This window comes from Chelon labrosus (assembly GCF_963514085.1).
Source record: "Chelon labrosus genome assembly, chromosome: 14".
NCBI classification, from domain to species: Eukaryota; Metazoa; Chordata; class Actinopteri; order Mugiliformes; family Mugilidae; genus Chelon; species Chelon labrosus.
The window spans coordinates 14057347-14201525 of NC_140347.1; the positions used below are offsets into that span (position 1 = coordinate 14057347).

The window sequence follows — 144179 nt, forward strand, 5'->3', positions numbered from 1 at the left end:
TCCCCATCCCTTTCACTTCGGGTGGTGTCTTCCTCTGTCCTCGGTGCTGAGGTGGAAGGTGGCGAGCTGATTATGAAGATCAGAATGGATAAGAGAGGAGAAACTATTTCTATCGGACCCCCTTCTGCCTTCACTCTTGAGGGTGAGCCACAATCCGTCCTCTCTGTGTTCACCTCCATCCATTCTTCCGTCCATTCGGCCGGCCACCCTCCTTCCCCTGCCCCCTTTCCTCCTCCACCTCCCAGCGGTGACTCAGGCCCCCAGCAGCTTCTTGACAAGGTAGCCCGGCATGCTGTAGAGGAAGAGGCCCAGCATGATGAGCAGCAGCAGGGCCAGCACGATCTTGATGATCAGCCACTTGTAGCGGTTGCACACCAGGTAGCGGATGGCTTTCAGCGGGCTCAGGAACCACAGGAAGGTGGTGTCTGGGCGACTAAATGGGGGTTAATGGAGGGCAAGCAGGGGGATGAGCGAGAGTGGGTGGGGACAGGAAAGGGATGAAACATGGGAGGAGTAAAAGACAAAAAAGAGAAAGCTGGCGTTAGTTGTTATCAAAGCCATGTTGCATTGGTGAATTATTATTTGTCACAACAGCAAACGTCACAGGGTGAAAGCTTTTCAATGTGCAGAATGGATATGGTGATAAGAATGGATGGATGGATGATTGACCAACGACTCCACACTTGGACCTTATACCAGACACCTACGGCACCTCTAAGAGAAATTAAGCCATCATGTCTTTTTAATCTTCTCTCTAATTAAAGGAGTTTTGTATTTACAGTTATAAACATTGGCCTTATAGTACAGGTATTATTAAAGTTTCACTCACAACTATTAAAGGGGAACTACTGTTTTTTACAACCTGGACCTTATTTCCAGCATAAAATACGATCGTTTACTCACCCATATAACTTTGGTGTCATTTGTAATCAATCGGGAGATAATTAGATATGCGTATATCCATATAGTGGGAGTGAATGGGGCACCGAAACGCAGCCTCTAAATAACGCATTAAATACCGCGAAACTCGTTCATTTCACCAATATTTTGTCATTGTACGCTAGTGCTATTCCCCGTTAAGTCTGGAGTTACCTGTTATCATCATCCGGGGTCTGTAGGTCAATCTACAGACCCCGGATGATGTCTTCTGACCTGGATGATGTCGTCTCTGAGCGCTGCTCGCACCTGCGATGGTCAGCTTGTTTACCTGTAATTTGCTACTGCTATGGTTCGTCCACAACCTCAGGATCGGAAAAATATTCAGCCACGTTTTTAATAGCACTAGGCCAGAAATAAGGTCCAGGTTGTAAAAACAGTAGTTCCCCTTTAATGGCAAATTACGCCTTTTATTTATTTTGCAGCACGTTAATGACGCAATGTGGACAACTGACTTACAGCTGAATTAAAAACAGTCACTTTTGCATCATCATAATTGCATCATTTATGTAGTTTTTTTAATTATTTGATATCAAGATATCCGTTATCTGCTGCAGGAACCTCTCGACAAAATCTTTTCAAAGATAAGGAAACTCTCAAGCAATAGAGCTGCTGCATGTTTCATGTTCCTAGTGACATCTTATTTGCTTTCATACAAACAATGAAACAACAACAATGCCACTGAAACAGGCGCAAAAAACATTTATGGAAGCCAAGCTTTGCCCAAAAGCCCATTGCCCAAAATGCCTCTTAGCCTCTTATCAACTGTAATTACACATTATTGTCAGTGTATTTTTAATCCTCACATGACCATTCTTGTAATTATAAAACTTTCTTGAGACACAACACTCCTCACCCATTTACACCCAGTTCACCAACACCTTATCTGGATCATCCCATGCCAAGCAGTTGGTCACATGTGATGTATAATGACAGCAGAGGATACAGGGACACAGAAGACTTCTAAGACAGTAGATGAGAAAGCATAGTAACTGAGTTCGGGAGGACAGAAGAGGAGGAGCTACAGTTCAGACAGGAGAATCCAGGAAGGAAAAAAAGAGAAGCAGAGACAGTGAAGAGGGGGTCGGAGGCTACCGGCGCGTCAGGCCCCCAGCATCTTCTTGACCAGGTAGCCGGGGATTGAGTAGAGGAAGAGGCCCAGCAAGAGAAGCAGCAGTATCAGCCCCAGGACCTTGAGGATCAGCCAGCGGTAGTTGTGCCAGATGAAGTAACGAATGGACTTCAGAGGGCCCAGAAACCACATAAGACTGGTGTCCGGGCGACTTTGGTGGAAGAAGGGAGAGAAAGGAGGAGGGAAGGAATGCAGATGAGGCAAACGGGCGGGACAAAAAGGGGTAAGGAGAAGAAGAGGCACACACACATGAAAAAAAAGGGAAGGGACCAGGGGGGAGGAAGGGAGAGACAGGGAGACAGTTGAAGAGATGGTAGGAGGAGAACGAGTGTCTGAGAACAGTGGTCTTTTGACAGTGCAGAAAGCAGCGGCGGAGGTAAACCAGATCTTTATAAAAATTATCTAGGATCTTGTGTAGTACATTGTTTAGTATATATACTGCTTTTTGCATTGTAAGAATGGTTTTCCTGAATGTTTAAGGTACTCTTGCTTGTATCTATGTCTATTTCTGTGTCTAACAGTGAAACCCGAGTGTCTGCGTCCTCAATAAATACAACATGTAAATATCTTACTTTGGTTTCTCCAGCGGATCAGGCTCGTTCCGTCCCAGTCCCACAGGACTCTTCTCTGCTTCTTCCGCCGTCACCAGGTGGAGCTCGGCCTCAACTTTACCCTGCAATGATAAGAAAGAGCAGAGAACGGGATTTTTCCCACGCGGCGCCAGACTAAAGTCACGACTAATTTTTTACCGACACAACCGTCTCACCGTGAGCTCCATCTCGTCGTTCTCATCCCGGGCTACGAACGGCCACCATCCTTTCACGCGCTTCTGTTTGAAGATGGAAATGGTGGGCAGCTCGTGCTCGTTTCGGATCATGTCGAGGGAGCACTGCTTGGCCGTCTTGGCGCCGCGCGGGAACCGGTTCAGGTCCAGCTCGATTGCGCCTGGGAGAGGACAGAAATTGCTGGTTAGGTAAAACCCCCAAAAAAATGGAATACTGAGCTGAGAACTAGGGCAAAAGATGGCCCAAAAATGTATTATTTAACGAGGCAGAAGATGCAGAGTAGAGGTAGAGTGATGGGTACACTCATATTCAATCAAGTGTTGATGGTCTAAGCAGGTATAATGTGCTAAAGGAACATATATTACAGTTCATCCTGCAAGGGGAAGTAAATGTGTCTTCCAGATTTCTAATCCATCCAATAGTTATTGAGATATTAGAACACTAGAAGACATAAACATCTAAATCAGGTTTAGTCAATTTCTTGCAAAGTAGTCATTTGAGATATTTCAGTGTGGATCAAAAGTAGCTGACCAACTCATCGAATGGAGGAGCAACACTGGAATCCATCACAAGCTTCACAATCATCGCCATCTTGAGCTGTTCCTCAGGCAGAAAACCTTGACGTATAAAAGCTGAAGTATACCGCAAAAGCTTTTCCCTCACCCAGGAAGTCGTCAGCAGAGAAGTGGTCCGCGTCCCAGACCTGCAGCGTGAGGCGAGGGGGGATCTTGTATTCAGTCTCGTCCCAGGAGAACATGGACTCCTTCTTGGAGATGACAATCTTCTCCTCAGCCATGAGGTAATCAAAGGGGAAGACGAAGCGCCAGTTGAAGTTGCCCTCGCCGGTCAGCGAGTGGTAGTGCACGTCCGTGTCCTGTTTGTCCTCCTGCTGCCCTTTCAGCCACCTTTAGAAATCGGTCATAGAGATCAGAGTCAGACTGATCCGTGAGATCACAGTGTGGCGTGATGAGTAGATAGATTTTGTTGTTGGATTTTGTATGCCATGCATCTCTAGAATATACGAGAATATATGAACTTGACATTCTTTGTCAGTTACTGTACAACAATTTGGGTGATTTCAACAAGAACGTGTCAAATGTACCAGTCTACCAACAAGAGAGATGATGCTAGTAGGTTGGATACTAGATGTTGGAGTTTCACACCATTTACAAAGCCATGCAAACACAGCGCTTGCAGAAGTGCCATTATAGAAGTTTATCCAAAACATTTCTTTTTTTAAAAAAACAAATCCTTTGTGTTTGGAAGCGGATCACAGAGACTCAAAGCTTGTTTCATTAACAGTTGAGTGAGGCTGGCTTCATGAGTCAGGAGGAGGAGGAAGAGGAGGCTGAAAGCTGCATTCTCAGTTCTCAAAATAAAAATTGAAGCTGACGAAAATTATTGTCAGCGTATAATAACTCTGAAAAAATATGTTGCTTTGATTTGGTAACTGAGATGCATAAGTAAGGCTGGGATAAAGTCAGCAGCAAGAGGCCGTTGGGAAGTTTTAGGATGGGCTCGTGTAACCCAACAACTGAATCATCACTACTGTATCACAACATCAACATCGGCTCCATCTGAAACAACCCCAGTCATCCCTCCCTGTCACTGTGGTGTGGTTGAGTGAAAATCTGGAGCGCAGATGTAAAAGCGATCTTCATTTCTAAAACCCTTCTCATCATCCTGAGCGCAGGTTTGTTTGAGCATGGCACCCTGTGTGTTGCAGAGGCGACACAACCATGGGCGGCATAACATTGGCTGAGGTAAAGTGGTTAAGAAATAAAAGAAATACTAAAAATCAATGTATTATCCAGGCTGCAAAATAACAGTGTTGTTAAGAACTTGAGAGCTCTCCCGAACATGCGTGCAATCGCTGAGCACTTCATTAGGAACACCTGTACGCCTGACTATTCATGTCAGTATTACATCTGCTTATCATATTACAGCTGTAAACCGCATAAAATGTTACTATCTGAGTCTGTAGCTGTTAATCATCTGGGATTTTCATGGACATCGGTCTCTAGATTTAACACCCCATGGAGGAGAAAGGTCAGAGGAGAATGGTCAGGGTTGATAGAGGTGAAAGAAAGACTGTGGCATTGTTAATTACAACTGTGGTGAGAAGAAAAGCCTCTCAGAGAGAACCTTGGGGCGGAAGATCTGCAAAAGCAGAAGACCTTGTCCTAGCATTTCTGTCGAGGCTGTTGACGGTAGGCTCTTAATTTGGTGTCAACAGCGCAGATCCATGAACTCAACCCGCCGGGTGTCAATGAGGAATGTTTTCTTTCCTCTTGACCCCTTAATATCGTGCATTCATAGTCTCTGAGTATTGCTGCTGACCATGTATCCCGTCACCTCATAGCCACAGTGTACCGTCTGCTAATAGCGTCTTTCACCAGGACAATGCACCGTGACACAAAGCAGAAACTCTTCTCAAACTGGTTTCATGAACATGACAATGAGTTCAGCTGACTTCATCGACCTCTAGAGTCACCAGACCTGGTGATATTTGGTAGAATGGTAGATGTGCACCAAGTCAATCTACAGGAAATATCATTATAATCAGTGAGGGGTTTGCGACTTGTTGTAGACACCCTGCTGCAGAGTGAAAGACTTGAGGGTAAAGCTTGAGACAATACTCGTTATCAGTGCGATGTTCCTAATAAAGTGCTCTGTGAGTGCAGTGGATCCAGTGTATTTCCATGCAAGTGTTTTTGTTGACTTCTGATACAGTCTTTACCTTAAAGTATTGTCCAGTAGCAACAGCAGTGCAGGACCAAACCACAATAAGATCATTTTAAGTTAACTTGAGTTTCTTGAAAACATTTCACTTCTTAAGTTCCAAGTTTTTTAACCTTTTCTAGGGTGGTTGAGGTCATTTACTGTAGGACTGATGACAGCAATGAGATTGTTAACTCCTCTGCCTAACCTCCTACTCTATCAGCCACTTATAATCCAGCCTCAAGAGCCTCCCCAGGGAGTTTAACATTCACTCCTCAACCTGGTGAATTTAACAACTAAAGCTGAGGACACACTTCACAACTTTCACAGCCTTTACAGATTTTGACAAGGCTACGAGTACACGCTGACAGTCTGCCTTCATCAGATTTTTGTATGAGGACTGAAAGGCTGGGGGATCACGCACTTAAAGGGGAACTACCATTTTTTACAACCAGGACCTTATTTCTGGCATAAAATAAGATCGTTTACTCACCCATATAACTTTGGTTTTATTTGCGGAGCGCTGCATATATCCATATAGTGAGAGTGACTGGGGCACCGAAACGCAGCCTCTAAATAACGGAATATCTGCTGCGAAACTCGTTCATTTCACCAATATTTTGTTATGATACGCTAGTGCTATTCCCCGTTGAGTCCGGAGTTACCTGTTATCATCTGTAGATTGACCTACTAACCTCTTACCTGGATGATGTCATCTCTGAGCGCCGCACGCAGCCCGCGACGGTTGGCTTGTTCACATGTAATTTATATGAATAGTAATTAATCTACAGACCCTGGATGATTATAACAGGTAACTCTGGACTCAACAGGGAATAGCACTAGCATATCATAACAATATTGGTGAAATGAACAAGTTTCGCGGCAGAAAATGTGTTATTTAGAGGCTGCGTTTCGGTGCCCCAGTCACTCCCACTATATGAATATATGCGGCGCTCCGCTGGAGCTAAATATCACCCGAAGGACTTCAAATAACACCAAAGTTATATGGGTGAGTAAACGATCATATTTTACGCCAGAAATAAGGTCCAGGTTGTAAAAAACAGTAGTTCTCCTTTAACAACTGCGCCTGATGAGGGATGATTTGATTTGTCAAACTAACTAAAGCCAACTGAACACATCAAACTTTCGTGCAAACTCTCACAAGGGTGACAAGCTGTGGTGCTCATAGCAACCACCATTATATATACACACTCGTGCTCCTTCCACAACTCAGTTAAGGTCTGCTCCATTTCTGTGGTCCAGGTTTGCTGTTTGCCATCGTTGTGTTAATATTCCTGCTACTTCCCGCCGTCTTCTACCGCTATTTCCTGTGCCCCACCCTCTCCTTTTCACTGGCTGTCACTGGCTGTTTGCAGTAGGGTCGGTAATCAGTTCACCCTACCCCCCTGCGTCCAGATTCGGCCCAAAAAACATGTCTGATTGACTGCGACTGAGGTCGGGTCGTGTCTGTTTTTTGTGCCAACTACTAATGCAGACTGTCCCCAACTAGAGCAGACTGGTGCAGACTTTGCCCAACTGGGAATCGTGGGTAAAATCTGGCAAATAAAATCTTGCAGTGTGATCCTCAACAATCCCAGAAGAGGTTAAAATCCTACAAGTCTGTTGAGAATTGAAGAGGCCTGTTGGGTGAGATGTTTAGCATATCAACTTACATATCAACTTCAACAACAACTGTGTAATAGGTCAAAATAAACTAGTAATTCTGGTGTAGATGCCATGTGGTTTGGTCCTTACTGTACAGATTTTCAGCGTGCTAATAGGAGTGTTTGAGACAAGCGAGGTAGCGTGCTGGATGAAGAGTTAGAACAGGATGGGCGATAAAGGTTTCAAGTGCTTCAGGAGGAGGAAAAGGAGGGTATCTTTACGAGCCATGCGATGGAATCGTGTGTTTACCCCCTGACATAGATGTCAGACATCTTCTCTCCTGTCATGAAAGCATCGTCCTCTAGAATTACGTCATCAGTGTTCCAAATAACAACACGAAGCTCAAAGCTAGACAGCAGCAGAGCATTGACCAGAGAGGAGAGAAAGGACGACAGACAGACAGACAGACAGACAGGGGACAGGAGAAACGCCACGAAGACACGAGACACGAACACGCACACAGAAAGAATGGAAACAAAACAAAACAAAAATGGTTAACTACAAAAAAAAAAAAAAAAGTCACACACAGCTCACACCCACGGGATGAGGCGTGGTTGCCCCGTCCCGCTGTACCTACCCCCTGACAAATATGTCACTGGACTTTTCCCCAGTGAAGTAATCATCGTCCTCCAGTATTACTTCGTCTGTATTCCAAATAATCACCCTGAGCTCATATCTGGTAAGGGGGGAGGAAGCAACACATACACACATGGTTTGACTTCTATTCGACATTATTAAAGGGCTAACTAGTCAAACACACTCACCACAACTTAACCAGGGGATAAAACTACCTAGTCTGTTGAAGAAAACCTGAGAACTTGAGACACTTTCAACGCAACATCTTTTATACTGAATTTGAATTTAATATAGCGCAACATTCAAAGTAATATTTGTCTCGTTGCTCCGGTCAGGTTGTACCTCTTTGGTTTTCGTGGTGATATGTCAATTGCAGGTCCAGGCGCAGGCATATCCATAGGAAACATGTCCACCCACATCTCAATACGGCCCTTTGAAGGGAAAAATAAATCGCTGCTATAAATACCAAATGACCTGTTTGATGGCTCCAGACGAGACGGCTCCTTCCTACCTGTTCGATTCCGGGTTTGTCAGGGTTCAGCAGCGGTCTGGTCTCAACGTGTTCGGGGACCAGCTTGCAGCCGACTCTCGGGATCTCCTCCCAGTGGTTCAGCACCGCCAGGGCTAAATGCTCCTCTGTCTGCTTCTTCAGACCTGGGAGATGAATAAAAATAAAAATAGAGGCAGAGTAAAACATCTAAGTCTGACGGTCAAATAGTGATGCAGGACTTTTATGTGATCTGAAAGTTGTTGAGAGAAAAACATGCAGCCGTACCATTTTCGTCCTCAAACTCTGTCTGTCCTGTAAAGATTCGATTTGCCACCTTGACTTTGCCTCCCGGCCCATAATGAGGTCCATCAATCTTGCCGTCTTTACACAGCTTAGTGAGGATCTGGCTGGGCTTCATAGGGTCCCGCCACACATTGTATCCATGGCTAACGTCAGCACATTACAAAGACATTATGGAGAGATTCTTGGGTTAAATGAGCCATTGAAAAAACGAACTGAATGCTTAATGTGTCTATTAAGGAGGCATTTGAGGTGCCTATAGAATACACTGAGATTAGAGTGATTACAAAGACATATGCTGACAATATAACTTAAGGAATAACTTAACCGTACACAGGCTAAAACGTATTGGTGCTTACACAGAGTAGTTGGATGAAATTCCACACGTGGCTCTGAATTTGCTGTAGAAGCGATTCTCCAAGTCAATTTTTGTCTCTCCAATCAGGTCGTCAGTGCCGACCAGATCCCAGTCGTACACAGACACCATGAGCATGGACTCCATGGGGAACGTGGCCTCGATGTCAAATGATCTGAACAGGGAGAAGCCGAGAGTTAGCAGAATAATTTGACGCTACCCAGTTTTAGATGTTGCTTTTGATTCTGATCAGAAGACAAATATGATTATTCGTTTATTTTCCATGTTTCACATACACCGATCACCCATAACATTAGGACCACTGACAGGAGAAGTGAATAACATTGACCACCTTATGATAATACAATGTTCTGCTGGGAAACTTTTGGACCTGGCATTCATATGGATGTTACTTAGACATGTACCACCCACCTAGACCAGACCAGACCAGACCAGGCACCCCCACCCCATAGCAATGACACTCCTTGATGGCAGCAGCCATCCCCAGCAGGATGCAGTCTGACACAAAAACATTTTAGGAACAACTAAAAAAAAACAAAGAAAAACAGCCAAGGTGTTGACCTGGCCTCCAAATTCACCAGCTCCCAAACTGATCAAGTATCTGTGGGATGCACTGGAACAAGCCTGATCCACAGAGACCCCTCCCCTCAACCCATATTACCCAAAGGCCCCCACTAATGACATTGTGTTGTCTGAGGACACCCTCAGAAGGACCATGTCGATTCTCTAATGAGTCACAACTGTACTGGAGGCACAAAGGAGACCTACACAATATTAGGCAGGTGGTCATAATGTTATGCCTGATCAGTGTCTGTCAGCAAAACTTTACTCCTGCACTGTCTTTCTCTCAACTCACTTGCCAAATACAGGATTGAGCTGTTTGGAGATGTAGTTCTCTTTGTCCTTGACCTCTGACTTCCCCAGCTTGATGACAACGTATGGATCAGCCTTTCCATTGATATCAGCAGGGTGGAGGTCTGTAGCCTGAGGCGGTGGAAAACAAAAAGAAGAAATTAAGATTAGGGTTAGGGTTTTATTCTACAGCATTAGACTACAGCATTTATTCAAACGTAAAGAAACGTCACCCACCCTGACCACGTAGACACGAACGAGGACATTGATGGGATCGTTGTGAGGAATGCTCTGGAACATGCCCATGTTGGGATCAAATCCTGCCTCTCTTGTGATCTCCTCAGACAGCGGTAGCTTGTACATACAGAGGGAACCCTAAGTGGAAGAAAGAAAAAAAATACACTCATGTGTTTTCTTGTCAGCTGGTGTTGGCTGAACTTTTGTACTGTGTTTTCCCACCTTGAATCTGCCGACAATCCTGTCGTCGTCCAGAGCGTGTTCGTCGTCGTCCCCTGCCTTTCCTCTGTATAAGTTGAAGGTGTGAAGCCAGTCTTCGAAGTTGCCATACTCACTCTCCAGCTCCTTGTTGTACACCTGCCCAAGCCAACAAACACTTAAAAGTGTAAGTGTACTTTTTAGACGTTAACCTTTGGTCCGAATCTGGAAACTCACCATCAGCTCGTCCACTTTTGCTTTAACTGGTCGGTTCTCTGAGGCGTCCGCGGCCTGACCCTTCTTCTTGTCCTTGGAGCTCTTCTTCTCTTTGTTCTTTTCCTTCATCTTGGAGCCTTTCAGAATAAGGTCATCGGGTTTGATATCTGATTGGAAAGGTGAATGGAGGTGGAGGCGGACAAAGGAGGGTTGGAGTCGTGAAGACGGGAGTGGATGGGTCGCACTCAGCGCTACGCGACATATAATGTGAAAGCTGACATAGGGAACTAAGCTTCCCCGAGATCACGTCATCTTGAACGAACTAAACAAAAATCACAGAATGTTTCATTAATTCGACTGGCTGTGGGTACAGCTGCTCAAAAAACAAGCAGCTAATAAACTTTTAACCATATAAGAGACTGAAATGCTGCATTTTAGCCTGATGTCAGGTTATTATTTAAGGCAGAAAATGAAAAAGCAATTAGTATACATGGTATTTTAAAGGTGATTTATCACTAAAAGTTGACTGCAACAGGTTTTAGGCCGTCCGAAGATAAGACAGTCACATCCTTCCAAAAGTTGCTGATGTTATTTATTAATATAATGCATGGAATACCTGTAATGTAGAGTTATATTGCATGGATTGCAGTTTCAATGTAAATTAGTTATTTTTAAATTCTATCTGAGTATGTTAGCGCAGATAAATTCAGCCGATCTGCATAAGCCAGCTTTCATACTGTATGTGCTGCAGAGCTGGGAGGTCGTGCTGATGTAACGGTTGGTAATGAATGTGATAATGTTGGACTCGAGGCACAAATGAAATGGATGAGATGAACTAGATAGAGAGTCAAAGCACACACAGTGCTTCTCATGCTCTTAAAAAACACTACAAAGCAAAATTAAAATAAAATAGTGACAAATACGTGCAGCATTTGCAGAATCACCACCTAATATATTGGTGACATATCGATTTAAAAGCAATTGCAGCAGCGGTGAAGACATGCCGACGGGCCGCCTGATTCCTGTGGCGTTCAGTACCTGCGGTTTCGGCCGCGATCTCGAGGTCTTCCCTCTCCTCTGCCTCTGCCTGAGCGGCCTCCTGCGCTCGGAGGGTCTGACAAAGCGAGCACCAGAAATGTGTCACTCCGATCGGGTGTTACATTTGAGACAACAACAAAAAGAAGAAAAACAGACAAACCTCCTTAAGCGTCTCTATTGAAGCAAAATATTTGGACCACCAGTCCAGCACGCTCTCGTCCGTCTCCTCCTCTTCCTCCACTCCTCCCTTCTTTTTCTTCTTCTTCTTCTTTTTCTCCTTATCACCCTCTTCCTCAGTCTGTTAAACAAAGTGCAAACACTAAGTAGATTCTCAGTCGCTTCCGTTCTTGTTCTTCATGACGCACCAGTTTAACTGCTGCGCATACTGTCATTGCCAAATTTCTACAGGAAGACTACTCACCATGTCAACTTTTACAACAGCGTCAGACATCTACGACAGCGGGGCGTTACATCAAACAGCACAAGGATTAATACACACAATGGATGGTTTAGGCATGAGGGCACATGTAAAGAAGCAGGTAAAACTATTTACATCTATAAAAGCACATAGAAATACATATATTAAAGAAACAAGCAGGAAGTGCTCTACGGTGCACGGATTCAGAGTAAACCTTACGGCATCTAACTTGACGACGGTGTCCATCTTTCGGACCGACGGGTCTCCGTCCATGCTGACGCTGATGTCACCTGCGGGGCGAGAGAAGGTGCGGGAAGAGATGCTGGGTGAGGGGCAGGGACGGGAGCCGCCATTGGTTAGGACCATGTAGCCATTCATTAGCTTAGCTGGAGTGAAGCCGGTGGTTAGAGGCAGCAGCGGGAAGCGGGAAAAGGACAGGAGAGGACAGCCGGGGACGTGCACGGAGAGGAATAAGAAGAGAACAGATGGAGGGAGGATTGCGGCCGGGAAGTGAAGAGAGTAAGCAGAGAAATCAGCAAAGTTAATAAAATAGAGAATGTTTTCTTTAGGAACCACAGAGCTGGATCAGAAGTATGGAAATGAAATTGGACTTTTTTTTACTTTTGTTTTTGTCTGAATTTGCAGAAGAAATAGGAATCCAGCACTCATGAAGGGTTAAAAAGTAATAAAATATAAGGATTTAACATCCTGATGTGTTTCAGCTTGAAAACGTTATCAGGCTTTTTTTTTTTAAAAAGGACTGCACACTTGCACACATATCAAAGTGAATAGCATCTCTAGCTAATGAATATATTCCATTTGATGAGAGTCAGCACCTGCTGTGGCCCAGTGGTTGGAGGTCTTGTCCGGAGTGCTGTAGATGAAACGCCTCAGGCTGCTCACAGCGTGGGACCCCACCAGGATGTAGCGTCCAAAAGCTCTGCAGTCCACCACCCGGATGTTGAGAGGAGGATGGAGAAGCTCGTTTTCTGGAAGGTCCTGAATCAAGATTGAGTTGTTTAAGGATATCAATATATCTAAGATACAACTTTGTAGTGTAAATATAAAACACACTCACCACCTCGAACCATTTGACCAAGGTGCTAAAGTTGGGATTCTTCTTGTAGTTTTGGATGAGGGCCGACTGAACGCCTCTACCTGCGCACTCTATGTCCACGCGAGGCCGGTCCACCTGGGCTAAGTTGATCCTCTTCAGGTCTCTTAATCCCCAAAACAAAACCTGAACCAGGAAAAAACAAAAAACATCGGCAGTAAGGCAGGGGCTCTGTAGAGCTCAAAACACACACAGCCACAGCAGGGGATTAAACTCACCTCTATGCGGTAGCGACTCAGGATAGGTCGAATGCCCAGCGGCACAGGAAGGATAGGCCCTCGCTCCGAGTCCGTTGGCCCTTCCAGGACTGGAAGGTCAGCCCTACCTCCCTGACCGATCTAATGGGACAGGAGAGAGGGGAACTAAGCCAGGAGGAAATCCTTCTGAGAGCGCAAGCGATTAATTTCCTACAAGATTTGCAGTAACTCTATCTTTATTTATTCCCGTGTGCGGAGGTCAAACGGTCATGTTGGAAAAGAGACAGCTATCTTAGAACAGACATTGGAAATTGTGCGCCCAAAGACAAAGCGGGGTGAAAAGAGAGAATGAAAAGTAAACCTTGATTTGAGGAACGGCAAAGTTATGGACAGCAATCAGAGCTCGCCTGATCTCCTCCGAATCGAAGGGTATCTGTAGAAAGTGGGAGGAGAAAGTTGGAAGAAAGAAAAAGAAGGGTGAATGGAAGTGGAGATGGTTGTGGCGGAAGAGGAAACCCCAAAAGCGGATAATGGGATTGATCGTTTTGCACGGAGAGAAGGGTAATTAGGGGCATATGATGATGGTGCAGGGGGCAGAAAGAAAGGCCACAAAATGGCAAAACAGGTTGTGAAAACAGGCCAAAGAGTAAGATGTAAGTAAGACGTGGAGACAAATACAGTACGTATGAAAGACGAAGAGAAAGGAAAATCTTTTGTGCACGTTCCGCATGAACCATGGATCTTTTTTAATGAATGTATTTCTGTTTTGTTTGTGTTTTTTTTTAATGAGGTAGATGACATTTCAGCCAATGCTTTCACGCTTTACTTTGCAGTGATAGAAACATGAATCCAAACTAATAATAGGCCTTTAATTGCATTGAAAAATCTTACTTTCCCCCTACATTTCTTTTTGTTTTCTGTACCATAATGACCGGCCAAAAGTTATTAGTGTACGCGTGCATTCATTAGCTACAGCATTCAAAGGTCACGCATCCGTTACCTGTAGCAGCTCAAAGGCGGCCAGCAGCTCCCCCGCAGTGCAGTTCCCTCTGTAGATCTGGTAGTACTCCAGCTGGGGTGGGAACCTCGGGGGCCCGTAGTGCTCATCGCACATCTTGATGGTGGGCTTCGCAAACGTCCGACCTATGAACTCTGCCTTACCCTGTGCACCACATTGTGTGACAGCAGCCAGTCAGGGGGATAAGGGAAGGGAGTTAGATGTGTGTGTATGTGAGGTAGGGAGGGAGGTAGGTGCAGTTTCCAGAACAGCCACTTGGTGTCAGTATTGGTTAAAGTGGTTGAACAAACAACGTGCAATTTAAACTAAAGAAGAAGCTTGTACAATTAAAAGAAAACACTTTTACCAACAACTACACAACTTGAGTGAATATAGAGTGTAAAAGAACAACAAGAAGTTTCCGTTTTGTGCAATTTGTTTGTTTTTTTGTCAGTACTTTTACAAATTTTATTCTTTTTTCGATTTTCCAGAGCTCATTAGCAGCTAGATGAACCAAATAAAATCCCTACGGTACTAGTGCTTTCACACTCTATTTAGCCAGCAAAACATTAACAAGTTCAGGGTTCATGTGAGGGACAAGAGTGGAGGGAGACAAGTGTGGACAGACAGTAAGAACATGAGGGACGGAGAAGCAAAGCACATTTAGTTTTTGGAAGCTAACGCCTGTCTTTAAAACAAGCTGTTCCTCTATGTTGTATCCTTTCACTCTTTCAGATTAACACCCTACCACAGTGTCCTGGTCGAAGATTTCCACCACAATGATCGGAGGGTCGTCTCTGAGCTCGCTGGCCTCCCCAAACAGCTCCACATCGTCGAAAACCAGCAGCTGGTCCCACGTTGGGCAAAGAGTCTCGCTAAGAACCTGCAGCGCACACACACACATCAACTCTGTCTTACACATAATCAATAACAAAACACAATAAAAAATGGATGCACACACAGACACATTCCCGTTACCTCAGTAACCTGGCTGTGTGTGGAGAAGAAGACCCGGGCGAAGGGGTCTGAAAGGCCACTGCTGTCGGCAGCGAACAGACTGCGAGCCTGATACATGTGCGCTCTCAGCTGGAACACCTGCTTCACTGTTGAACACACACGTAGGCACACATCGCGTCACATTAGCGGACAATCAATCCCCCTTTGCTAGGAATCTCAGAGCGGAGTTGGAGAAGTGAGCCGGAGAGTTAAAGTGATCAATAGCAGTCAAATGTCTACTTCTCAGTGAGTTTGTGTTTTACATATAATTGATTTTAGAGTTAAAACTTAATGGTTAATCAAGAGTAAACTTGGTGGTGGAAATTGAAAGAATAATGCAAAACATTGTAGAGAATGGAAAGTAAAAGAAATTGCAAAACATCAAGAAGAAGCAAGAGCGTTGTTTTGATTGATGAAGTGTTGACCGCCACCAGAGCTGATAAGAGAGTCTAAGAGACATGCTTTTGTTGTGTACAGCGCTTACTGTTGTAGACAAGGCTGACAGGCGGGATAGAGTGAAGGCCAGAGCCAGTTTTGGCAGTTCTGATCTCTTCAAAACCATTGGGGAGACCATTCAGGAAGTCCTTCCGCTGCTTGTTGAGGCCCAGCCACAGATACAACTCCAGCTTAGCCTGCACCGTCCAGCCTGCCGGTCCAAACCCCTTCTTGCCGGGCAGCTGTGGACAGCAACAGCAGTGAACTGAGCAATTATGAAGAGTTTCTTCCAGCCCATCCTGACTGGGGAGCATTACTTGAATCATTTAGCATTAAATATTAAGCAGTTGTCATAGATTTGTCACTTTGCATCTTGAGTATTCACCAGTTCTGATCCTTTAAGGGTGGTGATGAGCAGGGGATGAGGATGAGAGACAGTACCTTGAGGAAGACAGCTTTGACTTTTCCGCAGTCTTTGCCAGTTTCCTCGTCCACTATCGAGTACAGGATGTCTTTGGAAGGAATCCGGGCGTAAGCGATGCGCTTGTTGTTGCTCATCATCCAGATGAAAACATCTGGGATGCTGTGCTGAGGCTGGACAAAAAGCAAAAGACAGACAAGAACTGTAATTATCTCGAACACAATATATTCATTGTACAAGCGGCTCAAGTTTTGAATAAGATCTGCACCTCGTCGGCGAGGAAACGTAGCTTCAGCAGGAAGTTCTGCACCAGCTTGAGTTTGTCTCTGACTGTGTTCTTCTTCACCTGAGTGCGAATCTGTTTGGCCTGTTGGGCCATGCTGTCCTGCAGTAGGAGAGACGACACATGGCGATGACGCTTGTAGTGCACATACAGTACATCATCATAATACATAATACATCATTGGTATTCATCACAAAGAGCGAAACATTTTTTTGGTTCCACTCTGTCTTTAAGACACGCAGATGTTACCAACGCTACAAAGCTAGTAAGTAATTGATATTTCCTGCAGATTTTCTTCCTGATCTCATAAATCATTTTCTCCAAAAAATACGTTTGAGCATATGTTCATATTTCTAAAGCATAGTTTCACTTTCACATAGTGGAATACTTAAGATACAAACAAGCATGTTTTCTCAACCCTAACCCTAACCCTAGGGCATTCTTTAACCCATAAGTGTCAAACATATGGCCCGGGGGCCAAAACCGGCCCGTTAGAGGGTCTAATCTGGCCCGTGGGATGAATTTGTGAAGTGCAAAAATTACATTGAAGACATTAACTGCAATTTTTCCAGTAAAAGTAATTGCTCTTCCAGGGATTCATACAGATTTAGTAGTTAGATTTAGATTTAGTAGTTGCGGACATAACAACTGAGCCCTAGAACAGAAATTGCACTTATATGAAATGTCCAGTTGTTCATTAAATGTAAACATTTTCATAACTAAAACAAAGGGAAACATTTGGAGTTGTCATTGTTTATAGGTAAATATGCTATCGTGTTATTGTTTCGGCTCCCTTGACATCAAACTGGGCTGTATGTGGCCCCTGAACTAAAATGAGTTTGACACCCCTGCTTTAACCCTAACCAGTATGCTGATAACATGCAAGGGGTGGTTGATAAGTTTGTGGTAAGTTTCGGGTAATTAAAACCTGGACACCCTTCATGAAGTCATCGTCTGAAAGGCTTAATTCTATTCAAGTTTTATTCATATAGCTTCAGTAACAATACAAATTGTCTCAAGACACTTTACAAAATCTGGTCTGAAACCCCCAGAGCAAGGATGAAGGAGAGGGTGGCAAGGAAGTACTCCCTTTTAACAGGAAGAAAGTTCCTATGGAGGGACCCATCTGCCTAAGGCCGGCCGGGTAGAGACAGGCCTTATCACCAAAGGAGGTCCAAGAGGACACGGTGGCAACACCAGGGGACGGTGCCCTTCTCACGGCATGGTTAAGAAGTGGGCTGTTGGATGCCACAGTAAGGATCTCAGTGATCGTCATTTTAAAAGTACCAATGAAAACACTGCTGCTGTAGAAGATTTTCAGAAGGTCCAAGAACGGATGCTCTACAATCCCTGGACTAAAAGTCTAAACATAAGCGAAGACTAGATTTTATGAAACCTACCCATTCTACCTTTGGCCACAAACTTATCAACCATGCCTTATACTTAAAAGGAGTTTCAGATATACTGTATATACTGGTAAATACACTTCAAATAATACAGAAACTCACCTTTCTTATTATACCCGCCTCTCTCAACCACGGCTAAATCACTGTTTACTGTACTACTGATTTCCTACAAACCACTTTACATTCTTGTTGCATTTCTTCTTGAAGCAGATTAAAAGTTGACTTGCATACAAATACAAGCACTGACCTAGAGAGAATGTTATGGCAAATGCAATTCAAGAAATTATTATGAAGGAATGAAAATGCTAGAAATTAATTTCCTGGTTTAATCTCAACAATGACTCCAAACTGACGACTCACTGCGCTACAGAGATGAGCAAATACCTAGTAATCAAATTGATGCAATTAATCATAGCTTCATCTTCCTCTCTCAACCTGAGGCCACTTTCACTGAACATAAATCATACCATCTCTCTCATGCAGGACTTCAGCCGTTCTCGGTCAAGTTTGGTTCGGCCTGCGTGGTTCACATCCTTGTTAGCCAGCGTCACAAACCGACTAGAAATAATCAACAGAGGAGGAAACACATTAGTAGCTTGACTGCATTATTCTTTTGTGATCTGAGTGCAACATGGAGATGGTGAAGAACTCTAAAAGAACATAATGAGGAGGAAAAAGACACCGCTGGGAGCTTTCACCATGACACCCGTAATGACCGTGCTGCATGATGAATATTGCAGAGGGTCTGCTAGACGTGTCTCTTTCAGTTCAAAACTAGTGTCATACTCTTTAAAGGGCTTGTTTTACAACTCTCGGTGCAGGGAGAACTCTCAACAGGCTATCAGCACTGACGGTCACAATGCCAATTTTGATGCAAGGCCGTGATTAACGATTATTATTACGTAGCTGACCTGCAGCCGACGCTGAGCTCCTCCAGCACCCCCCTGAGTCTGCGCTCTGGGAATGCCTTCTCTGTTTTAATAACCTCCTGAACATCATTCAAACCTTCCTCCTGTTGGGACATAAAAACACACTACAGCTTAGGACAAAGCACACTGTTGGTACTCACAGCTTATTATCCAGAACACATGTTATTAATGGTAAATGTCCCTTGTCTACACATAATGCTATTAATGAAAGGTGATTAACAAGATAACATGGTAAAATAGGATGTGAAATATTATACATGCTGAACATCGCCGTATTAACATTACTACTGTGAGAAGTCAGGCATGGTGATGTCCAAAGCACTGCAATGCTGAGTACTACTTAACTGTTAATGTACACAGATCAGGCATAACATTATGACCAGAATGTTGTTAGTGGGGGCCTTTGGGTCCTATGGGTTGGGTTGAGGGGAGGGTCCTCTGTGGATCATCCCACAGATACTTGATCAGTTTGGGATCTAGTGAATTTGGAGGCCAGGTCAACACCTTGTGCTGCTCATGTTTTTTGAGTTGTTCCTAAACCATTATTGTGTGTGTGCCTGTGTCAGGCTGCATCCTGCTGGGGATGGATGCTGCCATCAATGAGTGTCATTGCTATGGGGTGGGGGTGCCTGATCTGGTCTAGGTGGGTGCTACATGTCTAAGTAACATCCACACCAATGAATCCCAGGTCCAAAAGTTTCCCAGCAGAACATTGTATCGTCACAAGATGGTCAATGTTCTTCACTTCTCCTGGCAGTGGTTTTAATGTTGTGGCTGATCGGTGTATACATATTGTCAGTGTTAAGTTTGTCCACAAGAGAGACTGACCAGCTTGTCTGCAATCTTATCCATCATGTTAGAATTGTAAAGTCTTCTCCTTTGGTCCTGCCACCAGCTCTTGATGTAGACACACGGCTTCTTTTCAAAATAGGGGAGATGAAAGTAGTTCCTGTGAAGTTCAAACAGAAAGTCTGAAATTCAAAAATCTTCCTGTGACAGTTAAGCATTTTCAGCACTATTTCCAAATATTGTCTACACCTTTTTCTTTTTTTCAATCATACTTTAAGAATTCTGTATCTTTTTGCTCCTGTGACCTTTGACCCCTGACCTGTCGGTGATGACTGGCTTCATGAGAGGAGTGGAGGACACCGAGACGAGCTCCCCGTCCTCGTCCGCCTCATCCTCACTGGAGTTCTGGAGTAGCTCGCTCTCTTCTTCTTCATTCTCCGCATCCTTCTTCTTCTTCTTTGCCGACGAAGGTTTGCTCACCCCGTCTATCTGGTTGCCGTAGTTACCTGTCACATGAGTAGTTGTGAAGTGCTTCTGGTTACAATAGGCAACCAAGAATATTCACATTTCTCTGTTGTGTCATGCACTTGTGCTGCGCTGGTCATTACTGACAAAGTCGGGATAATGTTTTTACCTATTGTGATTTCAAAACTTATCATTTTGTCGCCAATCTTCCTGTCGATCATGGTGGCCTCCAGGAAGGAACCAAAGAGGAAGAACTCTTCTATTTTCCCTGTGGCGCTCTGAATGACCGAAAGGAAAAAAAAAAACATTATAAAAATATAATTGTTTTAACCCTCTTAGATTTTTCATTCAATTAATTTCTGACTTTTTTATTATGTTTTTTTTTTATCCATTCACATGGTTGCTTTTAAATTATAAATGGTAATTATTGCTCTGTACTACTCTCTAGTATTGTTTGCAGTGGTTGACCACAATGCTTTGTAGGTACCCAATACAGCTGGTCTTATAGAAACTCAGTTTAAATGACTCACCAATAATACTATCCAAAATGTGTCACAGATATGTCTACTGAGGCATCTATTCTTCATCAGTCATCTTGTAATTTCTTGGACTTAACTAACAACATTTTTCATGTGTTACGCGCATCAACAGTATAAAGATGGACGGCTGAACGGCTCCTCAAAAGTGAAGCCAAAGCAAGTAGAGCTCCCCCTGGTGGCTGACTGCAGTATAGGTCATAAGCTCCACCCCCTCCATGTTAGCGGATGGGACCAAATTGAAACACTAAAATACACGTCAAGTATTTTTTTCCAAGGATGGTTTCTGTCATTTTATTTAGTTAATATAATGTTGATGCATGTTCAAGTGACAATTTTCCGGATAAGTTTTGTTTTAGTTAGTTATTTGACGCTATAGAAACAGGATGTGACATAATGGTTGCCATGCCAGCCACTCTGTAAAGCGGTCCTGTGGGAGAGAGTCGAGTGGGGGGGGGGGATAAAAAACGGTACAGTGTATAGCCCAGCATTTCCTTGTAACTGGTAGAGGTAGAGCAGAGCGTAGTACTAAATAAGCAAAAACGTGAGTGTGGAGGAAGTGCTGGAGGGTCATCGATATCGCGGCTCCACGTGGCGCCACTCTTGAACCGTACACCGCAGACTGTGCCTCCAAACTCACAAGATGGAGCTCCTCATATCCGCAGGAAAATAGTGTCAGTTTGGTCAATGCAAGGAAGTGGCGAGACGTAGTCCATATTTCTATACAGTCTATGATTGCACCTCAAGCGTCATTTGCCGTATTGACTTCGTTCTCTATTTCCAGAAACCAGGGTGACTGATGCACTTCTCAAGTGAATGATCCAGAAACCGGTGCTGTGTTTTACTTTGTTTTAGAGATTTCGCATCATGACTGAAACCAATTTCAGGTTTACCATAAGAAGAGATCAACTGCCTTATTTACAGTATTTCTTTGTACACTTTTATTTACTCAAATAATGTGAATCTCCTTCACGGCACTGCACCTGACGACTGGAACACATCCATGCTGGCGTGACTGTAAATCCCAGGGGAGACATTTGCAACACTGCCCCAAAGCAGCAAATCGGATGCTACTGATTTCCCTACTGTGCAGTTAAGTCCATACAATGATGGATGGCAGCATGTTTACTATGGTGTTGGGAGGTCAGCAGAGGTTAAACAGCTCTGTGTTCTCCACATGTGTTCTTCTCATCGTTAATAGTTTTGTAGGACAATTTGGTTAACAATAATGATTCTCAAACAGATACGCTAAAACAAAACAGTGTCAGGAGGTCTTCTCACCTCTGAGATGTTGGACACAGACTCCACCTGAACGTCGCTGGAGCAGATGATCTCGGGCGACGTGGTGTCCAGGATCTCCACGGCTATGGAGATCAGCAGGCGAGCTCTGAAGGACACCCCTTCTCCAAGCCCTTCATTCAGGTCCTGGTGCTCGTCCATCAGAGTGTATTGCCGGGTGGAACCGTACATGTTGACCCAGGCTGGACCCAGCGTGGGCAAGAACCCTGAAGAAGAAATATATATTTTAGGGCAATTTCCTAAAAAACCCTTAATCCTTAATGGATCATGTACTTTGGCTTAATATATGCTAATGTGTGTATTGATTCCAAGTCAGTTCGAATGTCCGCCACGTTAACAGGGGGTCAGGCAGGTCATGTGGCTCGATTCACGATGTACCACAGCTAATTACCACATACAGTAAAATATTAACTACTACTTGACAGCTAATCAGTGCTAATAAGACAAACTGCCCGTGCGCCATCCCGCGTGTTCAGACCCACCTTTATCCCCCTCGTTTGATATCTTGCGCAGGTCGATGAAGTGGGTTCCTATGGCAACATCATTGACCTTATCCGAGTCTCTTATTTGGACCTTCAGCCTTTTGCACAGAGGAGGGAACAGCTCGGTGAAGACGACCTGCTCGTTCCAGATCGGTTCGTAGCTGCTCTTCTGGACTGAAGTCTTTCCCTGGAGTCACATACAGGAATGTTAATAAGCTCACAGTGGTGAAAAACACCAACACATTTGTCAGCGTCATGACACTGGCCCCCGATGATAAAGTAGCTGACATTACTGATTTAATAATATTACATCTGAAAGTGCCTTTTGGGTTTTTCGGCTTTATTTTGTCTGTTGCAAGCTAGGAAAACCTTAGCAGAGGAGTCAGTGTGCATATCTTGTGGGACAGGGCCACATTTCTTTAAGGCCGTCCTATAGCAAAACTCATAGTATATGCACTGAAAGAGTTCTTGTTTTCCATAATTGTTTCTCACACTCACAAGAGGCCGCATGAGATTTCCTCTTGAAAGCATCAGTGAACGCAACAAAGCACAAAACCAAGTGGATGTCTTCAAAACTTTGTTTGGTGCAAAGTGTCCCTTGTGTGACTGCCTCAGCAAGTCCTTAATAAAACCTTGCCCACTGAAGCACAAAGGAACTTCATACGGTAATAAGGCGAGAGGAGAGAGGATAGGGACTTTGGATTTAGTTGTCATTTACAATAAATATCTTTGAGAAGAAGTGTTCAGTATGGATGACGGGACATAACTCGTATATTCAGTAAATAATCACCTTTTTTCATTGTACATATGAGCAAGTATTGTATGGCTGTTTCACTATATGCCATTCTGTATACACCGATCAAGCATAACATTATGACCACCTGCCTGATATTGTGTAGGTCTCCCTTGTCCCTCTTAAACAGCTGTGATTCATCACAGAATGGACATGGGCCTTCTGAGTTTCGTTAGTGGGGGCCTTTGGGTCCTATGAGTTGAGGGGAGGGACCTCTGTGGATCACAGATACTTGATTAGTTTGGGATCTAGTGAATTTGGAGGCCAGGTCAACACCTTGTGCTGTTCTTCATGTTTTTTTTTGCTGCTGGGGATGGCTGCTGCCATCAATGAGTGTCATTGCTATGGGGTGGGGGTGCCTGGTCTGGTCTAGGTGGGTGGAACATATTTAAGTAACTTCCACACAAATGAATGCCAGGTCCAAAGGTTTCCCAGCAGAGTAAAAACATTGTATTGTCACAAGATGGTAATCTTGTGACAATACAATGTTTTTACAATGTAATTCTCCTGTCAGTGGTTTTAATGTTATGGCTGATTGGTGTGTTTTGAACATTAAAAATGTCTGATTTTTGAATGGGCATTTTTAATAATGCTCTCAGCTTGAATCACTATATCATAAGATGTAATGGCACATCTCAATCTGAATCACTAAAGGCATTCAAGAGATTTTAATAAGACCTGTTTTTGTTTCCCCTCTCCCTTTCACCTTAAATTTTCCATTTAATGTTAGTAGTAGGTATTTATCTGTACAACAAATATTCTGGGAAAGTGCTTGCTTAATTTATATTATGAAAAGCCTATTCATTATTTAAACACAAGGACCTATTCTAAAATTTCAGCTACTTTAGGGCGATAAAATATTTAAAACAGCGATGGAATTTTAATGGCTGTCAAAATAAAACTATGCCTACTTTTAGAAATATATAAAGCTTTTATTAGCTTCAGTCCTTGAGTACTTTTGAATCTTATGTAGATATCCACACTTGAGTGCATTATGAAACCCACATTGTACTCCAGGGGAATAGCTCCTCAGGGAGTGATTCCGGCTGAGGAAAGGATGTAGGGGTAGGGGTGGGGGATGGTGTACCTTCTGTCCAGCAAACTGCACTTGAACGTAGGGGTCAACCAGGTCTCTGTTCTCCCCTATGAATGCCTTTTTCACATTAGCCATGATGCTCGTGTTCATTTTGGGAAGTCCCTCGGCACGATAGATCTTCACGTAAAACCTCGCCCACTGCCTCTCGGCTGGGATCCCCTCGGGGAGCAGGAGATTTCTGGGACACAAACGGTGGAAAGACACAGAAAAGACCAGATGGCTTCTCTAGGAGTGACCAAAAAATGTTTTTATCCAACAATCTGGCACCAACACACAGATTTACTTCCCGAAAAAAACTCTTGGCCACAGCATTCATCAGCGTCTTACCCTTCTATGTCGTCTTCATCAGTCTCGTTGGCCTTGTGCGGCGTCTTGATGTTGTCGCCCTTCCCAACCACAGCGATGTCACACTTGATGTATCCCTTGCATCCCGCCGTGATGTCGTCAGGGTCGGAGAGGATGGCCCACTTGTGGTAGAACTGGTGCTCTGGGATAGACGCCACGGGACAATGGTTTCAGTGCAAATTGACATTAAGAACTCAACTGTGAGCAGCGACTGTGTCCGGGATATTTATTGTACTTTACCAGGCTGAGAGTAAACGGTTCCAACGTCCATCTTGAAGGTTCCCACCAACGTCCCACTCCGCAGAAGGTTTTTAGAATGAATAACCTGATTAGAAAGAATTGAAATATTATCATAAAATGCACAAACCTATGAGGAAGAGACACTCTTAGATTATTAATGAATGCAATGAACAGGAATATATTTTTCTCTTTTGACACTTGCACATACAGATTTTGATCTCAGAGTTTTGCGGTATGGATTACTTACCGAGAGCTTGATGATCTTGTCGAACATGACATCGGGAGGGACGTGGAAATCAAAGACAAAATACTGGGGAGAGTAGAGAAAAAGGAGTTTCCCATTAGCAAGTATTTATCTCTGCCTTTCTTACACTCCAGACCACAGCATTACACTGTCTTCTTTTTAGATGCGCTCCGGGCGGTGCGGTGTGGCAAAACGATTCTTCCGTGACAACTTTCAGAAAAAAAAAAAAAACCAAATCAATACTGAGCTCGAGCGCAGAGAGAAGACAAAGAGAAGAAATGCTGACTGTGATGTCCTCATTATGGTGCCATCCTCGCAGGAGATCAGCTGCCTTTGTCGGCTGGTGGCAGTTCAAGCTGATGATTAATTTGAAGAATAGATTTGGAGCAATGATTCTTTTAAGACTAATTTATTTTTTTTGTGAAAATACTCGAGGCAAACCTCCAATTGATTTTTTTTTGAAAGAAGCAAACCTGAGAGACTTGGAAAGAAATCCATGATTAATGGTCTTGCCATTTCTTTGCCACAGGGACCAACTATTCTACATCTTAGGCGCACTCCTACGAACAGGCTGCACAGTCAGCACAGGTAAAACCTGAGACTACTTAGGTCTTTACCATGAGTTACATGTTTTGTATGTGTTTGCTGATACTGATTATTGAGGACAAGTCGTTCTCTAACAGCAAGGACAAGTGGACTCAGCAGTACTGTACATCACATATTCGGCTCCGGGCGCCATCTGCCGCCTCTGCCACCAACCAGAGCAGCCAGTCCTCACTCACAGTCATTCAGTATCCTGTATTGTGGTATTTTACAGGCTACCTTTGTTCTAAATGTGTACAAATGTGTGACAGTTTCACCCCAAAACAGTATGCGACACACATTATTATAGCATTATTTACAATATTTTATAGGAAAGTTGGTCAAGGGTATGTGTGCACTACTGTTACCCAGCAGAAGAATGGCAGAATTTGGGGAAATTATCAAAAATGTAATAAGAAATAAACAGTCAATGAGAATTATCATCAACGGATTTTGATTTTTTAATGATTAGTGGCCACATCAGGGTCATGAAAATCCTTTTGTGACAAAGTCTTTGAAATTTCCAGTAATGTTAATGACAGCACTCCAAACAGATTCGATGCACACCGATCAGCCATAACATTAAAACCACTGACAGGAGAAGTGAATGTCATTGGCGATCTTGTGACAATTCAGTGTTCTGCCGGGAAACCTTTGGACCTGGACCTTTGGACTCAGACATGTAGCACCCACCTAGACCAGACCAGGCACCCCCACCCCATAGCAATGACACTCCTTGATGGCAGCAGTCATCCCCAGCAGGATGCAGCCTGACACAGGCAAACACACACAAAAACAACACAAGGTGTTGACCTGGCCTCCAAATTCCCTAGATCCCAAACTGATTAAGTATCTGTGGGATGATCCACAGAGGCCTCCCCCCTCAACCCATAGGACCCAAAGGCCCCCATTAACAATATTCTGTTGCCAGACACCACAGGACACCCTCAGAAGACCCATGTCCATGCTCTAACGAATCACAACTGTTTTGGAGACACAAGGGAGACCTACACAATATTAGGAAGGTGGTCATAATATTATGCCTGATCGATGTATACTCATATGAATCGTTGATCTCAACATAAATGTTTGAGGCTTGAATGTATATTAAATGAAACCAAAAAGTACTAAAATCTAGTGATATTATACAGTATTCATCATAATGAATGTTATTATCAGCGATCCTCTAAAAACCAGAGATGATTACATCGTCCCATTACAGCTGATTTCAGATGACCGTGGTATGGAAATATAAGACTAGCTGAAACAGAACAGATGCTGCACAGACTGGAACCACAGCAGACCTTCTCGATCATTCTGGTCTCCAGTTTGTCTGCCTACGGGGGGATTTTCACAGAAACAGAAGGAATCAATAAGAGACAAACTGTCACTCTCGCTCCCTGCGGGGCACAACGAGGAGGCTGAGCTCTGCGTGAGCCTCGCCGCCGCACTTCCTATCCTATCCTTTCCAACAGGTATTCTCCGCCGTCCAGGAACAACTGCCGCCGAGAACTCTCCGCTTTCGACGTGCGGCGCTTCAAAGCAAATAAATCGTTACAGCATCACACCTTCAAAGGGGACACCAGTGGCTTTTGTTGTGCTCTGTGTGCACATCAGGGAGCAAGACAAAAGCATGCTGTAAGATGACAACTGTTTTTTCTTAAAATTAGGTGATTTTGGTCTTAGAGATTTGACCCTGCACCATATATGGTTCCTCCATGTATTTTAAACCATTAGACATTACATTAGGCCACTTCTTCATGGTACCTAATAAAGCAGTTATGCTTAGTGTTCATGAAGGGGTGGGCCTTGGAGACCACATTTGACCCTGATATGATATAAGTATGATTCCTCGTCCCATAAAGGGTTAAAACCAAAACAATTAGCTGAAAGAAGCTAAAATACTCCATAGAACTGCAGATAATTACTGCATGCACCTTGTGACACCCTCCCCATACAGATAGCCTTGTGATCCATGATTTCAGCTTTATAGAAATACTACAAAATAATCCTTTATGCGTCCCACACTGGGATAGAAAATGAAGTACTGCACTATTTCACCGCATCTAATAAACTGTGTGTTCACGCATCAGATGCTGAAAGGCGTCACGCTGCACGTACAGCGCAATGGATTTTATGCATCTGTGTTTCTACCACAACAGTTGAGCCTAATCCAATCCATGTCAATATTTTCAGTTCAGTCTCTCTCGACACGCTTCAACAGCTGAACCTCGGAGTTGGCCAAGGCAAAAGTGTGAATCGAATACTGCACAGAATAAAAGAAACAGAGATGACAATATAAAGAACAGAAAGAAAAAACTTTCCGAGCATGAACAGCATAACTCAGGGAAGGTCTCACCTCATTATAGTAGGGGCAGTTGGTGGACTCCTTCATGGATGTGTACTTCTTGTCATCTCCAATCTCCACACACACCACGGGGTCCATGTTGAGGCCTATTAGCTGCCGCGCCTCGATGACCGTGATGCTGATCTGAAGGGAGACATTAACACATCAGAGTCCACTCCTGGACAAGCTGACTTCTTTGCTTACAGTGAGCCAACAAGCAGCAATACCGTTTTCATAAATCATTCAACAGCGCAGCGAGCACTGCTAAAACAATTCAAAGAACAACAATCCAAACCCATACTTCACGCAAACTAATAAGTTCAAGCTGTGAAGGCCTTTTTCTGCCAGAGGGCATTGTTTTAGCCAGCGATTTCACTCTGACGTCTCCCCAGGCTGATCTAATGTAGCATGTGAAGGACAAACTGGATCCATGTCGAAAGTTTCTACAACTAAGCAATATCCCTCTGGTTTAATTAGCAGTAAAAGTGACGAAGAACTGTGGGAAATAAAATAGAGAGAAAGAGAAAGAGAGGGGAGTCTGCACTGCAACTGGCAATTACAAGGTTTCAGTCTGGTGTACACAAATGAATGCTTGTGTTTTTAAATTAAATAGGCCGTGAAAATCAGGCCGTGGGCTGGCAGTAAAGGAAAGTTACACTGCGTTCTTGTTTTTATCGATGATGTGGTGAATAGACGCAGTTTGGCTCGATAACAAGCTCTGATTTTAAAGAAAAGCAAGATGGATGTTCAGAGCAGTGATGAGAACAAAACCCCAGCGTGAGACGGTTAATTGATATTTTGTTGTTTTGTTGCATTTAGAGAGAAACCATTCAACTGTTTCCCCCTGTGAACAGTTTAGATGTGACTGGAGTACGTCATCTGGAGTTAGCCTGGCTTAGCTTTCATTTACCAGCACCTCCAAAGATTAATAACTATCCTATAAATATAGTCCATATACAAATGTGGAACAACATAGTTTGCTATGCTTGGATGCACACACACCTGATAATCCACTGGTCGTCCAGAGCCGGGCTCCATCTTGATGTCTGGCTTCGACCTTAAGAAATGCAACACAGTCAGTGATTTTTCTTTTTAACTGAGAGGTCATGTTCTCGTGTTTTCCACAAGTGAGATACTGGGGGGTTGCAATCTGCTTCAGTTATTTCAGTTTGACATGTGCAGCACTGACAGAGGGCATGTTGCCTCTGCTGAGATCTCCTTGTTTATTCAGATAACATGATCTGGAGCGGTTCCACAGAATCCCAGCAGCTCTTGTCTCTTCAGCGTCAAACCTACATCATAGGAGCAGCCTGAGAGTTTGCAAGGATTCTGGTTGTTTTAGGGTCTTCTCCTTTAATCGTTTCAGAAATTATTGCAGATGGACAACCCAGTTTTGTGACATAATTGACTTCCCATCTGTGCAATTGAGTGTGTGCGACTGTCACAGACCTCTTGTTGGAGACGTTGGTGGTGACGGCGGTGACCGAGGCCAAGGAGATGGTATCTGGATCCAGCGCTCCAGCGAGACGCATCGCCTTCCTGTCCAGGTCCTCCATGTCCAGGATGGCCGGCTCATCTGGTCAAACCATGCACAACATTAGTTCTCAGCAACATTCTCACTAGTGCTTCATTTCTGACATGATTTAAACAAATATAGCTAGTTAACTAAATTTTTCACATGGGGTCCAGTTTGCCTCGTGTCGTTTTACCTCCTTTCCTGTGGTCATCTCTAGAGCTCTTGATCTTGCCAAGCTTCATGGCTGAGAAAACTCCCCTCCCTGCTCTAGTGAAGGAGAACAAAACAGTGGAAAGAAGAAGAGATAAGAAGGAAGTGAATCGCCTGAACCGTCCTCAGATCAACCGACTTCATACTTTTCTAATTAAGTCCGCTGTGCATCAGCAGGTACATACCTTAAAAAGAGATTGGTTTAACATTACATGCTGAACCTAACGCCTGCTCAATTTATTTTTTTTTGCCTCCTCAAATGCAATCCAACACCATAATGTCGTCCATATATCATGGACATCTTGTAACTTGGCTGGACATTTAATTTCAGTTTATTTAATCCCCCCCCATCACCGCCACCAACCAATTCTCCAGACCCTCAATCACAAAACAAGAGCATCGAATGTCTCCACATTGATATTGTCTGGATCACATATCACCGCAGCAACAAAGAGCTTGCGATGCCATCAGCGGAACGACAAATGAGGGACCTTAATAATTAAGAACGAGTGTGACCGTCCAATGTGCTGTGGATATGGATACATGTCAGGAAATTAATGAATAGGAGGGGTTTCCTTTTGTTTCTCCAAGCATAGAGTCATGTGTATCAGAGTTCAGCTCTGATCTGCCGTGAGCAATTGTTCTCAGGCAACCTCCAACTCCAATTCAAGGAACATGGAAAATTTTAAATAAATAACATAATTTAAGGCGTATGATGCAGAGGAATTTAATAAAAGTGGGAATAAAAGTCTAAAAACGTCTCTTTAAAATACAAATGAAAACTCCCCCCATTAGGTTAGAACAAATCAAAGTCACTGGCACTGAAGATATTCTTTGGTTTCTCACTCTGCTACATCATTCCTGTCAGGCAAAGATTTATTACCACCTGAGGCAAGTTTGATAACAGTGCTGCATGAAAAACAATGAATACGTCACTACATATAAAGATGTGAAAATTAATCAGTCAGTCTACTTGCAGAAAATGACGGCAAACGAGTGTAATGAGTTAATCTTCGAGTTTGGGACTGAATTCAGAGACACACTGACTGACTATAAAAAGAAAAATCAGTAATGAAATTTAGCTTAAGTTGCATCTGTAGTCCCAAACTCCAAATTAGTTCTGCAATCCAAACTTTAAGATTTAGCTACAAAAGCTACATAAGAAGAAAAGACACGCTCACAAACCACAATACATACCACAGGAAAAACACCACAGGGAGGTTTAAATCACCATAAATCCACCCCAAGCTTCTTCCCGTTTTAAACTATATTTCCATATGCATCACCTGTCTGGTGCAAATAGTGCAGACCATCCAGGTAGGTGGACAGGTGAGAGGCGGATGCAGAGCAGAGAGGAGGGAGAGAGAGAAAGAGGCGGCTGGAAAGACAAAGAAAGGAGAAGGACAGAGGGGCTGGGCTCCGCACAAATAAGGACCTTCATGCAAACACGACCAGGTTGCCTCCCAAGTTCATTTGAAAACTAACTTAAAGCTCAATGTTTCACCTTGAAAGAGGAAGAAAATTATTCAGGACTGAGCCCACAAAGGGAGAGAGCACATTCAAAGCATAATACCTTTCATCTTCACAGTTACTTCTCAGAAAGAGAAATGAGCGCCATGGCTTACGGCTCGTCTGAGTCGATTAAGAGAGTTCAAACTAATGTCTGAACTGTCATGAAGTTGAAGGTGTAAATCCAGACTCAGCAACCATCTATCTTTACCAGAGAAACTCACTTTATTTCAGTTCCAGTGATTAATCCTGTTCTAAATAGTTCCAATGACTGAAAAAGAAAAATGTACTATTTATGAAAAAGGATGAATGAGAGACAGTCAGGAAATGAGGAAAAGTGCTACTTCCCTCTGAGCTCCTAACAGAGAACTGCGTTACTTGTGGTTACAAGAGGTCATTTGTCAGGAAAACACACATAGGTCAAGTTGTAGAACAAATGACCAATGCAGCCGTTTTCAGGTCAGGACAATCTGTAACGCAGCTGAAGACAGTTGGTCATGAATCTCCTACAAGTAAAGACACTGCAGGTCTACTGCAGCAGAAGACATCAAACATATTTGCCATTCCTTCGCCGAGCCAAGTAAGAACATAGGCAAACATCAGAGACAAATACTTTCAGCAGGAGGCCGTGTCTGAGTTTACAATGAGATTAAGGTTTTTTTTCTTTTGTCCTTCTTTACTGATGAAATGTGACCTTCAAAGATGTCAATTCAAGGCAAAGAAAGCCTCACAACTGGGATTTCCAACTCAGGTAACAGAAATATGCAGATTCACTTAGTGCTTTGGGAGTCAGTAAGTGAAACTCAAATTCTGTCAAAACTTAAAAGACAAAAGAAAACATAAAGAGGAAATGAGTTGAAGGTGATGTTGCACCAGTTGTTCTCACCTTCTTTTCTTTGATCAGAAACAAAGACCATAAATGCAAGAGTGACACTGCACAGCAGCACATAAACACTGTATGCAAAGTGATGCGTGATCAGGAAAATAAGCATACCAGCATATAAAAAGAACAGCTATTGTATGTTTACCAAGCAGAAAAACAGAGAAGCATGCTATCTGTGCATGTCTTATTAGAGCTGAAACTGACTGTATGTCCGTGTGTTATTGTGTGCAAATCAATAATACATGAAAGCATGAATAAATTGTCTCGTTGCACATGTAAATTGCAGCATAGATGAATGATCAAACCGAAGCAGAATATTTCACCGACAGCTCGATTTCCATCTTCTCTGTAAAGCAGGAGTTTCAAACCAGCCAGGTATAAAATATTTCACTCCAAGTTATCTTTAATGAGCACGTCAAGCGGCATGATAAGTCTTGGAGGAGCAGTGTGTAAACTGCAGTTGACTCAGAGGACTGGCTTTGAACTTTGTTGCATTGTTATGTCACTGATTAGACTGCTGTGAACCAAGCCTTTATCATCTTCTTTTATCTGCTCAGCAGACAGCGTGACTAACTATCACTCAGTTTCAAAACAACTCCTGAAAAATCGGAAATCTCTTGATAGCTACGTATGTATATCTAAGCTATGTATTCTACATATGCAATCACAGCCGCTCAAGCATTAAATGGTATATGTCTTTATCTGGGCAGGACAGAACATAGGCATTAATCTGTCACAAAGACTTACTGTAGAGGATTTGTGATGTAATGCTGTTGGGTTTTACTAAACAGGGTACATTAGCTTGTTTTGGATCATGTTGCTAAAAGATTCCATTTGCCATTTTTCTGATACACACTGAACTGGTCTCATGTTATCTTCTCTTTAAAACCAGAGGGAGTACCACAAGGCTCTGTGCTTGGCCCATTCTTACTCATAAATGACATAAAAATATTACACTGCCTGGCCAAAAAAAAAAAGTCGCCACCTGGATTTAACTAAGTAGATAGGTACGAGCCTCCTATTGGATAATTACTGCATGGGTGACTATCTTTCAGCTGACAAAAAGTTATTTAACCCCAACTGATGCAATGAGTAGCATCTCATTTCTTAAACAGACAAATCCCATGGTCATGGAAAAGACGTTAGTCTGTTTGAGAAGGGTCAAATCACTGGCATGCATCAAGCAGAGAAAACATCTAAGGAGATTGTAGAAACTACTAAAGTTGGACAAAGAACTGTCCAACGCATTATTAACAACTGGGAGGATAGTGGGGAACCATCGCATCAGGGTAAGAAGAGAGGCAGATGAAGTGATGCACCATCACCATGTCATGCCTAGTGTCTACTGTACGAGCCTGTGGGGGCAGTGCTATGATCTGGGGTTGCTGCAGTTGGTCAGGTCGAGATTCAGCAACATTATGTTGCTAAAGAATGAGGTCAGCTGACAATGTCAGGATTCATGGGGCTCAGATTGTGAAAAAGTGGTTCAGGGAGCATGAAACATCATTTTCACACATGGATTGGCCACCACAGAGTCCAGACCTTAACCCGATTGAGAGTCTTTGGGATGTGCTGGAGAAGGCTTTGGAAAGTGGTCAGACTCTCCCATCATCAATACAAGATCTTAGTGAAAAATGAATGCAACACTGGATGGAAATAAATCTGGTGACATTGCAGAAGCTTATTGAAACAGCGAAAGTGTGCTGTAATCAAAGCTAAAGGCGGTCCAACAAAATATTAGAGTGTGTGACCTTTTCATTCAGTGGCGACTTTTTTTTTGGCCAGGCAGTGTGTTAATCCAAAAGAAACTAATGACATATACTTGTGTGTTGACACAATCTGGCAAGAGTATAAGCAGATTTGTGTTGTTCAGTCTAATAAATATCTGGTAATTTGGTTAAATCTGGATGAATTACAGAGGAAACTTCAAAGTTATCCCATTTAGCCAATTAGGGGTTTCCCTTCAGAAAGTTTTGTGCCGACCAAGCAAGTCATTTCAGCTTTCTGAAGTTGCTCATATAACCTTTTAATTAACATTAGCTGTTCGGTTACTGTTGGGATGGATAGCTACTATATTGTATTCTTTTCACTTTCACACTTGTGGTTCATTAGAATAATTACTCTGTCGTACGTTCTGGGCAGTTTACGCACTTTCACTGGCGATTCTTAGTTTCTTGGTATTATCCATAAGTACAGCCCCACACAAAACTTCCATTACAATGTAAATAAATGAATACGCGGAAGATAAAAAAAACAACAACTCAGCAGCGATGAATAATTCATTGACATAGTGTATATGTTCTGCTCTGAGAGTTATTCTGAATGGAGCTCAGTGAGATACCCTTGAGACACCTGTTCTCTCTCCTTCACGCCTCGATCGGATGAACACATTTCGGTGCAGTCAGCATTCACTGGGCCTGAACCAGAGAAAGATTGGCTCTGACTGATAAAACAGTTCGGAAATGAAAACCAGACTTTGATTTTTTTCTGTGGCTGAATTCCTCCTCTGTCTGTCAGGATACTGTTTTTTTTTTTTTTTTTTTTCCAACTGTGACAGTAGTGAGATATCTACTATTAGAACAACTGATAGAAGGAAAACATCAATATTACGACTTATGGGTGTGATATTGATATCTTTACTCTAGGGTGTTGTATCGCGGCTTCATTTGCCTACAAGAGGCTTAATTGATATTCCTCTAGTCTGCATTGTAGCCGGTGTCTGCTTATAACTTCACCCTCATTAGTTTGTCTCATAGTTAAAAGCTCATGCAAGTTTAATGCCTTCACTCACAAAATAATTCCTCTGAGTCTCTGTGGCCTACATACGGCAAAGGAAACACTTTTTGAAGAACCACTGGTCCCTGTTTTGTGTTTATTTGTGATTTTGTGTGTAATACTCTGCAGGCTAAATGCATCTCCACAATAAAAAAAGCAATATTTAAGAGTGTGTATATGATGCAGGAAGCTGTTGAGTATGAGCTGAGGAAGCAGGGAAAGACAACTGTGCGGAAAATGAAGCAGAAGAAATGAAAATGCACATTATGCAACCACAGTTTTTCTGTGAACAAGCATTTCTTTTTAAATTTTAATAGCCACTCCAAATAGAGCTCTTGCATTTTTTACTCTGTTATTGCATCAAGTGGGCTGGAAAAAATAAATAAATAAATAAATATCTGGACAGCAGACATTGATTCAGAGCACATCGAGGAGCCAATACGGTTCTTAAGTCTCGACACCCCCGATGGCGTTTAAGAAATTCAATCCCTATCTGGGACACGCACAGAGGTGATGCTGAACCAAAGATTTACCCCAAGAGGCATGTCTTCATGTCGTCACTGTCTGCTCCCTCATCGGGGCTTGGAACAAAAAGACAGACTTACAAATTCAAAGGGTTCACATTTTACACAGTGTCTGTGTGATACAGACGGACATATACATAGGCACCACTGCAACAGAGGAGCAGACAAGCACAGAGAAGCCACTCGAGAGAATACGGGCACACGAGAGGAAACAAGGAATGTCAAAGATTCAAGAGACAACTGCTGCAGTCTCGGCAGGAGGAAACAAGCAGGAGGAGAGCTAAGGAGAAAAAAACATGTCATATCATTTAAAACCAGGCCGTAAGGATCGACAAAATCCATTCATCATCTCCAAGTTGTTCCGATATATATACTTCATCTCTAAGCCTTGAGCAGAAAGGGACTCTGCTGTGAAGCCTAACCTGTGAGTGGAGTGTGTCAGCAGTGTCCTGATTCACTGATCTGAAGAGTTTTGCTGATAAGGGCTCGCTGCGCATTCGAAAGCTGACAACTCGCAGCAGTAATTGTATATCACAACTTGTGTTCCTGAAGACTCCGTATCGAATATCAATAGCAGCTTCTGTTTTATGGTTAGAAATAGTATCTTGTTTCCAGCTTAAACAAAATAATAATCATCTGTTTAATCAGTCAACTGGAGTGAAAGCACCTATCACAACCCCTACAAATAATAATAATAAAGGAAAAATCTATATTTAAGATTAATGCATCTATAGTGTACGTGATGGCCACGTTTCTGTATTAGCTGACACGCTGTATCTCTTGTTGCTAATGTTTCCACAGGGAGAGGTTGCAGCCCTTCCGCGGATCCAGTAAGATAAAAGACAGCACAACACCTGCACCAGAGCACCGTACTGTATGAAGATACATCTTCATCACGTGACGCCAGACAGCTCTCTTTGAAGATGCGCCAAGCTACGCTGACAAAGACATGAATCACAATAAATACTGTAAATCAACACTAGTTTCCGTAAATTATCATTATCAACAGTGGCGATCCACAGACTAAAGGCTGAGTTGATGCAAATAGCTCATGCATATTTAAATTGCCTGAATAAAGACAATTAGTATTTACAGTAATTTGTTTCATTCATTTCTTTTTTGTTTTTGTTTTTGTTGTAGCAGGAAAACCTCTTCTGTTATCCCTCTCTGCCGGTGTTAAAGCAGGACCACGCTTAATCTCATTGTTGCTTTCTTTCAAGCATTTGATGTTTAAGGATCAAAAAAAAAAAACACCTGGAACCTCAAATCCGCTCTCTTCTTGTCTGCCGTGTGTGCACCTCCCGTATGCACTATTCAGCAGCTTCACCGGCATGAAAACCACGGAGAAGGGTGATTCATTTACTGGAAATCACGAAAACCCCTCACGGATAGCACAAACTGCTTCATGTGTTCGCCGCCATAAATCACCCTGCACCGGGGCCTGAAGAAGACGTAGAGGGAGGTGTAAGAGAAGTGGCAGCAGTGGGACGGTCAACTTCGCGTGCAATTCGACTCAGTTTAATGGGACTTGAAGAGAAACTGAGATGCCTTAATAAGCCACCTGTGGTCTTTTGCAGAGCCGACGTAAAGGTGTAATGTAATTCAATATCCGCAGAAAACCGCGATGAGCTGAAACTCAAAATACATGACCTTTAGGCTGCTGCTGATATAACAGGAATACTCAGTCTGTGGAGCTCCAAATATTATGACAGAGTTGCTTCTGTTTGCTCTTCCTCTCATTCATAATTAAACAGGAGTTTAAATGTGGCTCGTATTCTAAAGTTAAAACCAGTTAAAACTTTTACTTGAACACTAAAGCCTCAGAAAGAGAGCCAGGAGCAGGTAATAACTTTTTGAAGCAATCATAACTGATACCCGGGGAGAACAAATAGCCTCCATTAGACATATTAGAAGTAAAATATTGCGAGAAAGAGGAGGTAAAGCCAACACACGTAACACGTTTACAACAAAGGTTGTAAAATCCCCAGCAGGTTATAGAAGGTATACCTGGAGGCTACACTGCATATCACATTCTCCCCCTCTTTCTCCTCTTCCTCCTCCTCCTCCTCCTCCTCCTCCCTAGAGGAACGAGAGTCATTGCATGTTATCATCTCCTGCACATCCACGCCTCATTACCGGTGTAAAGACAATTAACACTGGCTGTGGAGGGCCACAATTCAAAACAAAATTAAACATCTTTGCGGAGTTTCATTCTGAGAAAAAAAAACAAAAAAAAAAACATCTCAACCAGAGGGAAATAGGGAAATCTTTTGGGAAGTGACGAGGCTATTAAAAAAACTTTCCGCACTCCCATCAGTCAGTCTGGCCAGCAGCAGTTTGAGGCAGATTAGAGTTGGATTTGTTGGCTAGGCTTGACGTTATTGGCATTTTCTCGGGGATTTCATTCACTTATATTCCTCTAGACAAAAGCAGGAGTCTTTACAAAGTCTGACTGACAGCGACAAGGAGCATGAAGTCAAATGTATGCGCAGCGCAATGAATAATCTAACATGCAAACAGCCAATTAAGAAGTTTAGGTTTGACTGCTTTGATGAAGATACGCTTGATAGCAACTTTCTTCCCATTTTCACTGAAGTTATTTACAGTAGTTCCCTACAGCAGTACTTTGTTTATCTTTATTGACTTAATCCATACACTGTATCCATTATATAACACACGTGGGATGCCTGACTAGACAACTTTTTCCACCCCTCAGGCTGCAAATCCTTAAAAAAAATTCATTTTATGCTGTAAAACAGTGTAACTTACCACCCACAGATTATCTCATACACTATTCAGCAAAATAACAATGAGACCACAGAGGAAGAGAGGAAGGCCAAAACCTGAGGAGGAGAGCTTCTTACAGTTCAGATCATTGTCTAATACCTGTAATAACTAGACCATGACACTTCGCCCACTTCATACTTTCCTTTTAGTTTTAATGTTGACAAAGTCCAAATTAAATTATCTGACAATCCAATGAGTGATATAAGCACGTTCTCTTTCAGTTTGTCTGGACAGATTTTTATTCAATGGCAGTGATCGTGTTAACTCGTAATGGGTTACACATCTTAATCTCTGTACTTTTACAGAAGGTCTCAAAAGGGGCAGTTTTCATAAATGGATCAAAATCAACAATAAAACTAAACACACATTTGTCTTTCACGTCAAAATATGCCTCCTGCGTTACCCACGATCCAACACAACAATCAGCAGCTTAGACTGACATTCAAGTGCATTATACTCAAGATCTGGATTACTTGAATGAGGTCCTCTCTGAGTAATAATGGCAAATGTTACATCATCTCAACAACATGAGTCCTAATGAATGTACTGTATGAATGTTGCATCCATCTGTTAAACTCAAATTACGCCTCACCCATGTGTGCCACAGTGGTGCTGTTACTGGAAATGGCCTCTTAAAAACCAAACCATTAAAATGGATTTTGTTTTACTGCTGTGGCGCTGAAAGATTACCACTCAAATTCTAATTATTAGGGCAACGAGGTCGGTGTTTGACTCACTTTCTGAAGGTCGGAATGGATCCCTGTAAAGATCGCCCAGGGGACGTGCCTGAGCCGTGGCTCTGTCCTGACAGCAAGCTGTCCGTCTCAAAAGAAAACATCCCATCACGATCATCGGGGACGTCCAGGAACTCCCCATCACTCCACACTCCCACCGTTCCGTCCATCGGCTGGTACCTGATCTCTAGGGTGACGTTGGTCTGAAAATTCAATTGAGATGTTGTTGAAAGTGAGATTGGTTGTTGGTTATTTAGCTTCAGGTGATCCAAAGTACAATATTCTCCCCTCAGATGTTTCAGTTATCCAAAATACAATATCAATGTCAAATGCAATGGCTTTATGATGCGTTTAATACACTGTAGAAGTGTACTTGACATGAACACAATTTGGAAAGTCGGACTGGAATGACTCTGATTGGTTGTAGGACTATCCAATTGCATGCAGAGGTATAATTTTTTTCAGTGGCGCGTCACCAGACCCATATTGTGATAAGAGTCTTGATGATTTAAAGGGGAACTACTGTTTTTTACAACCTGGACCTTATTTCTGGTATAAAACACGGTCGTTTACTCACCCATATAACTTTGGTGTAATTCGTATTCCTTCAGGAGATATTTAGATCAGCGTATATCCATATAGTGGGAGTGACTGGGGCACCGAAACACACCCTCTAAATAATGCATTATCTGCAGCGAAACTTATTCATTTCCATTTCACCAATATTTTGTTATCGTACGCTAGTGCTATTCCCCGTTGAGTCCAGAGTTAGCTGTTATCATCATCCGGGGTCTGTAGATTGACCTACAGACCCCGGATGATGTCTTCTGACCTGGATGATGTCATCTCTGAGCGCCGCACGATGGTCGGCTTGTTTACCTGTAATTTGGTACTGCTAGTTTTTTTACAACATGGCTGAATATTTTTCCAATTCTGATGTTGTGGACGAACCATAGCAGTAGCAAATTACAGGTAAACAAGCATCACCGTCACAAGCAGCACCATGACATCATCCAGGTCAGAAGACATCATCTTGGGTCTGTAGGTCAATCTACAGACCCCGTATGATGATAACAGGTAACTCCAGACTCAACGGGGAATAGCACCAGCATACGATAATAAAACTGGTGAAATGAACGAGTTTCACGGCAGATAATTTGTTATTTAGAGGCTGCGTCACTCCCACTACATGGATATATGCAGATCTAAATAGCCCCAAAGGAATACGAATTACACAAAAGTTATATGGGTGAGTAAACTACCGTATTTTATGCCAGAAATAAGGTCCAGGTTGTAAAAAACAATACTTCCCCTTTAAGCTCTGTGTACAAATTCTAAATTGTTATTGTAGGCTCTTACTTACTTATTTTCTCTTGTGTATATACAGATATATACTGTAAAACTTAGTACACAAACTCTACAGCACTGCACACACAGCCAGACCAAACTCGTAGGGCAATCCAGTGCAATCACAAATCAGCCAGCACCGTAAGGCTCAGTCTGGCACGTCTAAATCAGTCAGTTTAATTGTGTGTAGAAAAAGCTCTCACTATTGGCAGCAAAATGAACAGGACTATAAATCACGTCTGCTCCTTGGTATTTGTTGGCGGGGGATTGAGATTGACACTAACTGTTTGTTAAACACTGGCCAGAAACGTGGCTGGCACCTCAGTTTGTCTTCGGCATCTTCTGGGGGATTCGTGTCTGGACAAATATTATCCCCCTGACAATGACCTGATGTTTATTAGATAGTGGCCAATTTATTCCACTGACAAAGACGGATGAGGAAAACTCCACACGGGGGTCTTTATTCCCTGCGCCTCGCCCCGTGCCCGCTCCCTTTTCCTTAAACCCTCGCAAGGCAATCACTGTGGTCCGCCAGTAGTTAGATTTGTTACCGTGGCAACCACAACGGTGCAGAGTTGTAAGTAGTTGCTCTGAGGTTACATCTTGTTTAGTTTTACCAGTTTCTTGCCACGGGGGTGCACAGTAATGGGATTCTCTCTGGTGTGTGTGTGTTTGTGTGTGTTCATGAGGAGCGCACGCATCAGATTATAAATATATGTGTGCAAGAACATGTGTGTAAACCCTGAAGCACTCCCATGCTGTGTTTTACCATCTAAGAAACATCACATCAGCACTCCCAGCTCCACCAACACAATGATGTACCCTGGGGTGGTTTAAAACTCACGCGTCATATTGTGCTGCCCTTGTTTCTACGCACAAACTCTCACTTAGTAAGCATTCGCCGCGAAATCATCCAAACGATTACCCCTGCCGCGGAGCTGCTCTCCGTTGAATTGTTCTAAACCCGGCTTCTAATCAATAGACAATATCTGGATTAATGTTACTGGCCTAATGAGTCCTAATGTGCTGACGTTGCTAATAGGCCGCTGTATTTCCATCAGGTCCTTGTTGACGTGAGGTTCTTCAGCGCTGGTGTTTTTATGAGGCCAAATGATGTGCTGTTACATCTCCTACTGCCACCACTGCAGGCAGAACACAAGATTGATTTCTCCATTTAACGTCCCCCTATTTGCTTGTGAATGCATTTTGCTGGCTAATACGTTTCATTTCCATTCTATTGCTGTAAAGTGAGTCGTATCATTTGCAGCAATAACCTGTTTGATTCAGGCTTTTGTATTTTAAACGGTTTTAGAGTACTACTATTTTCCCCTTTATTATTCCCTTTAAGTAGGCCTATGGCTAGATTCTTCCAGCTTATTTGTTTATGCTGTGTGATGCTTGCACAGAGTGAATTGTTTCATTTTTATGGCTATGCATTTCTCCCAAATGCATCTTGCTATATCTGATATGTTTGGATGTTTTGGAGTCTGCTTGAATTTAAAATCCAGCTATTGGAAAAGTTGAATAGAGCGGTTCGGTGAGGCTTAAGAGTCAATAGCAGCTTTTTTTGGCCACATGATGTAAATGTATCAGTGGCATGAAAAGTCCTTACACACAGATTCTGGTTTCTTGTAGTTTAGAAAAAGCCATTTCAGTGAAAATGTTAGGATACAGCTTTACAACATAGCTACACTGACATTCATTTGGAGCCATCCCATGTTCGACCTGCTTTCACCTCTTTGGATGCTACATGCCCCATGTGCAGCAGACATATTTGTTAATTTGTCTGCCGTCTGTTGCCTGTCAGGTAGCAAATTATGTGTTTGTTTGAACATCTTTTTATGGAAGAAAAGACCAAAAAAAAAAAAACTGTTGCCTGCTGCAGCTGAAAATACCGTTGCTCTAATTCTGTTGTATTTTGTACTTAGTTCAAAATGCTGCTTTCAACACATTTGAGTAGCCTAGCTTAAGACGGCAAGGCAGAAATGAAAAACATTATACAAAGATCTAATATATTGTCTTATCTTATCTTATCTTATCCTGTCTTATCCTGCCTCGTCTTGTGTTGTCTCGTCGTATGGTATGGCATGGTATCGCGTCGTATCGCGTCGTATCGCGTCGTATCGCGTCGTATCGTGTCGTATCGTTTCGTATCGTATCGTATCGTATTGTGTCGTATCGTGTCGTATCGTGTCGTATCGTATCGTGTCGTGTCGTATCGTGTCGTGTCGTGTCGCGTCGCGTCGCGTCGCGTCGTGTCGTATCGTTTTTCTTGTTGTTTGAACTCATTTGTAATGACAAATCCTTGGTAACCGATCTAAAGTGAAGATATGTGGATGCACCGAGAGCTTACCTTTATTGATGTGTTGTTATCATCGATGAGTGTATCAGTCAGCTCTAGGTGCCCCTCTTCAGCCACTTTCTGGAGCACCATACAGAAAGTCCCGACCAGTCTGCAAGAAAACACGAGCAGAGAGCCACACATCGTAAACAGAAATCAATACAATCAATACTTTGCATTATGTCAGTTTATCCTTTGTTCTCCCTCTGCTGCCCATCTGTTCATCTCTGGGTAAATATAAACTCTCTTGTCACGTTGGCTGTCTTTATACAACACTTAAATAGTACTTAGATTGTTTTTTTTTATTCACTAGTGGCATCTTTTCCCCACCTCCATCCATCCGTGTATCATTTCTCATAGCATGGAGGTCAGCGTATGAGTGATAGACTGCACTGTGTTGTAAGTGGGAGGGCATATGTGCTGTGACAGACACTGAGAAAGTGCCATATGCCTTTGTCATCAGTGCTGTACAGTATTTCACACCTGAAAGCTTTTTAAAGGAAGTAGACAGCACGCACACACGGAACACACGCACACACGCACACAAACATGCACAAAAAGATGTGTTCCCATCTTTTCTAGCCCTATACTCCAACCCTTACCATAGTCACCTGAGACCAAGTTCCTGTCTCCACAGCATTGGTTTTCCATCAAACACTGGTCTCGTCCTCACACACACACACATCTACCCACACACACACATGGTCGATTATCACTTCCTTTACCTAGCATTTCCCCCGAGTGGTCCTCGTTTTGTAGGAAGCTGTGACAGATGTGCATTTTGCTTCATCAATTCCCACTTCCATTTGCTAATTACAGTTCATTGAACTGACGTAAACAACAGGCATAAACGGACAAAAATGTGTTAATACTTGGGATTTTCACATTTAAAGCTATTATTTAAAATTATCTTTAGCTGCTCAGTGTATCTAAGTTCTGTTTTCTGACAAATGGCAGCAAATTGTAAAATTGACTGCCCATTCAGAAGGTGATAAATGATGAATGGCTAAACAGCTGAGTCATTCTCTATCAGACCTCTGCTGGTTCATTTGGAGCTTCTCCCGATGATCTATAACTGGGGCATCCATGACTGGGTCCTTGAACAATGAACTTAATGTGGAGGAGCAGAAGTTTTATTTGAGTTTTTTGTGTAGTTTATTGTTCACCAAAACCAACACATCATATCATAGCAGTGTTAAAGAACTATTCCAATATATTTTACAGTTGTATTAACACCTGATGTGACTTCCTGTAATTTGAAACACTGCCCGTACTGCCGGTGCGGTTACCAGTGTGAGATCTTGTCTGTACTTGTGTTCTTGTGTTCTTGTAGACTTGTGAATCAGTCGTTGCCCAAGTCTTCAGAATGCATCTGACCAAGTACAATCCAAATATTGCGATGTGTTCTTGCCCCTTGTTTTATCGAGGATGCATCTGGAGGTAGCTTGTGTAGACTTGGGACAACCAGGAATCCCACAATTCAGTTCTCTGGCGTCACAAAGGACGCTTCTGTTTCAATTCCAGTTGAGCGTCCTCCCGTCCTCCAGTGTCCATACTTCAGAATCTAACTTGTGAGGTCCAAACTACCAAATACACAAGTTCCAAAGTTGGCATACTTGGTATTGATGAATGTCCCTGATCTCACTGAAAATCAGCTTTACTTTCAGGTTATTGGTTTGGGATAATTGCTTCTATTCTGTGTTCACAAACATCTGCGTATGAAACCAAGGGCAGCCATATAATTTACAAATCAAGTTATCTGATAAAGTAAATTCCTCGTCTACCGTGACTGTTGTCTGCAAACAATTCAGAAAACTGTATTATGCATTTCCATACTTCATCCCTCAAGGACAAGTAAATAAGTGGTTGATGACTCACACACAGAGCACTAAATGAAAAGATTGTTCATCACTTTTCTTTCTCCAGAGGTGACTAAAACTTGGAGTTTAAAACTTAAAGAAAGACGTCCTCTCAGTCTGTTTTACTTTAAAAGTAAATCCAGAAGCAGCGGAGGCTTTGTGCCAACTTCAGACCCAGCTTCAGCAGCCATGACACATTTAACGGCAATTAACTGCAACTTTTTTTTGTTCTCGGGCTACATTCGAAGAAAGCACATGAGTTAAGAAGACTAAAAGATCTAAATCTAAAGCTGAAAGATTAAGACATTTGGCAATTTCATCAAAGAACACTTGAAAAAAAAAAAAGACAACAGACTGGGACTTGCATTACATCATTAGATGCATTTTACTGCTATCCAAGGATCCTCCATGGGACACAACAGTGGGAAGAAACCCAGTACAGTCCCCATTCAGGTAGTCAATTAGAGCTGGTGAATAATTTAAAGAGTTTCCCCCAAAACAGTGTGTTGTCTGCAGTGCAATCAGTCACACGTAAAGAACGTAGAGCCATGGCCATATGTCATCTCTGCCGCGATGGTCGCCGGCTGTATTGGCGATAAGACAGAACTAAAAAGCTGCAATATTTTACTGCGTACGTGACATGCACAGGATAATGCACGTTCAAATGGAGCAACAAGAGAAGCAGTAGAAGGAGGGGGCACACAAACACCAGACTGGATATGAGTCTGCAGGGAGAGACAATAGCGTCAAACAAAAGGCTGCACAAACACACATGGAAAAATCTGCAAGGATGGCAGATAACAATGTCATCTCCCCAGCAGGACAATGACACTCAGATGAGAATAAATGAGTACGGTACACACACACTGTACACAGACACGCCTTCGCATCAATATAAAACAACCTAATTAAATTTATAAGCAAAGTCATGACCACAAAGGCACCACGTGGATGCTTATCTACGAGCAAATAAATGTGGTGTGCCGTTTAGAAGCTGCTATTATTATCCCTGGATAAATCTATCTCTTGTCTTCTTTCTTTATCTGCATGTCCCCGAGCTCTACTCTTTCTTTCCTCTGGAGCCATTATTGATTAATTCAACCTGTGGGAGAAAGCGTTGGGCCACATTCGTCAACATCGCTCCAGAACTTAATAATGAGGTCAATTTAGACTTCCAGGACCCGAGTTAACTTTGAAATCTCTGGCTTAGAAAAGGAAAATCGCGCTCCCCCTCAGGCGATGCCAGATGTTTTTTTCTACGAAGGTGCATATTTGCCTCGCTCCCCGGCGCATAACTCCATCCTCGACTTTACAGGCTTTACGTGGCTTAACAAAAAAGCCTGTGAGGATATTGGAGGGTTCGTGCGGAAAAAAAAAACGAAAAACGATGAATATATCAACCGGCCGTTTTCTGTACCAGACAGGAGTGATCGATATCTCCGGGGGTACTTGGGAAAGCAAATGGTCTGTCATTTCCTTTCAGGCATTGTAACACATGTACAAGTGCTGAATAATTGAACTGAGCGAGGCCTATCATGTTCTGGCTTACTTTTTAGCACTTCAAAAGGCGGCATTCATTATTGATCGAAGTTCTGCAAACAATTTACTTTCATCTGCTCCATAATTCAGAGCTCCCTTCCCTTTCAATTTGCCTCATTTTTCTTCGTGACACTCGAGTTCCTTGAGCAAATCAGGGCGCGACCATGACGAAACATTCGGCTCAGGTGAACTTGGGGAAGAGGTGAGCGCAACTTTGAAATGCCCTCAAGGTTGCACTAATCCACCAAAGCCTGATGGCAACTCGGCGGGAGGACAGTGTGAAATGGAAATGTCACAGCTGACAGGTGTGTGTGTGTGATTTGGCCTTTATGAGCAGAAGAAAATCCTCTGCCGAGCGTTGCCCCCATCGATGAACACACACCGTCAAGAAGATTCAGTAAACACATCTCTCACTTTGGCGTCCAAAGATAAATATCCATTGATTCACACAGGCGCAATCAATACAGCAGAGTTTCTCCTTTTCACCCACACACAGACGAACATAATAGAATGTTTTAACCGCAATTGCTTTCGATGTCTATCAGCATGTCGTGCTAATCTCTCCGGCGCTGTGGTCGAGTTGCTCTTTTTGCTGCACGAGTATTCTTCTAGCTTCACGACAGCTGAATGCAAGACAAAACAAGGCTAAAGGATCACATGTGCAGACAATAGAATCCACGATTGTTTTTTATTTGAATGGCTTCAAGAGGAAAGAGGCAGAGAGGGGAAAAAAAGCAGTAATAATAAGAGGGTTGTTGCTTTTGAATGGAAGAGGGAGACGGTTTGATTTAGTGCAGCTGCTCATCAGTGAACTCCAATATTAACATGGACCAGTGAGTTTTAAAAGTGCGACTGGATGCTGTGGATGTGGATTAAATGTGTGAGTGTTGATAGTGGGGGAGGGGGATCTGTAGATCAGGATTGTTCCAGTGCATCCACAGATACTTGATCAGTTTGGGATCTAGTGAATTTGCAGGCCAGGTCAAGACTTTGCTGTGCTGTTTTTCATGTTTTCTTGAGTTATTCCTAAAGCGTTTTTGTGTGTGTGTCTGTCAGGCTGCATCCTGCTGGGGATGGCTGCTGCCATCAAGGAGTGTCATTGCTAGGGGGTGGGGGTGCCTGGTCTGGTCTAGGTGGGTGATACATGTCTGAGTAACATCCACATGAATGCCTGGTCCACAATTTTCCCAGCAGAACACTGAATTGTCACAAGATGGTCAATGGTCATCTACTCCACCGACGGTGGTTTTAATGTTGTGGCTGATCAGTGTATTGTGATGTAGTCAAGTTTATGGAAAAATAATTGCAAAGCTGCTAATAGGTATAAATATTTCTCTTTCACTAATGCACTGATCTACATATGTAGGTTGATATAAATCATCGTATAGATGTAGAATAATTTCACTCCAAAGCAGGAAACCATCCAGTGCTGCCATCCCTGGAGCCATAGTTAAAGATTTCTGTGAGGCCACTGCTTCAAGTAACTCAGAAAGTCAGTGTAATAAAGATTCTCTAAACTGTGTTTACGCTTCCGGCAATGTACAAGATAAAAAAAAAGTCAGCGGTTTTAGATTTATCACAGTTTGTAAGTTTACGTTTGTAAGCTTGTAAGCTTGGATTTTAGGCTGTAAACTATCTGAGGTCATCCTGGAGGGATTGGAGTGAGGGGAAGCTGGGCCACAAATCTTCCCGCGGTTGAGTCATACCCCAGAAAGCTATAGTAAAGACAAACAGACATTTGAAAAGGGAATAAAGTAAACTGCGAGGAGATGATTTGATTTAGTGCTGAAGTTCAGGATAAGAGGAAAGACAGGGGATTTATTTTAGCAAAGGGCATCAGTGTGAATTGGAAACAGTCTTAAATCAACAGAAAGGAGACTGGTAACACACAAAGGCAATTTTAAACATAAAGCACGGCAAAACAACACTAAAACTTACTGACATTCAGTATTTACTTGCAAAACCACAAAGAAAAGTATCGCAAAACTATTCTTCTGTAGAAAAACTGATGTAAATCAATATAATGCATTTTCATGTCAATAGAACCACATATAACAGGGATTTCCATCTTTACCGCATTAACTAAGGCTGATGCACAACATGTTTTAATGGCACGAAAAAATATTAAATCTCCCATTCAGCCCTGTCAGCTCATGAACTCTTTGTACTTGCATAATTAGGCCTTTCCTTTATTTAATATGCCAGGGCCACTGTGCTGTTATTTACTTGTCCTAACCAAAAAGCTTTCACACTCATTACTGGTTTAAACTCATTGGCCATTCATAAAATTTAAGTTAAGGCACATTACCCATATTTTTGCCACTTTATGACCTGAAACCAAGCTGCGCTGCAGCTTTAGATGAGTCACTTAAAGTCTGGAGTTTTTACAGGCAGATGCAAAACCACTGCACAGTGGTTTCCAATACCGGATTGCACAACTCTGGGAAGTTGCACCGATCAATGAATGTACGCCAAGGCAAATAGAAGTGAACGTAATTGGTTGGCTACTGCCGTGCCTCAGTCTGGGACATTGTGTTACACCGCATCAAAAGTTAGGTTAAACTTCGAGTGCCTGGTCTCATTCCTCTAAATTGGGTCAGTACTGTACGTTTTTCATGGAGGACCAAAGCCTAAGGGTGAATGACAGGGGCAGAAGAGAACAGAGTTCCAGTTAATAATCAGCCCGTTGAGCTAGCATTGCCTTTTAAACTGTAATGGCCCTCTTAACCTCTAATGACATAACCAAGGTGGAAACGTGGACTGAGGCGCAGTTACAATTAAAATCATTCATCAAAACCGTTACTAAAAACGTAACATCAATAACACCCATTCTAGTTTTATCGATATTCCCCTATGGATCCCATGGGAGTCACTGACCTCAGGCTACCGCTATCATATAACTTGCTCCCTGCTTCACTGCTCAGTAACTCACACACATCGTGCTCAGCCACGTGCAGAATATGAAAACATATCTCTCAGCCCGCAGGGGAAAACAGATAACAAAACACGGCCTATATGGCGCTACAGCACGGAGGCCACCGCGCATCGCTGCCTGCTCTTTGTGTCGCGGTAATGCGATCGCGCTTGCGGTCGCGGGGTGTGACACACTGGCCTTACTGTATGTTGGTACCTACAGTGATGAAGTGGATCAGTTAACCTGGTAATGATGCAGCCTGTGGACATATGGAGCAGGTGTGAGAACAACACAGGCCACGGCTCATCTTAAATAATTTAGTCACTTAAATGTGTGTCAGGTCGTGCACGTTTAAGTGTCTTTGCATGTGAGAGTGCTTGCGTGCAGAGTGTGTGCACACATTAGGCTAAGTGTAATCTTTGCTTGTACACATGGATCGAAGTTCTGGGTGCATGAAAAAGTACTTCATTTGCATAAATGACGTTTTTTCTGCAGGTTTTTTTTTGCAGAATATCTGACTAGTAGTTTTTTATTTTGCTACAACGTACAACATAATGATAAAAATCTAGTATCATATCACCACCTGGTTCCAGTGATTTTCTCAAGGAGAAACGTTGAACTGCTTTTTTTCACAGCTGGAAAAACATCCAGGCCAACAACAGCTTTGTAGGCGACATTTTGAAATGGGATCATTTCCTGCGCTAGAGGTAGAAAACAATAGAATCAATTAGGCTCCTGCATGTACACCCTAGCCTGACGTGCACCTTCCCAGAAATGTAACTTCACATTGCGGCGACGCAAACTGCAAAAGCAGTAAGTGGTCTGCAAATGCATTTCCTTGTCCACGTCTCTCAGCAGCCACTCACCCTACCTCTGCCTCCTACACACCATCTGCTCCAACGTCCTCTCTCTTTTCTGCCCTGCAGGGATTTCAGTAAAAGTAGCTGCTGATCATTTATCAACTCCTAACTCCAAAACGAGCTACTCAGTTCCTACTCAGTTTGTTTGAAACGCACGGAGAAACTCAACTCAACTTGACATTTTAGCTGCTTGTTTACAGAACAATGCCAACACATCAGGTCACAAGTAGAAAAACAACGTCGGTATAAACTAAGCTAAGAAGCCTACAGCCACGTCAGGCCCCTCTTACAATGGTCCTTTGAGCTAAATGCTAATGGAGGCATGCTAACAAGCTGACTGGTATCTGTCAAGTCAGAGTTAAGTGAATCATTATTTATTTAAATGTTATGATGGTTGGTTAAAGGTTAACTTAAGACATAATCAAAGTTATTACAATTCATTCTGAGGGGGCACAAATACCCGAAGCTGTATGCATTTCACAGGATAACTGAGCAATATGAATTTCATGCCAAATTGTAAGGCAATTGTACATGTTTTGAGCTTTTACACAACTAAATAAACATGGTGGGGTCACAAGAAAAGACAGAGGATCACCAAACTCTCAAGGTATTATCATCTGGACACAATAAATGTTTGTATAAAATGATATGGTAGTCAATAGTTCGATAGGTGTTGAGCTATATCAGTCTGTACCAGTGAATTATTCTGTACCAGTATCCTGAAATCAATCCAGCTGAGACAGAAAATTGCTTACACGTATAAAGATGGATGTGGAACAGCTCCTCTAAAGTGAAGTCAAAGTAAGTAGAGCTCCCCCTGGTGGCTGGCTGCAGTATAGGTCATTAGCTCCACCTCCTCCATGTTAGTGGATGGGACTTGAGTCAAACTAAAATGCTAAAATAAACGTCAAATACATTTTTTTCAAGGATGTCTTCTGTCATTTTAGGTAGTTAATTTTATGTTGATGCATGTTCAAGTGTCAGTGGCTAAATTTCGTTTTAGTTAGTTATTTGACGCTAAAGAAGCAGGATGTGACATAATGGCGACTACCAGCTGCCATGCCAACTGCTCCGTAAAGCGGCCCCGTGGGACCCTGAGAGTTGGATTTTTTTTTTAAAAAACAAACAAGCACAGTGTATAATCCAACATTTCCTTGTAACTGGTGGAGGTAGAGCAGAGCGCAGTATTAATTAAACGAAAATGCGACTGAGTCTGGAGGAAGTGTGGTCAGATCATCAATATCGTGGCTCCACTCTCGGTCTCTGGCACAAAAGTCGCAAGATGGTGCTGCCCGTATCCCCCAAAAAACAGCGTCAGTTTGGCCAGTGCAAGGAAGTGGCAACACGCTGTGCATATTTATATACAGTCTATGTTCCAGACTGCAGTACAGTTAGATTATCACTCTTGTCCGGGTTCCTAACTGACCGCGAGCTATCCTGAACTTTCTGACCATGTGTAAATTGCCGTGTGTGGCTGCGAAATGTTCTTCTTGTCTTTTCCCATTTAATCCTTCCACACGTTGGCACAAGAGAAGTCCTTCGTGTCACTTGTGACAGTTAAGAGCTGCCTTGACGTAGAACTGTTGCAACATCCGTCTGCACACCTGTCACTGGATTTTAGCTCTGAGTCGTCGTTGTAAGTGGATTAGAAATGTGTCACCACCTACAGTAGAAACATTCAGACATAGCTACCCTCATGCATGACGAGGTTACACAATGGTACACGCATGAATGGCCACCTACGTGTGCACAGACCGACAGACACGAGGGTACCAAGTTGATGACCGGGTGGGCGATGTAATGTTTCCTCAGTCTGGATTATTAACTCTATACATAAGGTGCAGCAATCCATCCAGTGCAGCAGCTGTAACAGTTTGATTGGATTTGTTATGGACACAGGAAACGGACAGACTTCCTCCCTGCCGTCAGAGAAGTTGTCAGACCTCGAAAGATCAGTCTGAGAGGCTTCGGTGCAAAGTCGACAAAGCTAAAACAATTAAAAGTAGAAGTAAAAAGTGGCGGAGGAGGAGATGGAATCAGTTAATTAGCTGATTTACACACACAGTCCTGCACAAATTGTTTTTTCACACTGTGTCTACACAGGTGCGGTGTGAGCACTGCACTACCAGAACAACAGCTGGATGCATTCTGTATTGTATGCAGGTCACTTGTATTTTGCAAGAACACAACATGCACAAAAGAAGTGCATATTGTGTGTCCAAACCAGTAAACTCAGACTCACACATGCTGTACATAATTAAAGAAAAGATTAGGTTAGCCATGAGTTCCCAGTTGTACTGTCCACGTTTCTCATGATATGATTGCTTGGAAACTGTGATCTGACAAATGTGCCCATTACGGCGCCTCTAATGCTGTTTCATTATCGTTACCCCGTCCTCCTGATGTGAGACTCACTAATGGCCAGGTCTGCGGTTTGCAGTCTGCTGCACAGACAACTGAGTTAATTTGGAGGAAGCTCTGGGGGAATTCTGAGCAATGTGCACCACGTGTCGGACCTGGATCGGTCGCAGGCGGAGACAGGAAGGTCGGGAGGCTGCGGAAATGCTGTTTGCTGTCGAGAATGTAGTTATATCTTACCTGTTGGAGAAGACTTTGCTGTAATTGTACACTTGGACCTCCAGCATCTCATTTCCATCCAGCCTGCTGGCAATGGGCCATCGAAACATCTGCAAAAGACAGAATATGAAAGGTTAAAAGACTGCAGGCCTCGAACTAATGCTGCAATATCTTTTAAAAAATTCAATCCCCTGTTGTGTCTTTTTTCACTTTCAGATTACACACTAAACTAAACTACAGCAGGTAGCTTTCATAACATGGTACGGACATGACAACACAACAAATCTTCTCGTCAAATTCTCAGAAAACAAGATGAAGCTACATTGATCTTGTTTTCCTTTAAGTGGATCAGAGTCCAGGATTCAAGGTCTCATGTCAGCATATAATAAATAAATCATCCGTATGTTTTATTTATCACCATAAACATCTCCAGGTTATCTGGCAGCAAATAGGAATATCGACAACCTTTTTCGCTGTCAGGTGAAACACAGGAGGATCAGACGCTTGCAACTTCGCAAAGGCCTTGCCGTGACTAAATTATATAATCCTGTGAGTTAATTGAACAGCATTGAATAGGTAGGGATATTGACATTCTCTTAAAGCACCAAGTACAGTAACATGAGTTGGTGTGACATTGTTTCTTTGCACTTCATGAATTGTTAAGTCTTTTTATAGTCAGTCATGGTCGTAAAAATAAATAATACAAAGTATTCTCCCCTTGTGAACTTTCAGCGAGATCCAACTTGATGATTTGATACCATAAAGTAGCTTTTATGGGATTAAAGGATCGGCGATATAACTCAAGTGAGGAGGTGGAAGTCCTGCATTATTGTCGAGTAAATAGACGTAGATGTAGAACCTCTGCAGATTTGCACAAATTAAATTAGAAGCCAAAAACCATTAGTAACAGAAAGTCTCATAAAACTTCTGATTTGATTTGCATGATAGTAAAACAAAGAGTAAATATTTGCATGTATTACGGACACCTGTAGAGGAGGATTGAGCCGCGTTCATCTAGAATGAATAAACGGTGGACCAACTTATCAGCATGACTCAGGAGACTCAGGCCAGATATATACGATGGTGTTTAGTTCCTCCTAGCCTCCCAGCTAAGAGCAGCTCTTCCAGTTTCCGATTTTGAACAACGAATATAAAACACTGCCACCTGCTGGTACGAAAACTCAAGTGCAACTTTTTGGCCCAGGCAACTTTTTGGTCACGTTAGTCCAAAGTCTTTGTCTCTATGTCAATTTGGCAAGTAATTAAAATATATGAGCTATATGAGCCGAATCTTTGGTCGGCCATCAAAGACGACTCAAGAATCGTGAATCTAGAGTCTACTTAACCGGCTCGGTTGAGTTCTACCACGTTTGATTGATATATAATCAATAAACTGCACCAGTCAAACATCTTACATCTCACTCGGCAGAGAATCAAAACGTACAACCCGACTTGACCACTAGCAAACTAAGGCACCCAGCCACTCACTCACACTTATGCACAATACACAGAGAAACGAAACTTAACCGACTCATAACCACTGCTCGTGGATCCCTGTTTAACCGAGAGTCAGCAGCCACTCACTAGGCCGGCAGAGAAACGAAACTTAACTGACTCTTACACTACTAATCAAGAGAGACAAGAACCAATTAACATGCTTATTCGCCACCAAGTGGTCTAGGGTCTGAACTGCAATCTGTCAAAATGACGGATGGCCTTCAGATTTTTCCATCACCGTTTTCAAAAAACGGTCAATGACGGAAAATATTCGGTTAACGCGGCGCCTGCGTTGAAGATGCTTTGCTACAAGCAGAGACTGCAGGAGCGACTTAGGACGTGGCAACTGAAGATCTCTCCCATGATGGAACTCTGGAAGGACGTCAGCACGCGTGCAGGAACCCCTTCTGCATCCTCAGCAGGTATCTCAGGGTCACAGATGTTTTGCCCCTTAACCTGTACACCTCTCCTGAGTGGTGCAGCAAAGGCTAAGTTAGCCTTCACCTGCAGAGGGGTTCCAGCTGCAGTTCCTTGTCAGCCACAACCACCTGGAGCTGGCCTCGGCTGCTGTATCTCCCCAGTGGCCTTCCGCAATAGTTTGGGATTAAGCCCGATCTTTTGCAGGAAATAGCGCACAGATGTTGCGGGGAAACCTCGACAGCCCACTTCGATCGGGAATAAGGCTGCGTGCCATCCTTTGATGCCGGCCTCATCAATCAGGTCCTGGTACTTGGCCTTCTTGAGCTGATGGGAGTAGCTAGTCTATCTTCCCAGGGCGCTGTTAACTTGGCTAGGATGATTGTTTTTGAACTCCTAGAGAGGAGTATCACGTCCGGTCGGAGGGTGGTTGCCGCCACCTCCTGTGGAAAGACCAACTTCCTCTTTAGGTCCACGTGCAACTCCCAGTCGGACGCTTGATGCAGGATGGATGCTGGGTTGTTGGAAGAGGGAAATATTAATTAAGTAGGATACTGATCTCTGAACTATTAAGTGATTAATGTATTAGGGAATTTATGATAGGTATGCTAAAAGCAACTAAGCTCTTCTCAAGCCCCATTACATGCATTAAAATGTACATTAGTAAATCTGACACCAAACTGTGATGCATTATTGAGCTCTTGCTGTGTTGATTGACTACGACAGGGCAACAATATTCAGAAATAAAAGCCCTGATTGTAAAAGTTATAAATGAGTCTCTTCTCTGTACTAAACCCCCCCGGGTGAAATGCTGCATGACAGCAGATGGATAAAGGTTGCACAGGTGATTTCAAACTCATTCACCTCCTGCCGATGTTGGCCCCTCACTCAGGAAAACACTTCAGGCTGTCAGGCAAGAGATCCATCAGGACTGTCCTATTACTGAATCCTGGGGTTCCCACCTGCTCTCAGTACTGCATTAAACATTCGACTTGTGCTCCTCTCTGCCTTCAGGATCTACAGTCTGTTGTCTCTACTCCCAGACTTCAGCCAGCTTTGCCTCTTTCTCGGCAACACTCCCAGCCTGCAAACGTCCTCATTGTGTTGCCTGAGATTATGGCTGATGCAGCCGTACCACATCTCATTTATAACTAATTCTCTTCTAGTGTGTTTGAACAGCCCAGAGAGAGGAAGGGAGGCCCCAGCGTGGTGCTAATGTGGCGCAGATGACAGCACGCACACAGCTAATGGGGGGATATGACATCTAATATACACATACCAGCGCATAACTCTCACTTAAACTGAAATTATACACATCTCAATATAATTGTGTTTATTTAATCCAACACTAGGGACGTGGACAGCCACAGTAATTTCCTCAGAGCAGGAGAAATCTTTAGTCTGCACCTGCACAGGCTGCACTGAACTATATCTGCAAGTGCATGCATTAATTTCCCTTGTTCCTTCTCTCTTTTACATGCAAACAAAGAAGTGCGAATTTAAAGCTTGTCTGCAACCATGTTAACTTTTTTATGTCCATCCCAGGACCGTGCTCGTCTTCACTCTCTGCTTTAATAACCAAAACAACATCACTCGGGAGAAACACACCAACAGGAACCGACAACAAAAAAAGAGTAAACTATTCGTGCTGCATAATGTGTTCACAGCCACCGTAACGGACAAAAACAGCGCAAATAACATGAGAGCAGAGAATCCATTAAGGTGAGAAAGAGAAAGGCTTTAGTGTGCTTCATCCACGTTCCGGTTTCTGTGGAGCATTATCATTACTTGGCTCCAGGGGTACAAAAGAAATCAGGTGATACACTCGCAATATAAACCCTCACATGTTCATGAGTGAACATTTTTCACAGAGGAAAGACGTTTCTCATAGCGCCATGCCACATTAAGCTGCAAAATATCCCCATTCGTCAAGCAAAGCAGTTTTCCCAACACGCATATTTCTTACTTTCTAAAAAAGAAATAGAAAATCTTAAAAGTTTCAGTATATAAAACAGCTCAGACTTTCTTGAGAAGAGTACCCTTCTATGGAGTTTTCCTGCCCACACAACCTACATTTCCATGTCTCCTCTCTGTTCATTTATTTAACACGTGCGATTGACATGAATAAATCAATAGTGTGACGGCAGTGATTTAGCAGAAAAGTTTAATTTTACTCTAATCTTAATTTTTGGGTAACATAAAGTTAAAATTTAAACACAGCGACAGTGGCTTGCAGTGTCAGCCAGGTGAACGGACCTGACTTGGAAGGTGCATATCATAATTATACAAATATGACAGAAATCTATATTTTCTGCTTATGGGACAACAAACCACAAGGTATAGGGATTAGATGGAACTAAATCAGTGAGCTCTTGTCAATGTGCCGAACCTAAAGAAAAACTCTTGTTAGCTTTGTTGTGTTTCTTAGGATGAGAACTACTATATAAAACATTCTTCACATGTGCTTCAGTCAACATTAATTTGACCAAAAAAGAAAACATAATTCTACATAAACATAATTCTATCTCTACAACTACTGTTTTTTACAACCTGGACCTTATTTCTGGCATAAAATACGTTCGTTTACTTGCAAATATAACTTTTGCGTCATTTGTAGTCATTCGGGAGATAATTAGATCAGCGTATTATCCATATAGTGGGAGTGACTGGGGCACCGAAACGCATCCTCTAAATAACGCATTATCTGCAGCGAAACACGTTAATTTCACCAATATTTTGTTATCGTACACTAGTGCTATTGCCCGTTGAGGCCGGAGTTACCTGTTATGATGTCTTCTGACCTGGATGATGTCATCCCTTGACGGTCGGCTTGTTTACCTGTAATTTGCTACTGCTATGGTTCGTCCACAACATCAGAATCGGAAAAATATTCAGCCATGTTGCAAAAAAATAGCAGTAGCAAATTACAGGTAATTCCGGACTCAACGGGGAATAGCACTAGCATATCATGACAAAATATTAGTGAAATTTCGCAGCAGATAATGCGTTATTTAGAGGCTGCGTTTCGGTGCCCCAGTCACTCCCACTATATGGATATACGCGGATCTAAATATCTCCCGAACGACTCCAAATGACACCAAAGTTATATGGGTGAGTAAACGATCGTATTTTATGCCAGAAATAAGGTCCAGGTTGTAAAACACGGTAGTTCCCCTCTAAGAAACAAGGCCAGTTGCTTCGTTTTAAATCATTAGAGAATGTTGGCTTGATTCATTTTATGCTTCGGTGCTTCGTTGTCTGTTTGCTCGTGTTACAGATGGAGGTTCATCGGCATGCTGTCATGTTTCATAGGACCCTTGAATAGAAAAGAGCCATTGTTAATTTCATTAAACCCATTCCTCTGGATTTGAAAAGGCATTAATTAAATTGTCCAAACAGGTGAAAAAAAACACTGACAATGGCTTTATTCCATGTACGCACAGTACACCACATGACTGGATCCACTAAATGTAATGCAGCCACCATTAACCATTCTGTTGTGCAGCACTTTGGTGACCTCGTTGTTTTAAAAATGTGCTATACAAATAAAGTGGATTGGATTGGATTGGATTAACAACATGAACTGCCCTGGAGGTTTTCTTGCTTTTTAAAGCAAAATGTTCACGGTGAAAATAGTCTATTCTGAGTTTGGTCGTGTCTTGTAGTCGCTTTGAAAAAACAGATAGAGAAACAGGACTACCTGAGTGTGAAGCTACTCTGTTTGGTACAGTTTTGCTGTTGTGCACAGCTCGGACTTGAAGCTGTCAAGCGTTCTCCATGTCTCAAGCGCTGACTGACGTAAAACTGCTGCAATGCGCCTGCTCTAGCGCTCCACTTTATTAAACTGGAACTCTGATTATGTGGATAAAGAAAAGTGTGATAGTAATCTGAGAAGCAATCATCACTGCGCTGAAAAAAAAAATAAATAAAAAACTGGTCTTAGTTTAGATCCTCCTTTCTATTTTCTGAGTGTCTGAATATCACACGTTACTATTCCCAGATGTCCCCTTTAACCCTCCGTGCTGTACGACGCCTAATTGGCGAAGTGAAGCTGCTCATTAAAAGTGACAGGTATGATCTCACTAACCAGAAGCCTTGGGGCCGCGGCGGCCTATCAGAGGGGCTAAATGCTCCGATGAGGGGAAGCTATTACTGCTGTGATCCCACGCCGCAGCATTGTAGAGAACAGATGGATGACCGGGTCATCCTCGGTTTCTTCCCCCCACACCCCCACCCCCTCGCTCACCATCCTTTGATACCTCGCGACTGTTTCCATGGACACGGAGAGTGAAAACACCTCGACGATTAATTATAAACAATATGTTCTTTTACGCTCACCCACTCTGAGGGTTCGGAGGAATATGGCGCTTTTACAGCAGGAGCATTCCTTATGCTATTTGTAGTGTTCGGTTCAAGTGCTCAGGCTTGTTGTGATCTTGTGATGATGCGGCCGTCTGCTGTTGGATTCCTCCGGCTTAGACGTATTCTTAAAGGATAAAAGAGATAAAGGTGGACTGCTGAAAGAGGAAGTATAAGCTGCCTTCTCATTACAGCAAGCTTTGCCGGTTACCTCAATAATATGTACTATATGCAGGACTGTGAGGAAGGAGCTTCTCAGTCTGCACAGAGTTGATGCAATTTACACTTATCACATATCCCGTTACTCTCATTTTTATATTATCATCTTCACAACTCTAATGCGTATGGGGGCAGACGCTGTGCTCGTTTAAAATATGAAAAAGTACTGCCATCAAGTCTGTTTCTTAACTTTTGCACGCTCTTTAACAATACACACATGCAGAGCGTTTGCAAAGCATATTCTGCATCGTGCATTACTTTTGGAGGTACTGCTCCTCAAACAAACCTGAGACATCTAAAATCTACATGTGACGTGTCCTAAAATGTTTTGAAATGCTAAAGTAAGTAAGCTCTGGCTTTGCGGTCACCGTTTGTGCCCTTTCTTTAAATTCATCGCCATTCTGTCACTCTGCATTTACACTGTCCGTCTTGCAGCTCTTCTCCTCCTCCTCCACATCCAGGAGGAATTCTGTTCCTACCTACTACCTTCAGCTGGGACTCTCACAAGCTGCTGGTAGAATTTAGCCCAAAGTAGTTTTGTGCAGGAGAGTTTTGCAGGAGAGGGCTGGAGATGTACAACTTGATAAAAGTTTCTTTTTTAACAATCTGTGTTTCGGATAAGCCGGTTCTGCTTCTAAACTCGACCGTGTGAAATTCGCTTACAGCCGATCCCACGTGGCCACCCCCCTCACCGCCTCCACCAACCCAGGCTCAATTTATTTTATCCAATTCGACTGTCTGTCCCTGTTTCTCTTTCCATCCCGGCGCCATTTCTCGTGTGTCACTTGCTCTGCACGCTCCAGCGTTTCTCCGTTCATCTAAGTCTAATTTAAAGTACGTGTCAAATAAAAGCCATCGATCCAGTCAGAATCTTTCATTCACCCAGAATGCGTGCATATTTATTAGCGACTGCAGCAGACAGAAAATATGCTTCGATAGTTTTTGCTGATGCTGTTTTTTGATTTTGATTATTACTACTGCATTGAGACAAAGTTAAATAAACCATTAATAAAAGCAGTTACTGAAAAAAATTAAAAATTCAAATACTTTTATTTGTGTAAGAGAGACTCAATTTGGACGTGGGTTCTTCTCGAAATTGGGCAGATTTGCAGATAAGTGAGACGGGTTAATTCTGTGAAGTCTTGTTTTGTCTCAAGCTGGACTCTAAGAGAGCTGCCCCGCAGTTTCTGTTGTGGAAGACGGAGCAGAGATAATTGACCACCCACTTGTCAAGTAAACTGCTTCACAATGGTCGGAGATAGCACTCGCCACTCTTTATTTTGTTTTGCTGATACATTTTTTGTCTTTGTTAATCTTTTGAACAACAGGAGCTTTTATTCATTAGGTGCATGTCTATCCAAACGCACTGGAGGAAAAAAAGGAAACTCCAAACTAGGAAATAATTCAGCTTATTCAATAATTAAAGGAGGACTAGAGCTGAAGTACACCAAAACAACAAACATGTACGGGTGCACAAAATGCTCTGTTTGGTATGAGCCTTGGGTTTTCGACAGTAACTATCTAGATCACAGGCTGTGCCAAACATCCTGGATCAAGGTGTCAAAGTCTCTTAATGGACTGAATGATGTCCACAGAGCAGTTTGGGATAAAGTCGTTCCATTACAGTCTTACAAACATAACGTTATTATCTTCACTGTAGCACAGTGCCCACAACAGTTCTGATGTAGATGGTGCACATTAAGAATACGTTGTTTTCTGTCCTGATGCTTAATTTGTCCTGACCATGCACATAATCTTTCATAGTTCAGGGACTTTGTTTTTTTCCACTTGACTTCTGTACCCGTCTCTACTGAGGCCTCTCGAGAGACACACTTTTTTGTTTATCTTGTGTGTGCAGACTTCTATGCTCCCGCGGTGTTGTCATTTTATATAAAACAGTCTGAATGAATGCACGATAAAAAGCATGAATCGTGCAAACAAGCATAAAATGAGGTTCCATATTGTAAGTTTGGAAGCTGCAGATTATATTTTGCTCATTTTTCACCGCTTGAATTTCTGGTTTCAGCTTCCCTCCGGCTCTAAAGAAGCAAAGAAGATATTCTGCGGAGGTCATCATTTATTCAATACTCCGAGGGGTGGGAAAGCACCTCCTCAGAGCAGCCCCGAATTTTCAAAACTAAGTTCGTAAACTATTTTTAGCACCAGCAATATTCCAGCTTGTGTCTAGTCCCGAGGCCACTCATGCTTCTCTTCTCCGTACTGGTGGTCCAAGCGGTCAGTGAAGCTGAAATACAACCTCCAGAGGTGGATCCTCCTAATGCACGAGGTCAGGCATTAAGAGCCTTTTATCCTCCTGTGATTTACTAAATATGAACTTAGCATAATGTATATTGGTTTAAAAACCCAACCCCGACAACGATACAGCATGTTCTCGTATAACAGATGTGTCTGACTTGAACCCACTGTCTTCCTAAACACAATTATCCGCAGGACGTCGGAAGTGGTTTGGAAGTGAGCTCACTGTGGTCTGTTGGAACTCACTTTGATCGGCCACAACGCGCCCCGGAGTTCAGAGAACTGGTCAGGCTGATGAGGCTTGTTAACTGGAGAGGAACTTCTGCCACAGCTGAGACTGTCCTCTCTCAGGAAGAATGGCAGCGTCAGCAAAATGACATGTTTACAACAGAGTGACACGGGCCTTTGGCAGCTGTAGTAATTACTCTAGAGAGTGAAAGAGGAAGTGATGTTGTTGAATGGTTGTGTGGGTAAACAAAATGTCAGACCTTAAGCGGCCCTCTTTGTTTTCCCTTTGCTACCGGCCAATAACAGTGGCTGCAGTTGCCAGTGCATTGCATTAAGTTGTGGTCATCTGGTCCCCGCAAAGCCCAGATCTCAGCATCATGGCAACAGAAGACACTAAGGACGCCTAAATCCGCAGACGAAACGTGGCAAATTCTCCAAGACGCTTGGAACAACCTACCCACCAAGCAGCATAAAAATGGATGGAGATCATTACTTCCACTTACTCCTCTCAGACCCCGACAGGCCTTAAGCCAGTGTGTGGGAGACACTTAGGTAAGAGATGCCACTTTGGGTTTCTCCATGCACTCCAGTTTTTCAAAATTGCTTCCTGATGATGGTTGAAATGCAAAAAAGGCTGCATTTCTTCGCCTGTGACATTATTTTCACTTCCAAACTTTTCCCAAAGTTTTTATGTATTTATTGTATTTTGTGTGTGCATGATGGACCAGTGGGCAGTGTTGCCAACTTGGCGACTTTCTCGCTAAATCCAGCGACTTTCAAATCCTCTTGAAATTTTTTTTTTTGTCAAAAGCGACTAGCGACAAATCTAGCGACTTTTTCTGGTGTTATTGGAGACTTTTCTGGTTTTTGGAGACTCTGATGTGAAAGCACATATCGGTTTTCAGTTACTGTCCTCAACAAGCAGCGGGTGCTGCCGTGAGCCCTTCCCCCGTCCCAAAGCACTCACAGGCGGTCAGTCTCACAGTAGCCCCGCGCAGCAGCAATCAGAGCAGAGAGGAGACCCACGGCACTCCGCGTCCAGACTGCAAATGAATGGCGCATGCACAAAGCTGCCGCTGATCGCACCCTGGTGTACGGAGCGGGATGTAAATGTAAATGTTTCTTCACTGTCACACTAAAATAAATAATAAAATAATAATCCATTTAGATTGTTAATTTTGTCAAGTTAAAACCATTTATACAAAAAATGTTAAAAATGTTCTAGTTATGGCAAAAAATGCTCATGTTTTACTGTGACTGTGACTTGTTGGCTCCTTAGTGGAGCATAAGGTTAGAAACTAAACCAAACTTAAGAAAACTAAAAAAAGAAAAGCTTAAGTAACTCTACCAGAGTGTCTCTTTTGAGTCACTTTGCCAATCCCAAGCCCGGATAAAGGAGGAGCGTTAATAGTACAGGACAAAATTAATTTTGTGTGGCTAGGCAAAGCATTAGTCATGACATTATTTTGAGAGGTGATGGCCTATTTCAATGGCAAAATAAAAAAACAACCAAGAATCAACAGAAGAATGTTCATTTGTAGTTCTAAACATATTTAGTTTTTTTTTTTACTCTTCGTTATTCACGTTATTCCTCTCTCCTACAGCGTCCATCACACTTACATCCAAATGGCAAATTATGCAAATTAGCCGACGTCATTTAGCGACTTCTAGCGACTTTTAGGACAGCCATAGCTACTTTCCTTACTGAGGAGTTGGCAGCACTGCCATTGGGTCAGAGAGTTGGTTGTGCACATCCTCAGATATGTGATATCACTGAATTGTATATGGATAGATTTCCACTAAAGGCACTCAAGGACATAGTCATGCCTAATGAGCTTTTAGAGTGTTGAATGACACACAAGATGTTTGAAATTGGGGCTGAAGTCAGGGTAGGTGATCCTTCATGGAGACGACACCGCACCAAAACTGATAACACGCTCAAACTCACCTACGAGAACTGTTTTAAAGGAAAGAGCTGCTGAATATTTTTAATTTTTTTTCTGTATGGAGATGAATAATTTCCTGGTGTAATCTGCACTGTGACACAGACGTGGGGACAGTGAGTACACAGCACCTTGAAAAAGCCATTAAAAGGATTCAGAATTTAGTGTTGTGTAATCAAGACTCTCATTAAAAAGTCAGCCCTTGCACTTACCAAACCGTAGGGGTGGATTCGCTGGAAGCTAGCGGGGAATGACTCTTCTCATACTCATTATGTTTGCACAATAATTCCCCCTGCAGAGCTCAGATCTCTTGACGCCTTGTTTGTAAAACCAAAGACGCATTCCTTATGAAATTCTCACACGCGCTCGCTGAAACACACATTTTGACATACAATAAACCCACATGAACATGCTTGCCAGCCTCTCTAATCCTTGCTGCAGTCATGTCTAAGGGGTGAGGGGAAGCCCTGGCGTTCCGCCGCTAAAAGCCCCACCACGGAATGAATAATGAATCCAGATTCCCCCATCCAGTCTGTGCGCATACTAGTTCAAAGGCGTCCTGCTAGCCCATGCATAAAGCAACAAGACACACAACTCTATGCTAATGGCCCTCAACTCCAGGGGTTGCGCTGAGCTTACCGAGCCATGCAAATGTTCCTGGATGCTGGACGAGGGCGATGATGGGGAGGATGTGAGGAGGAATTGCTAACCCGTTCAAAGGGTCAGGAGAACGGGGCATGTGTACGCTTGGACACCAGCAGCACACACACACAAATACACACTAGACTACTGGAAGCACAGTTAGTCCCAGGGTTTCATTGATGCTGAGTGATGCTAATGACCTCCTCGGCACTACAGGAGTGAGACGCAGTATCGGGTGGAGCTGTCAGAAGACATCACGTATCAATGCCAGCACAGTCAGTACAGTAGTTACTGTAGTCTGACCTCAGTAATAATATATTGCACAGTTATTAATACTGTATTTCCATCACAAACAAACCGTTTGCTGCAGGGACTACTGCATATATAATATACTGTATATGTGTGTCTCTCTCTTCCTCTGTGACTCAGTGTCCAAATGTGTCCAAATGTGTACAGTCATTCTCCTGATTAGACTAAAAACAAAAGGCCTGGTTATCAACAAAGGAAGCAGCACTCTGCTTGTGCACCCATCAAAGGAAAAAATGTTTTTCTCTACAAACACCAGCAGCTCTGTGAGGAAGAAAAGAAAGAAAGTAGTCAACGCTCCCTCTGGGAAGCCCACAGTATATGTTTGAGGTGCTTTCCCTTTCATTATTCTGGATTTCATCCCATGACTTCATCCCCTACGTCTGTTCTGTCTCCTGTGCTTCTGCTTTGTGTGGATTTCTTTACTGCACTTCTCTCTTGATCCGTCAACCTTCATGTCTTTGTCACTTCCCCTCCTCTGCTCCTTCATGCTAGTCTTTGTGTTTGAATCCGTCGTAACAGTGGTTCAGCGTCGGTGGAGCTTGCAGGAATCCAATTGGGAAGAGTTCCCAGAAGCTCACTGTAGAATTTTTTTTTAAAAGACACTGACCATGCAACACCAGAGAGGCTTAGGTAAAAATCCATTCCAGTTTTCAAAGGAATGCTCAGGTCTGTGCCGTCGCTCAAACTCATGTAATTTACTGGAGTTAACGCGAAGCAGCGAGGGAGTTCAAATTCACTAGACTTTCTTTCGCAAGATGCCGAAAGGTCTGACAGAGCTATTTAAGAGACCAGCTCTTTTTTCCGCCGTGGAGAGTCTAGTTTAATTACAGCCCTCTTCAATGCCACGCATGGATAGCGATCATTAACTCTGCCTGTGGCTCTCGCTCCCTGAAAAAGCCATAAATGAACAGGAGAGGGTGATTAGGAGACACTTGGCCGGACACCGGCACATAACAAGTTTCTCCATGTACTCCAATTTACTAAGTTCCTTCCAAGTTGGTGCGAATACACGTGTGAATGGGTTTCTCTTTTGATGCACAGACTCGTGCCCTCTGCAGCACCTGTGCAGAAAAGACGCACCAGTGCAAGATGCACCAAGTATACTGGTGCGTTGCACTGGTGTGTATATCCCTTATACGATATGATTATTCAGTGCATGGATGCATGGTGGAAAAAAAGGTTTGTGTTTAAAGACCTCGAAGTCTGCAGTTAATTTCATCTTCATGGTGTTTCTAGTCAAAATAGCCAAGCAAATACCCCAGTGGCGTGTTTTGTTCACCACTCATTAGACTTGTTAAGCCACCGAGACTAACTTTCCACAAAATAATACAGTATGGGATTGAAACAAACAAACCCCTAAATGTGCCCTGTATGAAATTCCTCCCGTTGTATGCATGCTGCAGTTAGTTTGACAATGCAGCCAGGTGCTACAAATAATTACATACTTGGACAGCCGTCTTTAAGTTTCTTTGAAAACATCGTAACTAATAGCTAGTTCAAAAGGCAGTGCTCCCTGCTGAATACTGAATTCATGAAAAATTAAATGAAAGCTTGTCCAATTGCCTGGTCAGGAAAAATAATATCCTCATCAGAGAATCATGTTACATTCCCTGCAATTTGCTCAAAATCCGGTTATCTAGTGACGTGAGGAGATTTATGTTCCATATATGACTTTCTTTATGCTTAATGTAAAGCTTCACCAGTAGTTCAGAACCAACAGACACTAAGATTAACACATGTAAATCATAGACTGTATATAAATGTGGACCATGTGTCCCCACTTCTTTGCACTGGGCAAACTGACACTATTTTCCCGGGGGTAAAGGCGGCACCATCTTGCAACTTTGGAGCCAGAGTCTGCGCAGTACGGTCCAAGAGTAGAGGCACGCGGAGCCGTGATATCGATGACCCGATCGTACTGCTGTACCTCAACCAGTTACAAGGAAATGTTGGATTATACACTGTGCTTGTTTTTATTTTTTTTCTTACAACTCTCACTTTAACGTTGGCATGGCAACTGGTAATTGCCATTATGTCACATCCTGTTTCTGTTGTTTCTATATCATCAAACAACTAACTAAAATGAACATTGCATTAACATCAACATTATATTAACTACCTAAAATGACAGAAACCATCCTTGAAAAAAAAATAAAAAATTGATATATTTTTTAGTTTGGCCCATGCCCCATCCACTTACATGGAGGGGGCGGAGCTTGTGACCTATACTGCAGCCAGACACCAGGGGGTGCTCTACTTGCTTTGGCTTCACTTCTGAGGAGCAGATCCGTGTCCATCTTTATTTACAGTCTATGTTGTAAATCTTGTCCAAATATGCTTCATTAAAATTAACTGTTGAGTTCAGGCTCATGATGCCGAAGCTCTTGTATCAGCTCCAGTGATCCGGTTCCCAGCTACTGTATGTTGCAGGCAATGTGAAATGTTCTCATTCATCTCATGTCTAAAATTAAACACCTTCACTGCGCATCTCAGTTCCATTAATCTGATCGATTAAATTGTTTCCGAATAAAAAACGACTCCATTACCTACATTACGGCTACTAATTACAGACGTTCTCTCCCTCGGCTCATTAACCGAACCTGCAGCCTGTGAGATCAGCGTATTGTTATCTGATAATTGCTGATCGGTCACTGTCAAGGCGGGTTATAGTGTATGACAGGGGAAATAAAAGGTACTGACCTCATTGAAGGGGGCCACCTCCTCGCAGTTCTCCGCTACACGGCTGTAGAAGGACAGGCCTGGAAAAATGAGAAGGAGTTTAAAGCATGTTTCGGTAATGGCATCGTGATTACTGCCGGCGGGAGGACAGCAGAGCACGGGGCATCTATACAGAGCAAGGTTCAATCTGGATAATCTTCTTGAATTATGAGACAGGCTTTTTTTTTAGTCACAGAAAATTGCAATAAGTAAATCACTGGTGGATTTTAAGTACGCCAAACACCGGCAGCAATGTCAGTTTATACCTCTGCACCACTGCTTTACAGATAGGAAACAATGGCTCTTAGTTTATTCCCTTTAATTTTGCAGTGGCATTTACTTAATAAAAACAAAAAGATGTAGCCGACCATAGACTATTACAAAGTAGTCCCACTTCAACCAACTGTAAAATGACTCTCACACACTGATTCGTCATTATATGGGAGTCTTACAGCGTAGAAATCCTTACAGCCAGTCATGTAGGTAGCCACTGTGCAGGAGAGGATAATGCTTCGTACCTAAAGGATCTAAACGTATCCTTCCTTGGACAGCTGCAGGTGTGATGCATCAGTGCATCATCACACCGAGACGTTTATCTTAAGTAAAACAATCCCCTGTTTATCCGTCTCATTAAAACCAGTGAAAAGACTAATTAATGACTTAAGTACCTGGCGAACACCAGGCGCGTGGAGACCCAAGAGAAAAGCAGACGGTTAAATGGCTACAGAATGACTCGGTGCGGGACAGAACGGAGACAGTGCCGCAGGTAAAGAGAGGAGAATACAAATTAGAATGAGATTATTTGCATTGTTTATGGACTGTTTATAGAAGAGAACGCGCAGTCGCCTTTAGGTGCACGAAAACAACAATGCGCTGCGGCAGTATTTATTTAAGATTACGCACAGGCCAGAGAGCCGTTCACAGTCACCAGAGTCACCCACGCGTGCCGGAGCCTGAGCTTACCTGGTCGCTTTGTGATGCTCATGAATGAGTCTCCGTCCACTGTGTACATTCTGCTTTTGTTGTGGCCGTTTGCTTTGCGTATCTGAGGCTCTGTGGGTGTTGATGTCTGTTTTGGCGCATGTGGACATATCAGTTATCAGCCCCAGTCACTTTGGCTGGATTAAAAAGTCTGAATAGAAATAAACAGATTCTCCTCAGCCTTAACGCTATTATTATTGAGATTATCTGCTATTTACACGGCAAATAACCGAGTAAGCAAAGCCGAGCAGATATCATGCTTCATAAAACCTCGTCAGCTGTGACTCCAGTCCGTAATCTTTGCTTTAAGCGCTCCCCGTCTCTCTTTCCCACCATCACTCCTACACCCTCTTCTGCCTCACAAAACCCACATCCTTTGAAATAAATTTTTTTTGGAAACAAACACCACTTCGGTGTCAGAGTGGGAGAGAGTGGGAGAGACAGAGAGAGAGAGAGACGGTGTCCCTGCTACATTATTGAAAACAGCGGCCCTGCTGTCATGCCAGTTTTTTCGTCTAACTGGAGTTTAGAAAGGCAGATAATGCGAGGCTTATGTAAGGTGCTCCACGCCGAACTAAAACAACATCCTGCTAATCAGACTGGCATCTGACCTCGATGAATGTGTGAAAATAAAGAGCAGGGTGAAGGATGGAGCTGAATGAACGGAGGCAGAGAACTTTTTTTTTAATTTCATGCAGGTAAACAGTGATAAAAGCAGTGAAAAGGAAGGCAAGAGGACACTGTGTGAAGGTCTTGCTTTGAAGCTTTTCTTGTATAACACGGATGTATGGACGAACCAGAACAACTGAGAGCTGAATAGAAGATCTATCCAGGCGTTGTCAGTCTCTCTTCCTGCCTGCAGCATCTCATCTCTGTCGCTCTGTGCCGTGCTTCACAGCTTCATTTTGCCACATTTCTAATTTTGATCCACTCAGTGGGCCAAATAGGTGGCCACCACTTAAAGCTAAACACGGTAGATGTGTGTTCCAGCAGAGGATCCATACAAAAAGAGCAATACGGGGAAGAAAATGGCCTCCGTTATGTCTGCAGGATACGATACACTGAACAAACTTCGGTTCCTGTAATCCGAGAAGATTTAGGGTTGTAAAAGCAACTGGCCAAGCAGCTGTGTGCATGTCAAGTGTTTGAGTTTTGAATATCTTAAGGCACAAAGATAGGCCTCGTCTTTCATAAATTCTTGCATACTCTACACTGTGGTGCTCTGCTGTAGATCCTGCAGCATTTGAGCAAAAAGAATGCAGTTCTTTGATAAAGCCAAGGGCTACAGATAACACCAAGAGCTGATCAAAGAATTAAATTTGCCCTGCCTTTGAAGTGACTTGTTGTATCCGCTATCAAATAATGGAGAAGAAGAAGCGTTGGACCGACTACACAGTACAAGCAACTTCATAGTCTCCCCGAAGGCAGTTTAGATCACGTGTTTAATATTTAATGTAGCTTTTATTTTTGGAAATTCATAAAAAAAAAAAAAAAAAAAGCACTTGGTTTACAACAAGCCAAGACGTACTGAGGACTCACTGAGATCCCTTCACTCAGGCCGCATTCGGAAGTGGTCAGGGCTGCAGCAGAGTCTTAAACGATTCAGAGTGAAAGTTTCAGAAGACCTTCAAAGTATCATAGTGCCTCAAAATAACACCAAAACAAAAAGGTGGCAAAACAGATGACGAGTAAACAGACAACCAGAAAGGACAAAAGACCCAGAAGCATTGTCTGTCGTCTTTTCCTTGTAACTGTTGGCTAAATACGCTAATAAATACATCTGAATGTGAAACACAATCTGTTTTATCGTGTAGCACACATATCGCTTGGTTGTTCATGATATGCAACACTCACTTATTCATGGCAGGTTGGAAAAAGCATGTTAACCCCCAGGCTAAAGCCAGTTGGATTCAGGAAATCTGAAATCCAGACAATAATACTGTAATAAGACCGTAGGTGTTGGTTAAAGCTACTTTGACTCTCAAAAGATTGCTAATCCGAAGGACCGTCCGTGGTTGATGGTTGATGATTTTCATAAAGCAGCCGAACAAATCAAAGCAGGTCTGAGACAAAATCACTTCAACCGAACGAACAAGAAGAAAGATCACGTCTATGAAGAGTCCAGAGCTTGATGGACATGTTCAATAAAGATTATTGGCCTATTAACCGAAGCACACCGTGGTTGGCTGTACTTGTACAACATCTCCCACCAGCCTCTCCAGTGATCATACATGGTTTGGCATGCACATGGGGGGCAGGGTCTTTCCGGGCAGACCACTTCCTCTCCAGACAGGAAGTTTTTTGGAGCTGAAAGCACTCAGGAAACTCTGCTGGCAGCAGCCTTTTGGGAAAAGCACGCCTCAAAAACCAGCAGCAGTGGAAGAGTCTGTGAACAGAAGGGTCTTTTTTGCAATTGTGGAATCAGGGAAGCCATAAAAACACACTCTTATGTCTTCATCTTATAGATTATAATACTTATTTGCAATCGAGGAGAGAATATGGGAGATATGAGGAAATGAAGGGTCAATAAATAGTCCCTTATTTGAGCAAATTACACCATCTGTAGCGAAGTGATTTCTAATTATAGCTTTTAAACTGAAAAATTAGAAATGTAAAGAAAGAGATACTGAGTGATCAGGGCTTTCAAAGTATGGTGAAGCTATCACTAAAACACAAAGGCAGCTTAATGCCTGTGCAAAGTGACCAAGAAGGGCTCATTCACACCTTGTCATTTATCTTTCCTGTGCATATAGTCTACATTTACTTCCATCTCTATTTCTTGTAGATTTGCACATATGCAAATATTGTATATTTTATTTTATTTTAACTTCCCATATTTCTTTTTACTAGTGCTTTCTGTTACCTAATGACCCATAGACATGAAAATGTATAACACACCAATATCTGACCACGCAAAATAAATGCAATGTCAACCACCACAGGCTGCTACTTGATGCTAGATTTAAACCTGGCCTGAAGAAAACAAAAAAAGCCCGGACTGACGAACAACAACTTCTTGAAGACTTATACTAACCATAAACCAAATCTTCAGCCTGAATATGAATTATTTATATTACAGGCACTTGCTTTTATGTCCCCAGAAGGGAGGCTAATCTTCTGCGTATACATGCACATACAGAGTGTAGCTTGGGCTACCTGAAAGAACAGACACATGAACTGCAGCCTCTGCGCTGACGGTTAGACCACAGAGGAATGAAAAGACAATCTCCTGTAATTCCTGACTTGGATAGCACGGTTCATATAATATCAAGACCCTGCTGGATTCAGTGCAGCTCAGCACTGAGAGCCATCCCTTTGTCCCCCCAGGGTGCACACATAAAGCTGAAGAGAAAGCAAGAAGGGGGGGTGCGGCTGTATTATAGCATCCTCCACTATCGTGATGCTGACAGCCGGAGTCTGAACCGGAGATCAGACGGTACTCGACACCTGTCAGGGTGGACTGGTCGCTGTCCAGGGTGCTGAAACAAGCACACCTTTCCCTTCCTGAGCCAGTGTTTTTTCTCAGGTTGTCTCGCTCACATAAAAACAAAAAAACCCCCAAAGCAAGGTATGATGTCAGTGGATTCATAATCCCAACTAAGCATCCTACTTCTTTCCTTTTAGATTCTCCGCAGGTCAAAGGCTCTGGTAATGCCCCTGAATAACACAGAAGAACTAGGGGATTGATCATAAAGTCGAAGGTGTGATAAAGAAGACTTCCTGCTACATTAGCCTCTTTAGTAATCAATGCCATCAGCTCAGTCAATACATGGCCTTATTGTTTCAGTAGGTTAATAGTAAGTACATTAAAACAAGTGGGGAAAAAAAGAAATCAATGTAAAGTCAAAATATTTACAGGGATATTTTTTTTTTTTCATACTTTGGTAGATTTTATTGTTTTATATTATATTTATATTATATTTAAAAGCAGTGAGTTTACATTATTAACCACCAGTGGAAGTAAACGTGTACTTAACACGATGATAAGTGCAAAATAGAAAGTTCATAGTATTGGTTCATATAAATCTGGTAGTACAAAAACTCTTTTTTTAGTCGTAAATGAGTTTTATTTCTCTTTCTCTCTGTCTCTTTTGTCTGAAGAAGATTAAACCAGTTTCTGTCTTGGATAAAAGACACGTAGTTAAATCAGAGCGCAGCGCGTCTTTGGTGAAAAAAAAAAAAGGTTTCCTCCAACTTTTTCACGCAGCCAGGATCGCTGATTACGTCCCATCGCGTCGTGTAGCATAACCTCAATCATGGCACAGCATACAGCGTGATTGAGAGTTCAAAAAAACACAGCATTCAGTCATGTTGCTCATGCTGCAGAGAGAGAGAGATGTCTTACCTCTGAACGTAACTTTGGCGATCCTGTCACCTTTCCCCCGGAGGTGAGCCACCGTCTTCAGGTGAACCATTAGAGACATCATTAGTCCACTTTGGTTAGGGGAGTAATTTTACTCCACACAGGTGAAACTTGAACCTCTTTTGGTGCAATCTGTGCCTGTAGTGGTCTTTAGGTGAGCCTCTCCTTGCGTCCGGATTCGCTGGACCCAAAAGCCGTTTTCCATGCGGGCAGCATGGATACTTCAAATGAGTCACTTAACTGAAAGAAAAAAAGAAAATGAATTAATCGCAGGCTCCAGTTAACATTTCCTGCTGCTGCGCGCTCCGTGGCTGATGGGTCTGTCGCTCATCCCCGAGCTGGCTCTTGGTTTTACTCGTTACGCAGGAAGGGCGGGGGGTGGGCTTCAGCGATACAGCAGTGGGGGTGGTGGATGCTCTAATTGTGGAAGATCATGGAACAACCGGAATGTAATTTATGCCTCTAGATTTCCATTTTTCTAATGTTTCGTTGGACCGCCTTTGGCTTTGATTACAGCACGCATTCACTGTGACATTGTTTTAATGAGCTTCTACAATGTCATAAGATTTATTTTCATCCAGTGTTACATTAATTTTTCACCAAGATCTTGTATTGATGATGAGAGAGTCTGACCACTGCTCAAAGCCTTCTCCAGCACATCCCAAAGATTCTCAATGGGGTTAAGGTCTGGACTCTGTGGTGGTCAATCCATGTGTGAAAATTATGTCTCATGCTCCCTGAACCACTCTTTCACAATCTGAGCCCCATGAATCCTGACATTATCATCTTGGAATATGCCCGTGAACATCAGGGAAGAAAAAATCCATTGATGGAATAACCTGGTCATTCAGTATATTCAGGTAGTCAGCTGACCTCATTCTTTGGGCACATGATGTTGCTGAACCAACTGCAACTGCAGCAACCCCAGATCACAGCACTGCCCCCACAGGCTTGTACAGTAGACACTAGGCATGATGGGTGCATCACTTCATCTGCCTCTCTTCTTACCCTGATGCCCCCATCACTCTGGAACAGGGTAAATCTGGACTCATCAGACCACATGACCTTCTTCCATTGCTCCAGAGTCCAATCGTTATGCTCCCTAGCAAATTGAAGCCTTTTTTCCTGGTTAGCCTCACTGATTAGTAGTTTTCTTAAGACTACACAGCTGTTCAGTCCCAATCCCTTGAGTTCCCTTCTCATTGTACGTGTGGAAATGTTCTTACTTTCTCTATTAAACAACCCTGAGTTCTACTGTTGTTTTTCTTCAATTTGATTTTGCCAATCAATCAGGATTTTTTTCTGACCACATTTCTTCTTGGAAGACGATGGTTCCCCACTATCCTTCCAGTTTTTTATAATGCGTTGGACAGTTCTTAACCCAAATTTAATAGTTTATACAATCTCCTTAGATGTTTTCTCTGCTTGATGCATGCCAATGATTTGACCCTCCTCAAACAGACTAACATCTTTTCCACGGCCATGGGATTTGTCTTTGGACATGGTTGTTTAAGAAATGAGAAGCTACTCATTGCATCAGGTTAAATAACTTAATCGCCCATGCAGCAAATATCCAATCAGAGGCTCATACCTATTTGCTTAGTTAAATCCAGGTGGTGACCTATTTTTTTTTGGACAGGCAGTGTACAAATGTATCGGGATATTCTTAAAGGCAAAAAATGTGACCTTTAGGAAGTAAAATATCCAGAGACTGTGGGATTAAATCTTAAAACCGGGTACAATACAGTTGCCTGGCAACTCCCTTTGCCTTTAGTATGGTTGTGGGTAAGAGTGGCGAACATCAGGGGTCAGATGAACGTCATCCGTTTCTGGCTGTTGGGCGCTAGCTGTCCTCTCTGATCAGCTGAAGTTGCACAAGGATCCCTGCAAACATCAGAAACCTCCTCACATCTGCTGGTTGATCTAATGAAACACGGGATGTGCTACAAGAAAAGGTCAGTAAGTGACTCAACTGCACTTTGGGAAACTGGGATACAATTAACTGAATCACTAAACGGTGGCCCAATTAGAAAAACACTCAGAGCCGGACAAATACTTGGCCTTGCAGTTAAAAAAAGTTTCTAAAAATGCATAAATGCGTAAGAAAATTTGTTCGTGCTAACTTGACGAATTTTAACATGCAGTGCTTTGCAGCTGCAAAACCAAACAGTTCTGTGAGGTTCTTTAGAAATGTCACTTTTTCCACAGTTACACAGAAGGCAGCAGGAGCCTCTGTGACAGCACTGTGATATTTCCAGTCCTCAGCATCCCAGAAGGGACTGCGAAACACTCACAAGTTAGCGCATGTCTGCAAAGATATGGACGGATAAGAGACAAATCACCTCCTCAGACTGCCTTTCAGATGGATAGAGATAAGTCTACGGCGACGTGCGCTGTACTCTTCACTGACGGCGACAAAACTGTGCCAGTGTAGCTCAGCCTAAACTATTTAAAACGAGAAATAAATGCAGAGCAGCGTCCGGGGGCCGCTTCCCCTTGAAGATCTGTGCTTCTGTTTGCCGAGCCACCCTATTTTGGGCTCTGTCTTAGACGGCTAATTAAATGTTTTTCCCCCCCTCAGCTCTCCGAGAAAACGAGGGAAAAAAACACAAAGACAATGGCACGACTGAAAGAGCCGCTTCACTAATTCATCATCTCTGTATGAGCAGTGAGCTGCAGAGAGACAAAGCAGGGGCGCCGGCACACAAGTCGTCCTTTCATTTTTGTCTGTACGTTCAAAGGAAAAGTAGAAATAACTTGTGTTGTAGACATGGTTACATGTTGATCTCTTACGTGACAGCACAATGCAACAAACAGATGAAAAAAAAAGACAGAACTGGAACACAATCTGTGCTTTACCGCCCATTCATATAAACTCAGCCGGACAGCCAGTCTGTCTTGATACAGTAAAGCAGCAGCGATGGCCTATTTCATTACACGCGTTGTGTCTCATAACTTGAGGGGATCCGCAGGACCCGGCACAAACAACCTGAGGCAGGTGTATAACAAGACAGAACACCTTGTACTATGTACAGTGAGCTGGTGAAGCGCCTCTCTCTCTCTCCCTCTCTGTCTTTCAGTGTGTGGGTGCATCATACAGTCAGTGCGGGTGCATGCGTGTGAATGAGTGATGGACTCTGTGGGCATTTTGCTGGTTTGCAGAAAGCGAGCGTGAGAGACAACCGTCTGCCTCGATGAGAGTTTTTAGCTTAAAAATTTATTTGTGCTGACTCATCCACTATTTCAGCTCGCTGCGGTACTCCGTTGGTGAGAGAGAGAGAGAGGAAAAAGCGAGAGGAGGTTTCTACCGGAGACTCGATCAAGCAGCAGTAATGGCAGAAGATATTAAGGTTTTCGGTGTTGGGACTGCATGGAGACGTTCACTGACATATATTGTGATTGTTTTTTTCAGTGACAAATACTGAAACAGAAACTCTCTGCTGGATCACGTTCCCTCACGACGCACTATGATGTCTGTGTTGTTGTGTCGCTTTTTCTTAAGAACAATGTGTGCTGAAACATCTCACTTTACATTCATTTTGTGAGTCACTTCCTCAGACGCAGACTCGTGAACTGAGTCATGAACCGGTGGACTCAAAGTGCTTCCAGCGGAAACAGTTTAGCCAACAGAGGGAGTTAAACTGCTCTCAGTGATGTGAATACAATACACTGGCATACCTCGGGCTCAGACAGATAGATAGAGAGATCTTTGCACGATGACAGGGTGACCTCTGACCTCTGGAGGCAGCGAAACAACTGTGAGATCTTATCGCGCAGGTGCCCGATCACTGCCGGTCTGGTGGGACATTTCCTGTTAAAACGAGAGGGTCGAGAGGTTCAGCAGCAAAACCCAGAGGATTTCTGGAAAAAACTGAAGGACTGTCAAGCGAAAATCGTACACTTTAATGTCACAGTCGGATAGGAACACCTCAGGTTTTTTTTTTTTTTTTACCAGAGTAGTTTAAAGAACTAGGAGGGATACCAACCTGGCACGAGTACAGGTACGGTAAAAGAAATCATCGGTGAAGAAAAAAACATCAGAAAAAATATCCAAATGACATTCAAAATACAACACAGTACAAGTTAAATAAAAAATGTTTCAGCTCATTACATTGTTAATTGTCCTGAAAATATCAGTCTGCTTTAAAACTAAAAACGTAGCTTGTAGCTCCATCTAGTGGTAAAAGTAATTATCGGGAAAAATTTGAATTCAGGGAACTTTGTCTCCTCGGATTTAATCGTATGTTGGAGTCTTTTTTGTTTGTTTGTTTGTTTGTTTGTTTGTGGCCCAGACTCCTGTTCCCTCTCACCTGGTGCAGCGATGATGCCATGGAAAAGGATTAATCCTAAAGTGGATCAGGTAATAACAGTGCAGGTGGGGCTGGTCTGCTTCTATAAAAGGATTCATGTGTTCATGGAACAAACTCACCTTACCTTTATTATAGAAAAATATAAATACAACCATGCTGTATTAAAACAGACACTAAACGTGGTCCGTGTTTAAAGATCACCAAACACTCATCCTGTTCGTAGCCTCAGGTCTGGACTCATCTGGATCTGTTCGCTCTTTCTTACGCCTTGCCGTTTATTCTCTCCCTTTTTGCTCCAAGACAGTTCAGTTTGGGTGAAATAAGTGTAATGTCCTGAAGAGGGAGACACTTTCTCATTTTTTATTTAGTTATTTTGCCTAAAAAACCAAGGGCACTGCAGCTCCCTGCGGAACCCAGCAGGGCTTGTTGTTAATTGACATTTGAATGAATCAAAAACACAGAGAACTTCCATCTTAATACCTACAGAAAAAACACTCAGTTCAATATTTTAGATTATTTTTTTGTTAAAAAAGCGCACTTTTGAGATAACTTATTTTTGAACCTATATTTAAGATCTGGAAGGCAGCTTGTAATCTTTCAAATCACAATCGACTAGAGGGGTTTATGGATTTAATCATACGAGCGTCATTATTAATATTATTATTATTTATTTATTTTACTTTGTGATATAAAGTAGCGACAGTTCACCGTGAAAATCAGCATTCCCATCAGCAGAGGGGAGGGAGGGTCGGTGCGTCCCAGCCCTCTGCATCCAGAGCTGGTGCGTCGCTCCGCAGCAGAAGTGCGCCACAATCACTATGGCTATGGCCGCAAGCAAGACGCTCTTGGCGCTATTTGTTACGTTTTGCGCACCGGGGTGCGGGTGGACAGGTAAAAGATTAATTTACTTCTTCCTAAGCAGGTGCGTGGTTTGCACTAATGTGTCACCCAGCTTGGTGCCATTTTCCTCTGGTTTCTGCGGTTTTCTGGTGATGTTGCTGAGGGAGTTCAAGTGGCTTGGTGCATGCCTGTGCATTTATTCAGTTCTGTTATTCTGTTATAAAGGAAAAATATACTTGAGTGTGTGCAGATTTGCATGTGTGCATATCAATCTGTGTGCTTCTTTTAAATGATCTTCAGTTGCAGACAGGAAAAAGAGTAACTGAAGCTATTTAAGAGTTCATTAGACTAAGAGTAACCCTAACCCTAAAAGAGTTAGTGTAAAAGGCAGCAATTACAAAAAGTATTCTTTTGACTGTGTTTTTATTATTGTGCCTTTATGAGGGAAAGTATGATGCAAGATTAGGTAGTTATGGAACAAGTCCTTACCTCATAGAGCGGGCATATGCTGAAGTGACTGTGATACTGACAAATGACACATTTTAGGATAATTCTCTTTTGAGTGGTGTCAAGCCAAGTGGGTGACTAATCTGGCTGAGGACTGTGATAAATGTGACTAAAAGTGTCCGTCACTCTGCCTCTGAGCAGAGCTGACACACTGCATCCTTTGAAATGTCAAATCACCCATAAACCGTGAATGGATGGAATGAGGCATGACGCCAAAATGAAGCGAAATTCTTTTCAAACCGCAAGAAATATGGAGGGTTTTGGTGATGAAAACATTGACAGGATTTCATCAGAAAGCCCTCCATGTCAGCATGGTGATTTATCAACCGACTGCAAGCCACAGCAGCACACATGGTTTTGTAAAGTTTCTTAAATGCTGTTTGTAAAATCAATTTTCAGGGAAAGAATCCCACAACGTCCAGACAGTAAAAAAAAAAAAAAAAAAAATCCACAACATCCAAAAGTGCCATAAAGCCCGAGGAGTTTTGGCTAATCCTTTTGGCTGGGTTTAAAGGCCACATCCAGACTTTCCTTATCCTGCCCTCCTACTCAAATTTACTCAGTCCTTTTATTGTGTTAGTTCATCTGCTGGTTCCTATATGCCTCCTTCTCGACTGTAAGCACTTAGCGCATGAGCTCATCGCTTTCACTGAATATAGGCAGCTGCTATTTGTTGTGGCCTTTTTTTTTCGTGAGTCATTTACTTTTCCAGAATTTTGGAAGCGTTTTCCGGAGCAACTTTGTCTGCAACACCCTGCCTCGCATTTATTCACTTCCATACGTTCACACCTGCGAGCTACTTAGCACAGCTACAGGTCACTGCTGCAAACCATTGCTGCAGCACACTGGAGCAGTTTGGGCTTAAGAGCCTTCCTCTTGGGCATTTTCACAGTAGTTGTTAAGGAAGAGCAGAGTGTTCCTCATTAACTTTCTCCACTCACGTGTCATCAGCTTGTCACTCCACAACAGTGCATGAAACTGGGCTCGTGGGAATATCTGGATGCTTCGGCGGGAGCAGCGCATGCAGTGTGTTTGGATAATAAATTATGTCAAATTCATGCATGCAGCCACAGTCAATCAACTCCTGGAAAGTGTGCGTGCATGAAGCATGTGCGGAATAAGTGGGACAGGGAACGAGGGGAAAGAGGGAATCATGTCCTTGCAGGCCAGCGGAATTTAATTTCCCTGCTCCACTTAACATGCTGGAATTCTGCAACAACAACAACACGGGGCATATTCCACAGAAAGTGTGGAATTTCATAAATTCAGCTTGTGTGCAAAGGCTGCTGAGTGTCAGGACCGGTGCATGTCTAATATTTCTAATAGTTTCCATTATATTAGGCATGTTTAATCACCCCCACCCACCTGAAACTTGACTGCCTGTCAGACCTGCCAGCAACGGCATGTCTCGTGTCATGATGTCATCTCTAGGCGCTGTTCCAGTTGTTTAAACAAGTACCACCTGGGCTTTGAACACACCTGTCACGTCACAGTGGATGACAGCAGGAAAGTGTGCTGCAGGAAGATGTAGCATGAGCCAACGCTGTAAGGTGTCAGCCTCCATCAGAAACATTTGTGAACGTCGTGCAGAGACCACCAACGCTGAAATGCTAAATATGTTTTTAGACTGTAACTGGACAGGCAAGCTCCTGTCTGCAGATGCCATGTGTCATTTATTTCTTGCGCGCATGTAACCCTCCCAAGCTAAACAATTACTCACTTTAGGCTGTTGCTTTCTGTAAAACATATTCTCTGTCACAATTTGTCATAATGACGACTGTTCAGCGACTGAGGTTCAAAAGTGACTGAGTGCAGTCAGAAGGCAGCGATCACCTTGGGGCGATGGCCTCCGTCTGGTGCGTCGGCTTTATTGCGCGGTTGATTACTGAATGTCAGAGGTGAGCGGTGTTTAAACGGATGGAGGTGCAACGAAGAAATTATGTGGCCCCTGGCAAGATTCAACACCAACCTCCCACTTAGATGGATCTATGCTCAGAGAGAGGATTTAGATGAGAAATGTAGCACTCGTGTCTGGATCCACTCACTATGGTGATCCGCCATAAGCTAAGCTTCCTCTCTATCTGGATATATATATATATATATATATATATATATATAATATACTGTAAATACGTAAAATCTATGGGCAATGGACTAGATTTTGGTACCGAAAGCTTTCTTCTTTCTTACATTTGAGTGGGCAATGGTTGCCTGCAGATTAACAGTCCTTGTTGAGAGCACAGAAGTGCCAACATACTGCTACCCACGTATGCAAGCAAGTCAAGTCATGTCAAGTTTGCCAACCAACACCTTAAACAAACCTTGGTTTGTATGGGTATTGGTTTTAAACTGTTAATAAAAAGTGTGAACTGTCAGGATTCAAACTGTCTCTTAACTAAATCTCTTATTCTTGCATCTCGTCAGTCAGTCTTGGCCCAGATATCTGTTATCCAGATGTCCACTGGCTACACCAGAAGCCCTAAGATTGGTTGTAGCCCTCAGAGATTAATAAGCGGTTTAGACTTCTGCGTTAAGTTGACGCAGAAGCTACAGGGATAGCGCAGACCTTGCACAGATCCCAGCACCGTAACTGACGTGCACCTCCCCAGAAATGTAACTACGCGTCCGCAGACCACAAGACCTGTGATCGGTCCGCTTGGCAGTGCCGTGTTTCCGCTTTAGTATTTCCATCTGTTTCTCCATCGCCGCAGTTTTCAAATTGATTGTTTTGGATCAATATAGACGGAACACATCGAGGAAAGGTTAACTGAGGGGGTTCGGAGATACAAACATTTGTATGACTCATCTTCAGCGAGATGTTGGCTAAAGTTTCAGTCGCCATTATTGAAAGTGAAGCAGGAAGTAGAGAGTAGAAGTATAAATGGCTCGCACCGGCGTAGGCTATGTACGTAAGTTACGGCATCCATGTCCCGCAGTACTCTAAAAGTGCCCTAAGTCATCAAAGCTGGTGGATTCCCAAACTGAAGCTTAGTGTATAAGTTTGTCAGTCTCATTCACTAATTCACTGACGATCCTGATTATTGATGGGAGGTTGGGGAAGAAGACAGTCATTAGTGGTTAATGGCAAACTCACTGGGGGTGAGTGAGGGGTCAGTGACTGGGATTTTGTGGCGGGGCGAAAACTCTTGTAAAAAGTGGAGCACACTGCAGGTGCATGAGCCCAAGTATTTTCTAGAAGAGTTTTACAGGAGTCCTTTGACCTCGGGGTTTACCTGCATGTGCTTCTTGTACCAAGGCTACGCATGCACCAACACGTGTGTCTGCTGATCCGTCTGCGAGTCTCTGAACGTGTCCCACATCCATCTCTTTCACACACACACAGACATTTTAGTGTTTTTTTTTTTAAAAAACAGGGCAGTGACATAATGACCCTCGGGCCCTGCCCTCATTCTTCACATACTTAATATTTTCCACTGACTAACTCAATCATACTCTATCTGTCTGTATTTCCACTTCACATTCACAAGGGCAGCATTGAAAATGTTTTGCTGCGGTCTCCCGTAGAAACATCCGAAAACTCAAGTAAGACTCAGACGTTAAAACTACTCAGTTGCTTAACTGCTTCTCAGACTGTTTATTATTTGAGGGAGTTCTTGCATCTGCTACGTTTGAAGGAGTCTCCACTTAATTAGAAATATCTGGATTGCCCTCGGATCATGAAGGTGTAATGCCAAATCGCAGGGTGAAGTCTGGACGCTGGAGCAGGGGCCTTCCTACGTAATGCACGGCCTTAATGGAAACGGGGAGCAAGTGACTGAAGTGTTTCCAAATGTGTGTCAGTGGAGACTTCCACGGACATCTGATCTGACTTCTGTGTAGGCTTGTATTAATGAGGACACAATGAAGAGACTATGCTTTGTCCTTTAACTGGGAAAACACTCCTTTATGCACCCATGCACAATGTGATACAAGTCTATCTCAGAGTGGTGGTATCTACAGTCAGCAGAGGCGATGATGAGACAATCTTTCAGCACATACTGAAGCTCGTAGCTAAGCCGAGACAACACCGAAGACCTCAGACCGCAGATCCAGCTGAGAGAACACCTGCAGACGATGCTAAACCAAAATAAAAGTGCTCCTGTGAAACCTTTGGGAAGAAAAGACAGTCATTAGGACCAGCTGCTGTACGACAGCAATAAATAATTGAATAAACAGCATGCTAGTGCACCTCAGGCTACTCCTTTTCAAGAACTGCCTGTTATCTCCATTTAGCTCGAGCTTAAGAACGACTTGAATCTTAAGATTTAAACGGGCGATGTTTTTGTAGAAGGAGAATCTCGACAGACTCAGTTTCCTCTCAGCTTCACGGCTTTGGTTCACTTCTCTTCTCTGCATGGTTTCCAGCAGCAGCAAAAGACAGCTGATACCAGACATTCATTTGGAGCAAGACTCCCCCCAAGGACTCCCCAAGTGGAGACTAGACCAGAGCTAGAATTTTGGACGCATGTTGGACATATGTTGTTCGAGTGGACAAAAGCTTAATTAATCCAAATACATATATATATATACATATGTGAGCGTGTTTAATGGTAAACGGTTTCCCAACACCCACCCAGGACCTTTTTTAAATCTTGTTTGGATTGTGCCGTCAGTTACAGATATGATGCCCATCCATTTCAACAGCAATGTGGAAAGTTCAATGAAATCTGAGTGTGACTCTCTGTAAACTTAAACAAGAAATAATTTGTCCTGGCCCAAATAGGCCAAATGAGGTTTAACAGAATCATTTTTGTCTTTCACTAAACCTTTGTCATGCAGAATAAACAATGTCTAGGCTGGGAGAGCAGGGTCCATTATTTTTTCATCTTTTGTGTAGATTATTGTTACTCTATACCCTGCTGATTATTTACTGTAAATACAGCCAACTATTGAAATGGACACTTGTCTACACCAGTGATATTTTTTTAGGACTGAAAACCAGGATCAAGTATTTCCAAAATATGTTTCTTTTTGCACAACACTTCCATTGAGCATCTCTTTGTTTGTTGACTCTGCTCTAAGCTCTCCGGTTTGAAGCCATTATTTTTGTGAATGACGAATCAAGTCTCGCTATTGTTAAAAGCGCAAGTGATAGTTGTTGTTTTCCGTCCATGTTTTGAGCCTTTTGGCAGCTTTTTCCCTTTCACAATTTTATATGTGACCAAAGAGGCATTCCAAAACTGAGCGGTGGTTACTATTGGCTTGTTTTGCTTTAGTTTATCATACCAGACAGAATAACAATTGTTCATTGTCCTTTTTTTTTAACCATCAAATTGGTATTTTTCAGTGCCACCTATAATTTATACCTTATAGACCTTGACAGTGTGTCCAACAGGACTTCATGTGTAGTGAAGGGATAATGCAAAGTGAATACCTGCAAAACAAACTTAATTCAGCCCAAGTTTATCCTGAAATCTTTTGTTCCACAGCGGAGAAGCCCGTTAGAGCACAGAGTGGCAGACAGACATCTGTGGACAAGGGCCTGAGGGAGAGCTGGGAGCCTTCTATCCATCTGGATGGAAGACCCGTGGACCGCATCGTCAACTCCAACAAGCCCATGAGGACTCACCGCTTCCCTAAAGTGAGCAAGGACAGTCGCTCTCATCTGTTGGAAGTTGAAGGTAAGACAGTCCGAAAGAGAGGATGTGACGACCGTGTTTAAGCTATGCCAATAAATGCCGTGGTAAATAATGGGAATGTTTGATGCTGGGGGCGACGTTTAGAAAAAGTAGTAGGAAAATGTATTTAGGAAGAGCATGAAAATCAAGTTTGGCTTAATCCGTGGAGTGAGCTTTCAAATCTCAGAGTTCTGCACTTTGTCAAGACGAGTGCCAAGGATGACGAGAGGACGATACAAAAGCTGTGTTGAAATCCGACACTTATAGAGGTGAGATGCAGGCGTCTGAATGTGTGATTTATTCTTATTCTAGTGGATTAGTTTATAACTGGATGTCAAAGTTTGTAAGACAGAACACCAGGACTAGTGTGTGTGAGACCAGCAGTCATCATCGCGTCTCAGCAGACAGTTTTGTTCTCATTTTAGACTTTAGAGGAGGACATTATTTTTAGATCTTCTCTGGTAATCCTGCCTCGTAAAACACAATGCTTATGTTTCTATACGCATGCATTGTGCACTGTTGACACACTCTGGCCTGCTTTTGTCATTATTCCCTTTTCCTTTGTCCCTGGCACCTCAGAGCCGTACTTCATCAGCGACTCAAAGTCTGCAGCCAACCCTTTTCCGAACCCAACCCTGCGCCTATAACCCAATCCTCTGTGTTGTGGTCACTTATTATGTGTGTATGTGTGTGTGTGTGGTTGCTGGTTGTGGTGGAGGACAGGGCGGTGCCAAGTGGTGAGGTCATGCATTGTCTTGTATTTTGTGTCTTCAAAAACACATATAAAGACGCCTGTGTGTTTGTGTTTGTGTGGGGGGCCGCCCAGTGCTCGTCGTGGCGGCCCTTGCGGTCCCTCCAGCTCCGGTGCAGTTTGCCATAAATCTCTGGCAACCGACCAGGGTCTCAATGTTGCCTCTCCAGAAATTCCTCGCGGATCGTGTGTTGTTCCCTCAGCAGCATGAGAGCTGCATCAGCCACCAATAAATAACACCATACTGTTCGCCTCCACGTCGTCAATGCGTCTAGCCGGACGCTTTTCGACTGTCAAAGACAAAATGGAGAGTAAACGAAAAGAGGAGAGAAATAAAAAAACCCACATATTTCTCACTGATAAGGTGGGAAAGCACCTCAGGCATAAAAGCTGTAAAGCTCCACAACAAAAAGAAAAGCATCCAGATAGTAGGGTTCCTTTAAAGTGTAGTAAATGTACTGCTTATGTGCTAGTCGCCAAAAACAACATAATTTATCAAGATATCCTGTGTTTTTTTGTAGACCCTGAATGGGTTAACCTGGATGGCTTTGCTGTGTTGAGCGGTACACCTGTCAGCAACTCATCAGCAGGTAAACCTGAACTCAAGGCATCATTATGATTATCGCATGGGAGGGCTGCCTCTCATTTACCAACCGTGTGTGAAATTATCTGGTCAAATCCTTTAAAAGTGCTGAAGTTATCTGCTGTGACTGTGGATGTTAAATGAACCACTGAATCTAATGTGATGATGATTTACAGTGCTATATCTCGGGGCAAGAGTCTCTTTTTCCTTCATTCCCTCACTTCTTTTGTCCCTACGGGGTTCGAGGGGAAAAACACTCGATCGTCCGTGACTCATATGTTCCCATTTATTTAGTCAGGTATGTTTTTCTTGAGGAGGATCCAAATTTTACATCTAATTTAGAGTGTGTTGACCTTAGCAGTGTCAAAGTAATTTTCAAATATTCATCTGTCAGGGATTGGGGATTGCAATAGACTGTAAAATGACTGGAAACGAGTTTCAGACAGATGGTTTGTTTGTAACCTGACTGGCGGATTATTCTTAAAGTGAGTGATTTAAGCATATTCTCATTTAGTCAAGGGTTTGAAGGTCCCCTGCCAAAAAAAATGTCTGTCTGTTAGTTATTATTAGTCACTTGTTGAGCAGAAGTGCTAAGGATTTTCTGTTATTAAATTTCTGGTCCGTTTCATATCACTCTAAATATATGACTTTTGGATACTGACCCACCGGTTGGACAAAACAAGCAGTTTATATATATATATATATGGTACTCTGGGCTTTATGAACTGACAATGACAGTTTTTTGTGATAATCATAAACGACAACTTAATTTGACATCTTAATTTCTGTATAGCATCATGGAGTATTTAAGCATATGCCATGTAAACACTGAATAGACTATCACAGGACTAACGAAAATAAACACATGCTCATGCTGTTTAAGTCTCTTCAAACCATTTGGCTTGGCATGTCTTTTCACTCTGGCAGGGAGCGTGGAGAAAAGCCATTTAAATTCCCCACTGGAAGGACGAGTACCAAAAACTGAACCCAAGATCTTCATGCTACGAGGCGACAGTGCTAACCACTGAACCACCACGCTGTGGAGTTTCAGTTTTATTTGTTTTAGGCAGAACTGCTGTGGAGACACAGCTAGCTAATCATAGTTGTTGAGGTACACAGCTGGAGCCAGACAACCGCTGGGTTTCTGGCAAATTAATGCCAGACTAATGAGAAAAGGAAAGGCAAAAGAAGACGTAGCAAATGCTATAAATCCTTGTTAGCTCACTTGCTACAAGTGAAAAGCTTCAGTTTGCTTGCCAGATAAAGAAGTCATGTTTCTGGCTGATATTTATCAGGCCATTTCAAACTACTAATTTGAAGCTTGGCAAGCAAATGGACGAGAGACACAAAATTAATTGATTCATTGATCAAATAAAGTAGGCTACTGTCACACCCAGGAAATCTCTGCCACTGAGACTGTGTTCAAGGCGAATGGCCTCCTCCTGAAGTATTCACAACCTCATAAGTGGACATTTTTGATTAAGGGCCGCATACATGACCTCCCGTATCGTAACCACAAGTTTTCAGGTTTAATTTAAAGGCAGCGATAATTAGTCACAGTCATTTGTCATTGTACGCATTATAGCAATAAGCCTAGCATACCTTTTACCAACTGTATCTAACCTTAGCTTACATTTTCCAGATAGCTAATTAACATTTAAAATTTACTTAGCTACTAGCTGATAGCCTTGTTATCTACTGAGTGAAGAACATATTGCCATATTCATATTTTGGACTTGTTTCAAACAACAATGGAACCTGTTACAAACTAGCACACTAGCTAGCTTAAATATCCGTTTTAGCTAATTAACCCCAGTCAAGCTTGATTTTAACTTTTATTCAACCTTAATTATTACACTTTCAACCGTTTTGATGTATTAAGCATAAATGCCAAACATTAGCAACTGTCAAAAGCTAACATATTTGCTTCCAACTAACAAATGCTATCTGCTATTAGCTGATAGCCTTTTAAGCTAACGAGGGAATGAGGGCAAACCTACTGGCATTTATGTTGTGTTCTTTTCTTCTGTGTTTTTGTGCCACTTGGGTTTGCCAGTTAGCATATTTGCCAGTATTTGCTAAACTGATTATCTCTGCCTCCAGGAAAAGTCACTGCCACTGAGAACTGTTTGTAGGAATGAAACTGTGGGTAATCTGAGCAATGCATTCTAACACGAGACCAAAACCTACTAATTTAATTTTTGCGAAGTTTAGATTTGTTCCTGGTGGTGGTCAAATGTCAAAGACGGTGGTTTTACGTTTTACTTACTTCAGCAAATTTTTGATACGTATTGACATTCTCCAGCATCTGAGGCTGAACATTGAGGTGGGTCTCTCCCATGTAGCAGTGGTGTATTCTGTTTGTCTGCCAGCCATCCTCATAGCACCTCAACCATTTGGGCTTCCTGGAAACGAAAAAGAAAGAAAAGAAAATAGGACAGAAAAGATCTGGCATTAACAGTACTTTAGAGTCAGTGGTTTAGTGGTCCGTGGCATTGTGACCTGGGCCAAACTATGCGCTGTGACAGTTTTCCAGAGAGAGAAAGACATGAAAAAGAACAAAAAAAAGGAGAAAAACAAATGTTTTTGGTTTTTTTTAAGTTATAGCTAGAACAACAAGAAACAGGCAACTATGGATTGGCAAAAAGTCAGCTACTCTGGCTAGTTTCCACAGAACTCTTATGGTTAACAATATTTAAGATGGTTAAATGTTTTCGTGCTTGCGCTTTTGCGCTCTGAATTCTGTGAAGCATCTTGAGACAATTTGAGTTGTCATTGACAAGAACACTAAGGCAATGAATCGACAATTTAGTTTCCTTCTTTTCTGGCAATCTATCTTTACTGGATAATAAAAATAGAGAGACAGACAGGAAATGGATGTGAAACCGCACTTTACTGTGTTTAGGTAATATGTGCCTCAAACATTAGGCTCCTGAACAAGACGTTTTAAGGACTTATTGTATTGTATATGTGCCTTCAGCTACATTACTAAACAGAAGTAATAGCTGCACGTCTCATGTCTCTGCAAGTTCATTGCCCAGCCATGTTAAAATCAATACGAGACTTGCACCACACACACGGCATTAATGTGATACTGTAAAATCCTGTTTTTATTGTTCCATAACGGGAAAAATGTGAAAGCAGAAAAAGCTGAGAGGAAACTCAAGATTAGGAGGGAGGCAGGGGTTCAGAAAGGGAGTTGGTGCATTACCAAACAAACAGTCAAGGCTCTCTAAGTCCAAAGAGAAGAAATTCAGTCAGCTGTGCTGGAAAGACAGATGGGCGATAGGGGCTTCTAGACAAAGCTTGAAGTGTTCCAAATTGAACTGAAACAAACAACCTTGTTTCTTTGTGGGAGCCTTTCTGTTAAGCATTTGTATTTGTCATTACACCCTCCTCGAGCCAGCAGCAATCTAAGACTAACCTAAACTATACCTCTTTGATTTTATAAGCCACAACTGCAGAAGACATTTTTGGATTTGTTGGCCACTCAAAGACCTACCTGTTCACTTGAAGGGGAAACCCTAAATTACAATATTGTTCTAACCTTCTAACCTCTTTGAGTGATATCAAATCCAGCTTGTTACATCAGCTGGCTTATCAGTGCTCACCAGCTGTGCACGCAGCTGTCTTGATAGGAAGTAGGGTAGATCTTTTTTTCATCTGACAGTGATTATGAGAAATGGATAAGGGATGTATAGAAGGAGGAGAGGAAAGAAAGCAGACAAAAGAGTGGGAGGGACGGAGGGTTGTTTTTTTGTTACTTTGGCAATGTAGCCAGATGAGGGGGATTGTCTGGCTGTCTGAGTCAATGTCTGAGATGTTTTCCAAGATGTAGTGACTGCTAGCAGATTACGGCACGTAACAAATGTTTGGAGCAAATGACAGACGACATAGCATTTCGCTTCTGTGATGACAAGCCATGCTTACAGTCACATCTGGCCGAATGTGCCGTGTAATTGTGTATTTATCAATAAGCAAATGTGTCTTGAGTTTTTATTCATGTTTCATGGCAGTGTTAACAAGATCCAAAAGGCAAACCCAGCACACTGTGAATGAACTATGGAGTCATAGAGGTAATGTGAACACCAGCGCTCTCTCACCTTCTTTATCCTCCACCAACAGGTCCAGTCAGGTTTACACAATCCGAAGCCAGAAATCAGTCCTCTGTATCCCGGGCTACCAGGGTGGACAGAACGGCTCACCCATCGGGCGTTGTAAACACCAGGACACACAGGAGGGCACCCCAGTCCTCCTCGGGTCCCAGACAGCCGGAGAGACCTTTGGCAAGAACCCCGCTGCTAGAAAGGAGACGGCAACACCACATCAAGCCTCAGTCTGACCAGAGAAACCGAAATGCACATAAACTAAGTAAGAGGACTTACCTTTACTCACCAGATAAAATGGACAAAGCTTCTGGTTTTAGTAAAATATGATCTGTAACAAATCTTTAGTAACACCTCTAGACTCTAGGTAGTTGCTAGATAGTCGATTTTAGCATGATTACCACAAACAAACGAGTTATGGAATAGTTTTTTCTACATGATAATTTAGCTAAGTGGATACAGTTTGTTTGTTCTGTGTATCTTTAGTGTCCATAGTGTAAACCCTGGCCGTGCCTGGTATCCCTTTCTATTCATAGCATCTGAGTCCGTTCATGTGGTGTCACTGCAGGCACAGAAGGCCCAAGGCCAGAGCGCGCCGGCCAACAGAGCGGTCGCAACCAAAATGACCACACCAGGTACCTACATGTTGACAGAGCACCGTTGCATTCCTCAACACATGTATCTGTCTTTTCTTTGCATTGTCAGTAATCTGCATGAAGTTTCGGATGACATGCTAGCCAAACTTCAGAACAAGATGACCCTATAAGCAAATCTGTTGAGGTGATTTTAATATAGGTTGGACCAAGGCATTTTAGTTTTTATGTATTTTTGTGTGTGTGTTGTCCAGAGCCACCTGAATATGAGGCCAAGGACATCGGTGTCAGGGTCATGTCTCCCCAGTCAGTCCTCATCTCCTGGGTTGACCCCGCCGTTGAGATGGGGAAAGTTGACCCCGGGGCGGCAACCAGGTGGGTCTTGTTAAAGAAGGATTTAGTGCATGTGTCTGTTAACAAGACAGAAAGAGAATTTAAGACAAAAGATAATTAGTAAAAGGACATTCTAACGCTTTCTCACTTTTTGGATCTTTTTGCTATTAACGCAGATCATACACAGTTAGGTATAGGGAGAAGGGCGAGTCAGCACGCTGGGAGTACAAGGACAGCACCCAGAGAAGAATGATGATAGACAACCTGTCTGCTGACGGCATGTACGAGTTCGCTGTCAAAATCTCTCAGGGAGAAAAGCATGGAAAGTGGAGTGTCTCTGTCTTTCAGAGGACTCCGGAGTCAGGTATGTATCGCCACTCCCTACTGATAAGTGCATAATGAACATAATTTTGTTTTGAGACTGAAAGTGAAGTAGAGAGCCAAAGCCTGTATTTTCCATAGAATGTGAAAAGACAATTATTCTTGTAGAAAAAAATAAATCACTCTTCCACAACCCTGTTTGTTAGCTCTTTTCCTCATACCATACGTCATTGCATTCAACACCTATTACTCCCATTTGATACGTGATTTCAAGTTTGGCCGCAACTCCATCATGATTGCATCTTTTATACCATGTCACAGCGGCTCCTGAGCTACGGTTCATTGGAATGTCAGCATTTACTGCCTGGCTCACAGCTCAGATCTCCATCTGCAGCTTCATACATCTCATGGGGCAGTTTTCTGTGAATGTATGGCAGCAGTATTTTCCTCAGTTGAAGCCTCCTGGCAAAAAAAGATCCTTATTGTTTCAGCAATTTCCTCAAACTTCAAACTTTATGCTGCGTGTGTTTAGTTTTTTTTCCCTGCTGCCATCTTTTCAACCACATCTTTCCATTAACTTTTACTCTCCTCTCTTGCTAGCACCATCTGGGCCACCTGAGAACTTTGAGGTTAAGCCACTACGAGGTAAAGGAACGGCTGTCATAGCAACATGGGATCCACCTGAAGAACCCAATGGGAGGATACGAGGTAATTAATTTGATTGGAGCAATATTTGTAGGCACTAAAATGCTGTAGATCTTGGTAAAGTTACAGAATGTTGAGGTCTCAAGACCACTTCTTGCTATTATGAGCTAAAGGCACTCACCGCTAGCTAGATATTTGTTGAAATAACATAAATGAAAAGTAATGACTTGTGGGAATCAATGTCAACAGTAGCACGCTAAGCTACCGTCCACTTTAAGAGAAGCGTTTGAAAGCCATTAGCTGACTTTTTCTCCTGAATGATATCACTATCTCTTCACACCACTTGTACATGCTTTGCCTCCACAGAGTACATCTTGTCTTATGCCCCTGCTATGAAACCATTTGGAATGAAAACCGTGACGTACCATGGTAGCACCACCACAGCCAACATAGATGGCCTCACACCTGGAGACCGTTACATTTTCAAGATTAGAGCCACCAATAGGAAGGGGATGGGACCACAGAGCAAGGCTTTCAGTGTTGCCATGCCAGGATGTAAGCACATTTGACTGTAAACTGTGTATTTTTTGCATGTGAGCTTGAAAATCATACTCCGTAACCCATGATCATTTTTGTCTCCTGCCAGCCAGCAGTGTTGCCAAAACGAAGGACAACACCAGGACTAGCAACACTCCATCCAAACAGGATCCTGAGCATGACAAATACAGCCTCCAGTCAACAGAGATGCCAGAAGAACCAAGCGCAAAAACACAGACAAGGCCTAAAAGCAGGCGTGTACGTCCTCTTTCCCAGACGCGCTCCTATCACAGCATCTTCTCCTCTGTCAGGGGCTCAGTCAGGAATACAGTGAACAGAGGCTCAACCATAGTAAGAACTAGAGAAGACGAGAAAAAAGAAGAGGCGAAAATACCCACAACACCTCCTCCAGTAGAAGAGACAACAACTGTACAAGTTGTGCCAGAGACAAAGGAACCAGACAACGATGTTTCCCCTGAATCTGAGGATGAAGTGGAATATAATGTGGTGCCCTCAACTACTAAAACCCCAAGCCTCAAAGTTTTGACTCCCTCCCCGGTTAAACCTGCATCCAGTCGTCCTAACCCGTCAAATAGAAGGCCAGTTAAGATCAGGGTCCATCCGAAAACAGGATCAAAGGCTTCCTCCTCTTCATCCACTGGTTCATCTTCCTCCTCCACATCCACTGCTTCATCTACCTCCTCCTCATCCAGTGGTGCATCTTCTTCTTCCTCTTCTGTCGATTCCTCTTCATCTTCTTCTACTTCCTCTTCATCCTCGTCATCATCCCCTTCAACAAGCTCATCTTCTTCCTCACATATTCAAGAGTCGGCAGCCAGTAGAAAGGACTATGTAGCTTCCACACATCCAGAGACGAAAAACATGTTTGATAAGTCCAGCGTAACACAAGTAAAACCCTCTACTACAGTTGTAAAAGAAACCAATTCACAGCAGACTGACACTACACCTGTAGGTAGAGGTTCTGCTTCAACAGGACGCACGAATGGCTCTGGTTCTAGACACGGTTATGTCCGAAGAAATCCTGGAATTTTGTTAAGAGGGAATTCAACCCGAATGCTTAATGGTTACAAACCCGCTGTCACCTCACATTCGAATTCTCCAAGCAGAGCCCAGAACCAAGAAACATCGAACTCACACAGTTCCGGTACATCACAGTCCACTTTACCAGACAAGACTCAGGCCCATGAACCATCAAATACTTTCAAGCCAGCTGTACCAAGGTCAACTTCAGTAGGCACCTCCAACAGCCGTGCAACCTCAAATTCATTTACTTCTGACAAAACACAGTCTACATCAGGGTCTAGGTCTCATGGTCATACAGTTTTACAAGGCACCAATCCATCCACTTCACAGAGTAGTACAAACCGCCATCCCGCCACAGGTACATCAGGGTTTTCTCAATCAACTTCCCAAAGAGGATCCCACAGTGCTGCAACTTCACATGATACACACAGTTCACACTCATCGCCAGTGCAAGACACATCATACAGGAAGAGTGATGACACTAATCACAAAAACACAGATACAGAAACCGCCAAAGTGGAGGAGCCTACTTTAAGCTCTAGAGCGGAGCCCACCACAGAGAAAGTAGGAGAGGAAGAGGGAAGGGATGCAAGAACTAATGAAAAACCTGTAGTCCCTCGTACCAGATTAAATCCTTCATTTGCTGAAAGATTCCCTTGGCTAGCTAGTCGTTATCCAGGGAGATTCGGAGCAAGTACACGGGCATCATCACCCAGACAGGAGGTTAGAACTCCCTTGACAAGGGTGTCATCCTCTGTCGGTGCTGACAGACCAGTTTTAAGGGGCACTCCCACCAAGGTCTCAGTGGCCACAGGAGCTGCAGGGGCTGCAGGGGCTGCAGGGGCTGCCGGGGCTGCAGGAGTGTCCTCAATACAGGAAACCAGTGAAGATCTGAAAACCCCTTCCTCTGACGACTTACTAAAGAATGGGGCAGGAACAAGTTCTGATAAGCCTTCTTTGACCAATACAGCACCCAGTTACAGTAGAAACCCAACTACATCATTTTCATCCTCAGCATCCTCTTCAAATTCCCATCATTCCTCAAGGGGACGTGGAGGCTCAAGTGAGTCCATCCATAGAGGAAGTTCTCATGAAAGTAGTGATGATCATAATAAGGATCATTATGATGAGAAGAATGGAGAAATCAGTGGGAAAAGTGATGAAGTTGCAGACCCCACAGCCTCCCAAAAGAACCCTACTATAACTTCAACTGATACCCAAAGAAGTGCAGAAGACAATGAGAGTACGAGCACAAGGGAAACTTCATCCAGGACGAGGCATGGCACCTCTCATCGTCGTCCTGGTGTAGGGACGAATGGGAGGGTACGCTCTCCTCTTCTGGGTAACAGGCAGTTTAGTGGGTCCAGACTTTCCATCAGACCACAGCCAGCACAGAACTCTAGGCTGGGTTCTTCAACATCTGATTCATTGTCATCTCATTCCTCCTCATCATCAAATTTGCCCCAACCCGAGCTGACTTCAGATCATGACGCTGGCAGCGGCACCACTGTGACTAAGACAGGTGGATTAATTGAAGGCAACTCCCAGTCCACATCATTGTCAGCGTCATCGTCCTCGACATCGTCTTCATCAAGAGACAGCTCGAGGAACCATGGGAGTAGGCCTCGCTATCCTATCATCAGAGGAAAACCAAACAATGGTGCAGTACTCAAACCTGGCAATGGAAATGGTAAAGTCAATTGGTATGTGCATGGATTAAAAGTTGCTGCTAGCTACTTTTTTACTCAAAAGACGGAATAGCTTCATTGACCAGAAAGCTGTTTAGGTATTAAATAATGTGTGATATCGTGTGTTGAATTATTTTGTAATGCAATGACTTTAATTCTGTAATATTTAGGTAAAAATGGACGACCCAATCTAACGGCATCAAGTGATAAAGAGTCCTCTACTTCTCGTGGGACCAGCAAGGCCTCTGCTCAAAGGTTTATCACTGGACCTGATGGAACCAAATGGGTAATTATATCTAATACACTGATTCAAGTTTAGGCTGTTCTTTCAGCTAAACTCTGTATATATATGCATACATGCATACATAGTGTATATCAGTGTAACTTGAGATATGCTATGAGGTATTGATGTTACAAATATTTTTTGCCTCTCCAGGTGGTAGACTTGGAGCAGGGGGTTCTCATGAACCAGGATGGACAAGTTCTCCAGGACTCCCAGGGCAAACCCAAGAGAGTGATCCTTGGAGAGGACGGACGCACTATTTTTGGTGAAATGCTTCAGTCGCTCTAATTTTAAACATGCCGTATATAGCATTCTTTTTACCTTGCATGCAAGTTAACCAACGGAACCACTGTAGAAACGTATGTTTATAACGCTGTTGTCTTTGGGTTTTTTGTAACCATTAGTTATCACAGGCTTAAACGTTTTGCTAATGCACCATTCAGTACGCGAGTATTCAGTGCTTATGTGTTGTCTAAGACATTATTGTCTTTCTGTCTAAGACCAGGACATGGATATTAACATTTTTGTCCTCACTCTACCCATTCTACCCATTCACCAGACCACATGGGTAGTCCCCTGGTAAACCAAGAAGGTATGGCTCTGTTTGGTCATGGCAGAAATAGCCAGCCTGTGGTCAATCCCAAAGACAAGGTCCTTATGGTTGGAGGGAAACCTGTCGTTGGTTTGGATTTGCCTCACCACAAGACTACCACCACCACCACTACCACAACCACCACCACGGCTCCTACTACTACCCCAGAACCCACCACCACTGAATGGTTCGAAGAGGATACTACCACTCCACAGCCATACCCAACATGTCCACCTGGGACATTTTCCAAAACAGATGAATACGGCTTTCCACTGCTCGACGAAGAAGGAATTTTGGACTGTTATCCAGAAGGTCAGTCTATGACAAGAAGTTCTTGTGCTTGGCTATTTGTGCTTTAAGAATGAAACTTTATACTGCAGTACCCTTACTTCCAATATTATATAGTTAACAGTTTTTCCACAGAGTTAAAATCAATTTCAGAGTTACAGTAGTGAACATAAATAAGTATGACTTCACTAAATCTCTCAGTTGTATTGTTGTCATATCCATCTAGGCAAATGCCATAACTGCTTCCTGTCTGTAACCACAGAGTCTTAGACTCTGTAACTGTGTGTGTAACTGTGCGGTCTGGACTGTGTGTGTGTGTGTGTGTGGATATGTATGTGCCTATGTGAAATCACAAGAACCACATGTAAGTTTCTGCATACGGGATCTGGCTGTGGTCAACATACCATTGGTTTAAAACACATTACACGCCGTCAGTTGCACATTGCCGTTAGTGATATCACACAAAGACAAGGACTGGAACACACTCACACATATGTATAACCACACAACAGGGCATTTCTGTCATTACTTTACACGTGGTAGGGAATGTTAAGCTAATTAAACTATACAAAGTCTTGAAGTAGAGATTTGCAGTTTTTCAATAAACATTATCAAAAACAAAAAGATAATATCCCCAAAAAATCTAATTATCTAATTATACTGACATCTGAAATGTGTCTTGTCCCCATGTGTTCATGTTTGTCTAAATGGAGGCGTGGGTGTACATGTCCATGTGTAAATGCCAGTTCAGAAAGATGTCCATAATTGTGTGAGATTGATGCCACAGCTTTTCTGCTTCTCTGACAGAGGAGTCCTCAGGAATGGAAATGGACCACATGGTTACAGTGACCATGCTGCCTGATGCTTTAGCTCTTAAGAAAGGTATTGGCTGAGTTTGGCTTCGGACCGACCTACAGTACCGCCACTGGGCTGGGATGGACTGGACTGCATTGTATGCTCGTTGTTTGTTTACTGATACACTGAACTGTTAATTGCCTGTTTATCTGTGACTGGATCAGTTTGCCAGCTATTGACTGTCCTCCTCCTTTTTGCCTCGTCTGTGGTCTTCACTTTGTTTCTCTTCTTGTCCCTTTATTTGACATGCTCTGGTTTCATTGCTGGAGTTTTGGACGTTTTCATTTATTGACTGTTTTTAATCACATGTATTCCAAAATACTAGATGCATGCTGCATGTGAACACCATTACTGGGTTGAAAAGAATGTCCTGGCTTATAATTTAATGGAATGGATTTGCTTTATAATGACAGATGAACCCCGTTCAACCAAACACTAGTTGAATGGAAAAACCGCAGAGTTTGGTTGATGTTAGCATTTGCTATCATGTTATTTTACTACAAGGTATTTGGAAATTGGAAGTAACTGGTTGCATGCAATAGTTTCCTTCTTTTTGCTGGTCACATGGTGCAAAGCTCGCTGCATGTGTGTCGACCACGATGTAATGCCAAGGTTTACTGGTGAAGCACATGAAATACAAAAAAAAAAAAAAAGTGCAAGAGGAAGGAACTAATCGGGTCTCACCCGCTGAATCCTTCCACATTTGCTAGCTGTGAAGACTTGTGAAATGGTTGTTGTCCTTGAGCCCCACCACTCACATGACAAATATGGGCGTAGGATCTTTTTGAACGCGAGCTCACACATCTGCCCACAATCAGTCAGGGCTGCCTGACACCCTTATTAAACAGATCATGGTGACAATCACAAAGGATCAATGAAACACTGCAGCTTTTGGTAATTTAGGATCATCTAAGCCAATAATCTAATCACTTTAATCTAAAGTTCACTGATGTGTGTGTTGTTGCTAGATGCGTTTATTGTCCAGACAACCCTTCCGCCTCCACCCCCGACCACCACAACCACCACCACCACCACTACCACCACTACCACAGAGGTCCCACACACCAGACCCTTGAACAAAGGCCCTTCATCTGAGTTTGACTTGAGTGGGAAGAAGCGGTTCACAGGTAAGCCACCCTAATACTTACCTGCGTGTCTATCAACAAATGTATGCTTGTAATGCATGCTTGTAGATACTTACTCTTTCATTAGCATGCTATATGCTGTCACTCATCACACTACCCACTGTAAACTGAAGAAAACTCTGGATCACTGTGGAGACACACATGAACCAAAAGAGAATTATCACCCCGCTTTGCAGTTAGATTCAACTCTATGGAGACATTTTTCAGCTCAGTGTTTCAGTTTATCAGCTCATGAAGTTGCTATTTTGGCTCTCACAGTGTTGTTCTCAGGTACAGCAGATTGGGCAAAAGGCTATAAAAGCCCATTACACACTACCTGACCAGCACCAAAGATCGGGCAAGTTAGCAAAATCGAAAGTTAACGACTAGCTTGCGAACAAAATGGGGAAGCTAAAGGCCTAGACATCTGCCATGTGGATAGAAGCATGAACTCTGCAAATAAGCAGTTGTGTCTCTGCTGCCAAATGTGTCCAAAAAGTGTTTGACCAGAACTTAGCCTCGGTTTCTGTCTTCAGATTTCAGGTTTCCATTGTGCATGATGTATCTCCATTTAATTATTGAATAAAGAACTGATAAACAATACCAGAATCAGAATCAGAATCAGCTTTATTGGCCAAGTATGTGTGCACATACAAGGAATTTGACTCTGGTAACTTTTGCTCTCTTGTGCAAAAACATGTTTTATAGTGTAGCTCTTATCACAGATTTGTGGCATAACGTCCTATTCTCCTTATAGATATAGCAATATATACATATACATATACATATAGTGCTGTGTAAAATATATAGTATTATCAGCAATGACCACAGTCCAGTTGGTTCCTCACAGAGAGGCGTTGTTCCTTCGCCTAATACTACTAGGAGGAGTGTATCCTTGTGTTGACTGCTGTGGCATTTAGTAAAGGATTTATTGGAACAGCAAATATTATCTTTAACTGCATATATCTTTGGCGAAAGTAAAAAAAACTGTGCAGAGTGACGTGTTTTTTTTGGATCAGTCTTTACGAGTCCGTCACAGCGTTTGATGACGGTCCGTCTCGGTGCTGTAAATAAGGTCAGGCTGATGAAAGTTTGTTTTTTTTGTTTTGTGGAAAGGTAATAAATCTGGACCTCAGTCTTGGCTCTCTCCGCAATACATCATTAACATATGACCTTCTCAGACTGTACAGTAACAAGTCTACACACACATTTTAATTGGATATAACAAAGTTCACTGAGGACACGTTCTCTAGACTTGATCCTCGTGAAGTATGGTCCCCTGCTGTCTTTTTACTGTTCCTGTGTGCTTACATTGGCCTCTCATACCCTATCACCTCATATGGTTGCACAAACAGACTAAATATTCTCCTGACAGAAATAAAAGCAGCATCTAAGTTATTCCAACCTTCTAAAAACGACATAATGTCAAAGGTCTTTTTAATATGGCTTTGTTAAATGAAGGCAATTTTTTTTGTCATGTTTAACTAGTAACTGTGAAGACATGTAGAGTACACTAGAGCCACAGGCTCCAAAAAATATTTACAGCATTTCCAGAACAAGAGCAATAAGTTATTTTAGGCTTGGACATTTTTAATGGGAATATAGTCAAGCCAAGATACGACCGTTGTCTCAAGACCTGACAGGGCCTCTCAGTAGCCACAGAACGCATGGTATAATGGCGTTCATAGGCTGTGTAGTACTCTCCATGGGGAGCAAATTGACTGTGACATGTAAAATTGCTTGAGTGCCTCTTTAATTTAGAAATCTGATGAGGCAGCTCCGTCCCGGCAGTGCAGTTATCATAATACGCTGAGCATAGTCAGGCCGGTCAAGGTTCGTCATTCTGGTTGGGAAAGATCCCAGAGTGCCACGAGCTTCGTATGCAGTCTGAGTCTTGAGTTGTGGATCTACTTTCACTTTCTGACAGATTGACTGCAATGTGTCGCTGTCATTTATGTTGAGCTTTGTTAGGAAACCTTTTAAAAGTGGAGATTTACAACCGCGTTCTTATCAGTACAGTGTCAGAAGAACTGTCACTATCACTGCCTGCAGAAGCAACAGTGCAACAATAACATTGGGTTTCTCTGGACACCATCTATCTTGGTAAACAACCATTATCGCACAACTACACGCCTCACATAGACATCTGAAAGCTATTAGACTCCTAATGCCAAAATGGAAATCATAAAAGTTAAGGCTGCTGACCTCAGCACAGAAAGAGGAGTCTGCTGGCTCCATTCGGAGACTTCCTCTTTTCTATTTATTAGTTTAATATATTTTAGCTCCACTGCAGCAGCCCGCCAGTGCACTGATATGTTTTGCATGAACTCTCTAAGAGAGACTTCCCCTTTGCCTCTTTATCTGCCACGGCTCTCTTTGAACTAATCTAGCCAATGGCAGACATGAGACAAAAAGTATAATTCTCAGCAGTTGCGTGAATCTGCCTCATACTAAGTTCCAGATGGATGGAGTTTGTCATATTGGACAAGAAAATGAGCACCAGGATATTTGGACTATTAAAATGCAAATTTATGCCTTTGTATTCCGATATAATAGCTGACAGTATGTGAACCGTCCTGATACTGTTTCCCAGTGTGTCAGCTTGATCAGCGTCAGACGCACACTCACCAGTTTTTGTCACTGTTCTGGAATTTAGTTTTTTCAACCAACAGCAGAAGAAGAAGAAGACAGACTGTCTCTCTAGCGGGGTGCTTTTAGCATTTAGAAACAAATACACGACCAAAGAAAAACATCTGGATCTTCCACATGCATGATCCTGCACAAATCCCGGACATGTGGATGCCGGACAGAAATACAGCCTTACAAGTACCCTGTGTGTATGCAGACACATAAATCTGCTGCATTTCGGTTTATGAACAGTACAAAGGCCATATGACTGTATGCACACCTTGTAAAAGTCCTAACTCACGCTGCCTCAAAGACACGTGTTCGACTCTCTGCACTGAGAGAAAGCCAATCATCTGGGGAGGCAGGAGAGACTCCAGGCTCTGATGGTAGCCTCCAAATCCCAGCCACACTAGGAATTGTGGGATATCTCAAACATTCACAGCTGCAGGTCCAGTCCCGACTTCCAGACTCACTGAAAACAAACAAATTCAAAAACCAGGAGGGGAAAAGAAGAGAAGTCTTGGCTGGCCCTTTAAGATATTTATATAATTAAAATAACTTGACTTTCCCTTTTTTTTTTCTTCAATCAGCTCCTTATGTGAACTACATCCGAAAGGACCCGGGTGCACCGTGCTCGTTGACAGAGGCTCTGGAGTACCTTCAGGTTGACATCCTGGAAGACTTGATAGAGAAGGAGAGCCTGGCAGCCAATCAGAACCAGCCTCCCAAGAACAAGCCTCATAACCTGACTGTGGTCGCTATGGAGGGCTGCCACTCCTTCATCATCCTGGACTGGGGTTTGCCTATGAAGGATGACATGGTGTCAGGTAAGAAATATTGTTTCTTAAATACAGTTTACAGTTGAGTTTTTGGCAGGATGTTGCACCTCCAAGGGCGAAGATACCAGTGATGTGGCAGGTGCTAAATATAGACGAAAGGAAAACAAATAGTGGGAATCAGTGCTGATGTTAGCGAGCTTAACTCACTAGTTCTGTGTCCAAAATAAAAATGGGACCACCCCACCCACAGCATCAGTCAACATAGTGACCTTCCGGCATATGAGTGCTCTGTGAGTACTGGGACCACATCCGTCTTCAAACTCTTCATTTTGTCTTCATCTTGCACAGTGTTCACAGTATCTGTCAACAAATATAAACACCTCACAAGGAGAATTTAATACGCTACTGCAGCGGGTGACAACTGGCAGCCATGTCATTTTTCAAGCAAAAATGCTGGTTCTCTGGCTGGTCTCCGGCTGTTGAGTGTTCTCTGGTCACAGTTAAGCTTTTTTGTTGTTTTTTTTTTTTTATATCTCCAAAACGGTCCAATCTGGCAGGCGGGATGAATTTGCAAAACGCAAAAATTACACTGAAGACATTAACTGCAATTTTTCCAATGAAAGTCACTGCTATTACATGGGTTCGTGCAGTTTTAGTAAGAACACAACACTGAGACCTAGAACTGCACTTTTGCAACAACTGCACTTCTTTTTCTTAAGAAAAGGGGAATTACTGTTTTTTACAACCTGGACCTTATTTCTGGCATAAAATACAATTGTTTACTCACCCATATAACTTTGGTGTCATTTGGAGTCGTTCGGACGATATTTAGATCCACGTATATCCATATAGTGGGAGTGACTGGGGCACCGAAACGCAGCATCTAAATAATGCATTATCTCCCGCGAACCTCGTTCATTTCACCAATATTTTGTCATGGTACACTAGTGCTATTCCCCGCTGAGTCCAGAGTTACCTGTTATCTATTCGCGGACGTGCATCAGTTTGTTGTTCTTTGGCCAGCTGTTCCTCTCTCTGCCTCCGCATCCTCCTTTCAACAAGCTCCTTATCCGTATACTCTGGCTCAAAACGGTAAGGACTTCCATCATAAATAAAGTGTTTGATGAGGTTAGTAGGTCAATCTACAGACGATGATAACAGGTAACTCCGGACTCAACAGTGAATAGCACGGATGAGGAGCTCGTTGAAAGGAGGATGCGGAGGCAGAGAGAGGAACAGCTGGCCAAAGAACAACAAACCGCTGCACATCCGCAAATAGATAACAGGCAACTCCGGACTCAACGGAGAATAGCACTAGCGTATCATAACAAAATATTGGTGAAATCAACGAGTTTCGCGGGAGATAATGCGTTATTTAGAGGCTGCGTTTCGGTGCCCCAGTCACTCCCACTATATGGATATACGCGGATCTAAATATTGTCCGAACGACTCCAAAATAACACCAAAGTTATATAGTTATATATAATCATTTCGTATTTTATGCCAGAAATAAGGTCCAGGTTGTAAAAAACGGTAACCGGTTGTTCATTACATGTTTTGTAATAGTACAGTTCAATAAACGTTTGGGTTGTCGTTATTTATAGGTTAATATGCTATTGTGTTACTGGTCCGGCCCCCCTGAGATCAAACTGGGCCGTATGTGGCCCCTGAACTAAAATGATTTTGACACCCCTGTTATAAAGGAACACATGTTGCCTATTTCACTTAACCATTGTTATGTGGGCTAGTAAAATTAAATAATGTACAAACGGCTGCTATTGAAACCACCCCAGCCAGAAGTTCAGCTCTAATTTAGAGCTTCTTAGGACTGTCTGCAATTGCTACAACAGGAGGGCAATAAATAGAGTTAAATTAGTTGTGTTCAAATTTCACTGTGAAGTCCAAAACTACCTAAAGAAAGCCTCATCTGTTGAGCTCCGGCGAATGGGCTACCTTTGCCAGCATCCCTCCAGGCTCACATTTTTAAGAACTCCGCTTTCTGTGAATAAATCATGAAAACTCAGACTATTGAACACGTGGAATGTGATTTTTCGACTCTGACGGTTTCTCTGGGAAAGCCAAACTTCGTCCCTGACCTTGAAAATGACACATGGAAAATAAGGACTTAGAGAAGCGGCTGAAGATAAGGACCTACTGTGTGAGATGTGGCGGACTATTGGAGGCAGCGGTCTCGCCAGCGAGAGGAGCTGTGTGCTTTCTTTGGCAGGCAAACACAAGCTCCTGGGCCTGCTGCGGACGTGTTCACCCTCTGATGTGTAAAACAGATAGACGGTCCGTGCTGTCACCGGTGTCTTTCTTTCCATCTGTTCCCCTCGCTGTTTCCTCTCTTCTCACAAACCATTTGGACACTTCCTGTGTTACTTTAATAGTTTTGTACTTAATTTATCTGGATTCTTTGGCACTTGATTACTCCTTACTTCCATTTAAAAAGACTCACTATGCTTTTCTTACTGTGAACAAATCTTGTGAAAAATTACCAACGAATTGATCCTACTGGACAATCTTTGTGTATCCAGCACTTGATCTAGCTTTTTTTCCCCCTGTTCTGTCATTAAAGATACATCACTGAGACTAGGGATGGGAAGTACAGCTCTTCTCAAAGATTTGTCTCTTTTGACTCGGCTCCTGTAGAAGAGCTGGCTCATTTGGCTCCCAAACGACTTCTCATTTAGTTTCACTCTAAGTCTTGTATTTTATCCTAATTTAGCGATTGTGAATGGTTTGTGTGTTGAAAGGCAATTTTTCTTTTTGCATTTTTGTTGTTACAATAAAAAATGTAGTTCCTATGGTTTAACATTTAAATCAAAGCTTTAAATGAACAGCTGGACTACAGCAAACAAATCAAATAAGTAAAGGCCAAGTCTTAACATTATGACACTTTAGTTAAATGTCTTTACTGCAGGCTGGCATTGAGAAATACCAGATGCCTAAGCTTGAATGTCCAATTTTCACTCATTTCATCACGATTCAGTTGCATTTAATCCTGCACCCTCATTTCTTTGTTGGCTCTGTGTGTACCTGGCCTGTAACGCTACACTTGCTGTCTTTGGAGCGTTTTTTTTTTTTATTTTAGTGGAGAAGAGAAGTCCTCCTTCAGCTTTTCAACCCACATGCCATGTTGCTTTCCGGATATATACAGCTTAAGAAAAAATGTTCAAGCGGGATCCTTACAGGAAATAAAAGATAGAAAACATCATTACTCACTGAACTGTGTGAACTCTGGACAGTATACCGAATATTACTGGCGCACATATTCAGATACATTTCACGCATGCCGATCCAATCACAAACCACTGGTTGAGTTGAGTTATTAGGGAGCGTTACCCCAACCATGCCTTATGACTTATGGGGCATGGCTTTTAAAGCAAGTGGATGGAAACAGCTGTTAGCGTGTGTGTGTGTGTTGTTGTTTCTTCACCTGAAGCCAACTTCTGGATCCACTTACTGAGATGCATAGAGGACACTTTCTTTAAAAGTTTTAAATAAAGCACATTATTCACTGAGTAATATAAGTGTTGTTCTTGGCTGAGAGAGCAACTTCCAGAGAGTCACTAGATAAATTTATATCCAAAGTCGGGAGAGATGTGGAGACTACTGAGGCAGATGGTAAAAGCAAGAGGCTACTGCTCTATCAACCCCTCAGTTTAACAATGTAAAATGTAGAAGGAATGAAAACCCAAAAGAAGAAAAACAAAGTGGCTAGTATTTCCCTTCTCTCCTGTCAGCAGCCAGCTGTGCTGGTGGGGCTCCAGTAAAAATAGAGAGTGAAACTCAAAAGTGCAATAGACACAGTTTCGTAGGCTGATGTGCAGCAGAGCCAGTCTCCATAGTTTTTAAGGGAATGATCGAGGGCCGCTTGACCTCAAGTTACTTAACGGATTTTGAGGATTAGTGTGTGTGACGGAGCTGAAGGAGAAAAGAGACGGACAGGAAGGCAGGATGGAGGACAGTCGGTATCTTCAGAGTTAAATATATGGGAGACCGCCTACTCCCATACACTGAAAGAATAGAAGACTGACGGTTCTTTGTAAATCATCAGTCAAAAATCACTTGAGACCCAATTTGATTAAGTAAAACCATTTAGCGGCGGCACAGTGGCGAGGTGGTTAGCACTGATGCCTCACAGCAAGAAGGTCACTGGTTCGAATCCATGGGCCGGCTGGCCTTTCTGTGTGGAGTTTGCATGTTCTCCCTGTGTCTGCGTGGGTTCTCTCCGGGTACTCCGGCTTCCTCACACCATCCAAAGACATGCTCATTAGGTTAATTGGTGATTCTAAATTGTCCGTAGGTGTGAGTGTGAGTGTGAATGGTTGTCTGTCTCTGTGTGTGGCCCTGCGATGGACTGGCGACCTGTCCAGGGTGTACCCCTGCCTCTCGCCCGATGACAGCTGGGATAGGCTCCAGCAGACCCCCGTGACCCTTAACAGGACTAAACGGGCATAGAAGATGAATGAATGAATGAATAAAACCATTTACAGGCTGCAGATGCATCCCTTTTGCATTGCAAGTTTACTCAAATATTATGTTTAAATATGCAAACTAGGTATTGTCTAAGTAAATATGTTCAAATTTGCAATAATTTCTAACAAAGTATAAACTAAATATATATTTTTAGTCTGAGGGAAGACATGTTATGATGCAAAAATATCAATCTCAAAATTGACCAGTGCATGAAAAGACACCGTTTTGCCTTCTGGAAGAAATAGTTCAATCCAAACTGCGAACATGAAGCTAACCCGAGCAGACAGGAGGACCAACATTATTACTGCAAGATTTACAGGCTACCAGCACTGAGTTTCTGCCCCCAACCAAGAAGTAATCGGAGATAAAACCCGTAAAAGGCTTCTGTCCTTTTAACTCCTCCTTGGTTTTTGACAATGTCAGGCTAGACGGTCCCCTGTGTTTCCATTTTTTGATCAAAGCTGCTCTGCGTCTGGTTGTAACTTTATATGCACCATATAAGTGGTATTGATTTCCTGCTTCTGACTCTTGGCAAAAGAATCTCTGAACCTTGGGTATAATTATTGCTCCTGCTACAGAGTATCTGATTTTCATTTCAGGCTACCTGGTCCACAGTGCCTCCTATGACGATGTCCTTAACAACAGATGGTCTACTAGACCCTCCAGTGGGACACACCTGCCTGTGGAGAACCTCAAGCCCAACTCCAGGTAACGCATATTATTGTGCAAGTTGATATCACTGTACACTACATGTACAATATGCACATCCAAAACACTTAGGAGTCCTATAACCAACAAAGATTTTCTTGGTTGCTTAACTGTGATTTTGTGTGACACAATATGTGTCTCGCCTCCAGTATCTATGCATGTCTTTGTGTGCTGCTTGTCTGAATCTGTTTGACTATGTCCAGATCTGAAGTCAAATCAGGCTCTCACTGATTGGAGCAGAGTGTGAGTCGGACCCTCAGAGCACAGTAAATCAGTTTAGTTTAGGAAACAGACCCTGGATCTATCGTGACATGCTCTCAGGATCCTTGGAAAAATCCTGTGGAATGTAAATACGTCACATACTATGAGACGCGTACGCACAGATACAGCCATCTCGGTCTGTTTCAGTTATTAGAGCGCGGCTCCGCGGCCGTGTCTTACGAGACATGGGTCATGCTTTTCAAAATAAATGCGTGGAAACACGGAGCCAGGAGAAAAGGGGAAAGGGGGGACTCTTGATTTATTTTTCACTCACCTGCTGTTAATGTTTTCTGCTTGAAGGTTAAAGAAAGTGTAAATGGTGCTTTCAGCATGAACTCAGAGCTAAGTGGGTTGCAGCCAGACATTTATATACACAAATTCTATAAAATCTCTGGAAATCCCAGGACATCTAAAATAAATTTAAATAATACAGTATATTTGATACCTTTGTATGCCTATAACAATCAGGATAATGTCTGTAAAGTCCAGCTGTGGCTGATTCAGATGTGACACACTATATTTAACTGTTATACAGCTGTATACACTGAAAAACTGGTTTCAGGTGCTTATCAAAAACAGAGGTGTTCTTATGCCTGTTCTTTGGTGGAAGCACAAATCTGTAGAGTTGTTGTGATAAGCGCCTCGTCTCGGACTGCGGGAAGCCAAACACCTGCTGCTGAACACGAACCGCGCAGTTGCGTGCAAGGGTAAAGTTTTCCAAGAGTCTGCGGAGAGGTTTTCCCTTCCTGGCAACCAATTTGTCTCCAAGATCTCGGGATGGTTTATGGGACAGTGTTGGCATTTCCCATGCTGGAGGCTCCTTCTGGTTGCCAGAACTACTTGAGCTGCAACGGTGTCCTATGTGGACACACATGTGGAAAATTTCCCTGCATCTGCAGATTTTTCCTTTACATAAGACTGAGTCATAAGCTGTATACGTATCCCAGTAAAGCTGGATTATTATATAACATCTGTACCACTTTTCGTCAAAGCAGATTGACTGGTCGAGCGTTGATACTGAGCAGTTAAGTAAATGCCAAACGCGGGCGACGCCTTCCAATAACTTAATCATAAAAAGTGGAATTAATCGCGAAGGAATTCAAAACCTGAACACCTCATTCCTCTCGATGATTTATAACTTTTAACTCTGGAGCTTCGTAGAGAGGTCTGCTATTTTGGTAATTGATTTGAAGCCATTTTCTTCCTGCAAATACGCCAAAGGTTTCACGGCTCCAGCTTCTCTTTATATGATGATCCCTGATTCCTTTTAGATTCTGACTGGACGAAACGAGATATGTCATTACGTCAGTTTGGGTGCTAAGTTTTTATTCTCACATTTTTCATGGATTAAACAGTCGGTCAGCTAATTGCTTCAGCTTCAGCCTTCGTGTTCGTTTTGTAACCGTTCCTCCTGAAATATGCGGTGAAAGCTCTGCTTTTTTCCAAGTTCCTAATCGATTTCTGGAGATTCACCAGTTCCTGAGGTCCAGATGACGCGTATGCCCAGAACTATGTCACATGCCGAGGCCGGGTTTGGCCTCAGAAGCAAAAAATAAGCAGTTGCCACATCGCTTTTATTTCTCAATGAAGCTCTCAGCAGTGAAAGTTTCAAATAGCTAACTTGTCATGATGTAGCATTCTGTAGTTTATTCTCAGTTTTTATATCCTGGCTCACTCTTTTTTCTTTTTTTCTACCTACTCCAGTTTCTTCCTCAGTTTCGTCTTTCATTACATCATCTCTCTGCCTGCAGCTGCGTTGCTTCCCTTGCTCTCCCTCTCCTTCTCCCGGCGACATATTTTGGTCAGCGTTTGTCACGTGGCCTCTCATGATTGGATCCAGGCTCTGTGGCTGTATGCGGTTAAACTTTCTGGCTGAAAGCTGACGGACCGTGAACTTACTGTATGTGACCTCGCGTAGTGGAAGAAAGTTCATGCGTGCGCACACACGCACACGTCAGCCGCGCACGACGGAAAAGTTTGCAAACCCCCGTGAAAAGTTGTCACCGGTGTTGTTGTTAACGTGATAGGATTTTATAATTCCTCAACCACCTGGAGACAAAGTGAGCTCACTGCGTGGCTTTGTTTTGCTTCTTTGGCAAGATCTTTAGCAGAGCTCTTGGTGAGAAACTTCTCTTTTGAGTACTTTCCCTCTTGCAGCCACCCACGTTTCCAGTTCTTTTAGCATATATTTATTTCTGTGCTTTGCTTCTTCAGCACGCGTCCTTGTTCCTGCCGTTCATTTTCATCCTGTCCTTATCTGTTAATCTGTCTTCATCCTCTCCACCACCCTTTTTCTCCACTCTCACTCTCCCTTGGGCATGAGCCAGACATCCATTTTATTGTGTGCACTCAACCTTGGCTTCATATGAGCATAAATCGGACTACTCTTAAATCAGGCTGAATAAAACCCACCTTGTCATCTGCTATGCTCGTCGTCAGCTTACTCGCCTTTAACCCGTCATAACAAAGCCAGCGGAATGACACTTTAACTAGCGTAATCTTTCATCGCATCCTGACATTGTGGTCTGTTTTCATTCAGGTACTACTTCAAAGTGCAGGCCAAGAATGTGTTTGGTTTGGGACCAGTCAGCGATACGCTCACCTATGTCACCGAATCAGGTGCGTATCCTGTCGACGCCTGCTGGCGTGGATTTTGAGATCAAAGTTAAAACTTCAAGTCAAACTGGCTCTAGATTTTCTTTCTTTGCTATGTGCGCAATGTGCAAATGCTCAAGAAAAACATTTATTGATTTTATTGCAGTTTGTAGTGTTCACGTAGACGTGAATAATTACAGTGAAGCAGACTACCAGATGTAGACTGCATCATGAGCTATTTCGTCTCTCATTCCAATAATCAGGTGAATGCATTAAACTTCCAGTGCTGTCTTTTTCATCCCTGGTGAAACGTTTGCATTTTTTTCTTTCAGACGATCCTCTTCTCATTGAAAGGCCACCTGGTAAGACTGTACACTGATCCCTCAATTAAAGTCACAGGGCGGGGACTTTTAAAAGCAAAAAAAAAAGCAAATGACAAGGCTGAGTGAGCAAATTAGTGTAATTCTGGAGTAAATAAATGTATTTATATTGCCACGTTGGCGCGTTTTAACCAGCAACCAGGAGTGATCATTTGGCCGGAGCCAGAGAGGGGAGCAAACATGGAGCAACAAGAGTAACAAATGTAACTTCTACGAATTCATTATCTCTGGTGGTCAAGAAAAATGAGGTTGAATCAAGGAAGCGTCCAAGAAAAATTTCTGATGATCCAGATATAACAAAGAGCGTCCAGAAGAAGGAGTGCAGTGTAAAAGTATAAGGGAGGTGATAGACAGCGAGGAAAAACACGTTTGACTTCTCCTCGCGGGAGAGTGCTGAAAGAGACTGAGAGATTGGAGACTGTAATTACTCTTACTGCCAAAAGGGGGAGACAAAGGATCCACACTGTAGCTTTAAGGCCACGTCCTAGAGAACCTTCACTGAGGTTTTAAATGAAAAGACTTTAATCCTGCTGAATCCCATGTTACTGTGATTTGCAGCAAGATGTCACTTAATAAGAAAGCATGATATATCAGACAGTATTAGTTTAACATAAATAGATAGAAATTAACGAATTGTAGTGCAGAAATGCTTATTTCTGTTAGTTATTGCTAATTTGTTTTAGGTTTGTTTATAAGGCCGTCGTAAGTTTATTCTTTACAATAAATAGTTAAGGTCTGAATTATTTAATACCAAAATTTAAAGAATCGTTATGAAAAAAAATGTAAATATTGCTTCAGCAGCCATAGCAGAATTTGTTTCCTACTTTTTATTTGACTTATAAATAGTACATAATAACTTAAACTGCATACATATAGATAACAAAACTAAGCTAAGCTAAGCTAAGCTAAGCTAAACTGGACTGAACTGAACTAAACGGCAATTTCAAGGAATTGCATAAAATGTAAGACACTAGACAAGACCTAAGAGAAACACAATCTAGCTAATACAAAGAAAATTTGGAGGATGACATTGCGGTGCAGTGCATGAGACAAGTTTTTAAAAAGAAGTCCATCATACATCCTAGGTTAGAGAGGTTAGATTTAACTCCATGTGTAAACTCCCCTGGCATGCTTGGGAAGGGACGGAACATTTGATATCCGTATACCATTGAAACACTTATGACATCTCTACATATACTTTACTGCCACACCTTGACACCTCTCCTCTACCTCGTCTCCCTGCTCCTCAGGTGGAGAACCAATCTGGATCCCTTTCACCTTCAAGTATAACCCGGCCCACAGCAGCTGTAAGGGCAGCCAGTACGTCAAGCGGACTTGGTACAGGAAGTTTGTGGGTGTGGTCCTGTGTAACTCCTTACGATACAAGATCTTCATGGGAGACGGTCTGAGAGGTAACATATCTCGTTAATAATATATTTAATACGTGGAACTCAAGACTGCTCACACCATCTGGCAGGATTTTTTTTTTTTACCTCTGCATTGGATTTATTTTAGAAATACTAAATGAATATAAGATTCCCTATTAAATATAAAACCCATGCTGCTCTTTCCCCCCCCCACAGAGCCTTTTTACAGCATAGGGGATACAGTAGGTCAAGGAGAGGACCATTGCCAGTTCGTGGACTCCTACATGGATGGAAGAACGGGCCCGGCCTACCACTCAAATACTCTGCCCTCAGCACAAGGTAAACAAGAACAGATCGTGCACATGGAACATTTGTGGCTTCAATTGTTAGGTCCTAAACTATTATCTTTTTTTTAATACGCTGTCTAGCCCTCTGGCTCCGCAGTGGACCAGCTGCATTGATTTTATCTATGCAGTGAACACAGATGGGAGAATAACATTTAAATGAATAATAGTTAAATGGATTTACATGTCTGAGCACAAATCTCACATGCTTTTCATTGCTCCAAAGCATTTTTCTAATCGTACCATAACTTCCTAGATTAATCTTGTAATTTCCTGGCAGTTACTGGTTTCAGGTCGTATTAGTGTGTATACTAATATGACTTCAAACATGCTACAGAAAAGTAAACCACCATGAAGATATTGCTGTATGTGCTCAAGGAACGTTAGACATTTACCTGCTTTTAGTACGAGAAATGACCAAATTCGCATGATACTGTTCACAGTTTTGAACATTACTTTTTACTTTCTGGATTTCATTCCTGAGCAACATTCAGTACTGTGCGAATAATATCTTTTTGAAAACAGGCTTTAAAACATCCGGTGTTGCAGTTTCTCTGTGTTGCGTTATATTGTATTTGCAGGATACAGTTGCTATGTTTCTGTGTTTAACTTAATGTGAACAAATCCTATTTTTAAGTGTGTTAATCTGTTTCTTCCCTATGGGCAAAGCCACTGGTTCCTAATGAGGAACTGCGTATGTGTGTGGAAAACTGAGCGGGTGCCAAAAAGCAAAACAAAGTGGAAAGTGGAAAGTAAAATATTGTAATATAATACAATAATATAGGATAGTTATGACACTGTTCAGTAGAAACAGACTATGCCGTACGATGTACATGGAGGATGTGAATTAATGCGTGAGACGTGTGCCGTTTTCATTTGTTTCAGGTCTGACCTAAAACTGCAGTTCCTAAAGTGGCCACTTGAGGCTAGCTCCGAAATAGCGAGTCAATACCTGTAAACCTGATATGTGATATCTTAGTGGGTGTGTCAATCTTTATAACAGACTCTGTTTTCTCTATGTGTACATTACATTACATTATTATGGTTTATTAACACCTGACCAGCAAGTTAACTCTAGCGCCTGACTCCCAATATTCAAGCAATCGATGAAACACATTCATTTGGTCTTTTGTTTCTGATTTTTACATTTTTTTTGTGTGTGTTGCAGGATTTTACCGCGCATACCGACAGGAGCCAGTTTCATTTGGCGTTATTGGCCGACGCTCACCCCACCCGTTTGTGGGCTGGTATGAATGCGGGGTGCCCATACCTGGAAAGTGGTAACAGAGAAGGAGGAGGAGGAGGAGACCTTTTTACCAAGGGCAACTGTTCTGCATCCTGCTGCAGGCTCTCACCTTCACTGGTCCTGTCCTTGAAAACAGACTTTCGCCTGCGACACAAAAGACACCACTACAAATTTACTACAGCTTCACAGAAAAAGAGAATATAGTACTTTTAAACTCAATGTATATCATTACAATGCACTTTTTATATAAAGCAGTCTGTATATGAGGGAAAAAGAAGCATGTGTGCTCTTGCTTATTTTAACTCCTGTCCCAAAGTGTCCTTGTAATATTCCCGGCTATCCTAGAGACAGGTCCTTATTTATCTAATCAGAATTTCACACACAAACAAACCAGTAATGTTGGACCAAAGTGCAAGCTAAAAAAGCTAATTGTAATAACTCAAGGTGTGTATAGGTCTGTTTATTTTCTTTTGTGACATTTGTATTTCCTAATGTAACGGCCTTCGACAGCTGCCTTTCCTATTTGTGTTCTTAAACCATCATACTGCTTTTCTACACAATTTTGGTACCCGCCAGAATTCATTAAAAGTTACTGTGTAAGTTTTTGTATGTATGCCGACAAAGAATAAAAGACCAAATATTTGCTCAGGAACTGTGGGAGATTGAATAAAGGTGTTGTGGAAACCACAGCAATCCAAAAACATGAATCATATTGGAGTTTCCCCCGGCTGCCGCATTCTTTTCTAGCAACCGCTTTGCACACATGATCCAGATATACTTAATCAACCTAATGGAGGATTGGAGAATTCGGCGAGCCAGCTGGAGCGCCCGGCTGTTATGGTCTCATGAAACGTCAAAAGTAGCACGTCACCGTCTGAGACAGGTGAGAACACACTGCTCGTAAATATCCACAATTGTTTTGTAAATCAATTTGTAAATCAATCAATCCAGTAAGTGTAAAATAATGAAGTATAATTATAACGTATGTGTACTTTCAGTGTTTTCTTATGCACTCATTCACCCTGTGCAAGGTGCTCACATGCCATCGGTAGCAATTTGGGCTTGATTGTCTTGATCAAGGACATTTTGGACGGTCGGATTGGGAGCCCAGACTGCGACGAATGACTGAGTCACAGTCGCCCTAACACTCACAGCAATTTACAATCCAATGATATAGTTTATATGTAAGAAGTAAAATTCTGCTAATAAAAACTTACTATTATTATGAATATGTAGCAAAGGTTTCACAAATTTCAATAGCTCTAGGAGGTAAGACATAACAGATAAGGTAAGACATAACAATTAGCAATTATCAAGAACAGTTTTGGATTTAGAACTTTTCATTCGTTCATTTTAACATAGTTACACCAATCAGCCACAACATTAAAACCACTGACAGGAGAAGTAAATAACAATGACCATCTTGTGACAATTCAATGTTCTGATGGGAAACTTTTGGACCTGGCATTCGTGTTGACATTACTTAGACATGCAGCACCCACCTAGACCAGACCAGGCACCCCCACCCCATAGCAATGACACTCCTCCACAACTGTTTTGGAGGCACAAGAAAGACGGAGAAGGAAGGTGGTCATAATGTTATGTCTGATCAGTGTATAGTTGTACTTCAGTACTAGCAGAGAGAAAGTACTTTCTGCTTGAAACAGGATCCACGTCAGTTGGATTTGGAAAGTGGAAGTTTGTTGAAGCTGTTACTATTGTATACTCTGGATAATATAAAATGTAATATTAATCAAATTACCTTCCAGACTTGTTAAAATTTTCACTGTTGTCATTGCTAAATTCAGACAGAAAATTTTACACGGCTGAAGTTTTCAATTTCATACCAGAAACTATTTGTGGAGCTCAGATTTTACCGTGTGTTTGGACGCAAATGATCAAATCCCTAGCTGCCTCAGAAGGAGGCCAATCATAAGTGGGTCAGCAGCACAATAAACCAGGTGGAAACTTGTTCATTGACAAGGACGCATGAATGGAAAGGTCTGCTTTGTATTTTCTTGCCAAGTATTCATTACCTCATTTATTTCTGCGATCTTGAAATGAATTCTGAGCATTGAGATTGATTGCTATTTCTCCCGTAGCGGCGCAACAGCAGCAGCTCTTATCAGATTATGACCTAATAGAGATTAGAAGCATTCTCCAGTCAGCAGTTTAGACTCCAGGAGGTAAATTGATGATATCCAGTAGCAGACTGGTTATTCATTTTCAACACGCACATCCCAACTCTGCCTCTTAAACCAAACATATCAGTCTCATTAATCCCTGTCATTCCTCCCAGGATGAAAAAGGCTCTTTATAACCGGCAGGAGACGAGAAACAGTCGCGCTGTTTATCATTTCCCCTGACACTCCATTTACCTTGGTGTTATTTGAACCGTAAAATTGAAATACGAGTATATAAAAAAAAAAAACACCACTTTTAAACTGTTAAGCAGAGTTGATGCAGTTCTTATCTGAGGGGCACAGACGGCAGTTTGTTGAGTTTGGCTGCGATGTGTTGTGGTAGTTGAAGACATGAAACCCCTCCCTGTTAGGACACAACTGGACTGTGGTTGCTGTGCTACTACTACTTGCTGCTACTATAGACTTTTTACACAGCATTATACATTTAATATTTCATATGTCTTACAACAACATAGCTTATATATCTCAGTATATACAGAACAGGATATCTGTATATCTATATTATCACATATCTCCATCCATATTATTCTATCTATCCATCCATCCATCCATCCATCCATCTATCCATCCATCCATCCATCTATCCATCCATCCATCCATCCATCTATCAATCTATCCATTTATCATCTATCCATCCATCTATTCATCTATCCATCCATCTATCAATCTATCCATCCATCTATCCATCTATTCATCTATCCATTCATCTATCATCCATCTATCCATCTATCCATCTATCCATCAATTCATCTATCCATCAATTCATCTATCCATCCATCTATTCATCCATCTATCAATCTATCCATCCATCTATCCATCCACGCATCCATCTATTCATCTATCCATCTATCCATCTATCATCTATTCATCTATCATCCATATACCCATCTATTCATCTATCCATCTATCATCCATCTATCCATCAATTCATCTATCCATCCATTTATCCATCCATCTATCAATCCATCCATCCATCTATCCATCCATCTATTCATCTATCATCCATCTATCCATCAATTCATCTATCCATCCATCTGTTCATCTGTTCATCTATCCGTCATCTATTCATCTATCATCCATCTATCCATCTATCCATCTATCCATCTATCCATCTATTCATCTATCATCCATCTATCCATCAATTCATCTATCCATCAATTCATCTATCCATCAATTCATCTATCCATCCATCTATCAATCTATCCATCCATCCATCCATCCATCTATCCATCTATCGTCCATCTATCCAGCAATTCATCTATCATCCATCTATCCATCCATGCATCCATCTATTCATCTATCATCCATCTATCCATCCATGCATCCATCTATCCATCTATCCATCTATCATCCATCTATCCATCTATTCATCTATCCATCCATCTATCAATCTATCCATCCATCTATCCATCCATCTATCCATCATCCATCTATCCATCTATCCATCTATTCATCTATCATCCATCTATCCATCAATTCATCTATCATCCATCTATCCATCCATGCATCCATCTATTCATCTATCATCCATCTATCCATCCATGCATCCATCTATTCATCTATCCATCTATTCATCTATCCATCTATTCATCTATCATCCATCTATCCATCTATTCATCTATCATCCATCTATCCATCAATTCATCTATCCATCAATTCATCTATCCATCCATCCATCTATCCATCAATTCATCTATCCATCCATCTATCCATCCATCTATCCATCCATCTATCCATCAATTCATCCATCCATCCATCCATCTATCCATCCATCCATCCATCCATCTACCTATCTAAATGCAGAGTGAGTCCTCAGAGGGTGTAAAGTATTGGAGGCAGGAGAGGAAAAAGAAAGAGAGGGGAAAAAAGGAAAGGGATGAGATAGGAGGACAGGCTCGTCATAAACACGTGTACATGAATGCTAGCACATCTGCTGCAGATGTTAGCGAGGATAAAGGCCCTTTTCTAGTTGGACTCGTGTGTGCGTGCGTGTGTGTCCCAGTCAGAAATGATGAGCGCTGTCATGGGGAATAAGAAAAACTGATAAACCATAACCAATACAGCTGAGACAACGCAGAGCCGCGAGCGAGAAAACAAGACTGCGATCCAAGGCGCTGCTTTCCCACTGGAACGGCCTGAAACGCACAACTTAGATGCCGAAACTCCTAATTGATGCATTTTTACGGCCCTTTCATCATAATAAAATGCTTCAAACGAGAACTTTGACCTCATAATAGTAAACCACACAGCAGAGATTTGATTTAGAAACCTGGCAAAGCTGCGCATAGCATAGCGTTCAGGAATACAACCTTAGAGAGACTTCAGTAACTGCGTCACTGTGTTTGAGAGCCACATTAATCACTACAACTGAATGCAGACTCCAAAACAAACTAAAAGAAGGCTTCTCTGTGGTATACCAATGATAAAGTTTTTATCAGCTGAAATGTCAGCGAGCAAAATGAGCATTAAATTAAACATATGGACTTCCATGAGTGTCATACTTTGGTCAGTTCATACTGAAGTTTCTTTTCACATTAACTATTTATTTAGATAATTTCAATTTGGAGCTGAACTGCGATTTGCTGCATCTGCTTCGATCGAGAGGTGCCGCCAAGAGCTGACATCATAAGACAGAGAGAGACGGAGTGATGGCCGCTATCGGCGGCTGCACGCAAACACAAGACGCGCAAACGCCGCCTTTCAAACTGCTCCAAGGATGTTGAAACTTTGCCTGCGTTCAGCCGAGGCGAACGCTACAACGCAGAAACATCACATGTCAGCTATTTTCCAGCGTTAGTCAGATCATCTGCAATAGTTTTTAGTCAAGGTCTTTGCACACAGAAAACTGCTGATTCTTCAAATAAAGAAACAGAGGCAAAAGGCCACGCTCTCTCGATTGATTACAGGCCCAGCTGGCTTTCCACACGTGGCTCTTACATTATAAATACAGCTACTTTTCAAATTGGCTTTTGTCACTACAGCCGCTCCTGGCGTTTTTCACCGTATTGAGGTCATTTCCATACATTTGAATATAGCACAAATCGCTTAATTAAAGTCTCCATTAAAGTCTCATGGAGTGCGGTTTCGAAGGAATGCAGGTCTTCTGACTGCTTTCCATGTGCTGCCTATTTTTTTGTTTCTTTTTGATGGAAGTGGGTCACACACAGCTCGGGATGGAAAAAGTTAGACCTCATTCAACAGAGCTGAAATCATCATCGCAAGAAGAATCGGCTCAAGGCTGAAGAGAGCAAAGCAAAACAGAAGAGAATAACAGACACTAAAATACCACAAACCTAACAAACAATGCTGTGTTTTGTTTGTCTTATTTGTGTATGGAAGACAGTTCATGGAAACTTTTATTATTATATCCTTTAATTGTAGTGAACTCAATCACTTTCTCCTTTCTTTCCACCTTCATGCAGAGATTAGTGAGCCTGATATAGCATACTGCTTGTAGCCAGCCAGTCAGTGACGTATTTCACGCATGATTAAGGCTGCGGCCGCATTGTAGAGAAACTGGCATCGGCCTCTTCTGTGAAGATATGTTTCTGCTTTTAAAATTGCTGCCAAATGTTGAAACTACAGAGAAACGCTTTGATTTTAAGGGTCAGACATCACAGGCGAGTTTACATCCAAAAAACCTTTCATTAGTTTTTTTTTGCCACTTGATTCTTGTATGATAAGTTATAAACCCAACACTGACATCTCATTAGTGATATGCACAGTTGCACATGCAGCAAACAAAGAGTCACCATTCATTTGGAGCCACGTTACCATACAAATGCTCCATAAAGCTACTTGGCACTCTGGTGCTTGAGAAACAGGTGCCTGGCTGTTCCTGTGAGACTGAATCCCAACAGTAAAGCTTAAAGGCTTTTTTACAGTACTGTGGGACATAGATAGCGTAACCTACTCATGTAGCCTGTGCTGGTATGAGCCATTTATACTTGTGTGCTCGTCAGTCTGACTCTGGCCCTGTAAAAACACCACCCAAACCTGCTTCACTTTGAACAGTGGCGACTGAAACTCAATGAACATCAATGATGTGTTCCATCTTCATTGATCCAAAACAATCAATTGGAAAATTGAGATGGAGAAGCAGCCGGAAATACTAAAGCGCATGCACGCTACTACTAAGCGGACCAACCACAGCTCTTGCGGTCTGCGTCGCCACGGCGCGTAGTTGCATTACTGGGGAGGTGCACGTCAGCTACGGCGCCAGGGTCCGCGTATGCTCTGCGCTGCCGCCGTAGCTTCTGTGTCAATTTAACGCAGAAGTCTAAACCGGCCACAGTGGCGAGGTGGTTAGCACTGATGCCTCACAGCGAGAAAGTCCCGGGTTCGAATCCATGAACCGGCTGGGCCTTTCTGTGTGGAGTTTGCATGTTCTCCCTGTGTCTGCGTGGGTTCTCTCCGGGTACTCCGGCTTCCTCCCACCGTCCAAAGACATGCTCGTTAGGTTAATTGGTGATTCTAAACTGGCCGTAGGTGTGAATGTGAATGTGGAAGGTTGTCTGTCTCTCTGTGTTAGCCCTGTCCCTGAAGACCTGTCCAGGGTGTACCCCGCCTCTCGCCTGATGACAGCTGGGATAAGCTCCAGCAGACCCCGCATGAAAATCAAAACAACATGCTACTTTTTAGAGCTAAGGAAAACTTAAGTAGGGTATTTATTCTCGGTGGGTTTGTCACTATGAACAATCCACAATCGAGGCTTTCTGAAAATTCCGATGCTGTACTTTGAATGGCTCTGGTCCACCCTACATCATATCAATCATCATGTGAGAGCACAACATTGGATCATCTAACGGCATATGAGTGATCATGCTAAAGTTATGCATTGTGTGGTTTGTTGGAAATCTCAACAAAAGACCAGCTACTTCTGTCACTGGGCCCAACCCAACCCTAAGGACCTTGCATTTTCAATTAGAGCTCTAAAATGCATTGCCTTGATATGTGAAATGTGCCTGAAGAGGCATTTATATATACAAGCAATATGCAAACAGTGTAAACTACTTCAGGATACCCATACCACAGCGTCAGTAGCAGCAGTTGCAGCAGCAGTACTCTTTTACTATTAGGGCAATACACTGCACACAGATTTCAACAAACCAAAAACCTCCAGCCTTTTAGTCTTAGCTAAAAGCGTGATCAAATCTGCAGTAAAGAACAATTATTTTATTACTTTAAGGCTGCTTGGGACAATTATCTGTTTGTAAAACTGATTTTGATCATTTAAATCCAACTTTTATTTGCGCAATATGTCAGATTTTACTGATTATTGGCGGTTCAGTGGGGTCACCAGCTCAATATTCATCCCTGTGTAATAACAAACAGCTTACCGAAGCACGTATCCGAATGTTCTCATCTGGAAAAACGTTTCTGTTCGAGTTTTTGAAAGAATATTAAAGTGTAGAAGTAAACAAGCTGTTTTATTTATTAGGAAACTTGATGTCCCCTCTCTGTTGCCATCTTTCTTTGAGCAAATACGACCCATGATGCCCCAGGAAGTTGTCCAGAGTTTTATGGTTTCAGCCTTGTGCGGTTACATGTGCGAGATGCTACACATACTGGAAGATGAGACATACTGGCTGGTGGAAGCATATCTGGAGGGAGGGTGGGGGTATCATGTATCCCTGGCAGCAACAACTGAAACTACAGAACCAAATTGCACAAACAGGAGCGATAAACAACACAGAGATCGAGCAATTGGCCTGTCGCTCTCAACAACGTCTTTGTGGAGAAAAAAAAAAAAAAAGATCTGGGTATTTTCAATTGCTCGGAGACATAATATTTACCGAACCCCGAGATGACATAACATTCAGGCGGCGGCGGCAGCGACGGGGACTCTGTTGTTTTGCTCTCAGCTCGCGTTTCTTTTAACTGGGCCTAGATAAAAGTTGGAGCTCCTTTGTTATGGACTACTCTGAGCTCATTGTTAAAGTTATTTATGAACCTTGAGCCTTATATCATTCTGCTGGCACACGCTTGGGTCAAATTTAAGATAACTCTGCAGGAGTGAAGTGTGATATCAGCGTAAAATCATTGTTATCTTTAAAAATTATTAGCGGTTTGGCTTGTGTTATCTCTGTACGGGCTCCATTTAAGGGTTGGGCCACATTAAGCGGAGCACATTAAAGTCTGACACGTGAAATATGAACCTTTGTGTTTCATTTCCTATTGCGAGAGAAACGGGAGGAACCCGAGGCGCGACAGGGTGACACAGAAATATTTGTGTCATGAAACACTGTGGAAGTCTTTAAACTCAGCGACTCCTGCCACGAATCACTCAACCTGCTTTTTTTTAAAAAAAACACAAAAACAACACAAGTCTCAAAAGAAAGACGTGTTGTTTTACGAGCTGGGCACACACCACAAAATAAGGTTGCTTTCTTAAGGCCAACTTATTCCCAGGCTGAGAGAAAATGCTGCTCCGTATCCCCATTCTGTCAACAGCTAAACTTATTTTATGACGTGGATGTCTAAAATTACCCTATGCGATGGAAACGAGGCTGGAAAAGCAGGGAGGATTTGGGATGTCGTTAACTAGGGGAGAGCGGGGTATTTTCTTACACTTGAGCATTTACTGTGATTGCTCCCGACTGCCCTCTGCGTGTGAGGTCCGGCGCGCTTTTAACATCTCCCATGAGCCGTTAAGTGGCGCGACACACCGATGCGTGCTGTTCATAAACAAGCACAGGTGTGCATGCCGTGATGATTCAGCTCGCTCAATTACAGGAGCCAATCGTCCCTAATCCAGCAGAGTTTAGGTAATATTCTCTTTAACTGGCTCATAAACGGTAAAGATGGGATTCGGTATTGTGGAAAATTAGCCCCGCGGCTACCTGAACCACTATGCCATCCAATGTGTGGGTTATAGATCTGATAGGAAGCAGTGAAAGGGCCTGACTTTACAGTTTTTAGTCACAGTCAAGTTTGGACACTGTCTTTTATTTTGAAAATCCAGCTCTATAACAACAACGGCCTTATGTTGATAGCATTTGTTTCTTTTCTGAGATCAGATGATGAGATACTGACATAAAGAAGGGAACAGAGGAAACAGAACTGAAATTAACTAATACACCTGTCTGGGAATCCATCAGCTATCTTCTGATGACTGATGAGCCTAAATCTTCTGGGTTTTCCACTGTACAAAGTAGCCAAAACTCTTGTAGTCTATGGAGCAACGTTGACCACTTCATATTCCTTTCCATCCTCCATGCATCTTTGAAGCAAGTGCAAAAATACAACTACACTTCTGGTATTTCCAGTGCAGCTATCCATATGACAAATAACAGACTTCCTGTTCCAACCAAAACCTGCTCAAACGTGAATGGTCAATACTACTTTGACTACAAACCATAGACTGTATATAAATATGGACAATGCGCCCCCACTTCCTTGCACTGGTCAAACTGACGCCAGTTTTCCGGGGATACGGGCGGCACCATCTTGCGAGTTTGAAGCCAGAGTCTGCGGCTCTGCGTCATCGATGACCCGCCCACACTTCCTCTGGACTCACTCAAGTTTGGTTTGATTAATACCACGCTCTGCTCCACCTCCACTGTTTCACGGAGCAGCTGGCATGACAACTGGTGGTCATCATGATGTCACATCCTGTTTCTATAGCGTCAAACAAACTTCTCAGAAAACGTGATACTTGACCATGCATCAGCGCTACATTAACTACCTAAAATGACAGAAACCATCCTTGGAAAAAATGTCCCATCCACTAACATGGAGGAGGTGGAGCTTATGACCTATACTGCAGCCAGCCACCAGGGGGAGCTCTACTTGCTTCAGCTTCATTTTTTGAGGAGCAGTTCCACTGTCCATCTTTATATACAGTCTATGCTACTAACAAACAAAAAAGAGAAACCAGAACGCTTACCATATCAACTTTGTGCCCCTTACCTACTGAATTTGCATATTCATATGCAGGTAATCTGTTATACAGATTACTAATACCACAATTTTGAGAAAGAGAGCATTCAGTTTTATGTATGATTGACAGCTTGACACTAAAGACGGACAAGATGTTGCGTCTGAATCCGATAATCAATCTCTACTCACATATTACAGATAATAAATAAAGTCCCATTTGTTTTTGCAGTTGCGTTCATCAGTGCCATCATAGTAGTAACACGGAAGTCTGCAGCCAGATGATCAGACAGTTTAACAGTTCAGTCAGATTTATGTGGATTAGAAACCAAAGGCCAGCGGTGAAATTCTTACCCAAAGTCCCTGGTGTAAACATCCTTCTTGGTTTATAGACCAAACCTTCTGGTGAAACCTTGACACTTTGCATAGTTGCGTGCACGCCAAGCTTCTTTTGTGCAGTAAATTTTTATAACCCACTTTTTTTGGGTGTGTTCACCGCTTTGCAGTGGTTTAGATAATCTATCTCAACTAGACACACATTGTAATAAACAAGAATCAGTCTCAGGGCAGAATGATCTCAGAGTTAACTGCTTGCACCGAGAGCATCAGGAGTTCTGCTGTTGTTCAAATGAGAATTTATATAAAAAGAAAATGCTGTAGAAATGTTTGTTTTTCTGGACAAAATCTGACAGATTAGACGCTTTTGCTCAACTTCCAGATGTTATGCTATGATTTAGAGACGTATGCCGCCTGTAACTTCACACTTAACAGCTATGAAATCAATTCTGTAATCATACTTTAGGCTAAAAAGGAATAATAAGATTAAGCTAAAGGGAGACTGAGCAGACATCTATAAATCAGGGCGTAATTGCGGCTGCATCCAAACCCACAAGTTCGAAAACTGGCAAGAACCAAAAAGTCAAATGACAAAACACAAATTCAGGATGCAACTAACATCCCAATACATCAGATACTGAGCTCATCTGACACTTTTTTCCAGACCTTAGGCGCTTCAGGCTCATTAAATCACCTTAACTACTCTCGTCAAATGCCAAGTTGCTCAAATTTTCTATTACTTCATTATTATCCTCCACCTTTGCAGCAGATACAAGTACGTCATTGGAAAAGCCTGTGCCAGCTGAAGCCGAGGCCAGGAGCACCTTTTCTTGATAATCAAAACACACAGTTGGCAGGGGTGCCTCACCTTTGACAAGTTTATTGTCTTGGAAGCCATTTATTGTGCATGTTAGCTTTCCAACATAGTGGCCCAGAGATGTGATTTCATCATAATCAGTAAGGATAGTATGATATTTAAACAACTCAGATATTATTTTATCACATAAAGACATTGAAAAAGTTCCACGATGACTGGCTGTAAAAATGCTCCGGCTCCAGAGGCTAATCCAGATATCATCTGTAGCTGAATTTGTTACTCCGTGTCAGCCCTTACACATTTACACAAGGGGTGTGTTGAGTGTTAAAGGAGCAGCTGAGCATTTCTGGGAAGTATCTGTTTCTGCTTTCTCGCCAGGAATTAGATGAGAAGATTGATACCAATCTGCTAATCAGCTGACTGATGTCATAAATCTAAATAAATATCAGATTTCTGGTCCAAGGTGTCTAAATCACATGTCAGTGTGATGGCTCGTGTTAAAGTGTGCAAAATATGTCTGAGGTTTATGGCGCATAGAGCAAGATAATTAATCGCTTCGCTTCTTCTGCTTCAAATAAAGAAGCGAAGATGTGATCAGCAGGTGGTCTCTCTTTGTTCTCCGCATGTCATCTTGGTTCAACAAAGTCTCTGAAGGTGCCAAGTCTTCAAGAGTCAGGCGGTGATCAGACTGAAAATGTAACGCATCTAAAAAGAAAGGCAAAAAAAAAAAAAAAAAGAAACTACGGAGCCTGTGTTGGTACCAGTGACAGGATAAAATACAGGGTATTCTGTTTGAAGCCTTATCAGACGCCAAGATGCTGCATAGCAGTCTACACGCCTTTGAAGCCAGACTGTGGTGGTCTGGAAAGTTATCCAGGTTGTAAAAATGTATTATTTCTCCCATCTGAAGACTTTACAAATACACCGATCAGGCATAACATTATGACCACGTTCCTAATATTGTGTAGGTCTCCCTTGTGCCTCCAAAACAGTTGTGACTCATCAGAGAATGGACATGGGTCTTCCGAGGGTGTCCTGTGGTGTCTGGCAACAGTTAGTGGGGGCCTTTGGGTCCTATGGGTTGAGGGGAGGGGCTTCTGTGGATCATCCCACAGATACTTGATTCATTTTATTTATATAGCGTCAATAACAATACAAATCGTCTCAAGACGCTTTACAAAACCCGGCCTGAAACCCCCAGAGCAAGCCTGAAGGCAACGGTGGCAAGGGAAAACTCCCTTTTAACAGGAAGAAACTTTGAGCAGAACCTAGCTCATATGGAGGGACCCATCTGCCTAAGGCCAGCCGGGTACGGACAGAAGAAAGAGAGAAGAGAACAGCAAGATAAACATACATCTGTCATAGATCCACATATCTGACTAAAGCGTACATGTGGAATGTTAAGATACAAACTGATGATGTTACATGACAGAATCATAGGCAGGTTGAAAAATTGTTCATTCAGGTAGGAGTGGATAATTGCAGGAGACCATGAAGACTGGGCAGGCTGATGAGACCACGACAACAGATGTAGTATGGAGCTTCACAGGAAACACACAACTTCAGGCCAGAGATACTCACAAGAAATTGGAGGAGGAGAGGAGGGGAGGGGATGGGAGGGACACACAATAGTCAGTTTGGGATCTAGCGAATTTGGAGGCCATGTCCGTGTCAGGCTGCATCCTGCTGGGGATGGCTGCTGCCATCAAGGAGTGTCATTGCTATGGCGTGGGGGTGCCTGGTCTGGCTTACGTGGGTGGTACATGTCTAAGTAACATCCACACGAAAGCTAGATCCAAAAGTTTCCCAGCAGGACATTGAATTGTCACAAGATGGTCAATGTTATTTACTTCTCCTGTCAGCGGTCTTAATGTTGTGGCTGATCCGCGCATACTCCAACAGAACTGCTAGGTGCATTGTCTTAGAGGTTCCCCCAACAATCTAAAATTCGCACCCGCTTCATTAATTGTCCTCCAGGGCCCGTATTCCTAAAGATTCTAAGAATCCTCTCAGAGAGCTCCTATCTTAGCCTAAAAATTCCTAGCTAGGAGTCTTAGCTTAGGAGTGATTCCAGAAAATTCTTAGAGAACTCTTAGCAAGGAATGGACAGAAACTCTTATCTTAGTGAGGAGGTGTGGTTGACCCCGTTGCTAGGTATGAGTCATCATTTCAAGAGGTGTGATTGGTTGATCCTAAAAGCTAGATAAAAATATACTTTTGGTGATAATTGGCCTAGAATGGACGTCAAATTAATAGACTTAATAACAGAATCTAATCTCTATGAAGGCTGTATAATTATAAATAATACTATACATAAAAATAAATAAATAGTAAGCTATACTTTAAAAAGTATCCTATAAAACGTGTGATTAAACTCAGGCCACTACCACAGTATTCACATGCTGATAGTTCTATTTATTTGCTTCCATTCATTTACCATGCTGGTAACATTTTGCACTTCACCTATTTGGTATTAACAAGAGTAAAATGGCTCAGCTTTCATCAGTTTCTGTGATTGCTAACCGGCCTAGAAGAAGCAGTGTTGGTTGGTGTTCAAATCTTCCAAAAACCGAACAGCAGTGGAGAAGAAATGAAGCAGGAAACCCAACTGAAGAGGAACAGTGTTTGCTTCTGGCTCAACTGGTCAATGAGAATAAAAGTGTTTAGAGACGTAGGTTTGGCCCCAAGTCATCACTGCTGCATTGTTGCATTTTTGCATTTTTCCTGTTGCTAAATACCTCAGTGTTGTGATGACTTTCATTTCCGATGATACAGTAGTCCCTCGCTATAACGCGGTTCACCTTTCGCGGCTCGCGGATTTTTTTAGTCCAATTTTGCATGCTTTTTTTTTTTTTTTTTTTTTTTTTACAGCGCATTGTTTTCTGCGTCCTGATTGGCTAAGGGAGAGGCTGCGTGTCGTCTTCTGCGTCCTGATTGGCTAAGGGACTGTAGACCATTGTCAATCAATCTCCTCGTACGGTGTCTACAGAATTGTTGCAAATTTACATACAGTATCTTTGATCGCTGGCAGTGTGACTGAAGTGCGGTATGTTTGCAAGTTATTGAGAAAAGTGTATAAAGTGTGTAGTGAGGGGTTCTGCAACCTTAAAACATTTATAATCATTGTAAAAAATAAAGCTGACTACTTCGCGGATTTCGCCTATTGCGGGTTATTTTTAGAACGTAACTACCGCCATTGTATTGCGATTGTAACAAGCTTGATTGTCATTCAATGTTTGGAGAATATCTCTCCTGTCTCTTCTTTCAGCCATTTTCTCCTCTGCTTAAGAAATTCCTAAGGCTCCTAAAAGTCCTCCTCCCTGCTCTTAGCAGATCTCACCTTAGGAGCAGTCTTAAGAGCTAAGATTCTTTAGGAATAGCTTTTATCTTTACTAGGAGCTACTCCTAACTTTGAGAGGGAAACGTCACGATTCTAAGAATTTTCTTAGAATTTGGCCACTAGGAGCAACTCTTAGCGCTAAGAATCTTTAGGAATACGGGCCCAGGTCTGCAGAGGACAGTGTAGATATTGAACGGCTCTCCCTTCAATCTTTGCACGACTGTGTGCGTCACTTTGACACAAGTGCAACAAACTAAATGCAGTCCAGCAAAGACTGTTGAAAGTGTGTGCTTGTATCCCCGTGCAACTGCTCGCTCTTCAACCTTCTTGCAAGTGTAGCTGTTCTGATCGACCACAACACTTTCAGTATAGTCGGAGGGAAAATTGTGTTGCATAGTTTGAACTATGCCCTGACCTTAAAGTAGAACGTTTCACCGTGAGGTCGACACAGTATGCCACCAATTAGCCGAATTAAAGTTAAACTGGTGCTAAAACGTTTATCGCACACGGTAATTTCACTGCCACATCAAATATTCTGCTCACAGTAAGAAGGTATGAAGTCACCAGAATAGGTTCAACTGTAAACACTCTGTAAAATGAGGCATGGCTAACATAACATAAAGCAGACAGGCCTCGCCATGCAAGCGCCGCATAGAAACTGTTTGACTTTATTATGTGTGCGTCTCTCTCTGAGCTCATTTATAGACCTGAGAAAATCTGAGCAGTTGACTTATTTCCCTTTGCCATGTGTTAGATGAAGGTGGAATATGTGCGTTACCCTGCTGGAATTCATCCCCATATGCCTGCGGGTTATTGAACGGTGCTCCTCGGCTGCTCTGATCTCTCAGAGTCCATCAGCCCTGGCCGGTTGTTGCAAATAATTAATAGCATTTGTTTCAACCTGTTGCAGCGCCACACAGGTAGAAGCTGGTGTGGGGTGAGTGAGCTGCCAATAAGCATACTCAACCGTCTCGGTCATGGCTCATTGTATTGTCCTGCATGTCAAACACAGCTCCGCACAAGACAAAACATATGAGAAGAACTGTTAGCGAACGCCGTTTGACCCAGGCCCGCCGACATTTGGCTCGGGTTCAGCGGATTTTTACATTTTATTCTTCTATTTCCATGAGACGTGTTTTTGTTTCCGTGTGCTTTCACCTTGTCTGACTTTCGGAGGTTGTAAACGCTACGCCCATCTGCCAGAGGCTGAGGAAACAGACGGGCGAGAGAGCACAACAACAACACAGGCAAACAATCAGGATCCAGAGGAAGTAGTTTTGAGCGAAGACGTAATCAGTCTGGTCCTTGTGTTCTCGATAAACCTTCGCTTGTCGTCTGACTGCCATTGGAAAGCTCTTCAAGAACCAGATTTATCTACACTCAAGGGGGGGGACACCGACAGATGTGGGATAAACAGAAACACAAGCTCTTCCGTGTCTGCAGGCGAACACCGTCCATGTCACATACGAACACGTCTACTCCCTCCACGGGACCCGAAGGGACGCTTGACGGCCTATAGTCGCCTAATGTCGTATGAATCCAAAACTAGAAAGAAGCCTCGCGCTCCACCTCTCTTGGCGAGCGCAGCGTCCCACTAAATAACAGCACATCTTGGAAAGCCATCTCGTAGCAGAGAGAAGCCATACATGGAACATTTTGAACGCCGTTTCCTGAAGGAGCTTCCAGGGCTGTATTTTACTTTGCGTCTTATTAATCACCCCGCGTTAAAAAACACATCCTCAGCGGCGGAGGCAGGAGCTGTTGTTGTGAAAGAGCTCTTCTCTTTCTCGACTGGCCACGGCCCTGGATGGAAAAGTCACATCACAACGGGAGCTGCCGGCGCTGGCCGACTGAGGCGAGGTGACGGCCAACGAACGGAAGCCCGCGGGAGACACAGAACAACATTGAGATGGTGATGGACGCCATGAGTGCAACTTCACAGTGGCTAGTCTCCTACTGCATGTATGTTCAGACGCATGCATTAACACAAAGGGGAGGCAGCCTTGATGTGAATGCTAATCATATCTCTGGTTTTACATTGTCTCTCGACGCCAAACAAAAATGGGAGAGAATTTCTGCACCGCACTTTCAAGAGAAGCTGTTACGTCACATGATCTGATCACAGTAGACTAGCAAAGGTTAAAAGGTCAACCTGCACATGTTTCCAGAAAAAAAAAAATGTCTCGAAATCCCAATGTATGCTACCTTCCAAGCAACAAAATGGCGGAAAAGACAAGCTGGTGACCACAGTGGAAAATTTACACACCAGAGTTAACTGAAGTCAGCCTGACATTAAAGAGGTGGCGGGAGACGTGACTCTAAATACATGCTAATCTCCACGTCTTGTGCAAAAGCCACTTGTTCGTTAACACGTTCACCCCTACTTTATAGGGTGATAATATGGCAGCGTTGCGTTTACACGCTCGCTTGTTTCACAGCCACACTGCGGCCACTAATGCAGCTTTGACGCTGACCAATAAAATCAGCAGATTCATTACGAACGTGCCACTTAACGCGTTAGTGTGATGTCATTTCTTATCCCAGTAACCGCAATGAAAATATAATGTGTGAGTCGCACATTTGATTAACAGAAATGAGTCCCTTTAATCGCAAAATGTTCATGCTCCGTCAGTGAGAAAGGAATTACTTGCGTATGTATCGTGTCTGCGCGAGAACGCGTCTCGGTTCCTGCAGACTTCGAGCACGCATGACGCAACATTCATTTTCCCGTGTGTCATGTTCGCGTGTGTGCGACTGTGTTAACTCAATCAATGGGAATACGTGTTTGCACGCGCGTTTTTCATGTGTTGACCGTAACCACCCCCCTGCCGAGCGCCGGGGCCGCTAGCTGAAACACTGCGGCAGATGTGTGAGGATGAGGTCACTCCCATGGTGCCTTAAAGACTTTACACTGACGCTGAATCACTTCCAACGGACAGACAGCAGCAGCAGCAGCAGCATCGGAGGGAGGGGGTGAGAGAGAGAGAGCGAGAAGAATGGGCAGAGGCGCAACAGAGTGAATTAGTTATTAGTATAATTTCCCCTGGCTTAATGGAAGGGAGTGCTAGATTTTGGGTTCCAAAGAAAGAAGAAATCTGCCTCAGCAGCTCTGTTTTAGCTCAAATACTGGTGGCATTTACAGTTAATTTCAATGGAGAAGATGCTTAATTCAGAATCATTAAAGGAAATGTGGAAGGTTTTGAAAAGAAACAGGCCCAGGCGCTAAAGTAAAATTGTCAAACGGACAAGAATCAAGAAGGAGTGACAGTGAGAAAGAGTGTGAAATTAGCTAATACAGCAGGAAGAATGCTTTGAGGGCTCAGGCTTTCTACTTGACTACTGATTGGACTGCCAGTACTGCATCTGTTTCTCAACAGACTATGGAAAATCCCCTGACAGGGACACATGCACAAAAACATGGACATTAAACCTGAGGTTCTGCCTTCTCCTTGTATACATTAAGATCCCTTATATAACTCTAACTCTGTCCTCTGCTTCACCAGAGTTGCCCCTTCGAGTCATGGCACTTGATTTTATCCAGACCTCATCTTCTGCCAGGGCCCTTCTTCACAGAGACACGCATGCCGTTCTCCTTTTTCTGCATTCGAGGGTCTTAAATTTGACGGACTATCAAATGCTGGTTCCTCTTAGTCACCATATCAAACAGAATTCAGACTTGCGAAGGCCTGCAGCAGGAGAATCAAGCTGAAGAAAGGAAATAAGCTGAAACGACTGCAAAAGTCGAGCCGAAATCTCACGTTGATACCTTTTACAGGAAATTATCTTTTCTATTATTTTTCAAACACTTCGAACGGGCGATGAAAACTCCACCACCACTGTGACATTTGAAGGAGCGTTGACCTTTTTTTTTTTCTCTCCTCTTTTCAAAATACCTTCTGTTGTGACCCAGTCATTCTTTCCATGCCGGTTTCTGCTCCTAGTTTTCCATGTGGCGATGTGTTTAGACAGACAATGAAATATAACAGAGCAGAATGATGAATGGGTTCTGATGGATTCTTGCAGAAATACAGACAACCGTCTCTTCTGTCCAGCATGATCTCATTAGGAACGACATACGAAGTCGGCGGAGACCGGTTTTACAGATTAAAATAGCTTGCCCGGGATTATTGGATCCTGCTGCACACCAGGGTTTCGGATGACAAGTGGATACTTACATGTTTTCAATGATGATCCTGTTGTCGTTGGTTGTCAAAGGAAACGGGAGTTGCGGTTAAACTGGAAGATGTTTCACCAGTTGCCACTCAACGGGTTGAGACGTCGTCCCACAACGCACCGTGATCCTGTAGACATTTATTTTGCACATCAAAGGAAACATTCTCCGATTGCAACTCTGGAAAGCATGGTGAAATAAAGAAGGCTAAGGCACAATAGTAATTCAGACTGGGATTATAATGCACAATTACAAACATTCTGACCGTAAGAGGAATTTATGGAGTTGTACTTGACTGTAGGCGTGAAAACTGGTTGTATCTGTGTGAAGGATGAAAGAAAAAAAGAACTTGAGGGGAAGTTTTCTCACTTTAGCACATATGTCCAATCGATGCAAAGTGTAGTTTCATCCAAAAACCTCCGAAAAGCGCAAAACAATAATAGTAATTAAAGCCGAGTTGGAAAAATAGGTAGAATGGCAAAAAGAAAATGCAACGGAAACGAGCTAAGTGTAAAAATCTTGACATGTCCTTCTCAAGTTTCCGCTCCAATTAAAAGACTAAATTACATTTTCCGGTGCTGCCTTTCAGCCTGCGCCCTCTCCACGCACCCTCTTCTCGATTAATGGATTTTCTTTGGATTTGGATTTGGGTCCATGTTTTACACAGATGTCAATTAGTCAAAGAAATTAAAAGGTTAGCTATGAGCTCAGTCTTTGAGGCAAGGCGAGTAGCTTGGACGTTCAGGGCTTGGGAGCTCAGAGCAGAGCATCTGCTCCTTCGTGTGAAAGGGAGACAGCGGTTCGGGGGCATCTGACGAGGACGCCTCCTGCGCATGCCCTTGGAGGTTTACCATGCGCGGCCAGCTGGGCGGAGACCCCGGAGTAGACCATGAATTCGCTGGAGAGATGGATTATACATCTCAACTGGCCTGGGAACGCCTTGGGATCCCTCACGAGGAACTAGAACGCGTTGCCAGGGAGATGGACATCTGGAATACCTCGTCAAGCCGGGTTTCCACTAGGACCTCTCTTCAAATAAGCAGATGACAATGGATGCATGGATGGATTTTATACCATGTCTGAGGAAAATGTTGATGTTCATCAACCTCCTCCTTTCATTCTGCCTTTGCATTTCCTATATTAAGTTAATGAGTTATTAGCTCAGCTGAAAGGCTTCTAGACTCTAGCACTAGCCTAGCAGTGGTGTTCTCATGACTTTGTGTCGTAAAAACAAGCTCACCTGTTCCATTTGAAGGCAGCATCTGCTTCAACTCCACAGCCTTGTTTTTATTTTGATTACCTAGTGGAGTATTTTTGCCTTTTTCATGACGTCTACCTTGCTCTCTAGCTTTTTTGTCTGCCTGCCTGTAACCATCTGGTTTTTGCGTTCTCCTCTAACCCATCTTAAAAGCTGCTGTGCTACCCCATCTACCGTGCATCCAATCCTCCTCCTCCCTGCTGTCCTGACGCAAATGTCGACCGAAACTCAACCACCGTCGGCAATGACATTTTCAGAAAGATAGTTTGTGGGAAGCGGGGTTTCAAAGCTAAACATGCCCACAGCAACAGTCATGTGAAGTCAAACAGTGAACAACCCACAAGAACCGATGAAGCCTTAGCTCACTTTATGTTCTTATTCCTCCCGCACGGAGATCCGTCAAACGGCCCCACGTTTTCTTGCCAAAAGGAGATTCTCCTTTATTCTACCTCCCGGGACAAAAATATGTCTGCTGCTGCTGACACGGCCAGCTTTCCACGGAGTATTGGTAAAAGTTAAGAGGGAAAAAATGCGGACTCAGTTCAATGGGTTGGCATATGTGGAAGTGCTGATAGAATTTATGTCCTGTTCCACCTCCACATGCACACAGGAATACACAAGTTTCGTGAGGATGCCACTGGCCGCGCTGTTTGATCTGCACCATCAGAGGCTTGTTTTACTGATTTATTTTTTTCCAGTGTGTTGAATTCACAGGTCTACTGGTGATAACTACAACATGTAAGAGGCAACTGTTGCTCGACGGCTTTAAATATTAATATTAATATTAGCATAAAAAATAACTGAACCGCATTATGTCCCTTATTTAGTCCCGTCTTGTCCTGTTAAATTTTTCACTTCATTCTTTGAACCCAACTTTTTCCTTATCCTTTTCGCTCTTTTCAACATAACATGTATTTTAAGTGACTAGCCAAAACCACATCTGGACCGTACTTAACAAAGTCACCTAGAAGCAGATGCAACACTGAAACGCACACTCTGGAGAGCCAAAGATGAGGTACAATGGTTTATTTAAGCCCTTTCAGCTATTTCTTTCATCACAATGCTCGTGGAGTCAGAGGTTTAGATACACTTTTATGTACGTATTTGGTAGCACTGCTTTTGTTGTGTTGAGTGGAAAGGAGGTTGGACCCAAAGGCAGATACCAGGGGATGCAGGAGCAGGAAACAAAAGAATGAAAATTGAATCTGAATCTGAAAACTGAAGAATCTGGAACAAAAAGCGCTGCAGGGCAGGGCAGGGAAACAAAAACAAAAACAAAACAAAACCAATTCGAGACAGAAACACAGGAAATCAGGAATCACAAGAAGCAGAACGGAAACAAAAGGACACGACAACAAGCGGGTAACAAAACAAGAGGAGAATCGAAGGAGGCAACGTCACGGATGACTTGACGAGGGATAAAGAGAAAGACAGGACTTTATATACACGGGTTTGCTAAGGGGTCCATGAGACACAAGTGAAACCAATGAGGGAGGAACACACAAGGAGGAATCGATCAAAAAAAATCAAAGGGAGGCAAACACGGGAAGTGAAGCAAGAAACAAAACACCCGAGGAAGAAACGTTCAGAACAGAAAACAGGAAACGCAAAGAAAACCAAACAAGATTCCAGCTGAGGTAATAAAAACACCGTATCATGACGGCCTTTAAAGTGCTTAACTTGGGTAAAACATCTCGGGAAGCTTTCCACAGGCTTCTCATAAAAGACTGCAGGAATTTTAGCTCATTTCTTCGGACGGAACTGGTGCAACCGAGTCAGGCTTGTGGGCCTCCACCTTTTCTGGTATGCCCACAGAACATGGCACCTTGAGGCACTTGGAATTGCTCCCAAAATGAGCCAGACATGTGGAGGTCCAAATAGTTTTTTTGTTTTTTTCTTGATGTCAAACAAAGAGGCACCAGAGTTGAAGGTAGCTGTTAAAATACATCCACAGGTAGACCTCCAGTTGACCTAAATCATGTCCTACCAGATGCTTCTGACTCAAGCTGTTTAATAAAGGCACAAGTAAACCCGGCCCACTGCAGATGCAGAAAAAGGGCCACCTGCATCAGAAAAGACCGCACACGCACTGATTCGTCCCTCTCCCCTCAGGCAGGAGGCTGCGGAGCATTAAGAGCGGGACCACCAGACTGAGGTACAGCTCCTTCCCGGAGGCTGTGAGACTGTTGAACGCTGGAGGACCTCCGTACCCCTCCCATCCCCAACAGCCACACATAGACACATCTGCACAGATTGCAGTTGTTTGCACAATTTCACTTTAACTCCACTTGCACACTACCTCAATGGTACGGGACTTCTGGATATTACTGTCAATTCATTGCAGTTGATCTCCAGTTTTTACAGTGCTGACACTTTTTATACCACCGATATTTATACACTTTGTGTTAGTTTGGACTATATTTAGTTTAGTTTAGTATACTTTTTTACTTATGGCTTGAATCGGGACCAGAGAAACAAATTTCGTTCCATCCCGTGTACCAACATGTGTTGTAATGACAATAAAGAATCCTTGAATCCTTGTGACAATACAGTGTGCTGCTGGGAAACTTTAGGACCTGGCATTCATTCATGCGGATGTCACGTAGACATGTAGCACCCACCTAGACCAGACCAGACCAGGTACCCCCACCCCATAGCAATGACACTCCTTGATGGCAGCAGCCATCCCCAAAAATCCCCAAAAAACATGAGAAACAGCACAAGGTGTTGACCTGGCCTCCAAATTCACTAGATCGCAAACTGATCAAGTATCTGTGGGATGATCCACAGAGGCCCCTCCCCTCAACCCACAGGACCCAAAGGCCCATTTTAATGACTTGCCTGACCCAAGTGTATTTAAACTTGCAAGTTCAACTGTACTGCTACCGTCTGTTATTTTTATTAACACTCCGAAGGGATGTTTTATGTGTTTATGGAAGTTGTTTGTTGTAGGAGGCCACCTAGATACACTGATTTGTTTTTAAATGCGGTCGCTCCGGAGCACAGACATCTGCACCCCAGGAGGATGTCAAGTCTGCTCGCACATGAACGCTCCTCCTCGCTGTGTTCCAGCGCTCTCGTCGTTGGGAATCCTCCAGTTCCTCCAAGCGTCTTTCTCGTCTCTTCCCGTCTGACATCCTGACAGTGCGGCCAAAAAGGATCCGCCGAGTGCTGACTCGCAGCAAATGAGGGGAGGAGGCGGCCAGATTTCGACAGGAAAAAACAAAAAAGCTTCTCCGCTCTCTTGATTAAATCCAAGGGGATTGTTGAATAGAAATCCAAGGGGCTTAATTGTCAAGGCGAAACTTACAGAAACAGAGGAAGCGGCTTTTAGAAATGATGGATATGGAAAAAAGTATTTCCAACGTTAAAAAGGGTGTCTGGGTTATCAAGCTTTTCACTTTTTAGTTTCTAAGTAGCCTCTCCCAGTATCACTGACCCATAAGCCTGTAAATCATCATCCATGAACTGACGCAATTATTGTTGCTACTATTGTAGGTACATGGCTTTCAGATCTGCAGTCTGTATCCTTCGATGAGCTACATTTGGCAAACAGGCTTTTAAAAAAAATAATAAAGAAAAGTGAGTGATCTCCGTGTGGATCTGTAAAGCTTGGATCAATCCAGCATAAACTCAAATGACCCCAGCCCTGCCGTGATTTATCATCTTCTTCTGCACAAAGGATGTCCACAAGCCTTTAGACTCACTGGTGCAAGTGGCTGGTTACATAACGGCAAAGAATTAAGCAGACACCGTCACACCCTCTTGCTAAAATCATTCCTCACAGCTCAGATTTTATCGGAGAGATTCTCGGGAGCAGAACTTTTAATGCTGTAACGGAGAGGGAGCTGACGAAACACACTGCGTTCACCTTTACTCAGGCTCTTGAGGACGTGTTTCTATCGGCCTGGTCCTTTTTCAGCAGCCGTGATGAATCAATCACCCTCAGACTGAGGTAGCAAAGCTTCTCACAAAAACCCTGCTGACTCAGACACACTGGGACGCCTGGTTCCTGACTCTCAGCGCCAGGTGGAGCGCTCCCTCTCCAAAACACTCAGGCTCAAACCCCAAACGGGTGCCCTGAATTAAGCTCAGCGGCCCGCTCTGCCAGGAACATCGGACGACGGATCCTGGAAAGTTTTACCTCCTTGAATATCAGTCCAAATGGGACAATGGCAGCTTGTGTACGGCAAACAGCACAGGCAGTACACATGAAGGAACAATCAGCCGGACAGCTTTGCAGGTGCTGGACAGAGATCTGATGTAAAAGGCAAAAGAGCGAGGGGAGGAGGAAGGAAGAAGTATCTCGACAAGTATGCACGGCTTGGATGTCAGTGTTGGTTTTTCACTGCAGGTGTGAATGTTGCATCCATCAGGTTACACTATTTCTGTGTTCAACGACCCAACTAAACACTGGAGAGGTTGAGAAAAAAGTTTTACGGTCTACTTGAGAATGCAAAACAAAGCCACATGTCAGTTTCATTGTATGCCACTGAGAAACTGCAACGACTACACAGTGTCTGTTCGAAGAAAGCACAACAAAAAAGTGGAAGTATAACTTTCTTAAACTGATCAACATGTGCAGATTTTGGATACGTCCTCATGGCATTAGGAGGTATTCCTTCAGTACAGGATTTAGCTGTAGCTTTTAGGGAAAAAAAAAACACTACAAAGAGAAAGACTTTAGACTCAGTGGCCGGGACATTTGCTCAATATTTTCCTCTCTTCCCTTCCAGAGGTTAAAGAAACTCTACCCTGAGCGGGTTCCATCGTTTTTACGAGTTGTAGATGAGGGAAGTATTTTTTGGCACGCACGAACTTTTACACAGCAAAAGTAGGCCATATTTAGACAAGCCATCGCCTTATACATTGGTAGACTCGTGGGTTTTTTTTGTTTTTTGAAAGACTGGAAATGTCGCACAAATGAAACCTCGCAAGTTTGTGCGCTTGCTTTAATTGTTATGATAAACTTGTTGTCTTCGATTCAGAATCCAGTAATGTTTTCACATGTTTTAGTCCCAAAAGGCCCTTAGGTCAGTAACTCTCTTAATAGGCTACACCAATATACAACAATACACTTGCAAAGAGTGCTGATTTCACTTCAGTAAAAGTGAGCTTGAGCTTGAATTTACAGTGTTCACTGAAAACCAGCATCAGGAAGAGGAAGAGGTCTCTGGAATGTGACGTTCCCACTGGCAAAGTGATCAGTCATAATCACTGACAGGAAGAAGGGAGACGCAGGATGAACCAGCTGGAAGTCATTTGTACAGATACAGTAAAAGTAACCTCCTTTACTTACCGTAAAACCAAGTCAGACACACATGCCCTTTCATATCTATTTTAAGGTACGTGGATTAAAAAGTGACTGCAACTTCAAGTCCAAGTGTAAGTCAGCGTCAGAATGGCCGTATTTAAGTTGCATTCTTTGCAAAGAAATCATCAGGAGCCGGGGAACAAAATCTTGCGAAACACTGCCCTCTTTTGGTGATAGATCATACAGCACAAAGTTCACTTTTTGATCAGAGTCTCGACAGGTTCATGCGTTTTAAGCCACCTTGGTCGCAGTGCTGGACAGACATTGTATACCTTATGCATTATACTTCTTTGTGGTCTTCTGGTTCAACTTTCCCAGCAAGCACTACTTTTCTAGAGAGATTTAAATCTTTTGATTGGACTAAAGCCGACGTGGCTGAGCTTCGGAAAAGAAAATTCCCTGCGGTACCATGCGAGATAAAAACTTCACCGTGTAGCAAGAAATGACTCCAAATGAAATAACTTGAATTCTTCACCAAATTTGGCAAAATTAAACTAATAAACCTTTGGGATAACATGGATTGTGTGTGAAACGCTGATCAATACTGTCCTCTAGTGGCACCATAAAGATTTGAACTGAACAGATGTGTACTTGGATCTGAGCTGAAGAACAAAGAATCAGGCTTCTACAATTTAAATCTTATTATTTTATTATAATACATCAAAAACATGGGATTCAATAACATTGTATTTATTGTCACCAAGACACGGCTCACAGAACATACGCTTGCTTATCTAGTATGCCACCTGTTACGTTATGTATAACAAAAGTCAGCTTTAACATTCAAGGTGACCATTTTTTGTGCGTTTTGAAAATAATCAGGTGGTTAGGAACAGGCCGGAGATCAAAAGCACTTGTTAATAACTTATGCTTGTTTCAACCTGCGATACATGACAATAAAGACAATATAATCTGCACCAATTTAGTGTTTTAAAGCCAATTTAATCAACTTTAGTACCACTGAACTGTCTTGAATCTGAAAGGGAACACGTCTGCTGCTGGATTAGACACTCTGTGTGTGCAGAACTGAAAATGATTTGTGAGGGGGGATGTTTGAGCATTGGGCTTCTACTTTTTGGCAATCTGAAGACGGTCGTTCACGTTCTCCCAGTTGACTACGTTCCAGATAGCCTTAACATAGTCGGGCCGCACATTCTTGTACTGAAGGTAGTAGGCATGCTCCCATACGTCAATGCCAAGGAGAGGAATGAGACCTGAGTGGCAAGGACAGGAAAAACTATTCTCTGATGACTCTTGTTTCACAAGTGGCATTTGTCAAAGTGGCAGTATACATGAAGCAGAAAGATGGTCATGTCTCATCTCTACTTCACAGCTGTTTTTCCACTCACCTGTCGTCCCCTGCAGAGGATCCTGGTTAGCACAAGCGGCAATGCGAAGTCTCCCACTCTCCTTCTCGTAACCCAGCCATCCCCAGCCGGAGCCCTGCACTGCAACGGTAGCAGCGGACATCTTCTCTTTCATCTTCTGGAAGGAGCCGAAGTCCCGCTTGATGGCCTCCATTAGCTCCCCTGCAAGACGAGAAACAGATTGATGCCAATTCAGGGTAAAAGCACGCATGCACAGCAATCAGACATCACTTAACTAGCACATTCATACATACACAAAGCAATTTACTCCTCAATCTTTTAAGATCAACAAAAAAGGAACATATATTTTTAGGCTATTCACTGTGGATAATGCCCCTTATGGAAGCCATTGACAATTTTCTACCACTAGGGGGGCAGAGAGGCTGAACAAAGTATCTTTGGAGAGCATAACCCAAGAGATAGTGTGGGCTAGGGTGATATCAGAGCTCACTATACATTTAAAATCAGGAGTAACAGGTAAAGCCAGTATAGAGGATAAGAGAAGCTGTTTTCAGAGTGTGTGTTTCTGCCTCACCCTGTGGCTCGCCTCCACCATTTGGAGAGAGGTTTGTCCAGAAGATAGTGTGGTTAATGTGGCCACCTCCGTTAAACTTCAGGGCAGGCTGAAGGGCAACCTGAGTCGACACGTCTCCTACAATACAATTCAAATATGACCAGACGGATGAGTGCTGAACTTTGAGATGCGCATTAAGCATTTGTATTTGCATTTGCATTTGTATGAGCTGGAACAGGCTAAAAACTTGCGACTGTCTCATTTGTACCCTTTGCGAGCGCCTCCTGATATTTCTCCTCCGTCACGTTGAGGTTGTTGACGTATGTTGCATGATGCTTGCTGTGGTGCAGCTGCATTATCTCTGCATTGATGTGGGGCTCCAGGGCACCATAGTCATACGTCAGGTCAGGAAGCGTGTGCTTCTGCCTCGATGCAGCTACCTGGTTTACGGTTAGGTTGAGGCTGGCTGCACACCTGAAAAGAAGCATGGAAAAATTAACTCATGATACCAACAGAAACACAGCTGTCAGTAAGTTTTTCATTGTATGAGGAGGCAAAAAAAATAAGCTAGGCTACCAATGATAATTATCACAGCTGTGTTTTTGTTATCACAACATTAGCTCACAAAACCTGAGCTATCAGAGTAACAACAGTGTGACGAGCATTGATCAAGTGGCTACAAGTGACCTAAATGTCTGGTTGTTGATACTGGATTTACTTAACTCTCACAGTAAGTGGGTAAACGTTAGCTCCCTGAGCTTGTGGCATTGGCTATGCATGAAAAAGTGTGCCCAAATGTTAAAATAACCATCTTCCCACTTACCACAGAAGCATAGAGACACATGACGATATGACAACTACACAAAACCCTTTATTTGGTGCGCCACAAGCTAACCTAGCTGCTAGACTAAGTTAGCATCCTGGCTAGCTAACCGTTAGCTCTAAATAAACAACTGTCTCAAGTTCATGAACGACTGTCGCTAGCAGGAGTCAGCCATCCTCGGTCTCTGTGTGCTATGGAGAGAGTATTGGCTCTAAATGGTAAGTTGACAACAGTTTTACCTGCGTATCAGCCCAACTCTGCACAGCATGTTCATGATAATGCTCAATGGGTAGACAGAACAGAGTAGACACGCTGGGTAACTGCCCTTGAAGTCTGCAATTTCAAGTTGACAGAGCTGACGACCGTACCATTACCACGAGGCGGGGGGGGTGTTTATGAGAGTGTGCGTTGAATAGATAAACCTCAACGGACACTCACTGAAAGTGATACTCATCACAGAAACACTAAAAAATAAAATATAACAAGACGTGTTACGAAAGTATACTGATACACTGAGATATGTGTAAATTATAATACTAAATCGTGCTTTCAAACCCCTCCTGTTTATTTTTTCATCTCACCCTTCTAGTTGGTTTTCCACGGCCTTTATAAAAGTGCATTTAGATTATGTGAACCGCACAAGTTATATTGTTATATAATTTATTTACGTAAATCTCGTCTATTTTTTATGTTATCGTGCCAATTTGAAGTATTCAGAGTTAAAGTGAATAAAATTTAATATAACTGTAGTGCTCGTAAACAAGTAAACTGCACAATTTAGCATAATTATTAAAAAACTAAAAAGAGTCACGTGAACGCAGCACACAGGGAGGCAATGGCGGAGATCGTCTATGCACGACAAATGACTCCCCAATGAGAACACAGTATTTGTGATAAAAATTACACCTTTTTCCGTTTGCATTTCACAAATGGAGATTGTTATATACAGTGTCTTAAGTGTTTATCGACACCCAAAACAAGCACATATGTACCATCACGGGAAGTCTCAGAAGGTTATAATAAAAGCACCAAAAGTAAACACTAAAGCAACAAGAAATGGTGGTGGATTTAATAATTTCTCAGTCTTTGAAAAAAAAAAAAAAAAAAACATGTGAGGATATATATATATATATATATATATCCAAAAGAATTTATCAAAATTATTATTATTTTAGCATTTTCTTCTTGTCTCGCGTGCCTTTCAGCCACATTATCTAGGATCCGGAAATCGCTACAGAGTGAGAGGTCCGCCGCCACTTCCCCATCTCTGGGACGTACTCTGCAGCAAGCCGGAGTGCAGCACACACACACACAGCAGCTCATCCAGAGCCATTCTGATCTGCCGCCTGCGACTAAGATGACGGTGACCAGGCCGAAACGAGATTACACCATATAAATCCGCAGCGAATTTGGCCGTAGTCGTAATTTTCCTCCTCGTAAAGAATCGGCGAAGCGGAGGGGTTCCAGAAACACCGAGGGGGGAGAAAAAAAAAAAAAGAAAAACGGGTACGTGTTTTGAGGCCCGAAGGCCTGATATATCTGCAGCCAAGAGCCCGCTAGTTTCAGGAAAAGGAGCGCAAGGGAGGGAGTCGTTTCCTTCACCGCCATTTTGTGATAACAAGGAGCCGAAAACAGAGCCAAGAACTGCATGCTGCCAACCTGAACACAAAAGAAAACCCTCGCAGCTCAACACTTCCGAGTTTCACACTCTCTGGCTTATTTTGCCAGCGAATGCTAAATGTTATTAGCATCCTAGAGTTAACCTTGGTTAGCTCGTTTTATCTTCCTCGCTGTCCATCGCTGCTGCTGCTGCCTGCCACACCAGCTAACATTTGCCTCGACACCTTCTTTTATTATTAATATTATTATTATATATAGCTTTAATTTGGTCGAGCGGGCAGCTAACATGCTCGCAGCACACGTATTTGTTGTCATTTATTAGCTAGCCGTTTAGCAAAGTTGTCAAAGATGTTATATTCTGCTGCGTGCGGTCAGTCGACGCGTTGAAGATGATGCAGTCGTTTACAGCACACGACACCAAAGCTGCATTCACTCATGTTTTTCTCCATATATTTACTTCCAGAGATCACAATGACCAACGAGGAGCCTCTGCCCAAGAAGGTGAGCATTTTTACCATGTGCATTTTATTCATCATGTGTCTAAATGTGTCATTGGGAATCTTTATCTAACTAATCCTTGGTGTTTTTCCCTTCCTTTTCCTCCACACAGGTTCGCCTCAGTGAATCTGACATGAAGACCCTGACCAGGGAGGAGCTGTGTACAAGGTATGTAACAGCTCCACTATTACGGATTAATCATCCTGTTGGGACATTTGATCTGTTCAGCTGTTAACACATCCTCCTCTCTTCTTAGGTGGAAACAGCATGAGGCATATGTCCAGGTGCTGGAGGCAAAATATGCAGAGCTGTGTTGTAAGTACACGTCTTAAATTTAACATTTCATCTGTGACTACAGTGTGTCGCTGTAATTTGCAGATTTGCACATGGCCCGCTTTCTGAAAGGGAATTTTCTTTGTGATGTTTTTTTCTTTTTTTTTCCCCTCCCTCCCACCTTCGTCAACCTCTTAGCCAACGACGTGCCGGGGCTGAAGGAGTCGGAGGAGAAGCTCAAGCAGCAGCAGCAGGAATCTGCGCGCAGGGAGAACATCTTGGTCATGCGGCTTGCCACCAAGGAGCAGGAAATGCAAGAGTGCACAGTAAGTATCTGTTCCTCGTCTTCCTTTGAAGTTATCCCGTCCTATTTAGTCACTGTAGCAGAAGCAGTCCTTAAATTTTAATGTTAAGCTTTTCTAAAATAACTGAGCTATTTTTTGTTGTAGTTACCGACAATCTATGAATGAATAAATGATCTATTACACTTTGTTTCCTAAAAGTCTAATTACTCTGTTGCTGCAGACAACCATTACTTTCATCATTCAATCATCAGTTTAATTTTCTTCTTTTGATGAACTTATTGCAGTTTGACAAATTACCAAAGCTGCTAAATTAACTGACATTATCCGAGCACATAATTATATACCTTGAGCCTGTTCAGGGTTGTAGAAAGTAGGCTAAAGGTAAATTGTGTCAAGGAGGGCGTCCTTTGCTCTCGTCAGATTGACAGCACAGTGGATCGACTTGTGGCTTTATTGCTCCACATGTCATTCTTAAAGAACATCTGAGGTGTGGTGAACCCACACTGCCAGGTAGCGCTGGGAAAGATTTTAAACTTGAAACTCTGCAGTAACTTTGCTTTAATTTCTGCTCTGAAAATCTGATATTGGTGGAAGTTTGACGTCATCTTAACTATGAGTTTGGCAGATGAGTTGTTGGTTTTGAATTAGGCTAGTCTCCCTGGGAAAGGAACACATCCAACAAGCAGAATTAAAATATCTTATGATTTAGTGCAAGATTAAGATTATCCAAATTTAAATCTAGATACTGCTCAGAACTGATTATATAATTGGTTAAAGGCAACATGCAGAATTTGCTCGAGTCCTCGTCTTTAGTAATCTCCCATGGTTTCATTTCCCGTCCAGAGATTTAAAAGTTTGCCGTTTAAACATTAACATGTCTCAGTTCAAAGTTTTGTCTTACACCAAAACTCATCATCTCTTCTTCCATATAACGTCAGCATTGAATAATGTATATTAACGTCGCAACTCTTGTACTCTTTGCAAACAATCTTTTTATCTTTACCAGTCACTAAAACCTGTTCCTTAAATCCTGCAGACCCAGATCCAGTACCTCAAGCAAGTCCAGCAGCCGAGTGCGGCCCAACTGCGAACGTCCATGGTGGACCCGGCCATCAACTTGTTTTTCCTCAAAATGAAGGCTGAACTGGAACAGACTAAAGACAAACTGGAGCAGGCCCAAAATGAACTGAGTGCCTGGAAATTTACACCTGATAGGTAAAGACAATCAAAATAACTCCCCCTCAAAAAAAGTCAAGACTTCCTCACGCCCCCCACCCTCACTCTCACTGCAGGCATGCAGGAACAATGGTGGGGGGGAAGGCTGACAAATGCTGTACTCACCACGAGACTCAGACTTTACAGAAAGCCAGTCACTGCAAAACAAAACTGTTTTTGTACTCTTGCACTGTG

At 42.8% G+C, this 144179-nt stretch overlaps 4 protein-coding genes across 7 annotated transcripts in view; 2 read left to right on the top strand and 2 right to left on the bottom strand.

Moving 5' to 3' along the window:
• Positions 1-252: 252 nt before the first annotated feature.
• otofa (otoferlin a) lies at positions 253-72436 on the bottom strand (the record flags this gene model as incomplete). The annotated part of the gene is made up of 46 exons (XM_084560214.1): positions 72226-72436; positions 66882-66940; positions 52333-52421; positions 42575-42674; positions 38878-39077; positions 29646-29719; positions 29386-29512; positions 28939-28993; positions 27949-28080; positions 25011-25073; positions 24764-24848; positions 24506-24665; positions 24170-24356; positions 22290-22476; positions 21790-22013; positions 20142-20250; positions 19827-20013; positions 19547-19667; positions 18701-18801; positions 18257-18347; positions 16369-16485; positions 16121-16273; positions 15729-15921; positions 15227-15351; positions 14997-15131; positions 14252-14413; positions 13273-13392; positions 13019-13180; positions 12777-12939; positions 12160-12230; positions 11944-11973; positions 11683-11820; positions 11523-11598; positions 10506-10651; positions 10293-10427; positions 10071-10208; positions 9838-9965; positions 8965-9135; positions 8591-8751; positions 8327-8469; positions 8158-8246; positions 7817-7915; positions 3517-3758; positions 2835-3013; positions 2641-2741; positions 253-433 (listed from the first exon to the last, which is right to left on the bottom strand). Exons 1-46 carry the CDS (start codon positions 72305-72307, stop codon positions 253-255), a joined length of 5991 nt encoding a protein of 1996 aa, XP_084416340.1. The 5' UTR covers positions 72308-72436.
• Positions 72437-77356: 4920 nt separating this feature from the next.
• On the top strand, positions 77357-112738 carry fndc1 (fibronectin type III domain containing 1). Its single transcript, XM_084560145.1, has 21 exons — positions 77357-77444; positions 83330-83521; positions 88978-89223; positions 89495-89593; positions 89806-89926; positions 90061-90248; positions 90806-90913; positions 91217-91405; positions 91497-94121; positions 94290-94405; positions 94556-94667; positions 94962-95306; positions 96090-96164; positions 97106-97264; positions 100480-100716; positions 105750-105858; positions 108659-108738; positions 109047-109076; positions 110345-110506; positions 110678-110800; positions 111974-112738. Exons 1-21 carry the CDS (start codon positions 77372-77374, stop codon positions 112087-112089), a joined length of 5505 nt encoding a protein of 1834 aa, XP_084416271.1. The 5' UTR covers positions 77357-77371; the 3' UTR covers positions 112090-112738.
• A 25245-nt stretch (positions 112739-137983) lies between these two features.
• On the bottom strand, positions 137984-140446 carry sod2 (superoxide dismutase 2, mitochondrial). Its single transcript, XM_084559668.1, has 5 exons — positions 140313-140446; positions 139519-139724; positions 139272-139388; positions 138719-138898; positions 137984-138583 (listed from the first exon to the last, which is right to left on the bottom strand). Exons 1-5 carry the CDS (start codon positions 140345-140347, stop codon positions 138438-138440), a joined length of 684 nt encoding a protein of 227 aa, XP_084415794.1. The 5' UTR covers positions 140348-140446; the 3' UTR covers positions 137984-138437.
• Positions 140447-141368: 922 nt separating this feature from the next.
• Positions 141369-144179, top strand: part of wtap (WT1 associated protein) — a 6365-nt gene continuing 3554 nt past the window's right edge. For 2 of the 4 annotated variants that reach the window (XM_084559810.1, XM_084559811.1), the window contains exon 1: positions 143991-144179. This exon is cut by the window's right edge. Coding sequence is in view for 2 of the 4 variants with exons in the window: in XM_084559812.1 (XP_084415938.1) it covers positions 142165-142194; positions 142304-142359; positions 142448-142506; positions 142663-142790; positions 143806-143988 (456 nt within the window). In the remaining 2 variants the exon portion in view is untranslated. Of the gene's footprint in view, positions 141580-142156; positions 142195-142303; positions 142360-142447; positions 142507-142662; positions 142791-143805 lie in introns of those variants that run through there. The other 2 variants (XM_084559809.1, XM_084559812.1) reach the window with 2 other exon arrangements.

What these genes read in the sequence shown, in the direction of transcription:
- fndc1 (XM_084560145.1), top strand. Translation starts at nt 77,372, where the DNA reads ATGGCTATGGCCGCAAGCAAGACGCTCTTGGCGCTATTTGTTACGTTT. An exon ending in ACCGGGGTGCGGGTGGACAG is followed by an intron (nt 77,445 to 83,329) that starts GTAAAAGATTAA and finishes TTTGTTCCACAG; the next exon opens with CGGAGAAGCCCGTTAGAGCA. An exon ending in GGACGGACGCACTATTTTTG is followed by an intron (nt 94,668 to 94,961) that starts GTGAAATGCTTC and finishes CCCATTCACCAG; the next exon opens with ACCACATGGGTAGTCCCCTG.
- sod2 (XM_084559668.1), bottom strand. Translation starts at nt 140,347, where the DNA reads ATGAACATGCTGTGCAGAGTTGGGCTGATACGCAG. An exon ending in TGGTGGAGGCGAGCCACAGG is followed by an intron (nt 138,899 to 139,271) that starts GTGAGGCAGAAA and finishes CTCGTCTTGCAG; the next exon opens with GGGAGCTAATGGAGGCCATC. An exon ending in TCCTCTGCAGGGGACGACAG is followed by an intron (nt 138,584 to 138,718) that starts GTGAGTGGAAAA and finishes CTTGCCACTCAG; the next exon opens with GTCTCATTCCTCTCCTTGGC.